We start from the raw sequence: 144,179 nt of genomic DNA, 5'->3' as shown, positions 1-144,179 counted from the left end.
CTACCTCTATTGTATCCAATGACCTGCTGCAGCAACACCCTCACTATCGTTTGCATCGCTTCCTTCTTCATCTCCAATGGGTACCCATTACATATCTCACTTACTTCTTTTACTGACGTTCTTTGTTCGACATCCATCGCATTGTTTCCCCTACCCATACCTGCAATCTTTGTTTATCGCCTATCTGTCCCGGTATCGGCAAATGCTTTGTACTACCTGGAAAAGCTCTCGGCCATTATTTTTTCATACTCAACCTTGACGCCTCCTTCCTACCTTTATTAATAAACTCTCTACTATACTCAGGTGTAGCAAACATTTCAGCATATCTGTCTTCCATTTCATTCTTTACTTCAATCAGTTTGTGAACATGTTCTAGTACATCCTCATCTCTTTGCTCACTGCGTGCTAACTTATTCAAATCTAACAACCGCTGTGGTGGTAAATTCCCAAGTATCTTTTTCCACTCTCCCACCAGAATTTCCCCCATGCATTCCAACACTACCTGTCTCTCGTCTTCTCTTTGGTACCCATACAATGAGGCCAATGCTGCCGTCTCATCATTTCCTTCTATGTACATTTCTGCCTCTTGCCGTAATTCAATCTTTCTCTGTTTGCTGATCGCGCTTCGAGTTACCCGTCCAAATCCTGTTCCTTCAGCCCCACCTCTCGCCTCCCCAGTCTCAATCTCTCGACTTCGGGAGGGGCGGATGGTGCTGAATCTGTCTCTAAAGCGGGAGGTGCGGATGGGACAAGTGACACAGGTGGCAACTGTGAAGGGCCTTGCTGGGTGCTGGCAAATTGTGTGTCCGCGGTCTGCGCTTGTGGGGGGGCTCGAGCTGTGGGTGGGGCTTGGGTTAATGCTTGCGTGAGGGGAAGTGCTTGGGCTACGGGAGGGGGTATGAGAGCTATTGGTTGGGCCCGCGCAGTCACTGCTGGCGTGTTTGGTTTCGATTCTGGTTTTGGGCCTCGACCCGTGTTAGTTAACAAATGTTCCATTAATTCATCTGCTATGTGTAGTTCCCGCTGCGGGTATATTCTGTCTATGTTCATCTGGTCCTGTCTCCCTTCCCGTCTTAGACTCTCAGTCCACTCCTCCTCTTCTGCTATCTCAAGCTTCGTTTTATGCCTACGCGCATGCTTCTCTCTACTCCTTAATCGGAGCATCGCTTCCCTCCTCCAATCTTTGACGGTCTCAAAAGCCACAGGTCGCGCTTTCTTTCTAATCAGCACCCTCTCTAGGTTATCTATCCTCCCCATCTCAAAACTACCATTAATTGGCCACTGATGGTCGGGTTGCTTTCTAGTTTGCCTATGCCAAATTTCACAAAATATTATCACACCCACACCATATTTCGCATACATATCATAAGCCGGCGTTCCCCCATGCGGTGCACTTTGGCCATATTCCAAGGACTGTCTACCGCAGCTGAAAAGCCCAGCTAAAGTGGACAGTACTCCAGGCATGTTTCTTTAACCTTCCCCTTTGGTTAGCCAACTTTACCTGGACGTTTGAGTTTGCAAAATCAACACTCTACCAAAAATCGGGGTTCTCTTTGAATCGGGGAATGACTCCCCTGATAAAACAAGTTGCCTGTTCTAACGCACCCTCTCCCCATGTCGTGTCTGCGCTTCTCTGGCTTCTGCCTCATCTCGAGACCCTCGCCTCCTTTGCCCTCTGGCCCGGTACGTTGATCAGGGATCAAATGTGTGCAGATCTGCGGAAGGAATCTCTCCTCTCTTCTACAGGGCGCCCCGTACACTTCTTGATCCCGGCTCTCCCGTCCTCGCCGTTCTTCTGCCTTTACTCCGTTACAACGTATATGATGGGGCAAGTGGGGGAGGGTCCCTATTCGGGCGCCATCTTGAAAGGGGCCCATAGGGGTCCCTCGTGCTATGGAAACAAGGCAATGACCATACACGAAAAGATGCGCCAGACACGAGGTTTCAAAATCCCAATGCTAGGGTTTATTGCAAGCAAAGGATAGTATCAATTGGTCAATTCTGATCTCATGCCCCGCGACGTGAGTTTCCTAGACCTCGAGGGACACGAGAGCGAATTACGTACATCAGTTACATATATACAAAATGCATATCATACAATCAGCAAAGTCATGTTCAACACCCCTCTGTATTAAGTTCCTTTGAACTCGGGATGACGATGGACATATCCGACGAGTATGACGATCATAATGCTTTCGATGTCTATTCTAGTAACAATGTGCAATTTAGAAAGTGCGGAGGGATCTTTTAGAACACGGTGGTTCTGTTCTTGGAAGCAATCTGCACACGGGGGAAGAGCCACATTCCAAGCTTTGCTATCTATGAGGTACTATTCGTGTCCTGGGAGCCGTCAAGTTCTAAGGGGTTTTGCGAAGGGGGGGCCGTGAGAGAAGCATAATTCAAGCCTTTTATTGTATTATTCTAACATATTCTACCATCGTACGAGACTGGCTGGCAGCTGTGAAGTGATTAAATGCCCTCCAGCTTCCTCCCAAGGCTACAGAGAGGGAGCGTGGGCATTCCTTTCTGGGCTACTCATGAGAAGTTCAGCAAACTCTTCAGTCCCCCGACCTTGTCCTTCCATATTCAGACAACAATGTTAACAGTTGAGCAGAGTAAGCAGAATCCTCAAGAATTGCAAGCTGCAAAGCAGTTTTTAGACAGAAAGCAATGAGCAATGGTTAACAAGCAAAATGGTCATTCTGCTACATTTAAAATGGCCGCTTGTTGGTCAAGCATAACAGTCTATATTTCTATAATTCGGTGCATAAGACGGTTGGCCCACGGCCATCAAGTTACGTCTATCATTCAAATGAAGGGTATTCATTTTTCCAGATTGACAGGGGAGGCTAGGCCTAATACGACACCAGACATGTCGGGGCATGTTAAAATGGCGGCGCAGCAAGACAAAATCGTGGCACGTGAACCTGTGTGCCAATTGTAAGGGCAGCAAGGCACAGAGCCCACTTTAAGGGGGGGGTAATGGTCACCGATCAGGTCGCCTGGTGCACGGCATACCTGCTTGCGGGAAAGGGACGCTACACAGAGCCCTACTATGTATACAGTCGATGGCGAAGCAAGGGTGCAGCCATCCATGCTGACCATACCCACAACACAGGAGTGTGCATCCCCAGCCTACGAGGACAGATTCTTCCACAGATTCCTCTGGCTTGTGAGATCCCAGCAGATGGGCACCATTCTCCGGGGCATCTTAAAGGACAGGCTTCCACCGGCTCGCGTGCTGCCTCCGGCACCACGGCAGTTGCAGCACAGGTGCACTGGAGTCTCCCCCTGCACTGTTACATAGCGGCACTGCTGGTTTCACCGCCCCCACAACCGGCCCTAATCCAGTACCTCTGGCTGCACCACCAGTGGACCCGGCTGCTTCGGACGCTCTGGACCATGACAGGCTGGCAGAGAATCTGGGCATGCCACAGCCCCAAAAGAACAGCCTGTGGGTGTTGGGAGGAGATTAGCAGAGGCCCACATGGTCAAATCTACAATCATATCAGACATCCTCTTTCAGAAGGATGTTGAAGCCCTAGCAAAAAAAGGGTTGGACGAAGCATCACTCAACACAACCCACCAACAGGAGACTGGAGGCTATGTACAGGCAGGCTGAGGGGATACCCTGCTCCTGTCGGTGCATCCACAGCCATGTTCATCAGTGATAGCAGCGGCATCCATGTATGCGAAGCCCCAGACCTCTACACATCCTCATCGACCTCAGCCTTGTTGTGCAAGGAGAAAAAGGTGCTAGAAGCATATGGGTATTTTTCTAAAATGCTGCTCCCCACCTGTGACAGGAGAATGCAGACGTCATGTTAGCCGCCGCAAACCGGAGACTATGGACTGAGATCTCTGACTTCCTACCAGACATCCCTGTGCACAAACTGGCCTCGTTCAAGGCGTGGCTGGGAGAGGCCAAAATAGTGGTGCAAAATCTTCTGGAATCTATTGTTGGCCATATCGACACGGCGGGCAGGGCAGTCTGTGTAGCCACAGATATGAGGATGACGGCATGGCTTAGAGCCACAAAGTTGGAAATGCAAGACTGTATCCTGGACCTGCTGTTTGGGGGTGGAGGGAAATCAGCTGGCCGGTCTCTAGAACTGTAATGCAGGTACCACAAACAGCAAATGAAATCTTGCACCTGTGATCCCAAGACCTCCACGACCATACTACGTACAGAAGTACATAGCCCCAAAGGATTCTTGTGCCTCTGAAGTGGTATCTGGGGAAAGGCTGAGTAAACAGGAGTGCAGAGGGCAGGTTAACATGCATGTTTTATTCCCCCTATAGTGTTACATGAAATAACGTTCTAGCCCTACCTGACTCATATTTGTCGTGGCCTAGCCAGGGATCTGTGGCTGGTAAAAAGGAGGACGCAGACTCTGAGTCAGTTCAATGAGGTTAATTGAAGAAAAGGAAAAAGGCCAGTTCAATGAGGTTAATTGAAGAAAAGGAAAAAGGCCTAACTTTCACTCTGCTATAAGTTGTCCCTACCTAACAAAACCACCTAAGGGGCTCATCAGTATATGTCTTAACCAAATCTGTCCAGTGTCCAAACTAAGCTTAACTGACCTTACCACTATAATAACAATTCAAGACAGGAAAATGAATCTCTTCTCCCTTTGCTTCTGGCAGCTTCTATTTCAATAGTTAATTTCCAGATAGTCTATGGTGACTGTTAAGATAAGTATGTTCAATTCGTTCAGAACTTGACTGTCTTTTCTTGATGGTTATCCTTTTGGATTCCATTACTTGCCTGTTGATGATCTCTACAGAGATGTGTTCTTCTCTCCACCCATGGTAAAGTTATCCCACATTTTAGAAGTCTCTCCTATTTTACTCTTGGACTTTACTTACACATCCTCATTCACTTCTTGAGGTGTCACTATTTGGATTTCTTTATCTTGACTGAGATGAGTAAGATTGGTATCCGAATGATTCTCATTCACTCTTCTGGGTTCAAGTATCACAGTCTCTTTACTTTGGCGAGTATGATTGGTCCCATAGCGATTCTCAATTCCCCTCCCAAGTCTCCCTGTTACCTGGGGCTACTTAGGATAACGTCATTGGAGCTTCTAGATGTTCTGGGTCTGTTTTCTGTACAGTCAACGTTTTCTCTTTTGCTTCTGCAATGCTTCCTCTTTCATGTCGTTGTCTAGGATGGATGTATGGTACTTCCTGTACCATTGGGTTCTGTGTCTGTCTGCAAAGTGGTTTTTGCATTGTTTTTGGGATTCTCCTGGTCCACCATAAGTCTTTAGTGGTCACGCCACCACCTTCAATGTCTCTCTCTGTACTCCAGGACACTCCGCATCTGACTACTTCTCTCGTTCCACTCCAGATAAGACGCTATAGTTTCTGGGTGACAGTAGCAGATACTGGTTTCTTCTGCATACATGTTCCTGTAGTAAATGTTCTCAAAGGTATTGTTCAGAAAGCTTCCCCATCGGAATGGGAGTCCTTGTCCCCCAACTGGGAGGCTCTCCTGGTGAGGTCCATCTTGCCGCTACAGTTAGTATTGCAGAGCGAGCTCACCTCCCTAGCCTCTAGCCTCAAAGGGAGAAGGGGTGAATTCCCATGATTCGTCACAGATTCCTCCCCTCAGCCCCCCTCCCCCAAGCCCCTGCCTTCCTTTGTGCGGTGGGGTGGAAAGGGGGAATTATCTGAAGTTTTTGTAAACATTTGGAACACTTAATCGCAACCCGTAGCATTGTTCAATAGAAAACCTACATGAACCGTAAATACCATAGAGTTGGTCACTCCAGGGCAACATACCACATTCCATCTCAGGGCTGGACTTATTAAGAGTTAGGTGTCTAACTCTAGGATTGCTCCTGTGATTGTCTCGGGAGGATAGCCCAGGGGCAACACGCTCGCCTTGGAAGCAAGGTGATGCGGAGCAACACAGGTTCGAACCCTGGGTCCACACTTAGTAACCTCTGGGTATTACGCGTGTTATAAATAACTAATTGAATTACTTACCTGTGTATACTGGTTTTGAATCGACTGTTTTTCTGCCTATTCACTCACTTTACCCATATGGTTATTGCAAGTCTTGCTTATGCTCACTGTTGATGAACTATCTAGAAGGTAAAGCATGAATCCCCCATTTGTGGATATATAGAATTTTGAGGCATGTGGATCTGCTTAGAATCGCATGCCTTCCAAAGGATGACATCTAGTGATTGATGCAGAGCATTCCATGATTTCTTTTGATTTTGAAAACTTGGATTCGATGGTGTCTTGTAATACTATCCCTTTTGTGATGTGTACAGTACCTGTGATACATCATGTGTGGGTTTCTGCCTTTGAGTCGGTCTCACTTTGCATAGTTGATCGAGCTAGTACTCTTGTTTGAGCGTAATATTGATACTTACATTTTACTGTCTACTTGGCTGTCATTTCCAATACCTCGCCACAGAGTATGACTGCAAGAGCTATCCTTGTACGTGGTGCACAGTGGCCTTGGAGATTGGCATTCGGCTTACAGCTTCTGGCTCCGGCCTACACAGTAGGGCAAAGACACACTTTTGTAGTTGGAGGAGAAAGTCTCCATACAATGCCCCACTAATACTTTTAATCTCTGTCCTCCAGCTTTCACAGTGGTTTAAAAACTGTCCCACATGTAACATGAAGTTTCTGTCGAAAGGCACACACAAGGTGTGTAAATTCTTCGTAGAGACCAACGGAAAAATCAATGCTCGCCGTCTAAGCTCTTCAAACGGAAGATGGTTAAAGATTGGCTGTCAAAACACTGGGTGTCCTCCGTGATGCAGACTTGAGGCATCAACGCAATCCAAGGCAGAAGAGGGAAGCCCCTGACTTCAAAACTTAAGAGATTTCAGCTTGGAAAACTGAATATTCCTGAGGGCCTGTCCACAAATCCAAATGGCAGGCGTTGCATGTTGCTATGGAGGCTTACTTTGGCGACAAGGCTAAACACTTGAAACCCATTCACTGGACCAACTTGCCATATTCCGCAGGGGTGCCGAGCAAATTAAAGCATGTTGCTTCTACAAAACACACTTCACCCACAGTGACATTTTCGACACAGCGCCTGGAGACCATGCAAGTGGTAACCGTGCATGATATGAATCAACATAACATTGTTCGAAAGATCCTAAACCCTTGGCAGAGCCGGCATCCTCCGTGACTAGCTGGTCAGTGGAAAAAAGGACCTCTGCTCTGAGTGCCTCAAGCGATGCAAGTTTAAAATTGTACGCTGATTGTCTCTGCATCACAGGGTAATATAAAAATGAATGAGGCCCAATTGCATGTGCCAAAGGCCAAATTTGCACGTGCATTTGATGCATGTAGAAAAGCAAAAGTCCAGAGAGAGAAAGGGCGTAGTTCCACAATAAATCTGCTTAAAAAGAAAAAAAAAACACAAATCCCTTCATACATAAACTGGTCTTACAAGAGAATGAAGTACTTCTTCAGAAATTGAGGACAGAACCCAGTGGAAATGGAACTTTATACTGATGAAGAGGAAATCTTTTGTGGAAGAAGATGCAGGCACTGACCTGGTAGACCCTCGCCGGGCATTAATGACCCCATTTCATCGTTACCAATATATGACAATATCCTTTACAATGATCTGCTTAAAACAAGCTGCAAATTATTTTTAAATTGTCACTCAGGAATTTGAGGATGACATAGATTCTGTGGGCGACCTCCTCAATGAAAGAATCGGGTTGGCCAATACATACCATTACTTAAATCTGTTAACACGGCTAGACGTTCCCCTCCCCCCTCTATCCCATTGTTAACCAAGGCAGTTAGCCCAAGATTTGAAAATAAATGTTGAAACCAGCCTCTTCAGAACCTCGGTTTATCGAGGGACATTTAAAGCCAGACTTGCTGGTTGTTACTACAACACGTGAGATGGTGGGAACTCCATTGGCAAAGTCCGAAGCTTCTCCTGACAAAGAAAGTAAAACATTCTATGCTCTTGGCAAAAAAATAGAAATGCCTCCAGAACCCGTGAGAACTGAAATGCTCAAAGCGCTAAGTGGAGTCAAACAAACTGCACACACAGTCCTAAAAATACACCCAAGAAGCTGCTGATACAGCTGGCAGGGTCATTGCTAAGGGGGGAATAATAAAAAGGCATGCTTGGCTTCAAACTCAGTCTTTAGAATGGAAACTCGAACAACATTACTAAATGTGCTATGAAAACTAGGTACCATTTGGTAAAGCAGTCAATGAGGCACTAGAGACTGCATAAAAGGACAATGAAACACTCCAAACATTAAACCAAATCAAAAACCATCAACAAAGAGGAACACAGTCAAACTGCTTTTGTTTTCATGGCCAAAGTTATTGAAGGTCTGCAGCACAAACAACTTAATACTCTGGTGCGGGCTCCTCTACACGGTTCGGTAACCAAGGACAATTGACTACCACATGGCAGGGAATAACATCGGACACCTGGTGTGTTAAACACTGTTACCGTAGATTTCATCGAATACCATTTCCCCTAATGTGATTTCATCGAAAAAAAGGTAGGGAAAATGGTATACGTGTAATGCCTAATAGATGGGGTAAGGGTATAAATTAGGGTAGGGAGGGATGATGGGGGCTGCTGGGGTAATCCCCCCCCACATAAAAAAATAAAGAATGAAAAAAAACAGTTTTTTCGGTGAAATGGATTTGATTAAATCTCCAGTAGCAGAAATATATTCGTAGAAATCACACACATCCATTGGAAAGTGTTAGTGCATCGAGATCATAGGGAAACCACACAATCTGCCACCAAAACAATGAAAGATATACTACTGGTGGAAATACAAACCCTTCTACAAAAGGGAGCCATAGAAGAAGTTCCATGATCACAGGTAAACAATGGTATCTCTTCTGGGCACTTCCTTGTGCCAAAGAAAGACAAAACCATGAGACTGTCACTCGTTCTAATGCCAGCAAACACATGTTAAACCGCATAAAGTCATAATGACAACGTTCCAATTAGTCAGTCCTCTACTCAAAAGGGTGACCTTGGCAAAGTTCGACATAAAAGATAGATACTTTCATATTTCAATGTTTCCCACACATTGAAAGTACTTAAGATTCCAGTTGGGGTAATTAAGCCTCACAAATGCTTACAAAGGTACTTGCTGTGGTAGCAGCCCATCTTCGCATAGATTGCTTCCCAGTGTACCCTTATCTGGACAACTGGTTAATAACAGGGCACATGCCAGAGCAGTGTAACAAGAACACACAGACTACAATCTGTCTGCTCCATCAACTGGGTTTTTGTATAAACGAAAAGAAGCCATGCCTAATCCCCAGCCAAAGAAAGTGATTCCTCTGGGTAGTAATATACCGACAATCCCTCAGAGAGGGTCACAAAAAATGGCCTTTTCAAGACAGGCCGCCTGATAACAATCACAAAGGTGATGAGGCGTCTAGGAATGATGGCATCTTGCATCTTCATTGTGTCAAACGCAATGCTAAATATGTACGCAATAACTGAGGGGTTAGCCAAACACTGGTCGCAGGAAAAAGAAATTGGGACGATCTAATGGTAGCATCACTAACTGGTGCTGGCCCTAAAATGGTGGACAAAGCGGAACATGCTAAAAGGCAAACTGTTTGTCAACCCTCCAACACACATAACTATCACAACAGACATGTCCCTGAGAGGGCGGGGAGCTCACTGTCGGGGCTTTACGGCACAAGGTACATGGTCTCTTCACCTTTCAAGTCAACACAAACATCTTGCAACTGGTAGCAGTTTGCAGTGCACTACAAGTCTTTCAAACATATGTGAGGGGAAAAATATGCTCATCACAACCAACAGCCATGTTTTACATAAACAAGGTGGGACATGCACCAGAACTACCACAGACCATTTGGAAATGGAGTCTCCACAGGGGATGGGGTGCTCTTCACACCTAACAAGTTCCAGGGGAACACAATACCACAGCACTAACACCAAGCAGAAACCAACCACTAGAGCATGAATGGGAATATACATTCAAACATTCTAAAAGAGATGTTTGGTTAGTGATGACACTCAGATGTGGATCGGTTTGCCGCAAAAGAAAATGCCAAATGCCTGAACCCTCAGGCTCTTTAGGACGAGGTAACCTTGTAAGGGGTGGATGGAGATGGAGAAATTACTCAAACATCAATAATAAAATCGACTCAGGAAGTTGTCAAAAGACTTGGTCTGTTTTAATAACAAGTATCTAAAACAGGGAGTACAACAGACATGTTCAGATATCTGACAGCAAGATCTCAGCACATTTCATAAAAAACACACTTATATGCTAAAAACTCATTATTGACGTCACACTAGATGGCAAACTGAGAAAACTTATGTGAGGCTATGATTGGGTAATGGGGAATGTCTGGATATACTTTCTATGAGGGTTAGCGTTGTGATTGGGTCTCTTGTCAGGTGGATAACTCTGCCCACCTCTAGTGCAAGTCATTGTGAGCATCATCAAATACATGACGTCTCATTGGATCTCTTAACTTTAGGGCTCTTTGGTACATAGCCCTTTATAACTGGTTGGCACGCTTGTACCCTTCTGGAATATTCCACTCGTTAGCAGCATGTAAGCTGGTACCCCAGGTGCTGGTGGTTTCGGCCTGATCATGCCTTCCCACCCAATTAGCCCATCATCTATTATCACTCAAGCGGTCTGCCATGAGAATAATCTTTTAAACCTGACCTTGAAAGTAGCACTGCTCCTGGGAATAAAGGGGAGTGTGAGCATGACTTTATCTTCTGGTCTCCTTGTAGCTTACCCAAAGTCTATTTTCATCTGACCATGTGACTGGAGACCACGTTTTGAGTTTCCTTGTTGTATTTAATATTATTAAATGAATAAAACTTGGCCCTCAATGTCCTTCCGCCAGACCTTAACAGGAGCTCGACTTTTGCCTTCTCGTTGTATCTTTTCATTATAATTAACTAGTTTTTTGGCTACCTCATCCCTTGACACTGGGCCAGTCAGGTCTCCTTGATTCTTCTTCCATCTTCAGCCAGACTTATTCTGCTGCGCCACACTTTTTCAGCCCTTCTATTCTTGGGGTGCAGTTTGCCCAAATACGATGTGGAACTTCCAGACTCCTATCCATATATATATACCTTGGCGCATTGCTGCACTCTATTCACTGCATAGCCAGCCTTATGATTATTTTGTATACTTGCATTACTGCATCTGTACAATTATAAAATGGTTGTCTTTGTCCTCTGTGCTCTTCACATGTGTGATCATCATCCCATATACAAAAGTTTACTCGATTCTTACTTCGTCATTAGATTGTATATGGTTTATTCATCTTCTTTGCTTGTCATTTCTTCTGAGGTGTCACTTTGCTTCATGTGACATCACCAGTCTCTTCTTTCATCCATCTTCACATGCTCTTCTGGGATCTTTCCCAGAGGCTGCCAGTTCTTTGTGGATAAATAATGGTTTCCTTAATGGATACTTTGCTTCAAAGGCTGCTCGTGTTATAGACATTACAGGTGTCATCCTTGTCACTATTTCCGGTACTCAACATATAGGCAGTTTAGGGGTGGGACTTCTGGCAGAGGCCTCTGGCTCCTCCTCTACACTCCACCCTCTGGTTGATTCATCAACCACTGTCTCACCAGTCTGCATCTAGACATCCTCTCTTGAAGAAGTGCTTCTTTGTCAAGATTGTCAAATTCACCACAGGATTCCTCAGAACCAGAACTATTTTGATCCTGACCCCCTTCCTCCTCACCTGAATCTTCCGATGATGACTCATGTCTTCGCCCCTTTCTCCTTGATGTTTTCTTTTAGTGAAGAGGAAAGGCCTTCTGCGGTAAGAAGCCACCCTGTCTCCCTGATGGAACAGGAATGCAAGGGGCCCCCTTCCAAAGAAGCCGAGGAGAGAGGAAAAAAAGCAGATGCTTAAAAAAACCTCTCTAATAGTTGTCTTTTTGTCGGGGAACTATACGTTGAACTCCAGGTAGGTGTAGACTCTGGTATAATGGCTGCTTCCTGATTTGAATAGACTCCAGGTATGTTCAACTTCCGAGTAGATGAAGAAACTTCTGAGCACACTTCGGATCACGTGATGCGAGGCGAAGTAGGAGTGGTATGCAGATACCTTCCCCCAGAAGCTCACTGTCTCCAGAGCCCTGGTTCTCTCTAAGCTGGACTACTGTAACAGCCTCTATCTAAATCTGCCTGCGTCTACTCTTCGCCCTCTGCAACTCATCCAGAACAGGACTGCGAGATTTGTCATTGGCCTCAAGCCCAAGGACCGTATCTCTCCAGGACTGAAATCTCTACACTGGCTCCCAGTGGCTGCGAGGATTAAGTTCAAAACCCTCTGCATTGGACACAAGGCCTTCTGGGGCCTGGGGCCAAAATACCTTCAACTCTCTCTTCCTGAATATCTTCCTTCTCGAGCTCTTCGCTCATCCGCCTCCAACTCCCTCAGGGTCAGCCGCTTCTCCAAGCAACGGGTTGGCGGTAGATCTCTCTCCGAACAGCCTTCCTGCCTCCCTGAAACTTGAGGAGAACCATCTCCAGTTCCGGAAGCACCTCAAAACCTTCCTCTTTGATTCTACTTTCTCTCCCCCTCTCCCCTGCTAAATTCCTGTCTGAAATTGCACTGAATCTGCAACTGGGCCACTCTCACCGTTCTCGGTCCTTGGCCCAGCCACTCTCCCCTTGCACTGCCTACCTGGCAACCCCTGCACTGCGGGACTGTCTCTGTATCCCTACATCCCACCCTTCCCAGCACTTTTCTGCACTTACCTTGCACTTGCCACCAGCTGGCCCTTATTATTTATCTTGTTATTCTACTACCCCTGTACTGCACTTCCCCTCTCCCTTTCCCCCTGCACTTTTCCCTTCCTCTCTACCCATGCACTTGCACGATCTGAATGGCACCTGGTCTAATAGGATCGTTGTCTGTCTTCCCTTTGTTCCCCTCCCCCCCTGCCTCGTCGCGCCTTGAAACACTTGTGTATAGGCGCGTTACAAATACCATATCATATCATATCATATATCATTGCTGGTACTCCAGGGTTTCGAAGAAGAGGAAACCCAATATTCAAGAAGGACGACTGGAGTGAGCCAGAGAGAGAAAGATGGAAAGTCACCAAGGAAGATAAGGAAAAGGTAAGAGGTGGAGAACCCGAGGAAGGGTCGGAGGAAAGTTAAACAAACAGCAGAGGGAGGGCCGAGGAGGTGAAAGGAGGAGGACAGTTTAGGAACGAAGTGAAAGCAAGGAAACAAACGGAACGAAAGACTGCCAAAGGAAGAAAGAAACACGCCAGAGGCGGTAAAGGCAAAAATGGGGGTAGTGGGGAACAAAAATACGAAACCGGGCTGAGACCGGTAAGAAGGCGGGATAAGGCAAGCAGAGAGCGAAGCTCAGAGCGAGAACAGAGCATTAACGCAAAAAAGTTGCAATGCATCGAACCAAACAAAAAGGAGTGGCTAAATACGGAAGCAGAGGACAGTAGTAGGAAAGACTAGAACGAAACAACAGGAAGTAGAAACCCAAACGAGGAACATTCTAATGGCGGAAAGGTAGCCATCGGTTTCCTAGCCACCAGGGAATCCTTTTTTGCAAATGATGGCATGACATTCTTAGGAGACCATATCTCCATCACACCTTTCAAAGAGCCTGCTGATTTTACATGTTCATCAACACTCCAGGTCATAAAACTGCTTTGTCCACTTGGGCTGCAGTATATCCATCTTCCCACATACTTCTTGTGATCTCTTGGATACAGGAACTTTGTTCCCTCAGGTGCATGGATGCTAGCTTTTATACAGTCTCTGATTTCTTCATAAATTAGCTCTTTGGGTTCAAATCCAGATTCAACATCAATCATGATCTTCATTCCTATTGCTTTCTTTGCTTTCATTTTGCACTGTGATTATTATCTTGATCACACAGAATCCAGTAATGCTCGAAGGAACTTGAAGATATTCGTCATCCATTGTGGTACCCATGAGAATATTGCTGCAAACCAGCTGTCATCTGCAATATCTTCTACTTAATCTTCCATTTTATTATGCATAGATGTCAATAACGTTATCGCCTCTGTCAAGGTCCCATTCTCTTCATCGTGAGCAGGTATGAATGTGCAACGTGCTTCTCCGATTATGGCACAAACACCTCCATCCATGGTTGTTATGTCCAAGACACATCTATTCTGGAATGTCATCTGTCTTGTAGCTCTCAGCTCTTCTTGAACAGCATTGAATCCCTGTATGGTAGTGTTGATCATCTGCAAGAGGTCCCATCTGGTTATCTGTAAACATTTGGCATTCATCATCACCTGGATCCGGGGCATGAAGATTGTCGTGAATATTGCTGGAGACTGACTGAACAATCTGTGTTCATATGGAGTGGCTTCAAAAACTTCTATCGATTTAGCTGAGAAATAGTTCTCCCTCTTAGTTCTCTTGAGAATCTCAAATGATCTCTTCTTCCTTAGATGAGCATCAGCTTTTGGAACCTCTCCAATGTTCAAGTCACTTTTAGGAATCACTAATGCTGCAACATGAATAATCACTATAGAGCACAGTCCTCCCAGTCGCTGGGTAGCTTCGTATAAGCTCTGGAACCACAGGCTCTGCAGTGGTCCATTATCACGATTGTCCCATCCTTCATTCCTGGTACATCAAAGATTCGTCCACACTGTTGGTTATCTCCAACTTTTCTTGTTCATTGTTTCTGGAGCATAGTGCTGCACTTGCCAGAGGCACTATCTGCACTGGGCCTCCTCTATCTTCAACCCATGTCAGCAGATTGGCAAACTTCGGCCAGAGAGGTTTGCATCCCTTCTCCACACAATCGATGACTGGTTTATGATGTCCTGTTCCTGCCACTGCTGACGCGCTCACAAGTTCTTTCACCAGACACGAGCAAATGAGGGATCTAACCCATGAAACATGATACTGCCTAATTTTGATTAAGCCCAGTTTTGAGAAAGGCTAGAAGCAGCTGAAACACGTGTCAGTGTAAGGGCATCATAAAACATAAAAATCAAATAAAAGTGAAACCATGTTAACCAACTGAATTTCATGCGATTTCTCATTTGGCGCCGTCTTGAGAAACCACAATTTAATAGCAACTATTAGCGGTTTCTGGCTATATGCACTTTTCTTACAAGACACGACAAACCATAGTGTATAACTACAAAACAGTGCCTAACTAATGATGGTCAATTCATTGACCAGCTCTTCCTAAAGCCAGCATTTTCTATTTTTCCATGCTTTGCATACAACTATGCCTTCTTCCCAGCCGTCTGGTGAAAGTGCTGTTCCCCAAATTGGCCTCTCTCCTTGCATCTTCGTATTGCTTCATCAGTCTGTCCTTGGCAATTGAGCTTTCTGTTTATCTCCCACCTGATTCCTGTTCCTTTAATTACGGCCTGTTCATATCTTATCACACGATCTCTGGTGTGTGGTCTTGCTCTTGTTTTCAAATCTTGAACATAATCATCTTCTTCTGGTCCTGACCATTCTGTCACCCACACCAAGGATGCTGTCCGACCCATGAATTGACCTCTTGTTTGGCAGAGTACAAGGTGTGTCAGATTTACGCTCACCTGGTCTCTGCGGAGGCATTGGGGCACGGTTGCAACCCACCCAGAAATGTGATCACGCCGTCGGATCTCTCCCACTGCAGATAGGCTGTGGACTGCGACAATTGGTGACTCTGCTCCTGCGTGGATATGAGTGCACTGCTCGGTGACTATTGTACCTCTCAAACCCTTCTACCCAAGGTGCGATTTCTGTGGGCACGTACCGGCCCATAAGGCTCTCCTGGTAATAATTGATGGTGAGCTCTCCGTCCTGGTACTTCTGGCAGGGGCGCTTGTTGATGGGATCTAGTTCCTTCACTGATCCCTGGTGAGTAATAGTCCAGTCCAGCTGCGACTATTCTTCTCTTGATTGTTAGTAAGTGTCATGATCTCTGCTTCCAAAAGGTCAGGGTTTTCCCAACTCCCTTGGAAGCAGATCCATAACCCAGGTTCCGAGTGCCAACCAGTCCCAATTGGGACCTTTTGGACCCAGTCCTGGCGCCAGTGGCACCAGGCTCATAAATATGCCCAGTCCCAGCGCTGGAAGCGCCGGGCTCATAATGCTTGGGTGGACTTACCTTCAGCAGACCATGCTGCTTACTTGCCTGCCAGTTGAGCCTCTGATCCTCTTCTGTTTGGAACTACTTTTCCTGTTGGGTGGGGCTGGAGCCACTCCCTAGATTCAGAACACTGGAACTCTTCTGGAAGGCAGGAACTCTTTTCTTACCAGGAACTCTTTTCTTACTTAGGCGTGGCTGTGGAAGGAGACACCTAAGCACTACAGGAGGCTATTTAAACCACACCCGGTGGATGAATCTTGCTTTGCGTTATTCTGCAACCTCTGCAGCAGAACGCTCATTGTGTCTTCTGCATCCGGTCCTGGGCCTAAGGAAAAAGGCTTACCATCCTGAATCCAGTCTTCAGCAACACCTATAAAGACAAGAAAGAACAGGTTAGCATTCCGGCATCTGAAAGGCAAAGGCTTACCATCCTGAATCCAGTCTTCAGCAACACCTATAAAGACAAGAAAGAACAGGTTAGCATTCCGGCATCTGAAAGGCAAAGGCTTACCTACTCTTCGTGCGCTCCGGAGGTCTTCACACTGCATTCCGGCATCTGAAAGACAAAAGTTTACCAACTCTTCGCACGCTCCGGAGGCCTTCGGCGCTGCATCCCGCATCTGAAAGACAAAACAAGGTGCGTTTAAAGACATTGGGGAACTTTAATACTCACGTGCCATTACTCCTTTCCACATCTAATCCAGTGGGTATTCCGGCACCCTGCAGCCGCTCCGAACTCGTACCTGCAAAATAAAAAGACAGTTAGAGCGCATAGTAAAGCAGGCAACAAGCGCTTACTTACGTGCTTCCAGGCGCTTCTATTCATCACACGGGCTCCATCTTCAACTCACTTCAGCCCGTCATCCGCCATCGCCGGAACCCTGCAAAACAAGAGACATCATTACTAAAGACTTTAAAGACATTTGAATGACTCGAAACTTACCGTTCGTGCAGTAAACGACGGACAGCAGTCCTCTGAAGTCAAGAGGCCTGCGCTACCTATCCAGTGAAGAAACTGGTTACAGCACCCTGCCCCGAGGCAGATGGAGAGCTCGGCATTCACTTACCTAAGGTGAGAGCGTTAACCTTTGGGGGTCTACAGGAGAGGAGAAGAGGAAAGAGATAGGGACACCCCAATAACCCCAGTTCATTAACCCCATATTTTCTATCTGCAGACATCTTACTCTACACGTCAGGCATACAGTGCACAGAGGTCCAGCCCAAAGAGCCAACCGGGTGCTACACATCACCTTTGAAGATACGGTAGTCGCCCAGTCAAGTCCGGCGCCTCTGCGAGAATTAGGTGAGCGTTACAGAACGCAAAGCCTACCGCAAAACTCTCGCCCAGGCGCTATGGAAACCTCGGATACTGACCCCCTAGCCCGGTTACTTGGGGAACTAAGGGCAGAAGTGCATGCAGCTCGTCAGGAAACGAATGCTCTAAGAAGGGAACTAATTATTTCCAAGGAGAGAACAGACAATCTTGCTAGACAAGTGCTACAGTCACAAGCCGGACAGACCCCGTTACCCGCATCAGGGGCAAATCTTCCTTCAACATCCTCTATGAATCCAGTGCAGATCAACCTACCTGGGAATGTACCTCTGGCTCCGCCAGAACGATTTTCTGGTGACCCAAAGAGGTTTGCAGTATTTATCAATCAGTGCCGATTGCACTTCTTATGCCGGCCAGCAGCCTTTCCAACTGATCAAGCAAAAGTAGCTTTTGTACTTTCGTACCTTAGTGGCAATGCGGCAGACTGGTCGATCCCTCTAGTTAATCAAGATGATCCGGTTCTCCATGATTTTCAAGCCTTTCAGCTTAGTATGGAAAAACTGTTCGCAAGACATTCACAGGGGCAGGCCTTGGACAATGAGCTTCTTTCGTTGCGACAGGGTAATCAAGACCTTTTGGCTTATATTGCATCTTTCAATAGACTAATAGTGGAAACTCAATGGCCTGAGGACAAAAGGATTACGCTGTTTTATAGAGGTCTACGTGGAGAGCTCAAAGACGTTTTAGCCCAAGTAGTGAATCCCCCACAAGACTGTTCGGATTATATAGACTTGGTCGTTCAAATAGATCACAGGCTGCAGAACAGGAAGGCCGATCGTTCCAAGTTTGATGCTCGAGTATTTTCCAAACCGCCAACTCCTTCCAAAGGAGTAGACTCCGGGGAACCCATGCAATTAGGGGGTCTGAAAGGTCCTCTAACACAAAGGGAGCGGGAAAGGAGGAAACAGTTGCAATTATGCCTATATTGCGGAAACTCGGGGCACTTTCTTCGAGACTGTCCGGTGAAACCTGCCAAGAAGGCAGTAGGAGCTGCAGTTACCAAAGTTACAAACTCTGAGCAGGGAAACGACCTCGCCCGACAAGAATAGAGGTCCTCTTGCCGAGCGTGAAAACCAGTTCCGTGACCTCGCATTTCGTGATACCTATGGTCCTCATTAGCCCTGATAATCCGGATCGATTACATGCAATTGAAGCTTACGTCGACAGCGGTGCCATCGGCAATTATGTGGATCATGAAATGGTTTTGAGGATGAATCTAACTCTTTGTCCCAAGGCTGTAAAGGACGTCATTACTACGGTGGATGGTACGGAGATAGCCTCCGGGCCAGTAACGCATACCACTCAAGAGGTGACGCTAGTAAGTCAAGATGGACACCATGAGAAGATCGTGTTCGATGTGATCAAGGCCCCTCAGTTTCAGATTATTCTAGGAATACCTTGGTTAGAGAAACACAATCCTCTGATCGATTGGCGAGCAAGAACTGTCCAGTTTCCAGAATGTGTCTCTACTTGTCACCCTCCACCTGGTGTTGCACTGCCGCAATTTCTTCAGAGACTCCCCAGTTACCTCCCGAATACCTAGAATACCAAGATGTTTTCCGGAAGGATCAGGCTAACTCTCTACCTCCTCATAGGTCTTATGACTGCCAGATAGACCTGATACCTGGATCTACTCCTCCTTGTAGTAGAATTTATGCCCTCACTGAGCCTGAGAACCTTCACCTTCGACAATACCTGGATCAATACCTGGCAAATGGGTTTATTCATCCTTCCAAGTCCCCTGCTTCTTCAGCTTTGTTCTTCGTTCCAAAAAAGGAAGGAGACCTTAGAACTTGTATCGATTATCGCTCCCTGAACCAGATCACCGTTAAGAATAGATATCCGTTACCTTTGATTCCTGGACCAAGTCAGAAAAGCATGCATATATACAAAGCTGGATCTTAGAGGAGCTTACCACTTGGTACGAGTAAAAGAGGGCGATGAATGGAAGACGGCCTTCCGCACCAAGTATGGGCTATTTGAATATCAGGTCATGCCCTTCGGACTTTGCAATGCCCCGGCCGCCTTTCAATATTTTATGAACGATGTCCTCAGAGAGCTCATAGATGTATGTGTTGTTGTTTACATTGACGACATCCTCGTTTATTCTTCATCGGAATCTGAACATCGGAAACACGTGAAAATGGTCCTCGAAAGATTGCGTCAACACAAACTTTTCGCTAAATTGGAAAAATGTGTTTTCAACGTGACTGAGGTTGAATTCTTGGGATTCATATTATCACCTGGCGGAGTGCGTATGGATTCAAAGAAGGTCGATGCAGTTCTCAAATGGCCATCACCATCCTCCGTAAAAGGTGTGCAAAGCATGTTAGGCTTCGCTAACTTTTACCGCAGGTTTATCCCCGAATTCTCTCGAATAGTCCAGCCCATCACTGCCTTGTTAAAGAAAAACAAACGTTTTGAATGGTCTACCGAGGCGGAACAAGCTTTCCAGGATTTGAAGACTAAATTTATCTCTGCACCAATCTTAAAACACCCTCGCCCCGAACTCCCCTACATCGTGGAAACTGATGCTTCAAGCCTTGCCATGGGGGCAGTTCTATCACAAAAGGACCCGGTAACCAATCAGTTGCATCCCGTGGCATTTTGGTCCCGCAAATTCTCGCCTCCTGAAATCAATTACACGATTACTGACAAGGAACTTCTGGCTATCAAGTCTGCCTTTAAGGCTTGGCGGCATTATCTGCTGGGGGCCCGACACACTGTTACTGTGATTACGGATCACCGAAACCTGCAATATTTGAAGACCGCAAAAGCCCAATCCTCTAGACAACTCCGTTGGGCATTATTCTTTGCCGAGTTTGACTTCATAATTACCTATCGACCTGGTACAAAGAACGGTAAAGCCGATGCCCTTTCTCGGATGGGAGTGGAAGAACACTTGGTCAACCCTAAACCTGTACCAATCATTCCCGAACAAAGAATTCTGGGTGTAATCGCCACAGAATCCATAGAGGAAGTTAAGGATAAAGCCAGGCAACTTGTAACTCCAGCAGACATACAGAATTGGCATCTGCAGGGAAAGGACTTTGCAGTAAAGGACAACTTATTGTATTTCCAAGAACGATTATACCTACCCAGCACAGATTTACAGAAAAAAGTAATCTCTTGTTATCACGACTCTTTAATGGAAGGTCATCCCGGTATAGCCAAGACCTCAGAAAAGATCAAGCGCTACTTCTGGTGGCCGGCTTGGAAAAAAGATATCAGAGACTTTATAATGTCCTGTGGAGTATGCGCCCAAAACAAGAGTCAAAAGGAAAGACCAGCAGGCCTCTTACGCCCTATTGACATCCCACCTCGCCCTTGGCATACGCTTTCTATGGACTTCATCACCGATCTACCTCCATGCTCCGGATACAATACGATTCTAGTAATCGTGGACTTATTCTCCAAGATGGCGCATTTCATTCCGCTCAAAGGCTTGCCAACAGCAGCAACTCTGGCCCGAGAATTTCTCGAAACCATCGTCCGACTGCACGGTTTTCCTTCGGTTCTAATTTCGGATCGAGGTAGTCAATTTATTTCTCATTTTTGGCGAAGTTGCTGTCGGTCGGCTCAAATTGATGTGAGACTATCGACCAGTCACCACCCTCAGACCGACGGACAAACCGAGAGGACCAATCAAACTCTGGAACAGTATTTACGCTGCATGCTGCAACAAACTGAAAAAACTTGGAAAGATATCCTTTGGATAGCCGAGTATGCCTACAATAACTCTGTCCATTCGGGAACTGGGAAAACCCTGTTTTTTCTTTTGTACGGCAGTCACCCTCGAACCTCAGAGTTGGATCCCCTCCAAGATCTTGAAACACCAGCAGTAGACTACCTGCATTCTACAATCACCCAAGCCTTTAAGGAAGCTGTTTCTCACCTTCAAAGGGCTAAAGAACAATACAAGAAAGGAGCAGATCAACATCGGAAGGAAGCCCCTCACTATCAAGTAGGGGATCAAGTCTGGTTATCCACCAAATATCTATCTCTAAAAGGGCCACGCACATTCAACCCAAGATACCTTGGTCCCTATTCCATCACTACCATAGTAAACCCAGTAGCGGTCAAGTTGGACTTGCCCCCGCACATGAAGATACATCCGGTCTTCCACGTCTCTCTATTAAAACCCGTGCAACCTCAAACCCGACTAACCAAATCTCCAAAACCTATCCTAGTGGATGGAGAACTCGAGTTTGAAGTCAAAAGCATTCTGGACTCCAAGATCTCCAAATCTAAACTATTCTACCTAATTGACTGGAAAGGCTACGGCCCCCAAGAGAGATCCTGGGAACCTGCTGAATATGTCCACGCTCCTCGCCTAATCAAAAGATTTCACCGAACATTTCCTGACAAGCCAAAACCCCCGGAGAAGCCCGGTTTGGGAGGGGCCTTGAGGGGGGGTACTGTCATGATCTCTGCTTCCAAAAGGTCAGGGTTTTCCCAACTCCCTTGGAAGCAGATCCATAACCCAGGTTCCGAGTGCCAACCAGTCCCAATTGGGACCTTTTGGACCCAGTCCTGGCGCCAGTGGCACCAGGCTCATAAATATGCCCAGTCCCAGCGCTGGAAGCGCCGGGCTCATAATGCTTGGGTGGACTTACCTTCAGCAGACCATGCTGCTTACTTGCCTGCCAGTTGAGCCTCTGATCCTCTTCTGTTTGGAACTACTTTTCCTGTTGGGTGGGGCTGGAGCCACTCCCTAGATTCAGAACACTGGAACTCTTCTGGAAGGCAGGAACTCTTTTCTTACCAGGAACTCTTTTCTTACTTAGGCGTGGCTGTGGAAGGAGACACCTAAGCACTACAGGAGGCTATTTAAACCACACCCGGTGGATGAATCTTGCTTTGCGTTATTCTGCAACCTCTGCAGCAGAACGCTCATCGTGTCTTCTGCATCCGGTCCTGGGCCTAAGGAAAAAGGCTTACCATCCTGAATCCAGTCTTCAGCAACACCTATAAAGACAAGAAAGAACAGGTTAGCATTCCGGCATCTGAAAGGCAAAGGCTTACCATCCTGAATCCAGTCTTCAGCAACACCTATAAAGACAAGAAAGAACAGGTTAGCATTCCGGCATCTGAAAGGCAAAGGCTTACCTACTCTTCGTGCGCTCCGGAGGTCTTCACACTGCATTCCGGCATCTGAAAGACAAAAGTTTACCAACTCTTCGCACGCTCCGGAGGCCTTCGGCGCTGCATCCCGCATCTGAAAGACAAAACAAGGTGCGTTTAAAGACATTGGGGAACTTTAATACTCACGTGCCATTACTCCTTTCCACATCTAATCCAGTGGGTATTCCGGCACCCTGCAGCCGCTCCGAACTCGTACCTGCAAAATAAAAAGACAGTTAGAGCGCATAGTGAAGCAGGCAACAAGCGCTTACTTACGTGCTTCCAGGCGCTTCTATTCATCACACGGGCTCCATCTTCAACTCACTTCAGCCCGTCATCCGCCATCGCCGGAACCCTGCAAAACAAGAGACATCATTACTAAAGACTTTAAAGACATTTGAATGACTCGAAACTTACCGTTCGTGCAGTAAACGACGGACAGCAGTCCTCTGAAGTCAAGAGGCCTGCGCTACCTATCCAGTGAAGAAACTGGTTACAGCACCCTGCCCCGAGGCAGATGGAGAGCTCGGCATTCACTTACCTAAGGTGAGAGCGTTAACCTTTGGGGGTCTACAGGAGAGGAGAAGAGGAAAGAGATAGGGACACCCCAATAACCCCAGTTCATTAACCCCATATTTTCTATCTGCAGACATCTTACTCTACACGTCAGGCATACAGTGCACAGAGGTCCAGCCCAAAGAACCAACCGGGTGCTACACATCACCTTTGAAGATACGGTAGTCGCCCAGTCAAGACCGGCGCCTCTGCGAGAATCAGGTGAGCGTTACAGTAAGTGTTTCTCAATGTCTCTTGTCTTTTCCTCTTTCTGTTTTCCCCTTCCCGCTTTCTGTCTTGTATTATTGCTCTCAATTTTGTTATTTCCTTAATAACGTTTTCTCTTCTGTTTTCTTCCCAATAGATGGAATTGCAGCTCAACAGCTGCTATGGCGGTCTGGAACGAGGCCGGGAGGAAGATAGATGAAACCGCAATGTCCGACAACAGGTGAGTGTTGGTTTAAGGAAAGGAAAGGGGAATTACCGGGCCATTCCGACCTCGGAGGGCCTGGTAATTTCCCTTTTGCGGGACCCGGAGCCGGTACGTCCCCATTCCCATTTGAGCGCCAACAGGGCTCAATCGGAATGGGGAGGATGGTAGCAGCGGTACCATTTATAATGGTACCATTTCTACCATCCTGTTCTGCTCGTGGGTGCTGCTCTGCAAGCCTGGTCTGACCAGGCGTGTAGAGCGGCACCGGCGAGCAGACCTCGTAATGCTGCGGCCCGGTATGAACGTACCGGTGCCTTACCAGCACCATTCATACCGTGGCCGCCACCCTTGTAATGAGGCCCAATTTCTTTTTAATGTCTAACCTTGCCTTTTGGTTTTTTCTTGCAGGTGTTGCGGTCGTGGGCGAAGCACGTAGTGCTGCGGTGCCAAGAAGAAGATTTCAACGTCCCTGAAGTCTTGAAGGTGAACCGCAGTGTTATGATGCAGAGTTCGGCGCTCCGGAAGATTTGAAGGTGAGCTGCGGTGCCAGGATGAAGAGTTTGGCGCTCCGAAAAATGTGAAGGTGAGCTGCAGTGCCAGGATGAAGAGTTCGGCGCACAGGTGAGAGCAGATGGTAAGTATGGAGGCAGGAAGCAGGATTTCCAAGGGAAGTTCAAATCCCAGGCGGCGTGAGCGTTACGGTGCATGGATGTGCAGAATAACGCGAAGCATCTACCTCGTGGATTGGAGCAGCTTATATAGTTGTGAACGTGGCCAAGCCCACTTGGCCTGGCTTGCCTGCCACACCCTGCCACTCCTAGTGAGTCAGCACGTGCAAGGCAACCCAGTATATGGCAGCCCCACCCAAGAGTACACGTGGGGCTGCTTTAAGTGATGAAAGTGCCCATGTTAAATGCACCTTGCACCCGGAATGAGGTGCTATGCTTATAATAAAAGCTTTTTATACCCAATCAAGGTTTGTTGTTGTCTGTTATTTATGACAAAAGGCACCAGGACTGTGTCCATCCGTGCCCTGTCTGTGTTCTTGGTCCGATGACCATGACAGCACTTCCACCCCCCCCCCCCCCCCCCCCTCAAGGCCCCTCTCAAGGGTGATCCTCCTCCCAGCCCTGGCTTTGTGGGATTATTGTGATGGAACTGCCTAATTAAACGTGGAGCATGGACGTGTTCAATAGGTTCCCATGTTCGGTCCTGAGGTACATAGCCTTTCCAATCTATAAGGTGATACAATTTGGACCAAACCACCTTGGAGTCTAAGATGGAATTAACTTCATACTCCCATCTAGTCATTTGGGTTCTGGTTGAGGACTAATTTGTGTATTAGGTTTCATTGGTTTGAGAAGTGAGACATGAAATACTGGGTGAATCTTCATGTGAGATGGTAACTCCAACTTCATGGCGGCAGGATTGATTATCGCTTTGATAGTACAGGGATCCAAATATCTGGGGCGGAAGGCCCTTGGTCCTTTCAACTGTATGTATCTGGATGCTAACCAGACTCTATCCCCAACCTGGTAATCGGGAGCTTCTTTTCAGTGCCGATCAGCAAACAGTTTGTCTTTCTTTGGCCTTAGTCAAATGTTCTGTTGCTTCCGCAAGAACCTGGGTGATGGTTTTATGCAAGGATTCTATTGCTGGCATTTCCAAAATATTAAGTGGATCAAACCCTGATTTCCACGGATGCCTTCTGTGCACAGTATAGAATAGAGTTTGCCCAGTACTTGTGTGGACAGAGTTGTTGTATGCATACTCAGCTAACCAGAGTATGTCTTTCCAGGAGTCCTTTGAGTGCTGCAGCATACATCTTAAATACTGCTCCAACGTCTGATTAGTTTGTTTGGTTTGCCCGTCAGTTTGAGGGTGATGCCTTGTGGACAACCGGAGGTCAATCTTGGCGATTGCACATCACCTTCTCCAAAAGGTGGAAACAAACTGAGTTCCGTGATCTGATATTAATATCGATGGGAATCCATGTAATCAGACGATTTGTTCTAAAAACACAGTAGCGAGAGTCGATGCAGTTGGGAGTCCTTTCAGAGGGATGAAATAGGCCTTTTTGGAGAATAAATCCACAATAACTAAGATGGTGTTATAACCATTGCAGGGGGGAAGATCTGTGATAAAGTCCATTGACCAAGTATGCCAAGGTGCTGGGGGTATCATCAAGGGACGTAGTAAACCAGCAGGGTTTTGCTTATGAGACCTATGATGTGCGCAAACATCACAGGTTGCAATAAACTGGACAATATCTTTTCTCCAAGTTGGCCACCAGTAGTTTTGCTTTATTTTAGCCTGCATTTTGGCTATTCCTGGATGTCCTTCCACTAATGAATCATGATAGTGCTTAATGATCTGGTTCTGTAGTTTCTTGTCCTGGATATTTGTGTCCTTGAAAATATGGTAAATTGTTTTGGGTGGTGTATTGGTCTCCCTTTAAAACCCATTCCTGTTGTGTTGACTGAGTCATCTCGGACTGAAAACTGGTTTTTAAGTCGTCTATACACGTGGTGGCGGCGATCTTGGTTTGGATTCGTTCTTCGGGAATGATGACCATGGGATCAGTTGTTGTAAAAGCCTCTTTTCCTTCACTCAGGCGTGATAGTGCGTCTGCCTTTCCATTCTGCACTCCCGGTCTATAGGTGATAATAAAGTCGTATTCTGCAAAAAAGTGCCCAACGAAGTTAACGCGAGGATTGTGCTTTGGCAGATTAAGAAGTACGTGATGACGTGCGTCTTGCCCCAAGAAGATAATGTCTCCATGCCTTGAATGCTTCTTTAATCACCAGTAATTCCTTGTCTGTGATCGCATAGTTCAATTCAGGGGCAGTAAATTCTGGGTCCCATTGGGACAATACCGCTCCCATTGCCACATTTGAAGCATCTGTTTCAACCATGTATGGCAGGTCTGGTCGAGGGTGTTTAAGAACTGGTGTGGTGGTAAATGCTAATTTCAGTTTCCGGAAAGCTTCCTCATTTCTGTGGACCAATGGAACTTCTTGATCTCTCTCAGCAGGGAGGTAATAGGGTGTACAATTTGCAAAAACCCAGGTATAAATCGACGATAGAAATTGGCGAATCAGAGCACACTTTGTACTCCTTTTGTGGATGTTGGTGAGGGCCATTGGAGGACTGCGTCCACTTTTTGTGTGTCCATATGTACACCCTGTGGTGTGAGCATGAAACCGAGAAATTCGACCTCTGTTGCATGGAAGAGACATTTTTCCAGCTTGGCATATAACTGGTGTTGTCGAAGCTTCTCTAAAACTGCCCGGACATGACCGACATGTTCTTCTATGGAATTTGAGTAGATGAGAAAGTCATCTATGTTCACAAGTGCGCAAATGCCCAATAATTCACGCTATACGTCATTCATAAAGAATTGGAATGCCGTAGGGGCGTTATATAACCCGAAGGGCATGACCTAGTGTTCGAAGAGGCCATACTTCGTACGGAAGTCTGTCTTCCACTCATCTTCTTTTTTGACTCTTACAAGATGGTAGGCCCATCGTAAATCCAACTTTGTGTAAATCTGAGCGTGTTTCACCTAATCCAGGAGCTCTGGTAGAAGTGGTAAAGGGTATTGGTTTTTCACTGTGATCTGATTGATTGCTCTGTAGTCAATACAGGTTCTTAAGTCCCCCTCCTTCTTTGGCACGAAGAAAAGGGGCGATGAAGCAGCGGATTTGGATGGGCGGATAAAGCTGTTTGCCAAATACTGATCCAGGTAAGTTCTAAAATGTTGGTTTTCCTGTTCTGTTAGGGCGTAAATTCGGCTGCAGGGAATTTGGGCTCCGGGCACAAGGTCTATTTGGCAATCGTAGGGTCTGTGCGGGGGTAAAACATTGGCTTACTCCTTTTGGAAAACATCCTGCTAGTCCTGGTATTCAAGTGGTAAAGAGCCAGTGAGGCCCAGCACGTTTCGTTTCTTTGGTTTAAGGTTGATGATGTACTTGTTGTAACAGGTGTCGTCACAGTCTTGAGGAAAGGTCAGAACTTATTTTCGCCAGTCGATCTTTAGATTATGGGTCTCCAGCTGAGGCAGTCCCAATAACATCTGGAACTGAGGAGCATCGATGAGATCGAAGGTAATGTCCTTTTGATGTCCATTGTGCAACAGAAGCTTGACTTTTTCGGTGTGTTGTGTCACCGGCCCGGATGATAGTTGAGAACCATCCACTGCAGTGACGTTTTCCGATTTCTGCTTCTGGTGGAGAGGAAGGCCCATTTGGATACCAAAATCTTGGTCTATGTAGTTTCCCACTGCTCCGTTGTCAAGGTACGCCTCCAAGGCATGTATTTTTGATGGTTGCTTGTGATTCACCAAAAGTACAGGAAGGACTAGAAGTGAGGTCTGCATGGATTCCTTTTTCTCGCTCGACAACTGGACTCCTACGCTTGCCGGGCATTGGAGTTTCCTGAGTCCTGTACTACTACTTCTTTGTCATTTTTGTCGGTTGCGCCAATGATTTTCTTGGGTGGTTTTACTGGGCATTCACGGAGGAAGTGACCTGCTTTACCACAATATAAGCAGAGCTGTTGCTGTCTTCTTTTCTCTTTCCACCTTGGTAAGAGGGCTCCGTAACCCACCGATTTGCATTGGTTGCGACTGTTCGTGTGGTTTGGTCTGGTTCTCACGGGGTCTCATATAAACTGACCTTCCTTCTGTTCTCGCTCGATCCATTTTCCTATTCTCCAACCTATGATCGAGTTGCACTGTCAGGTCTATGTAGTCTGTACACCCCTCAGGTGGGTTCACAACTTGCGGCAACACATCCTTAAGTTCTCCACGCAAACCTCAATAAAAGAGCCTAGTTCTCTTTTCCTCTGGCCAGTTGGTTTTGGCTATGAGATGATTGAAGGTTGCAATTTAGGTCAACAGATCTTGATTCCCCTGTCTGAGTGACAATTTGTTGTCCAGAGCTTGTCCTTGAGCACGTCAGGCAAATCATTTCTCCATCTCCTGCTGAAAAGTTTGAGTTAACAAGGTTTCTTGTTGTCTGTTATTTATGAGCCTGGCGTCAAAGGTGCCAGGACTGTGTGCATCTGGGCCCTGTCTGTGTTCTTGGCCCTGTGACCATGACAGCCAGGCAATGAGCAGTTTGAACGTCTATTTCTATAGCAATGAATATCTTAGAATTTCCCAATGCATAGGGTAGGAGAGCACAGACATAGCAGCTCTCCCCAGAAGTCTTTTTCCCACTTCTTTCATGTGTTGATACCACATGTTGTTCCCCAAGTGTGCTGTACTGTCTAGATAAATATTTTAACTCATAAACATTCTCTCTTGCACTTCTCTTGGGTCTGTTTCTTTCCAAAAGAATACATGCAAAATGCTCATGATGTACATCAGACATCATCTTTCCTACAGGGAGAATCATAAGAACACTGGTCAGAGAAATGGTTGAATTTGCACCTGTCATTGGTGTAGGGATAATCATATATGGTCTTGGCCTTCGTTCAACAGTTCTGTCTGTAAGGGTCACTGGTGTGGGAAGAATCGAAGGGACTGCTGCCTTTTTTGGACCAGCAAGGTAAGCAGCATGAATTAATAGAAACAGGAAACAATTACAGACGCTGTGTAGACATATATTAGGCACCCACCATTGGCGATTTCCCATACGTCCCTGAGCTCGCTCATTTCCCTCCACTGCATCATTTTCAGGATTCTACATTATACCTGTGTACTAAAGAAGGAAAACACCTTTTTAATCAGGCAGTTTGTTAAGTGCTCAGGTAGCTGCAAAATCTGCTCAATAATTTCTGAGAGCAATCTCCTTATAATAGGACCATTCTTAGGATCGTGAAAGAAAGCACGACTGTCAGTACTTCCTCCCACAAGTGCAGCATATGCCAGAAGAATAAAAATAAAAACAGTAAGCAAGAGCTGGTGAATGTCGACATCAGATAGGACCATTTGGGTGTCCAAAGGGAACTTCATGTGAGAAAAGAGTCGGGATACTCCCTCTTCCAATTATTAACCAAATGTCGTTGTTTAGGAATAATCATGTGTCATGGCCACTAAACCAGGTCCATTACTTTCATCCTCCAAAGGGTCCAAATGGACCCCGTCCTGGCGCCTATGGCGCCAGGCTCATAAAGTGTGCTCAGCACACTTTGTGTCCAAAGTACGTGCATCCAGGCTGGGCGTGGCCATTGGAAAGCATTGGAAGGCACGTGCAGAAGTCTATGGGAGTGGTGAGGTGGGGCCACAAGGAGGAGCTAAAGGGGGAGTGGCTGGGGCCAGGCTATTTAAGGCAGCCCCACCCCCATGTAGAGGCTTTGCGTTAGTCTGCTGTGTGCAGCGTAACGCTTACAGCCGTCTGAAGCTCTTACCTGTTTCCAGCTCAGCACGCATCTCATCAGGTCCTGGACATCATCTTCAGTGCGCACCTACCCAAGTCCAGCCCTGCATCTTCAGCGCACATCTTACCTGAATCCAGCCATACCATTGTTCACAGCGCAGCTACTTTCAACTCAGCATCTACAGCGTGCATCTTACCTGTCTCTGCAAATCCATCGCCTGCAGCTCGTCTCATCCTCACCTGTCTGAGTGTCCACCTACGCAGGAGTCTTCTTCTCATCTAGCATCCTCACAGATCTTCCACCTATCCGCCGCTGACAGGTTCTCGGATCGCTGCCTTCCATCATCCGACGCCAGGCTATCCCTGCAAGAGAAAAGGAATGCACAAGGTTAGAAACTGCATAAACATTTAACGCTTGGCCGCGCAACACCTACGCCTTGTGTACCACCTTGAAACCCTACTTACCTTCTAGTGGAGCCACTCCATTCCCCTTCTGGCACCGCGTGGACTCGCTTCCAACCCTGCGACGCAGCGTGGCCATCTTCACACCTGTTGGGAAAAGGAAAGACATTATAAGAATTGTGGACAAAAATCATTGGGAAAGACATTGCAAAAGCAGACAGACAATAATCAATGTTACAAACACTTACCTCCAAAGTGGATTGGTCGCAGCCGGTCTGGGCCATCACGCATATGGGCCAGTGAAGCAACTAGGTCTATCTACAGTGCCCCTGCTGAAGAGAAGCAGGATGGAGAGCTCATCTTTACAAAACAGGTGAGATCTTATGGGAAAACGCATGCTCATCTCATTCTGGCAAGAAGGGTTCGAGGGGGATCACAATTCAACCGCAGCATTTTCATGACCTCTTACCTTCTCCCAAGGACATTGCCAGCGACCAGAGCATTCCACACTACAGCAGCTGGGGGTAAACCCAGATCCAGGGGAGCCAAGTCCAGAGAGGGCTCCAACCGTGCCCCAACGTCCCTGCTTAGATCAGGTGAGCGTAAAATCATGATATATTAACAACTTTCTAGAGTTCATTTTTAAAAGATTCCTGTGGCTCAATAACAAGTTTGCTTTCTCACTTGCTGCTATAATATCTATAAGGAGAGTCCCACGGGAACCACAGTCCAAATGCACACCTGTATTTATTCAACTCACAGTTTCAACATCCTTCCTTGTCATTGATCGATTCTACACGTGCTGAACTACTTTGTGTTGCCTTCCATCCGTATCTGGTGGGGGTGTTTCAGCTCTCACCAGCATACGGTTTGACGTCACCCAAATGAATCCATGCGCATCGTTCATGGACCTTTAATGCTGAGGTAGTGACATTTTCCACAATGTAGGGGCCACTGAATGGGGGGTCATGCCACTTCCTAGTGAAGTTACAGATTAGCACAGCATCTCCCTCAGAAAGCTTAGGCACTGATAAAAGTTTTTTAGGTCCGGTTGCTGAATGGTCTTCATCTGTGTCCTGAGACCGACACCCCTTGTGCTTGAATGAATCTGAAATGACAAAGATACTAGCGGGCATACATGTCAAATAAGCAAGTGACTAATTCCTAACATTTCTGCTGTCTTCTGGGCATCACTTCCAATCCTCGATGGAGGAGTCAGAGGCATTCTCATTCGCCTCCCTGTTACTAGTTCATGGGGTGTGAGGTGGTGGTCCGACCCGGGCTGATTCCTTAATGCATATAATGCTAGGGGAAGGCAATAGAGCCATCCCTTCTTTAGTGACAATTTCAATTTAGCAATTCTCTCTTTGAGAAGACAGTTGAGTCTCTCACATATACTGTTTGCTTGCGGTGATAAACTGAAGAAAACTTGTTTTATGTTCAATAACATTATAATCTGTTCAAACAATTCATTAACAAAATGAGGGCCAGATCTCAGCTCCTCACATACTCGCCATCTTGGAAATAATTCTTGCACTAAAAACTTTGCAGTGCAAGTGGCATCAGGGTGTGTACATGGACCTGCTTTTATCCATCTCGAAAAGGGACACCACCACTATCGTATACCTGTATCCACTACAAACTTGCATCATATCAACATAATCGATATGTAAATGCTGAAAAGGACCATTTGGTCGAGGGATCACTCCCCTGATTGTTCGCAATGTGCCCAGAAGTAAACTTTTGACATACGATGCAATTTATTACATAAAATGTAACTTGTTCTAACAGGTTTGGTACAAACCAATACTCTGCAATAGTTCCTGCGTGGCTTTCCCTAGTTACATGCACAGAGTAGTGCAGCTGTTCAAGCGCCACCCTTAATAACGCTACTGGCATTACTGGCTTCGCAGTGCTATCTTGCTGCCATATTGCTTCAGGAGGGGATAAAGAGGCCCCCCCTCTGCTTCCACAATTCTTGTTCTTCCTGCGGTGCACTGCCTTGAATTTCCATTAACTGTGTTTTCGGAAAATGATTAAAACCTTCCTGCATTATCATAATGTCCCCCTTTCTTATATGAGGAGTATCAAAACTCAGTTGTCTGAAGAAGTTGCAACCCTTTTGGCTTCTTTGTTCGCGGCTTCGTTTCCACGTGAAAAGAAACCAGATCTTTTAGTATGAGCTGCACATTTAACTATCGCAATGGCTGCTGGGAGCTGTAGTGCCTTAATAAGTCTGTCCAATAATGCTGCATTCTGCACAGGAGTGCCGTCCGGTCTGTGCCCTTCCTTTCCCAACGTGCTAGACCTGCATGCACGGTCGACCTCACATAGGCAGAGTCACTATATGCCGGGACCCTGTTAAATATAGATGGAGACTCGCAATTCCCTTGAGGTAAGCGAGTGCTTTTCAGTTTAGTCTGGTGAAAATTAAATGACGTCAGATCTTGGGAGTCCTTATGCAGTGGGATTGAGAAACACATTTTTCAAATCAATCACTGTGAAATATCATGCCTCAACTGGGATACTACATAGTATCATCGCAGGATTTGGAACTAGAGGAAACTCTGCCTCACCAATCTGGTTAATCGGCCTCATGTCCTGAATTAAGCACCATGATCCCCCTCCTTGATTCTTTTCACAGGGTACACAGAGGTACACTGCAACTCTGATGACAGTAAAATACCTTGTTCCATTAATGCGGAAATAGTTTTAAAAATACCCTCATCGCCTCTCGAGACATTGGGTACTGTCTTGCTCAAAGTAAAATCGCTCCTGGCTTTAGCTTAATCCTAACTTATAACGCCCCCTTCAATAGGCCTACATTATAGGGGCCCGTGGTCCATAAAGAGGTTGGCACTTTTTCCAAGTCCTCATCAAAATATGCTGTGCGCTGTCGTACTATCATCATTCGCTGTGGGACCTCTCTTCTCTATTTTGATCCAATAGGTAATGTTCATTTCAAATATTACTTCATCATCTGCTGGATCGTCTCTAAACATATCCTCATCTGTGAAGTCAGTCAGTCTATACCCTTGCCCAATGGCAATCACTGTGCTCCATGGCTTGCCTCTGTCAAATCCTTCGAGCATGGCCAATTCCCCTTGTACTTTGTCTGCAACTAGTTCTAGAGGAACCGTTCGTCCCCCCTCTTTGTCCATAGGGATCTGTGGTCTAAATAAAAACTCATCAGGTATTCTCATAGTCTTTCCCACTAACCCGGGTAGCTATGTTAACAAAATGCATACCCTATAATGGAAGACTTCAGGTTCCATTGGCACTCCCTGCAGGGCCATGTGCCCTGTAAATGCCATAATAAATTCACCCACATTTAAACAGTGTATCCCTGGAGTAGAACACACTATTCCATCATCAGTGAAAGAAATAATCATATTAAGCTTCATCATTAAATCTCGTCCCAGAATATTTAACTGGTGTCTGCTGTGAATAGAATAATGGAAGAGCCATGTCACATTCTCCTATTGAGACTGGAAATTCATCAGTAAAAGGAACTCTACTTTTAGCTCCAGAGAAGCCTTGAGCATTCATGGCATTTCTCGATAACGGAATTTTGCGGCGCTTGTGCTTGATACACAGTATGATCTTGTGCAAACCCATTCATAACTTGTGGGCTATGTGCTTGAGGATAAGCTGTCCCCGCTCTTGAAAATTGGCCGTTCTGTACATACCCTTAGCTTCCACACATGTGCGCAACGTGCCCTGCCACACCATACGTCCGATATATAGGAGGTGCTCTTCTAACTTGACCTCCTTGATTAAGCCCTCCTTGCATATGCTGGTTATCATTCTGCATATTCTGAAAGCCACTCTGATTGTTTTGAAAATGACCTCTCCCTCTGAAGCCCATTCCTCGGCCTCTAGGCATGAACCCATTTCCTCCTTGGGCCACCTGGTGTTGATTAGTTGCCTGTGATGCACTCACAGATTATTGCTGAATTTCCAGCCCTTCTCCGCTTGTCAATCCCACACCTGCTATGGTGTATTTTGACAATTTCTTCTGAACTAACTTAGCTTCCGCAAGCTTCCTAGCCTCTTCCTTCTTATTTTTCTCTTGCAATAGTCGACAGTGGTGCAATATAGTCAACTGTATCTCTGCCCAAGTCCTTGCTTCCATTCCCACTAATTTCTTGAGCTGTCTCTGTACTTGCTCCGGTAGTCCCTGACATAAAATGTGGTAAAATACTAACACTGATTTCCCCCACAGCTCACAAGTTTCCAAAGTCCACTGTTCCTGAATATTTTGAATGTAAGCAAGCCGATCTTTGCCTTCTTGCATCTTACGTGCCATAATTGCACCGATCTCTGCTCTACAATTATTGAATGGCCCTCCACCATGAGCTTTATTCTGCGCTGTGACACTTGAGTAACCTACTCATGTCCAAATGTCATCTGCCCTTTCCCCAAGAATGGCTGCTAAAAGACCCTTAATGTCCCCTATGGCTAGAGTGTTTCTTCCTGTCATTTTTTCGAGTTCATAAATCCATTTTCCTGTACCCGCTGTTAAACTAGGGAGTTTACATCCTAAATTATCCTTGTCCATCTGTGGCCATGGGATATACTGTGGCCTAGCTCCTCCCTTCTCCAATAACAGGAATTGCGTGAACCCAAATTCACAAGCAGCTCCCATTGTTTGTCTATCTAAAGCAGGGACAATGGTTCTGCATTGCCTTCTACCTGGCAATGACCTTAACTTGCTCACATATGGTGGCGATTCTCCTTTCTCGCTACGTGATCATCCTTTAGGGTGCCAGGAGATGCTATGGGATCTGACGTCGTATCCTTAGGCTGTTCCAAATCAGACCATCTTACTTCCTTGTCAGCTGACGTGCATCCTTCAGGACCACATGCACTTTCCCCCGCCTCCCCACATAAGCTTTCTCTATCTTTGTCCGACATAGCTAGTCCCCAACTAGTATGGCTGTAATCTTTTTCTTCACTGTTCAAAGTTAGCCTGTCCAAAGACAAGGCTCTGTGCCCAAGACTAAACGGGCTTCCTTCTTTGCCTCGTGGCCGGTTAATTAAAGATCAATCCTCTTTTCCTCTGCTTCCCAATTCACCCGTTGCCCTCATTTCTTGATAAACTTTATCGATCCTATTTCCAATACTTCCTATGTCAAAATGATCATCAATGTCTACCCTAAATGGTCCTGGCTATGCCTCCTTTAATGGGGCAAACCCCTCTGTTTATTTTAAGTGTTTCTGCCATTGCTCCCTGCGGCAGGAGGAACTTCTGTATATGGCTCAATGATATTGGTGGACATGGTTCCAATAACCCCTTTCGAATATGCTTCATGTCGTATTCCCTCTGTCTCCTTTTTTGCTCCATTTCTTCATCTAATTCCCTTAGTTTCTTTGCTTCCTGTCTAACCCTTTCCTCTTGTTTTTTTCTTCCCTTTGTTCGTATCCTCTACGCACTTCCTCTTCTTTTCGTCTCTGTATTCTTTTATATTGTAATTTCTGAGCCTCTTCCTCTTCTCTCTTTTCTAGCCTGTCTTGTTCTTTGAGTGCTCTCTGCCTGTTGTCATACTTTCTTTGCTCCTCTGCCCTTTCTTCCTTTCTATGTTGTTCCTCCTGATACATCTGCTCTCGTCTTTGTCTGTTCGTTCTCTTGTTCTCATCTTCCTTCAATCTCCGTTCTTGTTCCCTGTCTTTTTTATCTTGCTCGTCGTGGTCTTCCCTTTGCCTAACCTCAAGGTTTTTCCCACCAAGTTTTAATAATTTCTGTCCACCCATCCATTCGTTCTGTACAAGAGTAATCTTGTCAGCTTTGTCTTTTTCTCTTTTCCATCTTTTAATCTCTCATTCTATATCTTAAGGTACGTTTGTTCATTTTTCTCTTCCTTGCCCTGTAAGACCTTAAAGATCTCTTCCTTTCTTTTAGTCTCTTCTTGACTATCGTCACTATCATGAACAGGCGGTGCACATATCGGTTTACTATACCGGGACACTGCTTTCAGTTCCTTTAACGGATACAGTCCTGCATCTTCTGTACTATTGCCGTTTACTTCCGAAAGAGTAAGGGGAGTAGAAGGCTCAACACCTTCCTCCCTGCTCTGGTTAAGCATCTGTTCCTCAGGGGCGGATCTTCCCGCTCCTCTTGGTACATTTTCCAAAGCGCCAGAATAGGCAACCTTTTCTCCAGTTTCTTTCCCGTTTATGCTGCGTGCAGGTATGTGGTCATGTGTTGTAACACTGCTTTGACCAATCATTCCGCCTTGTTGCCACGGCAGGAACATCTTATGTGCTGTGCCTTTTACCCATGCTGCACTATACTGTTTGATCTTGGGTATATGTTTCGGTAGTGTTTTGCACATGTGCATCAGTGGTGTAACCGCTCCCATTATGACAAGTCTCAATTGACTATCTATACTTACTAGTAATTTTACACAAAATACTTTTCAGAAAAACAACAAATATGAGCATGCACCAACAATTGCCGCTCAAAGACTCTACTTCTCAATCTACCCTATGGTCGGAACCAACAATAATGTAGGATGAAAAATGACCTTTTTCTTTACACAACACAGCCTATCTTTGTCACTCTTCCACACTTTTTTTCTCAATAGATAGAATATAAAGACCATACAAACAAACTAACCGACTATTTATACACACCATAATATATACTCCTTTGCTCTTAGCCCCTAAACTACTCCGATAGGAGTTTGAATTGTCTCCTCTCGCAGATCTATCTGTGCGTAGCCTATTTTAACCACTTGGGTTTTGAGACAACTCCTTCTAGAATTCCTTGAACTAGGACTATGTGCTTTTCTTATGGAGCACTCCTCGTCCAAAACACTGGTATTTTGAACTTTTGAGAGGAGCTGGGATCCTTTACCAAGGGGCATCTCATTGTTTAATGTGGTCCCGCCATTACGACAAGAATCAGACCATAAGCCTTCACTAAAAGCTGGTAGCATGTAGGTACCTTGCTTTTTAATCCCTGAAAGATGCCTCTCCTTAACAATCTGCATCCCCGTCACATCAGAGAGGTTGGTTCTGGACTTTCACTTTATAGTTAAAAGGTTATGTTATGGATATTTGTTAGCCATGGCCTGCATATTGGTGCTTTTAATTAATGCAAGGAAGATTTTCACTGTTTGTGAAAAAATCCAGAATCTCAGTATCCCTAAATGATAAAGGGCGTAAGTTCCACAATGCGGCCCATAGAAAGAAGATGGTGGCAGCAATCACCTTCCTTCATCAAGGGGTCATTCATATTAACCGAACGATTGATTGTAGTCCCCAGTCCTGAGAGCCACTTCCTCCAAACAGCGTTGGATCTAGTGTTCCCCTCAGGAGTTTCAGTAGATATACTTGAGTCTTAACCCTGACTCTGCTGTCTATTGGCTGTCTATGGGACATTCGCCAACGCACTGCCTTTCCACTGTAAGACAAAGGTTAAGTCATTCTGTTGAATGGTGCCCAGTTGCTTCATGTATCCGCTTTGCCAGCCCTTATTGTCCACAAGCACTAATGCCATTGTGTTTACTAGTTGTACAGCATGCCATACTACACATGAGAGATGGGCTGCTTTATCTGTGATCAGGAGATGCAGTCACAGTTGTAAAGAAATGTCTATTATCCGGTGAAGCCAGATTGCGCATAATGAATGTTAACATTAACATCTAAAACAATAAGGGCCTTTTTAACTACCGGACCCCAAGATATCTCATGCGACAGATTTCTTACTTTCTATTTGGGGATAAACCATGGAAGGGGAGACTCAAATTCCATAACCTATGAAGTCTCCAAGAACAGAACATACATCAGTGTCGTAGAACGAGAGGTAATTTCCTGGCATTCAGATTTATTTAGATTTTCAAACCTTAAGAATTGAGAGTATGGCCTTCAACATACAACTAAACGGTGATATTCCACATCCATAAACGGAGAAAGAGGAGGTCATCGCAATCATGCTAATAGCCTAGAGTTCATCCGTTCTTTCGAATTGTAATTCATCTCTCATTGTACAACCTGACTCCTTGCAAATTCTTACTCGGGCACCCCACGAGCGGAAATCATCGGTTACCATGGTCATGCATATCTTCAACCATTAGGGTGCACCAATTCTAGGCCTTTTTCCAACTCTGCACAGCACAATTTCCCCTTTTCCCTTTTTGGAGGGGCATGGGATGAAATGGAGAACAAGAAATGATACTGGCATATTGTGCTCCTTCTCTTTCCTTTTAACAATGTTAATGAAAATGCCGTTATGCACTGTGTAGGCCAGTTCAACCATTGTATGTAAAAATTATGGCATGCAAACTGTTTGGCCTTTTTTCAAGATTAATCAACAGATTACTCAATGATCCAGGTACTGTATGGTTTACATTTGTTACCATACTTTTAATATGGAAGCAAATACCTTGCAATCCTATAGGAGCCATTCTCAAAGTTGTATGACCTGGATTTGACGAGATTTACCAACTACTCAATAGACGTTCCATGCCAAACCCTATGTCTTATTCAATCTTCTGCTCTCTTCGGTAGGGAATCCCTCTGGCCTATAGATTAGCATTGGAAAATGTAAGTTTTATTGATGTTAAAAGGGACTTCCTTGACTATGAACTTTGAAAGGCGCTCTGAGATCCTCTGGGTAGGGCCAGCGCTGAACGAAAAATTCAAATAAAATAATTGTGCACAATGTGTTTGATAATGTAACTATATTGGCAACCAATGCTAAAAACCTGCTCATATATGGACTATTATCGGTTCATGCTAACTTCTAGTAAAACATCACTAGTTCCTACACTATTACCATTGTTAATTGACCTATTCTCCAGCATTGGATCTTTTATATATTCCCTTGTTGTTTGAATATTCCCTGTTGTAAGGCTGGGAAAACTTGGTAATATTACATTTTTTCAGGCATGCTTAACTTTTCTTTTTAGATTGACTTCTATTAATGTACAATAGGTCTGCCACAACCAGACAACAAGATATGTGTTCTGCTTTCCCATTTATGGGATCCCTAAACTTTGTTTTTCCCTTTTGGTGTTTTAGGATCTGAGACTTATTTTTGTGTGTTTACTGAAATCCCTTTGCTGCTGTGACGCTTTTACACTACATGGTCCTAAGGTAGCCAAATGGCTTCTAGAACTAGCGTGCTTTTTAAGCGCCCCATTTTGGCCCTATGGAGATTTTATCACCCTACATTGGGTTTTTTGGAGTTGGTTGGTGACATCTGTAATTTATTTTTTGCTTCATCAGGGGTGCAGCCAATTGTAGCACAATAGTAGCTCAATGTAACAGTATGGTAGCCATTTGGGGTACTAATGTAAGTCCTACATCATGCTATTTTATTTTTTGTTCTTTCCTTTGTTTGGGGGAACCACAAGGCAGGCCTAAAACTGATGCTGACCATATATGGACTCACTCTGAGCCCAGACCTTCACTCTCTGGACTGGTTTGGTCCATAGCCCTAGACATGTCAATACAGATACTGTGTAGGTGGAACTGGGCGTTTGAGGTTTTTCAGGCCAACCTGATTTGTTAGCCACCAAAAACTTTATAAGATCATCCTTGCATGGGATTAGTGGGCTGGCTGAGGCCAGCCCAAGAATTAATACATTTATCTAGGTCCAATGGTCGCTGGTCCTTTGGGGGCCATGGGGCAACGACCCTCCAGAATGTGATTCTCCAACTGTTTGGGTTCTTACGTTAGTGCATTAAACAAAGGGCTGTTGTTAAGACATTTGCTTAAGGCAATAACGTAACTACTTCTCTTATTTACTTTTCCAGTGTGCACTCAGAGTGCATGTACAGGAGGGCAGAGTCTTTACGCTCTGGTAGCAAATGTGCTGCGTGCACTTTGCCAGCTGCTGAAAGGGTGTGAGGGGTGCTGAATCCAACAGCCCCAGACCAAAGTGACAGACGTCTCAGGTGGGAGGGGACAGGGTGGTGGAAGCAGACCAGCAAAGTCTTGCAAGAGCTGAGACTAAAATTAGGAGGAAGCCATCAAGTTTACTCTTCTTGCAGACGTGAAGCTGGAGAGGAACATCCTAGCTCCTGAAAACGTGAAGCCTATCACCACTAGTGCTGAGAAGAATAATTAAGTAAGTGTACTAAAGGAAAGAGAGGGGAATTTGGGGAATAGGAAGAATTGAGAAAGGAAACAGTAGGGGTGGGGGGAATGGACAGAACCGAAGGGGGAAGAAAGCACTGGGGGAGTGAGAAGATACTCAGGAATGGCAGAATTGGGGACGGGTTAGAAGTGGGAAAGAGTGAGGGAAATGAAAGAAATGGGGAAAATGAAGACTAATGAAAAGGATAGAGTGTGAAGACACTAATGAATAGGATAGAATGACAACTAATGAAAAGGATAGAATGTGAAGAAACTAATGTCTAGGATAGAACGTGAAGAAATAAAAACTAATGAATAGAAGGAAAGACTATGAAAAGAAAAACAAATTCAAAAAGTAAGAAATTGCCATAGGTAGAGAGAGGGAATGACTAGGGAGGGGGAGGGGTCTACCCGGCAGGTTCCTCTGGAAGCTGACGGGGTGGGGGGGGGGGTTTAGGAAACCACACCCAGCAAAGAATCCTGAGGTGTGGTGGAGAAATGGTTTACCTGTAAGCTAACTCCTGGCTTGATGTTCAATAAAGCTTGCTGTGGTATTTGTGACTTCTACCTTTAACAACTGGTCCTGCCGCCTTATTTCAGGGAAACTGCTAGGGAGGTCTTGGGGAGGTGGCAGGATAATGGGAGGGCGGATACGAGTTTGGGTCCAGTATGACTGGTGTGGTGAATGAAGCCTGATTCATTGGGGGGTGGGGGCGCACTGGGAGCTGTCCCCGCTATGTGTGTTTTTGTGAGCTACTGCCTTTGCGTGATTGATTCCCTGTGTAGGTGATCTGTGAGAGACTGCATGTCCCGAGGGAGTGGAAGGGGGGCAAGGTCGGGGGGGAGAGGTGGGGGAGATGGGGGGTTATGTGTGGGTGTGTGTGCTCCATATTTCAAAAATACTCATAGGTGCCCCTCTGCCAGAACGAATATGGCTAAATTACCTGTTCTTTGGGAAGGTACCCACTCGGGAGCAGCCACACTTTAGCTCACTCTACCTTTCACAGAAGGGACATGTCCATTTGCATACGAGTCTTTTTTTCTGACCACATGGGCAGTCCAGCACCAAAATCCTATGGCAATTCTCTTCTGAACAAGAGTACCAACAACAACCCCAGACGCGTGTTTCAGCCTTGTTGGGCCTCATCAGTAAGGTGGAGCTGTGCCTCTCTGAGCACAGTGAGAAAGGGGCCCGCGTTTGGATGACTCTAGGAAACTTAGGGTGACTAAACCCAAGTCCCTTAAACAATAAAAAAAAAATTCATATGCGCCCTTCTGCGAGAAGAAACATGGTTAAATGACCTGTTCTTTGGGAAGGTACCCACTGGAGAGTCCTCAGCCACACTTTAGCTCACTGTACCTTTCACAGAAGGCAAATATCCATGTGCATATCAGTCTTTGTCCCGCCCGTCTTTGTGGGTGGGACAAAGACTGATATGCAAATGGAAATTCCTCCTTTGTGAAAAGTACAGAACAGATTATCATGCCATGTTCTTTCTAGATAGGGGTGCCTGCTACCTTTTTTGTATTTTTGCAAGGAACTTGGGATTGGTCACCAAGTTATCTGGGGGAGCACAGGCGTGGACCCTTTGCTCACTGTGCTCAGAGGGGCACAGCTCCACCTCACTGATGAGGCCTGACTAGGCCCAAACACGTATCTGGGGTTGCTGTTGGCACTCTTGTTCAAAGGAGGTTTGCCAGGCATTTTGGTGCTAGACTGCCCTTGTGGACGGGACAATGACTGATATGCAAATAGTATTCCTCCTTTGTGAAAAGTACAGTGAGCAAAAAGCGATGGCTGCAGACTCTCATAGCAGGTAAAAACCACAGAACAGGTTTTCATGCCATGTTCTTTCTAGAGAGGGGCGTCTGCTGCCTTTTTTCTGTAAATGTTTGTTCCATATTTAGGTAGCAGGTAGTAAAGAAGCAAGGGCAATGTCTGCTTAATTTTTTGCCCAATGTTGAAACTATGGAATACAGGCTTTGTCAGCTTGTGCCATGTGTTCTTGAATCCGCTCCTTAATGGTACAACACCGCAATATACAAATGCTTGATTAGAACTCAGAATTTGGGGTTATTGTGCAAATCTGGCTGAATGCGCAAATTCCCCACTTTGCGACGTACTGCATCTGATGGGCGAAGTTGCACAACTGACAACTTAAAGAATATGTAGGTGTCCGTTGCGGTCCCTGTTTTGGAATGTTCAGACGTGGGCCCATTTGTTTTATTCAGAGGGGACCTGCTGTTGACCATAGGCTGCATTCCTCTGATAATGAAACTGCCAAAGCCCTTGTGTGGGCATATTCATGTCATATACACTATATAATTTGTTGAATGTACCACTCTCAAAAGGGTGCAAATAAATGAGGCAGTTTTGCACTCTTGCTTACTGTTCATATTTACGGTTCTATGTGATCTGGTCGGATTCATTTAGTTGAATCGAATTCTGTTGCAAATATATGGGGTGGAGACGCTGTGGCCCCCCGCAGCCCTCCACATTATTTATTACCCTAAACCCACCCCACACATATATTTGTGGCAGAATTCATTGAAAACAATTAGATGAAATTGAATTCGATTAATTCTCCCGCGCAGTAATCTACCTATCCCCATATTTTTCACAGAAGGGCAAACAAACCACACGGGTCAGGATAAACCATCAGTATGGATATGCAATTCCCATTGTCGATTACTGTTAGGTAAGTTTTTGGAAAGTCCAACTGGTGTGGGATTTCACAAGACCTATCTCTTAGTATTAGACAGTCCCAACTCTTAATGCAGGCCTGTACTACAGAAGTTGGTAGAGTGACTGAGCAGCCAGCGTTATCTCAGGAGGGGTAATGTGAGCTGTACAGTATTACAATTAAATCAGCAAATACAAGGCACCAAGTAAAGGCAATGGGACAGTCCCAGTTCTTAGAAAAATGTGATCGAATTGTCAGGAGTTCTTTGAGAAATAACAGGAGCTGAGGGGGTGCCCACTTGATGGAGCACAAGCTGGAAGGCCTGCACAGGTGAGTTGAGGTTAAAAGAGGTCTAAGGCGGTTAAAGGAGTACTTCCCAAGCCAGGGAGCACTACAAATGGCAAACGGTAGTTGTACCCCAACCCCTACAGTACATTAGAATTGAAGAAGAGGTTCCAGCCGGTTGTGTTCCTGGGGCAGTGATGCAGACCCTTGTTCATGGTCCTTGGTCGTGGTGACGAATGGAGGATGTTGGGCGGGCTTCTGTGGCAGAACTCTGGAGAGGGACTTGACAGCAATGGATTCCACCCGATTCAGCGGCTGTTTGTGGTTTTGGTGCCTTTTTCTCAGCGCCAAAGCGAAACGAATAGCTCTGGTTGGAGTTTCCTCTGTCCCTCGGTCCTGGACTCTGTTGTGGGGACTCTGGATGAAGAATTCCTGCTTCTGGAGGTCCTTGATTTTGCCCAACTTTTATGCGAAATCCCATTCATTCACAACCCTGCGGCTGTCAATCACCCGAGGGGGTGGCTGTCAGTCGGGCACACGTAGAGATGAAGGACAGCAACGTTTCAGGACCCTCCCTAACTTACTGCCTTTGCAAACCCACAAAGGACTCAAACCCAGAAGGGACTAACAAACAAGAAATGGCAAAAAAGAAGACGGGGGGGGGGGGGGGCATTTTGGAAAAATGGTCATCCATGGGTGCTGTATTGCAGCTGAGAAATCAGCCTGATAGTACCCTACAAAAACGGTAGTAAAAAGTAACCAGTGCCACCAGCCATTCCAGTTAGTTAGTGTAACCAAAGGTTACATGATGATCTGGAGCATCTTGATATCACCTACACTAACTATGCAGATGATACCCAGATTCTCTCACCACTTACTGGGGATTACGACAAGGATTTGGCCTTGGTAAATAGTGTCTACCCCATCTACCCCATCATCCAGGCATGGATGGCTGCCAACGGTCTATGCCTGAATGATGACAAAACTGAGCTCATCATCCTGGGCACCACGCCTAACCTTAACAAGCTTGGCCCTAAGTACACATCCTTTAACATCAACGGTAATCTAATCAAAGTTGCAAAAGAGGTAAAAACACTAGGCTTTTACCTTGATTCCACCCTCACCTTTGCCAAACAAGTTAACTCTATAGTAACTTAATCAGAGCTGGCAAACCATTCCTTTCCCAGAACAGCTGTATTATTCTGGCCAGAGAATTAATCCTGTCCAAACTGGGCTATTGCCACTCCTTATATATTGGTGCCAATAAGTACATTATCAGGAGAATACAGATGCTCCAGAATAATGCCCTTAGAGCTGCCCTGGGTATAGCAAGGAACGAGCATATATCCAAAGTAAGGAGACAGAATAACTGTCTCTCTACAAGAGACAAAATTAGGCTGAAAACTGCTTCACTTACCTACAAATGCCTGAACAATGCTGCGCCCCACTATCTCACAGAGATTCACTAGAAAATCCTCCAGCAGGCCTACTACAATAGCCAACACTAACTGTCTGACTGTGCCAAGATTTAAACTATCCAAAGTGGGGGGTTGTACTTTTCCAGTCAAAGCCTCATCCGCTTTGGAACTCTCTTCCTCCTCCCCTGAGAGCCGACCAAACCTACCTGAACTTCAGACAGAACCTCATCAACTGGCTCAAAGAGAATGACCATTAATGTATATATCGATACCTGTATAAGAACAACAGGGTAAATTCAGAGAACATACAGAAGAACAATTGCGTTCCTTAACCGTTAACTGAAGACAATATGTTATCACAAAACAATGGTTCTTAAGGAGAGAAGTCATTCAAAACTACAGTGCGCTTATTAATCATACATTAACACAGTCTAAAAAGGAGACAACCCTGCTCTAAGCGGACCCTGGGGAAGAACACCCTATCCCTACCGGGGGTGCCTTGCCCTAGGTGGCGTGTGGTGCAACGCCAATCTAACAGAGATAGTAAGGGAAGCTGTCCCTAAATTCCTACAGCTATGGCATACACCTTACAAAACAAATTGACTTATATCAAGAACAATTCCAACCAGCTGTTGAAAGGACGGCAGAACTGTACATTAGTTAAACAAAATACACACTTCTTAGACCTTGCCATTTCAGCTGACAATGCAGGACTCATCAAGTTCATACAAAAATACTACTGAGAGGAACTCACTCCTGTGTTACTCTAGCTATCTTCCGAAAGCTCTAAAAGATAACCTGCCTTTGGGCAGTTTTTGCGGTATCGAAGTTTGTGTACCCACACGCCAAACAACTTAAAAATCAACTGGCTGAGAGAGGTTATCCAAAAAGGATTGTCAAAGAGACATCCAAAATAGCAAGGAATATTCCACGATCAGTCACCTTACAGCAACATGCCAAACGTGAGGACTCAGCCGGATTCACTGCTTTTTTTAGTTACTCACCGCTCTTGAATCAAATCAAAAGAGAGGTTAAGAGGCTTTGGCCTATTTTGAACACTGGCAAAAACACTTTACCTATTCCGCGCTTTGCGCTAAAAAGATGACCCAACATTAGAGACAAGCTAGTGAAAACAATAGCAGACACTACATCTAGGTGTGATTCCAGCCAACGCACCTTATGGAACACCTCTCCTGTGAGAGGCCATGCTCCGTGTGGCAACTGCTCTATGTGCACATAAACCTCACGCACTATGGAAATAGACATAGGCTGGCATACCCCTTGGAGGCAAAACACCTTTACAAACTGTAATACTAGGGGTGTTATCTATATGATTACATGCCCATGTAATCTAAAATACATAGGCATGACAGTGAGACTAGTTTTTAAACGCATGATAGAACATAGATCATGTATAAGAACAGGCAAATTGGTTGCTCCCTTAGTCCCGCACTTTGTGGCTGAAGGCCACACTGCTGATCAATTTAAGTGGACTATCATTGAAAAGGTCACACCGCCAAAGCGAGGTGGTAATTTTCACAACATCCTGTTCAGGCATGAACAGATGTGGATCTATAGACTAAAGACATGCCATCAGGGATTGAACGATAACATTCAGTGGCAGGAGCTAGCTGTTATGACACAGTAATATTTATCTGCCTCCATGCCATGATCTTCCTGCATCACCTGGCTTTGCCCTCATGAGACACTCCTTGGCTGTCCGGTCTTAGCCATGCATGTACTTAAAATCTAGTTCTCTCTCACCATCAGAGACAGCGAGTGATATCATGTGCTTTGGTGTCATTTAGTACAAGCATAGTGTTTGCATTATGTTACGAATTCAGACGTGATGCATAATTTGCACAATGTTTGTACTGAACGACTGCACTACAGCTTGGTTGGTGCATTTACACTTTATCAGCTGACTTACACCTGTTTGTGGTCCATTCATACCTCTCTGCTGAATGGTAATGCAGACAGGTTGTCGTGCGTTTCCATTCGCTCTTCCATCTTGCTCTCATGGATCAGCCCATGGCCTCCCTGTTTCTTTGAGCCATGTATGCACCAAAGATCCAGTTTACCTGGAACATCAGATACACCTAATGTCTTTCTGTACTCCGATGATACACAGTATAAACATAATGTCTACAATGCGTTATGGATGCAACTTTGAGGTATCATTTGCATTATTCTGGCAGTGATCCCATTTTTCTGCATCTTGCTTTTTCATACACACACTCTGTCAGTCTACGCAGACATTGTTCAGCAGGATGACTAAGCAGAAAGGCTACCGTGCGTTTCCATTCGCACTTCCATGTAGCCAGTAAGGATCAGCCCCTGCAGCCATCACTTTGCGGCTGCCCCCTTTTTCCCTCCCCGTTTTCCTCCCCCCTGTGGCAGCACCGCCTCCATAACAACACGAGGCATGACGTAGCCGGAACTCCGGCCGCGTTTAGAGATTATTTTTTATGGGCGATCAAGCTTGTTTTCCTTGATCAGCGACGGCCGGCACCTCGGTACGCAGCGTCTTCGCGCTTGAGGTACGCTTTGCAGATTAGGTCCCTTGAACATTTGGGCACACTCAGGACCTCCTCAGCATATCCTCCACTTACAACGCATCAATTGATGTTTTTTACAGCACGTGTTACATGGCACTACAAGCGTCCTGAGTGGCTTGAGTCAGTCCACCTGTCTGCACCCCTGGACTGCTGCAGGAGGTGAGCAAAAGTGAGCCACAGTTTTTTGCTTGCAAGAGGTGTCTAGCAGTATATTAGTATTTGCTGGTCCACTCCCACATCCCTCTTTCAAGCCAGTCTGCTAACTTGCATGAGCACAATCCACCACTTGTGGGGTCCTTCCTGGATATACATGCACATGAATCCAATCAAATGGCAAACAGACATTGTACTTTCTCTGCAGAGCCCTCAACAGTGAGCTTTTGTTAGGGAACCACCCTCTCCCCCCCCCACGAGACTATGGGACACACATTCCACCTACACAAGTGGTTAGGCACTACAGTAGCCTGCAATTAGTCAGGAATCACACCATGTGTTTTATTTGTGTAAGGATGTCACATGCTTAGCTGGCAACATGCTAGGGTGGCTCAGGCTTGGGTTCTGTTTAAGCCCCCCTGTTTCTCTCTCTCTTTTTGTCTCACTACAGGGGATGCATGTACCTGCCTTTGGCATGTCCAGTACAGACACGCTGGATAAGTAAATGTATTTCTCTAAAAAATGTTGGTCCTGATGAAGATGGCTTATCCTTTTACTGCCATCGAAACTGGTTGACCTTTCGGGTCATGCGGGACCTCATGACCTTGTTGATATCTCCCACAAGAATTGAGAGATATTAGATGGATTAGTTAGATTTTATACCACACAGATGGAGTGAGCCTTTTACATGCTCACGTTAAATGAGCCTTCTTTTTAATTGGTTTCATTTAGTGAACATTCCAACTGCGTTCATTGACTCCAACACCCAAGAGCACAATTAAACACAATATTCTGTTTCGAATCAAATTAGCCAGCTTGGTGACAGGTCGCTACCATCACCAATTTTTAGCTGTTATTGTAGAATCTAATCTACAGTTCTGCAGTCCTTTCAACAGCTGGTTGGAATTGTTCTTGATATATGTCGAATTGTTTTCTAAGGTATATGCCATAGCTGTAGGAATTTAGGGACAGCTTCCCTTACTATCTCTGGTATATCGATACCTGTACTGTATGTAGCTTCCAGATTATCTTAAATTATGTTCATGTTGCTTAGTACTTGACGCATGTACCATACTTCTTGTAAATACCTATCCCCCTTTATCTGTATTTCCTTCACCTGTATATATGTACCTGTATCACTGTATTTGATTGTGTAACCTAAGCCGAAAGTCTTCTTGTATCTCCTGTGCCCTGATACTCTTGGGTCTGGCACGCATAATAAATAAACAATCTTGGGAAGTGGGACAAAGGGTTACTATGTAACCCCCAGCACTCCACATAGGGGACCCACAAAAGGAATGTAAGTAAGATACAAGCTATCTCACTGTTCTTGGGAACCGTAGTTCACCCAAGAAAATCTATTTAAACATTAAGAGAAGTCCAAGGGACTTCTCAGTGGTGCTGCACAGAGGGCGCTGTGTGTCACTATACAAAAGGCAGATGCCTATGGAGTTTGCCAGACTCCATTAAACATTTAAAAATCCTAGTCAGAGAAAAACACATGAGTGAGTAGCAAACGGTACCACTCACTTGGGAGGTTAAAAGATTCTAGATTCCAGCAAAAGAGCTGTGGGTCTCTGAGGTTAAAGGGAATTAGCACAGAAACTGAAAATTCTCCCTAACAAATACAGCACAAGTGAAGCCGAAACAACCTGATTTGCAGTCAGAACTCAGTAACTAACGATAGCAGTGAAAATATATAACACATTAAATTGAACTAGTCCACGTTCACTGAGTTGGGGGATGGATTGATCTCATCCACTAAATAACACCCCTGAACCCCAAACACCATACTGTTCTAGAGAAAGCAAATACAAAAGAAGTGAAAGCCCAAATACATTCAGAGGATTATGGCCAATATTTGACTTTACTAGGGGATGGCTCTGTCCAGATCCAACATACTTATAACTGTACTGTTCCCCAGAACTCAGATGGGTTTTATAATCTCCTATAGAGGTGAACTATAGGAAAGATGCTGATGTGTACTATGTGTGTGATTTTTATTTTGCCGGATTACACATTGTGTCATTCGCATCCAACAGGCACAGTGGGTGAAGGAGACTTCTTTTAATCAAGCTCTTGGTGGAAGTATGGATCTAATCATGGAAAAAAACTTGAATGGCCTGGTCTAACTAATATGAGGGATGGGGTTGATTGGTTGTTTGATAAGGAAGAACCAGTAACCTTTACCACATTTGTATTTATTTGAAGAACAGGTATGTCAATTTCCATCAGAAATGACTTCCAATAACACATTTACAGATGGAAGGGGCATTCCCCAGAAGGGTGTGAAGAAAGTGGGACATAGAACAGGAGAAAAAAAAACCAGGTGACTTACAAACGTTACATTAACATAGTTGGGCAAGTGTGGTGATCTAAAGAGGTACTGTATAAATGTACAAAATTACATTATTATTGATGTGAAGTGACGGCATAAAGTGCAGTGACACTGCTGTGTGGTACGTGTTGCCTGCTGGGAGTATCGAACCCTACACAAAAAAAGCAGAATAGGAGGAGCTGCCCAATAAATTTGTCTGGTGGCGCGGAGTGGAGGTGTAAAGTGCAGTTGAAATCAGGACGAACCCCATTGCTGTATGGTTTCCCTGGAAAGCGACTTGCTTTGCTTAGTGAGTAACCAAGAAGGTTTGATGCTAAGAACTGGAAGTAGGCCTACTTTTACATTGTTGTGGGAGCTCGCAGCTGCTATTTGGAACTAGTGTGGTCACACACGCTCCTGCCTATTATAACCCATGCGAAATAACTAGGCAACAGAATTCTAAACGCCACTTCATACAGTTTGGAACAAGGAATTGTTACCCCAGAACATTATTCAGACGAGGAGGGGACCTTTTACAGCTGCCAGACGGAGTGTGCAACGATGAAAGGGAGAAATAAACAGTATAATCTAAGGAGCAAAGACTTGATGCCCCTTGACAAAGAGGTGTCTACAAACTCTACATTAAGCTTTGCAGAGCACATCCCCAGGAGCCAGGGATAAAATAACAGCGTTCTTCCCGCGTACAAATGCAAAAACATTGAGTCAGGTGGTTCAGACGGTAAAGCTACCTATGACTCAGCAGGAAAAGTCGCCTGAAATAGGTCGGGAGGAGAAAGTGATAAGGCCTGGGAGTGAGGTGCAAGGAATGGTCGCTGAGGGGGCTGGGGAGAGGAGTAACGGTCCGCAGCCCCATGCACAAATTATTCAGGATATTTCTAGCAGCTCTCTCCTACAGGCCGGTTTAAGTTTGGAGGATGGGATATCAGAATTGGACATCCCTCCTTCGAATCGAAGTGCCTCGCCGAATCGATTTGCTCATTCTCAACCATCAATGCAGAGAGGTAGTCGGAAGTTGTTGAATGGAAAGGTAGGGGAGTCGCTATCGGGCATTGGACAACCCTCATAGAGGGAAAGGTGTCTTTCTTTGATGAACTGTCATTGCCGGCAGGTAGTGCAATTTCAGATCTCCACTTGTTGTTAGAAGCGTTGGTCTGTATGACTACGTTAATTTGGAGGTGAAGTCACACACAACAATGCTATATGATATCAAGTCGTCTATTATGAGACTTAAGCCGGAAAGCGTTCAAAATCAGATTAGTATGCCGCCTATGGTGGAGAACAGCGGAAGGATAAAATTGCTTTGAACGTAAAGATGGTCTCACTGGATCTAGTAGAACTCCAGCTGGCTAAAGAAAACCACAGAAGGAAAAATAATACATTCGCAAACAGAGCTCAGAAGAAACCCAAAATATCAGAAAAATGGTTTTCCCTATAGAAATGTGGGATTGCAGACATTTTTTGAGAGCCATTTTATGAGCTACGCAGAAAAGAGAGACTGTGAATGAAACAGAGGACCTGATAGTAAGTTGCTCAAATGACCCTGCTAGGGATCGAGGTGATCTTGTGGTAGGATGGCCAGAGGTTGAAAAGGATGCCACGGCAGAGAATGTGACTGAAATCGAATTGGATAAAATTGAGCAAAGGCGAAATAAAAGCAGCATTAAAAGCAAGAAAGAGAAAAAAGCAACAAAAAGAAAGGACATTTGCACCCGGGAAAGACAGATTATCCAATCAGAATCTTTGGAAAATATATGATCAGGTCACCTGCTTATAGTCATTGTATAACACACCATTGAGCTTGTTATGCATCCCTCCCATTTCTACATACCAAACATCTGCTGTTCTTAAGGGAATAACCCATTAACAATAGTAATTCCAAATTACCCATTTTTGCTGTCTCTTTAACTATCTACCACTATTGCCTTAAGAGATGTTCCATCTTGTGGTTGGAAGTTCATGTGCAAGCACTGGCTTGGAACAGCTGGCCATGCACCATTTAAGCACATGCGTTCCAGGCAGCCACCTGCTTTGCCTGTGCCAAGAAACAGCTGTGCTTTCCATTAGGTTTTTTACAAGAGAAATGTCTAGTCGGTGCAGCAGTCTACCAATGCTTGGCATATTATGCATTGGCTACCTGCAAAATGTGTTACAGTGCAATGATAGCGATTAACAGTTTTGCAAACTTTTTTTAGGTGACTCACTCTTCTTCCATACTACTGATAAGTCCTGGAAAAATGTATCCAGTAGACACAAACTAAAAACTCATATTCAGTTTTATTTCATCAATTACCCTAAATAAACATAGCATACATCTAAAACACTCATTAATATCACCCACAGAATGATTTTCAAATATAAAAAACAGAAAACAAAATACATCTACACATCACTTACAATTACTAGCACCAAATCGGTTGAACATTCATCATGTCATGACCACTAACCGGGTAACCCTGCAGGCACACACCTTCCCACTATCTAGGTGTACTCTGGCACCTTTTTGTCCAAGGGAACATGTACAAGGCCCAGCTGGACTAACTCTTGGTGCACCTGCCACTTGTCACAGCCACAGACCTCATTGCGGCATGGTAGGTAGAGGGACCTCCTGGTTTCCTCTAAAATGGCTGTTCAGAAGGCCCATTGTGAAGCTTGTTACCAGTTGCTGGGAGTGGCTGGCTATATAAGCCACACCCATGTTATCTCCCGTGCTTCGCGTTATTCTGCAACTTGCAGCTTGACGCTTACCGGAGCACCTCGGACCTGAAAAGCAAAGAGAACAATGTTAGGAAGGCTGCATCCAGCAAGGAATACAGACATTCCAGTCAGACCTTACCATTAACGTCGTGCGGCTCATTCTTCACTCCGGTGGCGTACTTCAGGAACACCAGGTGTTCAGCACTTCATCCCTCATCCGGCTCCTTGTGTCTTTTCACTTCTCAGCCACCGGAGCGCCAGCAACTTCGCCGTCCCAGCCCGCATACCTGCGCCGCTCCTGAAAGCCCATCTGCAAGGAGAAAAGAGACATATTAAACGACAAGTCAATAGGCAATACAAGCGCACAGTCAACGCGCTCGCACCATTGCTACAGCAGATCTTGCATACCACTAGCAGCGGATGAACGAACAGCTGATCATTGTGGTTCACAGCAGTACTTGGTGAACAGGAGCACCCCGCAAGCAGCGCCTGCAACTAAACACACCCGCTGACCCTTCCACAGGCGGTTCGTATACGGCAAGCAGAGCATGCAGTTCTTTCATGCCCAATATCGCCAGCAGCCACCCCCTAAAGGCACCACACCCAAATCCTCTTGAGGACAGCATCAAACGGCAGAGACTGCTCAACTAGGCCAGTGCAAGTCCGCCTACACAAGACTTTCCTCATTGTAAAGCCACAAGGTGCACCCTCAAGCCACAGATGGACTGGGTTTGAGCACCAGTGAAGTAACTGGTGCTGCATCTCACAGCTATACAGAAGCAAAGCGCCCCTGCGAGAGAGAGCAGGAGGGAGAGTCCACTATTATGAACACTCGGGTGAGCTGAACGCCCATTGGAAACACCAGGAAAACTAAGGGGTGGAGAGGGAGGTGGAGGGGGCCAGGACTTCACCAGGTAACATCTACTCTCTCGTTTTAGATGAGGTCCCAGCAGACAGCTCCAACTCACAGCAACTTCCGTCAATCAGAGGGTCCATACGCTCCCGCAGAGGCCAGGTAATCGTAAACATCAGGGGCTATCCTCTGTATATCCTTAGTTAATTTCTGATTCTTGTATCTTCGGTGAGGTTTACATAAAAGTACTTTCTAAACTTGTGAAGTTCACATACAACCACTCCAAGGAGGTAAAATGGGAAGAGAGAAAAAAATATAAACAAATGTCACCAGTCAATTCATTAATGATATCAAATCATATATAAACAACAATCAAAACCATTTGTTTCATCATTGTATACGTTTGTTATTGAAATACAGACACATGATTTGGATCAATATGCAATTGTTTGTCCTATTGTGTCTTTGTACTATGTTTCAATTGTGTATTATAAGTGAAGTGTAGATGCATTTTGTTTTCTGTTTTTTGCATTTGAAAATCATTCTGTGGGTAATATTAATGAGCATTTTAGATATATACTAAGTTTAATTAGGGTAATTAATGAAATAAAACTGAATGAGTTTTTAGTTTGTGTCTACTTTGTCAATTGTTTCAGGACTTATTGTTACGCTCACCTGGTCTCTGCGGAGGCGTTGGGGCACGTTGCAGCCCTCCCTGAACTTGAATCACCCTCTTCAGGCCCACAGTAGAAAAGCTGTGAGCGGTGGTACGTGGTGATACTGCTCCTGCGTGGAGATACGAGTGTGTGAGTGCACCAATCTGTGTTGTACCTCTTGAACCCTTCACCCCAAAGTACGGTTTCTGTGAGCACATGCCTGCCCATAAAGCTCACCTATGGATTATGGAAGATAAGCTCTCCATCCTGCTACTTCTGGCAGGGGCGCGTCGAATGGGATCTAGTTCCTTCACTGATCCCTGATAAGGATTAGTCCAGTCCAGCTGCAACTATGCTTCTCCTTATGATTGGTAAGTCTTTCTTGAGCTCTTGTGATGCTGTTCGTTCTGTTTAATGTCTTTATATGTTGCTCCTATTTATGCCCGCAATAATGTCTTTCTTCTGTTTTCTTCCCTTAGATGGAAATGCGGCCTCAATTTACCTGTGAAACGCGAGACGGGCCGGATGGAAGATGGATGTTACCGCAATGTTCGACAGCAGGTAAGTGATGGTTTAAGGAAAGCGCGAACTATGGCGAAGCGCAACCTTAAACTGACTGTTTTTTCGATGTCTAACCTTGTCTTCTGTTTTTCCTTGCAGGCGCTGCTGTTGACGATGGAGCGTGTCGTGCTGCAGTGCTAAGATGAAGATATCGGCGTTCCGGAAAGTGTAAAGATGAATACTAGGTTCTCCGAAGAGATGTACAGGTAAGAACAGGTAAGAACAGCTTCCCCCAGTTGGTAAGTATGCTGGCAGGAAGCAGGATCTTCAAAGGTAAGTCTGACCTCAGGCGACAGTCAGCGTTACGCTGCTTGCAAGTGCAGAATAACGCGAAGTGTCTGTCTTTAGGATCGGGGCAGCTTATGTAGCTGAGATCGTGGGCACGCCCATTAGGGCCGGCTTACCAGCCACACCCTGCCACTCCTAAAGAGTGAGCACGTGCAAAGGCAATCCATTAGCAGTCACACCCAAGAATACACTTGGGGCTGCTTAATGGATGGAATGTTCAAGGTTAATGCATCCTGCTTAATGGATGGAATGTTCAAGGTTAATGTTTCTGAAGGGCTATGTCCATAATAAAAGCTTTTTTCTGTTAAATGGATGTTCTTGTTTACTTTTGTTCATGAGCCTGGCGCCAAAGGCGCCAGGACAGTGTCCACCCAGGTCTCCTGTGCATGCGACCCCTGCATGCCTGTGCCCCTGACTTCATGACCATAACACTTATCAGTAGTATGGAAAAAGAGTTAGTCACCTAAGGTTTTTTGCAAAACTGTTAATCCCTACCCCTTTTTTTTGCTTATATAAATTCTGTATACCCCAGACAGTAGAGATAGGCTTGCCCTAGTATGGTTGAATGTTGTTTTTTTCACCCTGTATTGTATTGTATTGCCACAGTGCAATGATAGCGCATGTTTGCCATTGTCTGCCAAACATTGTGTTTAAGGGCAATGCTGGCATATATTGGCACAGCCAGAATGGACATGTCTTCCTACAGTGTCAATACTGGCATTCCTGGGCAGAGGCAACATAAATGTTTTCACAGTGATAATACTGGTATATTTTGGCATGCCAGAAAGAAAATGTCTCCATACAGTAGCACAATGCTGGCATATATGGTGGGCACATGCACCATGAAAATGCTTTGAGTGGCAATGCTCCTGGGATAGCTAATTCTTCTTCTTATGCAGACGTTATTGATCTAGGGTTCAAATCCCTCATTGTACTCGACCTGTAACACAATATTTTCCTCACTGGGGTATTTCGTCATTCTGGCGCTATGTTGTTTGAAAGTGGTCCTGTAAGTGTTTACTTTTGAGCCCTCAGCCTGTCATTTGTTCTTCAAACTTACCCTCAGCGGTCCCATGGGTCGTGGATTTCTGCAGGTTACCTTCTACCACGGTTCGCCATTGGTACGCATTGGCCCACATTCAGGTACTTCATGGGGCTTCTGGAAGTGGAACTCTTTGTAAGTGGGTTTGCTAGTGTTCTTAGGTCTTCTCTGCACCTGTGATGTAGAACTCAGACTTACCTGGATTTTCTCCATAACTGCTGCTTTGTCTTAAGACAGTGTCCCGCTTATTCCTATCGTAAACATTTCCAAGTCTTCAAACTCCTAAAAAGAGACTTTGGAACATACTCACTTGTACATGGACATTTCTCATGGGTCGCTATTGGGTCCCTGGAGATTTAGGCCAAAGAACTGGTTTTTCACCTGGTACCCTTGCTTTTGAAATGTATTTGTAAATCTCTGTATTAACTACTGCTCAGGAAAATGCTCTGTGATACTCACTAGACAGTGAACTAGGAGTGCCTCAGTCATTAATGTGAGTAGCTTTTTATTTCTGCTCTAACCATCACGACAGAGTGTTTTGGACACACTTTGTGTACACCTCGTTACTTCATCAATGATGTCTTCTAACACTCCTCCCCAGGGGGTTGCAGTTACTCTGGACTTAATGCTCATTGTTGTTAAATGAAGCCTATTGTTTTTTTCCAGGGCTGTTATTGCTACCCTTTGTGGGCGATATATGTACTTTATCTAGGCACACCAGCAATCCAACGTAGGAAACTCCAAAGAATTCAAAACGCTGTGACCCGCCTGCTCATTGGCATCCCACCTAGAGAATACATCAGCCCTGCACTGAGAGTCCTACACTGGCTCCCAATTGGTCGACGGACTACCTTTAAAGCCATGGGCATTAATCACTGTGCCATCCACAACACCAGTCCCCAATCCCTGCAAGATAAACTCAAACACTACTGACCCTCCAGGACCCTCAGATTTGGCGCAGCCCTTCTCCTAGTTATCCTCCAATATAACTACACCAGCCTGGGAGGTTCCTCCTTCTCCGTCCAAGCTCCGCCACATTGACAACCACCTTGCATTCCGAAAGGCCTTCAAAACCTGGCTTTTTCCTTCCTCTTCCTGAATCCCCCTTCCACGCTATCCTTTGATTGCTCCTCGCACACAAGTGCTGGTCCAGACCCAACAAAACACCAACTATTTCACACTACTGCGGATGCTGGCAGCGTTATTAGGGGCACACTGTGATAAACGTGTCCCTTTACACTCCCATAGAGGATCATACACCAATCCCCCACCTCCCGTGCCCCCCCCGGACCTCCAACTCTCTACCTGGTGCACTCTGGTCACCGAACAACACCTGAATGTTGCCACTGAAAAGGGATCCTAAAATTACTGCACCAAGCGTTTACTGCGTCGGCCGAAAATGCAGTCTTTTTTACCCCCATTTCTCAGCATCTTTATGTGGGGGATGGGGTACAGTAAATAATTAATGTTGAGGGCGAGTATGAGGGTTGTGCTAGGTCTCCCACACACATATATGCAGTGAAAAGGGGGGCTGAAAAAAAAAGTCAGCATTTTCGCCCCGGCGCAGTAAACTGGGCGAGTAATCACATAGATCCCTGAAAAGTGTCTGGAAAGAATTTCGATTAGACAGACCATTAGAGGTAGCAACTGTACCACGCCTAGCTTGTTTTGGGGACAGGACATGTTACGCACTCAGTTGGCCCGTCCTACCTAATTATCAAGGGGCTTACCCAAGCACTCAGAACGCTCAGTTCATAGGTTTTCACTGGAGGTAGAGGGGAAGTGCGCCAGTTTAACTTTGGGTATAGGACACGGTACGCACTTAGATGGCTCTTGGGGGGAGGAATGGTGATGCACTAAGATGCTCTTGGGGCCCACAAAATACAACACACTTATATGGTTGTTTCTTTTGGGGACGGGAAATTATACCATTGCTCTTAGGCCATAGGTGGCAATGTCTTTTTTATTTATTTGCTTTTTGCACTCAAAGAATGCCACTAGCCAGGTCCTTCCCATGGTAGTATGCTAACCCAACAGAAGATGCACTGGAAGGGCAGGCTATCCTGACAAAGCGACATGGAAGATAAACTCAGTCCGAGTATGTATAAATGCACCACATCTGTGGACACATTGTGATTGTTTATTTCTAAAGCGTTTATACACAAGTGAAGTGCTTCAAAGCGGGACGGGAACAAGGGAATACAGTATTCATTCTCAGGCCTTGAAGTCTCTGAATGATCTAACAAAATTAACTAGCATACTAGGCCTGAGGCATTTCTACCCATGCAAGGCAAGACGGGAGGGAAGGAGAGAGAAGGAAAGAGCATACAATCAACAAGCTGCCGTATTAGTCCGAACGACTTGCCAGAAAGTACAAGTGTAAGACAAGGAGTGTTGAGAGAAGAGGTGGGGGAGGGGAGAAAAGGACATACAGAACAATAAACTGACGTGCTAGGCTTGGCGACATTCAGATTGATTGATGATAGGTCATCATCAATAATGCAGCTATGCACAAGTGTTTCAGGCGCAACCAGGCTAGGGAGGGGAGTCAAAGGGAGGACATGACAAACTATCTTGCTAGGTCTAGTGCATTAAAGCCACAGGTACGGTTCTCCATCCATGCACTCTAGAATGCAGCTATAGCTATGTCAAATTCGGTCTAGCTGTTCTCCTAGCCTACCGCGCTGAAACTCTGAACGTGTCTTAACACCTCTGCCATTAGTACACAGCGACAACCTACTACAAATTTGGTCTAGCTGGGCACACATCGAGTCCCCTGCCCTAGCATTCTGTTCAGGACCACTGACAACACCCACCCATATACCTGACTTCTTGGGTTGCTTACTGGAGCCTAGCCAGCCCTCCTAAATCCTAATTCCGGCAGAATGCAAACACTCATTTTAAAGTCCACTCTTAGAATGTTTTCCCATACCTGGAATTCGGTTCCCGTGGGCATTCCAACCACAAAGTGCATTGAGGCCATACAAATGGGTAAAGTGCGCTATATAAATGACATAGAGAAGAAAACAATGGACCTAGGCACACATGAGGCTAGAGAAAATACTTTCAAAATTACAGTTTTTATAAATTCATATAAAAAAATTATTTTATATTGAAAAACAGTTTCAACGTTGTTTTTTCAAAACATACTTATACATCATACATTTCTTAACATCAATCTCTACTCTCACATACTTTCACACATACCACAAATATCTCATCTATTTCAACAAAATGTGCAACATGAATGATCACACATGAACATAAACAATCCCATCAATTTCCAGTATTGTTCTTCTGTATATAAATGTACATCTGGTGTTCACAGAATAGCTACAGTTGCTTTCTATCAGATCTACGTATGTTTCGGTCGTGCTAGGACTCAACTAGGTCCATTGTTTCTCCAACCTTCCTCAGGATCTGGGAGCCACAGCTCTGGGTTCCCACTATAACAGAATGAGTGATGCCTTCTGGGATATATCTATAAAATCAAAATAACAAAGCACATCTATTAATCTCTAACCTGTTCACTATTTCACGACACAGCTAACTTGTGTGTATCCATCTATTTGATGGTACTCATCCACACTCACCTCTAACCAAGACCGTGCCAGGGGTAGTGTCGATGCCGGAAAATGTATCCACCAGGTAACTGCCATTAATAACAGGCACCTGAAAGTCAATATTCATAAAATAAAGGATCTTAAAGTATCCATAACCAGGTCTCTGTATGTAATTACTGAGACCTATTGAGTATCGTGTGTCCCAGAATATATACATGACTTACATTAGTCCTTTACTCCTCATGGCCTATGGATCACATGCCTCTATGGTTCAATAGGTTCACATGCTTACAATAGGTTATTTCGGTCCACTCACACGTGGTCTCCAGTATCAAATCCACTTGAGAAAAAACAAAAACCGCCAATCACTCATGTGTGACACTGTGCCTACATCAGAAATTAACTAATTCCCCACAGTTGCAGGACACACCTTTCGAACTCCATAATTGCTTATTGCTTTTTACTCACCCTATGTGTGGCTTGAATCATACGAGGGTATGGAGCGGTCGTCAGACCTGGTCCTCCAATCGCTCAATGCACTGCAGGAGAAATGCAAGGGGGGAGGGGGGGGGATTAGGAACAAATTCCTAAAATGTCTGCTTCTCCGTCCTATTATATACATGGATACGGAATATTTCCTGGTTGTACATTTAAGGCACACACACAGGTGTACCAATATAAATGACGACTACAGTACAATACAATAGTTGTAGTTAATACTGTATCTATTTTTTAGGATTGTAATGGTTCTGGTACTACGAGTCTACGGAGGATAGCAAGACCATGCAGAGCAACAGAGGTTCGAATCCCAGATCTGCCTTAGAAACCAAACCCAGGTACGGTATTAGATGTGTTATAAAACAACTATTAAATAAATAATTGTAATCCCAAATGTTGGTTGTTTTCTGGGCTTTGTTGGCAAATTGTTAACTCATTTCCCTCCCTCAAGGTACTAAATTTTATTTATAGTGAGCATTTCAATCTTTAAAGCTGATATGTATTAGAGCTGAGGGGAATTATTGTGACGTCTACGTGGGGCAATTTGGGTCCTGATTATGACTGGGGTTCAATTTTCGTCCCACCCCTTATCTGGTTATGCACTGTACTTTCCACGTTTTTTGTGTGCAACACATTTATCTTCAAAGTTGTAAGTTGAAAACTAATAAATAAATAATAGGCTGACGGTGGGGTCGGGAACATAATAAAATTAGGCGGGCAGGACTCGGAGTGATCCCCTATATTTAATCAGAAAAACAAATTTTGCTGCCTCACCTCATCAAGATAACCACTCGATAGCCCTAGTGTGTGTTGTTTTTCTTTAAATCTCAGGGGACATTTGATAGGGCATCGCCCACCCCTACTGGCACCAGGCATTGTTGGTTGTTACAACCCACACTGCGCATGTGAGCTTAAACTGCTGACACCGACCATTTGGTCTGCCTCGGGAGACGGGCAAAGCCACGAGTTTCATGGCAATGGATCGCTGCGGTCTAAACCTGAACAAACAAAATGGCTTGGACATGAGCTTTCTAAAACATAAATGCAGTGACTTTGTCAAGTGGCTTTGAGATGTTTTACAAGCAAAGGAAAAGAAAGATTTTTATGTTGATGTAGAAGCAAATGTTTACACCAAAGTATGTCTTGTTTAGGGGGGCGGGCAACGCTGCATGATGATTAATTCGTGAAAAAAAGATTTTGTGCATGGCCCTGCCAATATATCGGAGTGCGGCGTGCGAAGGATCCATACACAATCGTGGGCATTATGGGTTTAATGTAACTGAAAGAACTCATTGGGATCAAACTCAAACATTATGTGACGGAATGGTCTTGTCATCAGTTCCACCTGTTGAAGTGTTTTCTAACGTTCTCAAGATTATGGGGTAACTCTCATATCTTTATGCGAGGGCAAACGGGGCTGGACCCCCACCTTGGGAGTGGCCTCCAAAGGGCTGCCTGGCGATTTTTCTTTGCTTTTTTAGAAACCTAAATAACACATTTCACGATGTGTACTGCTGATGGTCTGAGTCTGCTGCCTGGCTGTTGTTGTCAAATAGGTTCGGATTTGATTAATTAATCTTGTAATGCGTTCTGTGTTCACAGTAGTATATACAGTTTAAGCGTTCACTATGGCGCACGTCCTGCAGGGTTTAGACCTTTCTGTGAGGAGTATATTAATCATGGGCAATACCCAAAGTTCAAATGTATATTAAGATTCTTGTGTGCCACTATGCTTCGGAAAATGGCTCAGTGTGTTAAGCACTCATTGCAGATATCTGAGTTCATATGCCCAGTCCCAGTGCAGCCTTTCTTTTCTCTCTAAGAATTAAATAACTTGAGGTTGGATGTGCTAGCAAAAAAAGGGGTTGCAGGGGTGCAACTCTGGGTTCCAGCTGCAATCTGCTCAACAGTCCAAAGATCTTCTCCTCCTTGAGTGCCTTTATGCGTCAGCAATCAGGATGGTTGATTGGATTCGGGTGTACAGGGATTAATTGATGTGGTGTTTTATATTGCGCCTATACACAAGTGTTTCAAGACGCAACCAGGCAAGGGAGGGGAACAAAGGGAAGACACGACAAACCATCTCACTAGGAATAGTGTCATTTAGATCATGCAAATGCGCAACAGTAAGTGCAGGGGAGGGGGGTGGAGAAGTGCACCCAGAGCAGCAGGGCCCTGGGTTAAGTGCAAGGAAGGCTGGCCCAGTAGTGCAAGGTAAACCAAGTGGCAGTGCAAGTTGGGCCAGGTGGCATGTGCAGGGGGACTTGTTAGAGGTGGGCCAGGTGTCCTGTAAGACTCAGAGGACACAGAGCAGCCATTCAGCAGACAGAGCAGGGGCAAGGGTAGTTTAGCAAGGGAGAAGGAAGAGGAGAAGAGGAAGGTCTTGAGAAGCTTCTGGAATGTAAGGAGATCCGGCTCAGGCGGGAGAGAGGCCATTCCATGGGGCGGCACCTGCAGAGGAGAGAGAGCTACTACCCCCCCATTCTCTGCTTGAAGAAGCGACTCAACCCCAGAAAATTAGAATAGACAAGCGGAGGGTTCTAGGAGGAAGGTACTTATGAAGAGAGAGTTGAAGGAAGTTAGGGCCACGGCCCCAGAAAGCCTTGTGGACGATGCAGAGGGTCTTAAGCTTGATCCTTGTAGCCACCGGTGGATGGATTTCAGGGCCGGAGAGACGCTGTCCCTGGGCTTGAGGCCAATCTTGCGGTCCTCTTATGAATGAGTTGGAGAGGGCGAAGAGTAGAGTTTGGCAGGTTGAGAAAGAGGCTGTTGCAGTAGCCCAGCCTATAGAGAACCAGAGCTCTGGAGACAGGGCTTCTGGGGCAAGGTGTGAAAAGGCAAAATACCTCTGATGAGGTGCAGCTGGAAATGGGCCTTCTTGGCAAGGTCCGTGATGTGAGGGGAAAAGGAGAGAGTGGAGTCGAAGATGACACCAAGGTTTTTTCCCTCACAAGAGGGTGAGGGCAGAGGGCTTAAGAAGAGTAGCCAGTGTGAGAGAGGAAAAGCTGGAGCGTGGTCCCAATGAGAAGGATCTCAGTCTTACTGGCATTAAGGCAGAGATAATTTGAGGCCCACCATTCCTGGATAGCAGATAGGCAGTCTGGAATGAGCGAGGAGGAGGCCGAGGGCAGCATGAAAGAGAGTTGCATGTCATCCGCATAACACTGAAAGTTAGAGGAAAAGGTAGAGATCAGGAGGGCCAAATGGGCCAGATAGACATTGAAGAGCCAGAGGAGAGGATAGAGCCCTGGGGAACACCACATGTGAAGAGAGAGGTGATGGAGAGAAAGGACCTAAGCTGAACCTGGGAAGGTCGGTCCTGCAGGAAAGAGGTCCAGCCACGCCAGAGCCTGATCAATGATGTCAAGGGTCTCGCGGAGATGAGTAATCAGGATGTTGTGGTTGACTGTGTGAAATGCAGAGGAAAGGTTGAGGAGAATGAGGACACAGGGAGAGCGAGAGTCAACATTAGAGTGCATATCTTCACAGTGTTCAGAAGTGCAGTTTCCGTACCTCTGGCTGATCTAAAGCCAGACTGATGGTCATGGACACAACCAACAAATCCAGAGTGGTGGATTGGCTGGAAGATAGCCAACTTCTCCAGGAGTTTGCCCAGGAAAGGAGTGATAGAGATCAGGCGATAGTATGCCGGAATGGAGGGGTCATCAGAAGGCTTTTTTAGTAGGGGGTGCACAAGAGAGTGCTTGAGAAGAGAGGGGACATATACAGTGGCGAAGGAGTCATTACAGAAATCAGCCAAGGCTGGAGTGAGAGAACCAATGTTGTTCTTAATGGTTCTGGGAGATCAGGGGATCACCTTTTTGGATGAGACTTTCATAGACCAGACTTGTCTAGAACATCATCAGGTGTTACAAGAGAGAGGGAGGAAAGAAGGAGAGGAGGGGGCAGCTAAGGAGGGCCAGAGAGAGGTAGAGGAAGAGAGAAGAGAGAGAAGGATAGTGAGGACAAGATGAATCCCTCCATTAACTACCCGGTTTTAGCAGCAGGGAATTCTGGTATCTGTAGTGTAGAACCAGCCAGGATCCAACTCTACATAATTTTCAATATCAGCCCTCAGTGGGGAGGGGCGGCTGTGGGGTGCGGGGGGATTACCAACAGTGTGACACTCCAAAGTCAGGCATGTGTAGCCCGGGCGCAGCCCCTCTGGAGCCCCAGTCTCCTGAGGGTGGATATGTACTTTCATAATAGTAACGACTGTGCCACAAAACAGACCTGCACCAAGCAGCACTAGTTATAAAACCAAGCATAGCATCAGTATGGCAAAAGTCTAGATGTTACTTCCAAACGAGGATTGTAAGAACTAGCAGCCATACTGAAAGAAGAGCATAAAGGGTTAGTCAGTAGAGACAATTAGGTTGCTAAATTCAAGACTAAGGAACTAAAGATATTCGACTCATATTCCGGCTTAGACACTGGACGATACAGAGATCCTTGACAAATAGTCTTATCTCACTGTCCCATCGAGTGTGAAAATGTTTCTCTAATCAGTTTGGTGTCATTTCATTTTCACATTGCCTGCTTGTTATTTTCATGTAGGCTGCTTGAGTAGAAGGGGTTGTAGATAGAAAGAGAGCGGACCAAACGTACCAGGCTGCTGGATATCCTGCATTCAGGCCTGTTTATTTCCCACACACGTTTGTATTTATTTCTCAATTTCAAATTGTTTTTTTGCACATCATGAGTAACAATCTGCAACTATGTTGGGTGTATTTAAAGCTTTGAAATATAGTATTAAAACCCAGATGGGATTTATTTTAGGCTCACATCAATTGGTATTCTGGGGCTGTATACTAAGCCCTGATGATGGAGAACAAGCTACAATTATTCTCCTTTTGCATGACATGTTTCTGTAAAGATATTTGTATAATCTTGTCATGTTGGGTGATTATAGAATTTGAGTATATTTTCCAAGTTCGGACTACAAAATAGGGTATTATTTAGCTCCTGAAAGTCAAACATCCACTGACAATTGTGCCTTGCTGTAGCACAAGAACAGGGAAACAATGTTGTCACGTGCAGAAATTGTGAACTGAGTTGAAATCCCAGCTTTACCTCTTAATCAAAGTGTGCGATCCTGCGCAACCCATTTAATCCCCTGATGCCAAACCTGCCAAAATTATGAGTCCCTATATATTTCAAAAATGGTCAGACCCTAAGAGTGATCTAGTTCTCGTTGTACTCTCATCAACAAAAGGCTCACTTTTGTTTTAACTGAAGATAGTATGCCTTGATACCTGATAGTTGTGACCATGGATATACTGCACACCACAACATTGTTTCTTTAATCACTACAGGCAACAACTTGAAAACCATGGCCCTCTTACAATCTCAATCGATACTTGCACCTTTTGGGTTCCTTTTTATCTGTATGCACTAGCTATGCAATGTGTGCCTTTCTTCCCTCCAATCTGCCCGCTCTATCCAAGATTGAGTACTTGTACATTATGTGAGGCTGCTAATCTTTTATAATGCAGGGGAATGTTTACCCTTTTCATACAACTACAGATATGTGAGCTGCACACATACTACAGCCCACATGCATTCTCCATACCTCCCGCTATTGTTAAAATGTGTCCTATACCTATGTTAGAACAAAAATACCCTCATCATGGACTGCTAATGCTGTCTTTAAAATCTCACTTGTTTTGATTCCTTTTTTTGCAAGTAGAACGTCAAAACTCTCACCGAATAAGCACATTACAACCATCAGGCAGACAAAAACCCTTCAAAACAAACATGCGCCATGAACTGCTCTGCTGGTGCAATCCCAGGAACTCCACCCTATGCGTAGCCTACAGAAATGATGTTGCTACCACCTCCTGTGCAGCAAACCCTGCCAAAACCTCCTACTTGTCAAACCTAATTGCCTCCCTTTGCAATCCCCTAAACTATCATCTACCCTCTAACCTTTGCTCAACCTCTCAAGGCAATATCTACTGTCTCCTCCCTCTCTGCTAATGATTACTTACCACTTTTCTTCTAAAATCTCAAATTCTAAATTCACAACACTGATAGCCCTCCCGCTCTACCTCCTGGACCCACTTTCTTTACACAACCTCTCTCCTTTAACACTTCTACTCGCCAAACCCATTTTGGACTCTTGTCGAACTGTTTGCTCTTCAATCAGTCAGAGAATTTGTCCTAATCACCTGTCCTTGTCCCGCTGTGCTCTTTAACCTCTCTCCCCCCCGAACCCTGCTGGACTTGTCCCTGCCTCCTTCAAATCTACAAATTTCCTTCCCCTTTTGAAGAAAGAATGGGTGAACTTTCCTCCTATCTCACTAATCACTGGTCCTTGAGTGGGTGGGACCTTCACCGCAAGTATCTTAAGGATAATGTCAGTGGCTACTGGCTTCCACAGTGAACACTCCACCAAGGCTGCACTCAGGCATGCCTCCAACTGTCTTCACCATTACGAACTACCTTCTGTAGTCATCCTTTTTGACCTCTCTTCTGCTTTCGACACTGTGACCACTACTCACTCTTCTTCACGCTCAAGGACCTTGAGTTTTGCAAATATGGTCTACCTTGAATTGCTGCCTACCTGGAAGTTCTCTCCTTTAAAATCTCCTTGGAACTCGCAAATGTCTGACCCCACCCCTTTCCCTTTTGGCATCCCTCAAGGATCAGTCACTGGACCTCTGCTCTTCACCCGCTACACCTCTTCCTTAGGAAGACTTATCTTGTCCTTTGCCTCTCATTATCTTTTTGTTGACCACACTCCTCTTTATCTCCTTTTACTTCCTTCGGCCCAGCCATTTTGGAATGGATTTACAACTTTCTCACTGCAATCCATCAGTGGAAGAATCTCTGCTGCCTCATGCAGAACTCTTTACAAATATCATCATCTCCCATCTTCCAATGCCATCTCTACCCTCTTCTCGCCTATGTCCATTCCACCTGAACTTCTTGCTCCCTTGCTCACGCTTTGCAAACTTGGGGTCCTCTTTCATAGAGACCTCCTACTGCAACAATTCATCACTAGCACCACCTCTGCTGCTTGTATTAATCGTCTCAGCATTTGGGAAATTAATCAATTTCTAGCTCCTCACTCTATGAAAACGGAAGTCCCCACTCTCTTGATCAGCAAATTCCACTACTGCCTACTCCTTGGCCTTCTTCTCTACTGCTGTGTCCCTCTAGACTAAGTCCTTAACTTCCCTACTTACACTCTCTACAACCTACCAAGGTCCCCTCCCCGACTTCCTACCTACCGACACCGGTCTGGTTGACTCACCATGCATAATTATTCAAGTTCCTTCTCCTAGTCTACAAAGCTATCAATGGTCTTGCACTTTAGCACCTGGCTGACTGTAATATGCTGTTTGCTCTTTTCTCTGCTCATCCTCACTCTCCCATGCCCCACGTGCTTCTTCTCAGTTTGGCTTTTTCTTGCTACTCGCCCTGCTCCGTTGGAACACACTGCCCATCACAATTAAAGCCAGCCTGACTGGATCTTTTCAAAGCTTGGCTTAATCTTCACCTACTTGCCAAAGTCAGAGCTCCACCCACACAGTCCCTCATCCTCCCTCCCTGACCCCACCACTCCCTCCAGTGCTGTGTAATAATGTAATTTTGTACATTTGTGCTCATCTTTAGTTTGAACTACCTGCCCTCCTAGTTTAATGTTATCTTTGTACGTCACCAGCTTCTTTTGATGTATTGTACTGTCCCGGGCCTATGGTCTGCTTTGTTCTCACTCCCATAAACTTGCTGACCACTTATTCTCATCTTTGTGCTATTGTACAGGCACCTTTCCAGGGAATGCTTCTGTGATTTTTAAATGTATTCTTGTATGTCATTTCTGATTTAAATTGACATCCTGGTTCTTCAACTAAATACACATACAAATAAAATAAGATTGTATTCTAGTAGTTCTAACATCTTAGCATATGTGGAAGGAGGCTAAGGACTGGCCTTCTATGGTATACAAAAGCAAATGTGGCTTGGCATGTTTAGGAGCTTATCAGATCATGTAGATACCATGATGGTGGAGGGCAATGATCCTGGTGTCAGCTCATCCTTTGAGTGGGCTCTCAATGTACTTAAAGCTAACTTTGTAATCAAAACCAGTACCTTCCTTGAAAGATATATATAAATGTCTCATGCAAACAATTCAAAGGACAATTTGATGGCACTGTTGAGGGGGTTGTTTTGCCCCATGGAAGTTCAGGTGTGCATAGGAAATGTGTCGTAAGCATTAGTTAATGCTGCTCACATCCGATCTCAGTGTTCAAAGTAAACTATTGCACACTGCGGTTCCCTCCCTACTGGAAGTGCAATTTAAACAGAGGTCTGGTTTTACACAGTCATTTTTTTTAATGCACAATTTTCAGTTCTACGTGATATTTCTGCTTTGTTTTGGTCGCCTACCGAAAAGACTGATTTTTAATGTCTGATTTTCAGCGGCCTGCAAAAAGTGAAAATATCACATCCCCTTGGCCCTCCACACCACCCTTGCTAGTGGGATGTATAAAATCAGGGGGTTTCAACCCTCTGAAACCCTCTTCCTTAGATGATGCTGTTGCCTCCGCCTCCCTCTCCACCCAAACATACCTCTTCCCCATAAAAACTCTCTCTCTCTCTCTCTCTCTCTCTCTCTCTCTCTCTCTCTCTCTCTTTCTCTTTATCTCTCTCTCTCTGTCTCTTTATCTCTCTCTCTCTGTCTCTTTATCTCTCTCTCTCTCTGTCTCTCTCTCTCTCTCTGTCTTTCTCTCTCTCTCTCTCTCTCTCTCTCTCTCTCTCTCTCTCTCTCTCTCTCTCTCTCTCTCTCTCTGTCTCTCTCTCTCTCTCTCTCTCTCTCTCTCTCTCTCTCTCTCTCTCTCTCTCTCTCTCTCCCTCTATGTGTACCTATATCATGTGGGGTATTTTAACGTAATTTATGTTAATATTAAAAAAAAAATTTGTAAAGGATTGTTCTCCTTTTACATGGAGGAGTAGTAACTTCAAACACTTCCACTTACGGGTTTTGGACTCAAATATGTAATGTTGAGGGATGTCGGAGTAATACAATTCATGTTCAGCATGAATTGAAGTAGACATGAGATCATAAAATAAAGTAAATTGAAGTCAAATAAAGTTTAAAATGTAGATGAAGAATATTATTGATATAATAATACATACCAAGAAATATTACAATTAATAATTACATAATACATAAGTACATTACAAAAAAGTAACTTATTTTGTTAGAGAAATAGTGCTTAGTCAAATTAATTTCTGTTTATTCATTTTGTTTAAATGTATATATTTTCTCAGTGTATGCAAGTTAAAATATGCTGTTACAGTGGTATCCCTGTCTTGGGCCTTTTCCGAAGCTAATTGTATGTTATTGTTGAAATACACATTTTGTTCACCTGGAAGATGTTAAATGTTAAAGGTATTTGTACCGCGCACCGTCACCAACGGAATTGGTCCCCAGGCGCTCTGGCGGATCTGTAAATGATAAGGGGGGATGGGTTAGTAAGGTGAAGAGGGAGTAGGATACTGAGAGGAGTGGTGTTCTGGTGGCAGCTTTAATTTGCTATACACCAGATGCTGAGCTTTGGTGCGGGTATTGGATCGGTGTCAGGCCGCGTGTGCTGTTGGTCCGGCTTATGTGGTGTTGCAGTGTTGTGAAGTGCATGCGGCTTGTTGTGCGAGAGATGGTTGTGTGAGTTTTTGAGTGAGAAAAGTATGCAGAGTTTGAGCTTATATTGGTTAGTGGGTTGCCTGACCTTTAGCATGCTAACATTCACAGTTCTGTCCAAGTGTGGCACCCGTTGACCCCCACAACTCTATCTGGATGCGGCGCAGGCCAATGTCTGGAACTCTATCTGGGTGTGGGCAAGCCAACATTCACAGTCCCATCCAGATGCGGCACAGGCTAGCGTCTAGAAATCTGTCCAGGTGTGGGCATGCTATCATTCGCAACCCTATCTGGATGCTACGCAGGCTGGTGTTCACAATTACAAGTGTCATCTAGGCGCGGGCTTGCTATCCTTCAATCAATCCCACCTAGATGCGACGCAGGCCAATATCTACAATTATAAGTGTGACCTGTGCTAGTCTTCAGGTTTCGCATAGGTGCGGGCATGTTAACATTCAAAGTCCTATCTAGGTGCGACGCAGGCTAATATTCACAAATCTATCTAGGTGTGGGTATGTTGGCATTCAGGTTTCACCTAGGTGCGGGCATGCTAACAATCATGGTCCTATCTAGATGTGATGCAGGCTAATATTCTCAATTCTATCTAAGTGTAGACATGCTAATATTCACAATTCTTTCTAAGGGCGGGCATGCTAGCATTCAAAGTCCCCTCTGGATGCGACGCAGGTCAATGTGCACAATTCCATCCAAGTGTGGCCATGCTAATATTCACAATTCTATCTAAATGCGTCTGCCGGTCTGGATATGGTCTGTCCGGCATGTTCGAGTGGGTGAGTCACTTGAGGGCTTTCGTTTGGGTCTAAGTATATGATCAGTCTCTGGAGCCTTCCTTTTGTGGCTATTTTCCATGATATCTTATGCTCAGTCGAGTGGTTAGTTCTTTGGTTTGAGTGTATGTCCAAATTGAGAGTGGCCGGGATTGGAGTTATTTTCATTGTTGTTTTAATGTCTGCACATTCTAGCGCGTCTCCGTTATGGTTACCCTGTGAAGAGCCATGATTTAAGGAGTTTCCTAAATCCTAGGTGGTTTGTTGTTTTCCGTATATTCTTAGGTAGGTCATTCTAGATTTTGGGTGCCTGGTGGGAGAAAGAGGATCCTCCGAGTTTTTTTCTGTTGTACGGTTTTGGTTCCAGGCGTATGTCGGTGCTTGATCTTAGTGTTCTTGTCGGTTGATGTAGGTGTAGCTTGTCGCTTAGGAATTCTGCGCCTTGTTTGTGTATTGCTCTGTGCGTGATGCACATGGACTTGAACTTTATTTGCTGTTTTAGTGGTAGCCAGTGTAGTATTTTTAGCGTGGGTGTGATGTGTTCTCTTCGGGGTAGCTTGAGGAGGAGTCTGGCTTCTGCATTTTGTATGCGTTGTAGTTTTTTTAGAAGTTGTTCGGGCATGCCCAGGTATAGGCTATTGGCATAGTCTACTCTGGACATGATCAGAGCGATGATGGTAAGTGTTTTGTTGGCGAACGACAGGAACGGTAGGATCCTTTTTGCTGCTTGCAGAAGGAAGAAACATATCTTGATTACCGAGTTTACTTGTGGCTCTAGAGTGAGGTTGTTATCCATCAAGACCCCTAGGTTGTTTACAGTTGATGGTTCTGGTGTGGTGCTGAGCTCTCTTGGCCAGGGGATGTAGTTGATGTCTTCTCCCTTTTTTGAAACAATCATTATCTCTGTTTTGCCTGGGTTGATTTTGAGATGGTTGAGGTTCGTCCAGTTGAATATGTCACAAAGGCAATTCTCTAGTGTGGTGTTTCTTCTCGGGTATCTTGTATGTTGAAGATTATTTGAGTATCGTCGGCGTAGTTGTAGCATGTGAGTCCGTGTTTTTTGATGAGTTTGATTAATAGGTACATGTAGATGTTGAATAGAAGTGGGGAGAAGGATGAACCTTGTGGTACTCTGCACGTGGAGTCTCTGGGTTTGGATTTAAAAGGTTTCATCCATGCTGTTTCTGTTCTGTTTGTTGGGAAGGATTTGATCCATAGTAGGGCAGTGTCTGATATCCCTAGTCCTTCTAATCTCTTTATGAGGATGGTGTGGTTGACAGTGTAGAAAGCTGCAGACAGATCAAGGAGAATCAGGGCGGTACTGTTGTCTGAGTCTGCATTTGTTTTTAGGTCATCCCATATTGAGAGGAGAGCTGATTCTGTTCCTCTCATAGGTCTGAAACCAACTTGTGCCTGGTCTAGTAGGCAATGCTCTTCTATGAATTCTTGGGTTATTTGGTAGATGTACGTTTCTAGCAGTTTGGCTATGTAGGGTATGTTGGAGATGGGTCTATAGTTAGATAAGCCCTCTACGTTTCCTGTTGTGTCTTTGAGTAGCAGCTTGATGTAGGCTGATTTGAAGGCCTGTGGTACTTTACCTGTTGAGATTGAGAGGTTGAGGAGGTTCCTGTGGTATTCCATGGGGGTTCCTTGTTTGAGAATTGTTTTGTATATGTCCGGGAGGCAGGGGTCTTCAGGAGAGCCTGATTTGTTGCTTTGGTTTACCAGTTTGACGAAAGCCTCAACTGATATTTCTGGGAAGTTTCGTAGCTTGTTTGCGTGTTCCTCGCCGGTGTCGGTGGGGTTTGAGCTTTGCCCGCTTGGTCTGTTTTGTATGGTGTGTTGGATGGAGGTTATATTGTTTTTGAAGACGTCTCCGAGGTCCTTGCAGAGTTTCATCGATGGAATTGGCGTGTGGCGAAGCGGGCAGGACAGTTTCAAACATACATCTGGCCTTTTATTATACAGTATGATTGGGATGTCTCATTCCTACTGTCTTGTCTTGAAAATGTATGAATCAGGTTTTAAAGAAACCGGTCTGGCTGGACTGAATATGTGTCTGCTGGCTATTGTGCTGGGACAGTGACGAACGTAACCCTAGGAAAAGTGAACTGAGATTGGTGCCCTGGAAGGGGAACTAAATATAAGAGTCTGGAGAATGCAAACAAATGCTTGTGCACAAGTGGACTTGGGTTAGTTAGTTATTGGAGTGATACTGAATGTGAAGCTTGAAAAGAAGCATTGGAGAAGAAGAGCTTAAGTCTTCTTAGGCGAGCGACTGATTGAGTTAACTGGTGCTCTATGTGGACAATGAAAGTGGGTAAGGGAATTCATTATGGCCCTGGTGAATAGATGGTGATGAGGTACCACTGAGCGGCCGGTAGTTCCTTATCAGTAGTATTGCAGGTGCAGAAGATAGTGCAGCATACAGGTACTGACAGTTTTGAAATTCTGTGCACGCCTGAACACGTATTATTATGTGGACGTTGAGTTAGAGGCAGTGTAACTGCTAGTGCTATTGGTGTCCCACAAATGGAGAAAGTGAGAAAAAGAGAAAGCAAGAGAAATCCCCCTGTCAGAATCTGGGGAAACTTAGTGGGGGTGACCAAGGTGACTAGGTGCCTCCCTGGGATAGCGGATGAGGGGGTACGGATGGTATGAGGAGGATCCATTCATCACTCTCACCTAGTCCCTACCATAAGGCAGGGGACCATCCCATCACATGATTCTATTTGAGGACACCCTCTCTTTAAGGGAGGCAACTCCTAGATCTGGGGTGCTGAACAGCATGGAGCCAGTAATGCAACGCTTGCTCCCGTAATTAAATCCGTCCGGCACCGGTAGCAAACACCTGCTCAGACATTAGCAACAACACAGTACATGTTCTTACGACACTTGCTCAGACAATCTGTTCAAACATTAGCAACATTAGGAGCAGCACCAGAACAGGATTAAAGAGGTAGTGAAGAGAATGGAGTCATGACCCTAATGTAGGTGGGTGATGAAGGCCATTTTACAGAATGCCTCTGGGAAAGGGGGATGCAAATGCCATGGCCCCAGTAATGAAGAGTAAGGTAAAAGAGAGAGATTCCCTACAAGACCATGGCAGAAGGTGTGTGCTGGAGTGAGAAGTAATGGGAAGAGTCCCTGAAAATACTGACAAAGGTAAGGAACTCATTTAAGCCTCAGACCGAGAACCAAGAGAGGGGACAACTCCATGAATAACTGAGAGGAAGGTTGTAGGAAGCCCTTCAAGCCAGACTTTGGGGCCACAGACAGAGACCTGGAGAAGAAAGAGGATGAGAGGTGCATACTGCACCATACTTTAGGTCAATCCAGAAGGACCCTATATAATGAGAACAGTCATTCAGTTTACATTTACCCTCTCCATTAGTTGCTTTGGCCACCCTGTTTAATATTCCCTAAAGAAAGAACCTCATTTTCACTTTAATTCCATCTTGGCCTGGTCATTGAACTGTCACCTTTGTGAGGCAGTATACAGCATTTGACCCCCTCAGAGTGACATTGAGTTGGTGACATCTGACAGTGTGGAGGAAGCAAAGGTGCTGTGGTGCACACCAAAATAATTTGAGTGCCGGAAGCAAAGGTGAGCAGGAGTTCCCACCCAGAGGTCCTCTGAGTGTGGGTGTGCATATCTTCAATAAATAAGAATAGAAAACATGTTTCTGTGTTGCATGTGTCACATTTAGATCACAAGAATTGACTCTAATGAAGGGATATAAAGACGGAAAAAGCACTGGATTGCAAACAAAAACAAGTTAACCAACAAGATAAGAAACAACACATAAAGGGAGACGTCAAAACACGCAAGAAGAGAAGCAATAAAACATAATGACACAGCACTCCACATATGCCAGCTATACCGTGGCTGAAGTGGCTGCAATTTTTTACATTTCTTCATGGAAGCACCAGGGATGCAGGAGATGTTAGGAAAGATTTCTCTGAATGCAACCTTCCCTCCATTTATGGACCCCCCAACGTTTTTGCTTTTGTTACTGTGTCCTGACTTTTGCCAGTGGAGCACAGCCTTCTGCTGCACGCCACTGGGCTATCGTTCACTGTTACGGGGAAACTGACACATCCTTCATGCTGTCACTACTGAGAATTTTTGTTTCTCTTAGTCTTTCGACTTTGTTGCCACTGTTGATATTATTTTATCAATTAGCAAAGTACATTACTGTACCGCGGAACAGGGTCCTTGCGTTTTCTGACCATAGGAATCCACTAAGGATTTTTTGGTGACTGGACAATGTGCCTAGGAACAGACAGGTGGCAGCCGAAACGTTTTCTTCTATTTGTACAATTTTTACTGAGCCATTCTGCGCTTAGCGCCAACGGCCTGGCCAACTACTGGCCCATTACGAACTTCCCGTTTATTGGCAACATTTTTGAAAAAGTAGTCACAACACTACTACTCACCAGAATCTAACAACTTTACCTCCTAAATGACTATCAGACGGGGGTCTGCCCCAAGTGTTGTATCGAAACAAGCACCATCCAGGTGGTGGATGATGTTGCCAGGCACTCGAGAGTTAATGAGTGCAGCCCCCGCCGTTGGGGAGGCGGAGTTATTGTATTGGGGAGCGGGAAGGAGAAACGGGGAGTTCTGGGTAAGGCGCGAAGGCGCCAGTTCCTGTTAGAGATTAGATGAATAAAGAAGTTGTTACATCCACTCCGTGTGCGCGTCCTCCTTACTGGCCCTTCTGAGAGGGTAACACTGGCGACGAGGTCTTCCAGTGCGCACCGCGGAGTCCTCCTCCTCCTTGGCAATCCGCCACGCTCGTGCTCGGCAGGCCTACCGGCTCCTCCGCCGCATGCACCTCCTCCTGCTCCTTCGGTGGCCGCACACGTGCCACCACCTTCCTCTTTCCGCTACATCGGGGATTTTTACCACGTGCACTCCGGCAACTGAAGTACGCCACGGCCTGACTCATCTCCTCCCGACGAGCTACCGTCGCACATCGCCATGAGCAGAAGGGGCTCCACCTCAGGGTCCGGGCCCAGCTCACCTCAACTGCCCCGTGCGACGCAACCGATTCAACTACGCCTAACCCCACCTTTCACCATGACCCCACAGTCCACAAAAGGGCCGCGATGGACTGACTGGATGGAAGATTTTCAACACTACGTACGGGGGTCCGGCGATGGCGAATCGCCCAACATCAGGGACATTTTCCTCAACCTGGTGGGGGGAGAGATCAAAACCGTGGTGAAAACGATTCCCGCTGCAGAACAAAACACCTTCAAGAACTTGATTAAGGCGCTAGACAAGCTCCTCATAATTGAAGTCAACCGTGACTATGAACGCTACTTATTCAACAAGTGCACCCAAATGCCACAAGAGACGGTAGATGAGTTCATCACCCGCCTTCGGGTAAAAGGAGCGAACTGTCAATTTGACGCGTATTCACTGGAAGAAGCCATTAGACTGAGGGTCATCGAAGGGTGCCTGTCTCCGGCCCTCAAGAAACAGCTCCTGAAGAAACCTCTCACTATCCAAGAGGTGAGTGAACTAGCCCGCATTCACGAGAGGGTGGATGCCCAGGCCACATCCATGTGCAATCCGGCCCACCCCAAATTGGACACTGCTGAAACCGTCGCGGCGCTGCAGCCATCCCGCCCGGGAGATAGAGGCTCATACCCGTACAGGACGCAGCCCATGCAAGCTCCTCGTCTACAGCGGCAGTGTTATCGATGTGGGATGTCGTTCCCCCATGTCCAGCGCTATCACAACGATGCTCGAATTGCGGGAGAGAGGGCCACTTCCAGTCCGTATGCCGGGAGGGCATACCATTCCCGCCGGTGAGACCCATCACACAGGCCAGGATGCCTTTCCGTCCGCCGTCCCCACAATACCACCAGCCCAGATTCGGCCAACCAGGAGGGGGACAGAGGCGGTACATCGGAGCCATCGATGAGTATCAAACCCAAGGTTACCCGATGCAACCTGAACAACCGGATCAGCCACAAGCTCTCACCGACGAATATGACCACCCCCCGATAGACTTCAGATATGGGTCTGCCTACCATGACGTGCAAGATGCGGCATACGATCCGCCATACGACATGTATGACCAGGACGAATTCGTCAACCTGATACAGGACACCGAAGAAGCCAGAGAGGCCCCCAAAATCCCTGTCAAGATGGGCAATCAACAGTTCCTTTTCATGATCGACTCAGGCGCCACCGTCAACATCATGGGTGAACAGGACTACGCCAAAATTCTGAACCCACCAGCACTGGAGGCCCCCCGTTCCAGAATTTTCCAGTGGGGTGCCGCAACGCCCCTACAGGCTGTGGGATGTTTCACACAACGCTTCCTCCTGAACGGCCGGCAGATCGACACGACTATCCACGTCATCCGGTCGCTCACCAAAAGCCGATGCCTCCTCAGTTACCACACGGCATCTCGTCTGGGACTAATCGAAATCCATGTGAGAGCGGGAGACGTCATTGCCGCAACCTCGGACAGCCTGAGCTCGAGAGACTCAGTCGGCACTGTCACGTGCCATCAACCGCAAAATGTGATCACACAGGCCGACGTTGCGAGTGGTTTCCCGAAGCTGTGCAAAGGCCTGGGCAAGCTCAAGGCCCCCCCCATCCGGCTACACATCGACCCTTCGGTGACCCCCGTCCCGCAACACCCTCGGAGAGTTGGATTTCACCTACAGACGGCAGTGTCGGAGGCACTTCACCAACTGCTCTCCGACGGTATCATCGAACCAGCCACCGGGCCGACGCCGTGGGTGTCACCACTTGTGATCGTGCCCAAGGAAGGGGGCAAGATACGTCTGTGCGTTGACATGAGGGTGGCAAACACCGCCATCCAACGGGAGAGACATCCAGGACCGTGCATCGAGGACATGATCGTCCAACTGAACAACGCCCAGATGTTCTCCAAGCTCGACCTCAATCAAGGTTACCATCAGTTGGAGCTGCATCCGGAGTCCAGACCCATCACCACATTCGCCACCCACGATGGCCTCTACAGATACCGGCGGCTGAACTTTGGGATCTCGTCCGCCGCAGAAATTTTTCAGGAGGCCATCCGGCAGGTAATCAGACCCATCAAAGGCACCCTAAATTACAGCGACGATATCCTCGTGTTCGGATCGACGAAAGAGGCCCACGACCGAGCCCTCCTTGCCACGTGCACGGCACTCCAAGATGCGGGTCTCACCCTCAACATCTCCAAATGCAGATTCAGTAAATCGAAGCTGAAATTCTTCGGTCACATCTTCTCCCGTGAAGGGATGCTCCCGGACCCTGACAAGGTCGACACCATTACCAACCTGAGCGAGCCGCGGCAAGTGGCCGAAGTCCGTTCGTTCCTCGGCATGGCGGGGTATTGTGCCAGATACATACCCCACTACGCGTCCCTCACGGATCCACTACGTAAACTCCTGCAAAAGGAAGCAGCCTTCGAGTGGACCCCCGCGTGTCGTGCGGCATTCTCTGACATCAAGCGTGCCCTGGCGGAGGCACACCGATTGGCGTACTTCAACCCGTCATGGCACACCGAAATTGTCGTGGATGCTAGCCCGGTGGGCCTCGGCGCCATCTTGGCCCAGACCAGCGGGGAGGACATTCACCCACGACATGTGATCGCATATGCGAGCAGGGCGCTGTCCGCCCCGGAACTTGCCTACTCCCAGGCGGAAAAGGAGAGTTTGGCAGCTGTATGGGCCTGCGAACATTTCCACAATTTCGTCATTGGCAAAAAGTTTACGCTCATCACTGATCACCAGGCCCTGTTGTCCCTGTTTGGGAACCCTCACACCAAGATGCCCCCTAGGATCGAGAGGTGGGGCATCCGCCTGCAAGAATACAACTATGACATAGTACACCGCCCCGGGGGTGACCTCAACCCCGCTGACTACTTGTCACGACACCCCGTCGGGGCGCCAGTGACCCGGGAGGGTGACGTCGCCTACGTACAGTTCATCTCCACCAACTCACTGCCACCCGCGATGTCCCTCGAGAGAGTTGCAGCCGCATCGGCGGCCGACCCGACCATGGCCCTCGCCATCAGCCTCACCTCCGCCAACAAGTGGCACGACCACCGCAGAGCGACGCTGGCGCACCCGGGGGTATGCAAACAGGAAATTGAGCGGCTGGCCAGGATACACAGGGAGCTGGCTGTGAAGGACAACGACATCCTCCTCAGAGGGTGCAAGATCGTCATCCCCACCACGCTACGGAACGAGGTCGTGCACATAGCACATGAGGGCCACAGGGGCGCGGACAACACAAAGAAACAGCTGAGGTGCCATGTCTGGTTCCCCTTCCTGGACACGGCAGTAGAAGAATGGGTGAGAAACTGCCATGCATGTCAGTGCACTGCCCCTCCAGAACACCCTCCCCCGCTACAATATACACAGATTCCAGAACGCCCGTGGGAGCGCGTAGCAATGGATTTTTACGGGCCGACGGAAGCTGGCGATTACCTCCTGCTTCTCATAGACGAGCACTCAAGGTTCCCGATAGTCAAATCCGTCACCACCACTGCATTCCCACAGGTAGCGGCGGTGATAGAAGAGGCATTCAGCGAGTGGGGGATCCCGAAGATGGTCAAATCTGACAATGGACCGCCATTCTGTGGCCACGAATTCAGGACACTAGCAGAACACCTAGGGTTTAAACACATGAAGGTGACCCCTCGCCACCCACAAGCGAATGGCATGGCCGAACGCTTCATGGCGTCCATCAAAAAAACACGACAAAGAGCCATGCTGGAGGCAGTCGACCCTCACCAGGCGTTGTGCCGACTCTTAAGGGATTATAGAAACACCCCACACGAAGCCACGAACAAGACGCCTGCTGAACTAATGCTTCGATACAAGGTGAGAACCCGCATACCTCACAACTTGTCACCGGAAGAACCGCCTGACATAGAGGTGCTCCAAAAGGATGCAGAGGTAAAAGAAAAAGCGAGATGGGACACTGACTCACGCCGCCATGCGACGTTGCCAGACTTCCACGTAGGGGACGAAGTGCTCGTACAACAACCAACCCTCAGGAAGACAGATCCGCGGTTTGCCCCAAGCCCCATGAGGGTAACCGCAGTCAACGGCACTATGGTGACAGCGGAGGACCAACATCGAGCTGTCACCAGGAACTGTCAACACTTCAAACACTACAACAGACGAGAGGGATCAGGAGGGCCCCAAAGGTCTGTCTCTCCAGAACCTCGAGAGCCGCGGGATGACCCGTGGATTCCCCCGGGAAGAGACCCGGACGAGCCGAGTCAGGAAGAAGGTGCCCCGGAAACCCCGGGACCAAGCGCCCTTGACGAGAGGCCTCGGAGAGTCGTCAAGAAGCCGGTGAGACTAGTTGAAGAGTGTTGACTCTGATGTTTGGACATATTGTTCGGGGGTGGTGTTGCCAGGCACTCGAGAGTTAATGAGTGCAGCCCCCGCCGTTGGGGAGGCGGAGTTATTGTATTGGGGAGCGGGAAGGAGAAACGGGGAGTTCTGGGTAAGGCGCGAAGGCGCCAGTTCCTGTTAGAGATTAGATGAATAAAGAAGTTGTTACATCCACTCCGTGTGCGCGTCCTCCTTACTGGCCCTTCTGAGAGGGTAACAGATGATGCTTCCAAATCATGGATAAGGGCGACTCATGCCTCCAGTCCTCCTTGACCTCTCGGCTGCAAACAACAACATCGACTACCACATCCTCCTATCCCTCCTTGTCAACAGGATGGGATTTTCTGGCACTGCCCTGAATTGATTTGCCTCCTACCTCTCAGGCAGGCACCAGGCTGGCCAGATTAACTCATTGCGTTCTAACTGAATCCAGGTCCCATGCAGAGTTCCTCAAGGATCCATCCTCTCAACAATCCTTTTTAACCTTTATATTGAGGCTGAGGGCACTCCTCAAATATCCCAATATAGCCATCCACCAATCCGCAGACGATACTCAGTTGTACATGAGAGTAAATAGTGAACAGGACATGATTCGTCTCTGCAATTATCTAGCCATCATCCAGTCTTGGATGTCAACTGACTACCTTAAACCAAAACCAACCAAGACTGAATTCTTCCTCATCAGTACGCCTGCTTAAAAACAGCTAATTTAACAATGGCTCAAGGATATGCAGCTAGAAGGATTTGGTCCACAACTCTCTGACTCAGCAAAATCCTTAGATTTTACCATTGACAGCAGTCTGTCCTTCCAGAAACACATAGCCAAGAAGGCCCAAACAGCCTGGCTCTGACTCTCCACCCTCCACAAAATCAAACCCTTCATTCCGCCCCAGGACTTCCGGACCGTAGTGCAGGCCTTTGTGGTCTTGCACATTGATGGAGGAAATGCTCTCCTGACGGGGCTCCTAGCTGCTCACTTGGCTCCCAAGAGCAGCCCACCATCTGCAGCACGTCTTATTAGGGGTGCACGGAAATTAGACCACATCACCCCATCTTGCATTGTCTTCCACTACAGGCTAGGATACTGTTCAAGACTGCCTGTATAATCTACAAAGCACTCACGAGTAGCACACAAGTGTACCTGGCGGCTAATCTCCACATATCTGGTAGCACACGCTCCTCGCACAGCAAACATACCACCCGGCTTGAATAACAACTTGTCCACGAAAAGAGGGTCTGCAAACAATCTTTCTCTTGTCACTCACCCACCCTCTGGAACTTGATCTTGGTGTCGGCTTGGAATGCACCCCCAATTCTCCAATATTTTGCGAATCTCTCCAAGCATGGCTTTTGCAACAACCCCTGACCATGGGCTAATTCCATAGAGACACATACTGATGCACAGACCTCAACTCACAGTGCTGTGCCACTGTTACATATGCCAGCCCAAATGCTGGTCACCAACACCCTGTACAGCATTCTGCTGCTCCTGAGCAAGGTCCATTCTTTAAAAAATAAAATAATAATAAAAATAATGAGTAAAAGGCATGCCCACACACTCTTCTGGCCTCCCCAGATCAATGAGACACATATCCAGCTGTAGACAGCTATGAGAAACGTGCAGAGGAAAATACAAGGGATGCAGGCAAGAAGAAAAGGAATACATAATGCAAATAAATCAACCACAGAACACAAACGAAAATGGAGAAAAGGTCATGCCGGAATGTCCGCACAAAGATCGACACACATTATCCAAGTGTTATGCACCCAAGCAAGTGTAGAAAGTGGGAGAACGATAGACACAGACCATGAATGGAAGGCAATGGAACTTAGAAAGGCTGGTACTGTACCATAGAAAGCAAGAAGAAAATCCAATAAAAGTACTAGAGTCTGAAGAAACAGGAATTACAAACATTGGTGGAACACAAGAACTGTTGACAATATTGGACTCCATAGGCAAGGCACAACAAGCAATCGAATAAGGAATAGCAGGAGATTCAGAGGAATATCCTGAAGAGATAAATACACAGCCAGAAGAGTGGCTGAGTTCTGGTGTGGATGACAGAAGATACAGTACCAAAATAACTCAGTGACTGGGAATACTTCCAGTATAATGACTTCATAATGGACTGATTTGCTTTTCCTCTTTCTTCTGCTAACTCTGTCTGGTGAATGTGGAGTGTCATCGAGCGAGGATGGGTCATCTTAATGGGTGGTTGCAATTAAAGGAGGAGCACCAGAGCTCATATGCTTGTGGCCTGCATATTCATAACTTCAATAAATAATAATTGAAACATGCTGCTGTGTCGAGAGCTTTACCATCAGCATGTGTGAGATTTATAGCAAAACAAAGAGGCAATGGCTGGAAGGTTTAGCATTAATCTTGACCATGGGGCAATTGCTTTGGGCAACCCTCCAGACCACCGTTGTTCACCTGCCAAGCTATTACAGAAAAGGGAAAGACCATATGCAAATCAGGCTTGGTCCCAACCCTAAAGGGTCAGTCCAGACCGAACAGCTAGGTCACATCCCTTCTGCACAAGACCACAAGCAACCCCAGACATGTTTTTTGGCCTTATTGGGTGTCATCAGTCAGGAGTAGCTTAGGTCTCTAGTCCCAACAGGCACGACACCCATTTATGGCATCACAGAGCACTATGGGGCCGATTCATGGAACAAATGTGCCCTGAAAATCTTGGTGCAAGCTGGCACAAGCGTGAAAAAGCAAGCGCACGCGTTCGATTCATGGAAGGGCCTGCGCGTGTTTTCCCTGGGATGTGCGCCAAATCCGTGCATGGCACACACGGGTGCACATGGGCGCACACGGGCGCACACATGATTGCAACATACCGAACGCTGAAAGCTCACAACATCGGCGCACACACCAAAAAGGGGGCGGGACATGGGGCGTAACACGCGGAATGAGGAACAACGTGTGAAAAAGAAGGCATAACTGGGGAAGTACTGCAGGGAAATACACGGAACGCCCACCCGCACGCGAACAACGCATATTCATGGAATCGAATACGGGAAATCCGTGCACTCTAAAAGACGCGCACAGGCGTCAACATGTCCGCCACACGAAGGCAAGCGGAAGCATCCCCGTGCGAAGTATAAAAGTGCGCGCAAACAACAAACACATATATACAGCTACGATGAATGCACCGTTTGTCACAGCACTGATTGTGAGACACCGCAGGAGGAGGAGAATAGCCAGGGCCCGCATTTTTTTCCCCAGACTATCCTTTTTGGGATGCCTGACGACCAGGTCTATGGCAGGCATAGGTTTCCACCTCGTATCATCCTAGACCTGGTCAGGGAGTGGGAAGATGACCTTACATCCCCCACCCTGTGCTCCTAAGCATTCAGCCTTTTGGAGAAGGTGCTCAATGTCCTGCATTTTCAGCGGACAACTGCCATAGTGGGTGGGGTCTCACAGGTGATGCAGTCACGCTGCCTAAACCAGGTGTTGGCAATCATGACTGCGTGCCTCTCAGTCCGCAGGCACATATACATGCCCAGAACCGTGGTCCAGGACTTTTACAGGGTGGCACAATTCCCCAAAGTGCTCGGTGCCATAGATTACACCCATGTGGCCCTACGTACACCTATGGCCACTGGGCACATCTATCGAAACCGCAAGCACTGGCATTCCATCAACGTGCAGGTTGTATGCGATGCCAAGGGAATCATCACCTCTGTCTTTGCAAACTACCCGGGCTCTACTCATGACAGTTTCATATACAGAATGTCTGCCCTGAGCTGGGCCCTGGAAGCTGGGAAGCATGGCGACACATGGCTCCTAGGTGAGTACAAATGCCTGTGCACATGCATGCATGTCACACACAGACAAATACACAAACCCAAATAATCCCAACCATTATCACCTCCCCAGGGGACAGTGCCTACCCTCTGAGCAACCACATGATGACGCCAATCTGGAACCCCACCACACCACCTCAGGTAAGATACAATGCTGCCCATATTGCAATCAGTGGAGCGCACATTCGGAGTGCTCAAGTCACGCTTCCGCTCCCTTGACCGCTCTGGCGGCCAGCTACTAAATGCACCCCCAGTAGTGTGCAGGATCATTGTGGCAGCATGTGTCCTGCAAAATGTTGCAACACGGCAGGGTGTACCGGTGGACATGGTGGTGCCCCCACATCCCCAACCACAGGCACAGGTGCTGCCCATGGGAGGGGAAAGGGCACGTGGCGAGGCAGCCCGGACCCAGCTTTTGGCCACATTTTTCACCTAAACTCCCACCCCTGCGGAGTGCACACAGGCCTGGCACATACCAGGTGACAATCGATGACGACAAAGAGACAGTCAACTGTCACAACCTTACCACCCTGAGAATGTTGCCATGGAAGTGCTACATTGTGTGCATCCCTAGCTACTTAGAAATAACCAATCCTGTGTGACCAAAAGGAACACATGCAAGGTGTGTATCACCCCCCCCCGCAAAACAGGCCATGACAATCCCTGGTATGTTTCCCAAACCCTCCCAACCCACATCACCCTTGTCTGCCACACCATGACATGGCATGCAAAAGCAAAAGCCCCACACATGACCAATAAGATACGAAGTGAGATGTGATGAATGGAAAGTGGCCCGAGACAATGACGCCTGACATGGAATCAGATGAAATGACTGACCAACAACCTCCCACACATACCAAGTCATACACAGATGCTTTCCACCAGTCGTAGCATGAACACAACACTGAATGCCTGTTCACATGCACATTGGGCAAGGCAAAATCGCTACTCCCGAACCCGCGTGCTGTGTGTTTCTCCTGCAACACACTGCTCAGCACACAGCACAGTGAGCAGCCATTGTGTTGCGGATACACCTTGAGCATCACATGAAAAGGACAAACAAGATAAATAACCAATTGATGCATGTACAGGATCCCCAAATGGTAATAGATCATGCGCTGCAGGGACACAGCGTGCCCGAGAATGCAGTCTGTGTGCACCTGTGGGCATGGAAGGGTGGTTGTACGTGTGGTGGAGCATTGTGCAACTGTGTGTGTCAGGAGGGACATGCACTCAATATATGCATGTGAAATCAAGTGACCCACAGTGTCCTGTACACGTCACATGTGAACATTGCCCATGTGTACACCCCAGCCTGTCAAACCACACCAATCCCCTGACACCTGAAAAGTAAAGACAATACAGGAACAGGCATTGACCAACAGAACACATCATGTACATAGTACCCCACAATTACAATATCAGAGTGCCCAAACACTGTAGCCCAAGCCAACTGTCCAACAACAAAAGGCCCTCCCTCATTTACACATCACCATGACCATCTGAACAACTGTGTCTGGGGTATGTAGCCTTCTTCCTTCAAGTCTACCTGGCTACAGGATCACCCTACCCCTTGGTCTCCATGTTCCACCTTGCGTGTAAATGGGGTCCAGCCCCCTCAGAGGCCACCTTGACTGGTAAAAATACCAAATCGCAGAGAGCTCCAAGGAGCCAAACCCCCAAACCAGGGGAAAAGCCTGTAGGCACCAAAACACCCTGGAAGAGTCTCCAGTAGATGACTTGAAGTAGCAGAAAATGTCCAAGCACATGTCCAAGCAGAATGATAGAACAACCAAGGTAGCACAGTTCAACAATGGTCCAACAGGATGGGTACCATTTTCTGTACATAATATACAATGAGGGGGCAACAACTGATGGGTAGTGTCACAGCTCTGGTGTCCAGGCACAGGAGTGGCACGAACCAACCACCCCCTCTGTGGTCTGGGCGCCTGCAAGGTCAAATTTACACAGGCCTCCGAGACCCCGGCAGGGAAGGAGGGTCAGGAATCTGTTGTTTGGACAGGCATTGGTATTCAGGATAACCGGAAAGAGGGGCAGGAGAGGGGAGTTGGATTGGCAAGGGAAAGTAGGCAAAATACAAAATACAACTATTGACAATAACACATACTCAATCAGAGAAACTATGTTCATTATGCACATTGTACCAAATGAGTCAAATGCAAGCCAAAGAGAGACTTATCTCTGGGGTGAGTGCTGGCCTCCTGCCTGCGCACTCTCAGATCCGGTAACAGCAGCAGTTCAATGCTGCAAAGAGAGCGTGAGTTACTAATCTGTGTGTGTTTACAACACACCCAGACACACACAACACCATTCATGCCCCAAAGTAAGTGACTTCTCCACAAAGAAACACTCTTGTCTGCTGCTATGTACATGTACGTTAGCTTGCCCCCGTGATGGTTCATAAACTGTCAATGCAGTAAGGCAGGTGCACGTGGGCGCATGGGAAATGGAAGACCAATGCATCAAGAATCACACATGATACAATGGTCCCTGGGTGAGCTGCTAGACGCGTATAGCGAGGTGCAACTTCAGTACAAGTCGTGTTCTGGCAGCCGCAGATTTCAATAGGTAGTGCACGTGGCAATTTGCACGTGCAAATGATGTGCACTGCACACGAGTCTGTGCCTCACTGTGTGTCCCTGTGCGCTGTATCAGTTTCTGGCTAGGAACGCTACTGTGCTAATAACTCAGCTTCAATGGACCAGTGGGGACTCGAGGACATGTTCGATGGCCCCTGCGTGTGCCCCTGACAACTTGTAAAGCTACTTGGCCCTCAACGCATCTTAGCTGTACTGTGCGCTTCTACAACAATGCCTGGCCAAGCTCCCCAGCACTGGTGCTACTTAGCATGCATGTGCAAGTGGCCTGGTGGAAGGTTGGCTGCAGTATGGCCCCTTGTGCTGCTCACTTGCTTGGAGCTCCTGGAAACACGTCTGCTTCTGTCGGACGTCTGAGCACAAGCCCTGTGCTTCTGCTTGCGCACACATGCGCACGTCTGCACCACCAAACGTGGCCAGGTTTCAGTAGTACTTGGCCCTGTGTCTGCTGGCAAAGGTAGTCTGGAGGCTCATTTTCCTGTAGAAAGGGCATAAAAGATATTAATAAGGCTGGAAAGTTTCCTGTTTGTGTGTCTTCATGCTGGTTGTCACTGGGCCAGGTTAGAGACCTACATCCGAACTCCTCCCACCATCAGTGTGACTTTGACAGGCAAAGGGTGCAGGCTACTGTCTACAGCATAAAGTGCATCAAGCACATATACAGGCAAGAGAAGAACATACATCACAATCCACATCAATTAATGGAGATATCAATCATGTACTCACCCAAATTGATTACAGACACGGCATGGATAGAACCCACTCAATCCCCACTAGGTGTGTTAACACAAGTAGTACAGCAGCAGACAGGCCACAGATATGACGAAAGTCCAAAGCCCTTGTGTAAATAGCGTTACACCGAACCATCCTTGCGAGCCCATGGATAAGGGAAGCAGGAGTGGCCTATGTGAGTCAGGACCCCAAACTGCAAAAACATACACGAGACAAGCTTCAAGGGCCCAGCTGGAACAGACAGTGGATGCTTTCAAAAGCCACAAAGCATCACACCGTCACATGAATGCACAATAGACAAGCAATTTTAAACTACATTAACTAATTAAACTAACTATCAAAAACCATATTAACAAACTAAAAATAAAAATGGCCACATACGACCCGGGGGGGGGGGCACCCAGGAGGCGGGAGGTAAAGGGTGCACCTCAACACCCACATGCGATGATGTTGAGACAAAAAAAACTCCATGGGCTCAACACCTGGACAGCCCGACCTGTGTGGGAGATATCTCGTCGTCCGAGTCACCCTGTGGCTGAAAAGGTTGACGTGGCACAGTACCCTGACCACGCCTAGGTGCAGCTGCCCCTTGTCAGCAGCAAGTCTGCGGGACGGGTGAGCCTGGTTCTGTGCGGCGATGACACGTAGGTCAGCATGTAGAACCTCGCGTGATACGCGTGCTTCCTCTTGCAAGGTAACACGTGTAACACAGAGTTCTTCCTGCGTGGCCTGGCCGGACAACTGGTACACTTCCCGGCAAGCATGTAGCTCAGCCGAGTTGGTATTCTCTAGCTGCTCCAACCTCTCCTCTGACCGCGTCCTCTGGGACATCATGAGCACAGCCAGAGTAGATTTCTGAGGGATTCAAAGTCAACCCTCATGGCCTCCATGTGTGCCTCTGCGTGAGCAGCAATTGCTTGATGCAAAGACACCATTTCAGCCCGGTGTGCCCTGTCTGAGGCCGCCATGCCGAGCCTAAGCGAGCAGGCCATGGACTGTGCCGCCCGCTGCTGGAGTTGTACCTGCCTAGCAGGGGGGAGCACGGATTGGACCACACGTTCCATGCTCACAGGGATGTTATCAATTGCTGCCCTCTGGTGTTCTGAATTGGCAACCATGGCTTGCTCCCACTCAGTATACCCCAGTGGCGTGCGGCCACCACATTGCTGGGCTTGACACCTGTGGGGCCCAAAGACCTGTCGTCCTTGTTGGGTTGGCACCGCCTGCGGCTGCAGGACTACATTCCTCCGTCAACGTGATGCCCCAGGCACATCAGCAACTGGTGCGGAGGGTGACCCTGCGTCCCGATCCACCACAGGCAGAGGTCCCACCACCATCTGGCCCTTCAGTGCAGGTGTCGCAGACAGAGGAGTGTCCACATCAGAATCACTGACCCCTGACGAATGGACCCGATGCACATCCAACTCGACATTGTCGTCAGAGTGATCATCCAGGCTAGACTCATTGCCAGCCATAGACAAGATGGTCTGTAACACAAATGGCTTCTCGTGGTCTACCACCCCACGACCCCCACTTGTGCCAGGTTGCTGGTGTGATAGCAACCCTGTGTCTGACATGACAACACCATCCTCTGGCTCCATTGCGTCATCATCTGAAAAGTGGAGGAAAAATAACATTAGTACACATTTCAGAAGCAAATAACACAAACACACATAGACATCACACAGACAGCCAACACATGAAGCAGACATGTCACACACAAATGAGAACCTGGTATGCATGCCAGGTCACTTTGACATTGCATCAGTGACTAGGCATGTAGAACGGTGTAACAAGGCTCAGAAGTGGGTTGATGCAGTGCAGAACATGTGTTCGTTACCCACTATCTACATGAACAAGTACATCATGATGTATATCAATAAACGTGAAGACAGGGCAAGTACAGGCATCACGTGCAATGTTCATGCAATCGGTTGCATGGCTACAAGCAAATCCCCCCGCCCCTCTTCCCCTAAGTGAAAATGCAGGGATGCATTGCATGGCAGCGAAAGGGTGACCAGAGACCTGTGTATTGGCAGACAGTGTTGACTACCATCAATTGCATCATCTGAGTCAACTGACAACACAGCAGATGATGATGGGACAGTAAGCAGGACACATGATGAACCCTCAGTAGTACACCCATGTGTGGAGAAGCCACTAAACCAGTTGAACAGAGTCAGTGGGCCTGAAACAGGGGGAGGCTTGTGCCCCACACAGACTGTGACACCCTAAACATGTGTGTGATGCAGGACTGAGCCAGAGTGGGCATGGAATGGATGATCAAATGCCATGAAATGTAGGTGATCCTGATTGATTGATTGATATTGTATTCCTATCATGCTCGTACACAAGTGTTTCAGAGCGCGACAAGGCAAGGGAGGGGAACAGGGGAGAACAAAACAGCGATATCTTACTAGGCCCAGTGACTTTGAGAATGCCCAAGTGCATGGAGGGGGGGAGGGGAAAAGTGCATGGAAGGGGGGAGAAGTGGAAAGTGCGAAGCAGAGGAGAAACAGATAAATAACAATAAATAAATAATAAAGGCAACAAACAGTGGTAATGCAGGCAGCAATTTGCAAGTGCTAGGTTTAAGGCAGCAGAGTAGGTCTGATAAGTGCAGGAAGAAAAAGGGGGGCTGTATGGGTACAGATACAGACCCCATTGCAAGGGGTGGCCTAGAGGCAGTGCGGGAGGGTGGCAGGATGAGCAGGTACCTGGGCCCGAAGGACAGAGGGTGGCCAGGTGAACAGTGCCAAGAGAGAACAGATCAGCAGGGGAAGGTGGAGCAAAGGTAGAAGAAAAGAGGAATGTCTTGAGGTGCTTCCGGGCACGTACTACAATGATTATCCAGTCAAGGACACATAGGGGCATGCATGGAATGCACATGGAGCATGAATGGGCACTCATGTCCCTGAGGAGCATCTGCTGTCTGCACGGTCCAAGTGAGACACCCTGCATGAAGGACAGAGGATGTACCTCACTGCATGTGTCTGGCAGGTTGGCTGGTGAAAGTTTGCATGTACACAGGAGTCTTGAACAGGCCATTGCAGTACGCCAACATGATGCACACCAGTGCAATGGTGAAAGTGGGGTGCAGGGGGGGTGGAGGGGCAAGGGAGCATGCCTACGTGGAGTACCAGCATGCAGGCAGAGGACACATGCACGTCAGTCATGCAATGACATAGTCCCAGTGCTGAGAGGAAAGACACCCCAGGCTACATGCAGAAGGGCCAGTGAGCTGGAACATGGACCGGAGGGGCAGCCGGGTGACTAGCATGTGAGTAGGGTGCAAATGTGGTGATGAGGACAGTCCCCGTTGCTCTACATGTCCACCATCCTGCACAGTAGGCACGCATCAGTGAAGCATTGCATGACTTGCACATGAGAACCATGTACACATGACATGTATTGGCAGTCAAGCACAACAGATCACACAAGCGAAACGCACATGGCCTCGACAAACATGTGACAACACTCACTGGATGGGGCATCAAAGTACAACATCTCTCCCACTCCTTCGACCATTCCTGGTGGTATGAACCCCGCAACGACTGACTCGTGTGGAGTGAGGTCTTCCTCCTCAGGTGGAGGCCCACTGCCAGTCACCAGAGTCATGTTGTAATTAGAGCCACGCTTCGCTTTAGTGCTGCATTTGAGGTCATCTCAACACTTTTTGCACTCTTGAGCTGTGCGCACCTCATGGCCGAATGCACTCACATGATCCGCAACTTGCTTCCAGTGGGACATACGATGGGCAGCCGTAGTTTGACAATTCGGCCCCACTAGCATATCACAGTTGTGGTCCCGCACGAAGTCCACAAGGAAGTCCAGTTACTGCACGCAGAAAGGCTTCTTCCTTGATGTGCTGGAGGCCGTAGCTGTGTCTGGGGTCCCAGCCTGACTTCAGGTGCAACCTTTCTCCTCTTGGACGGTGGTCCAGACCCTGGCTGGCAAATGCCACCCTGATCAGTACGGGCAGTGGCACCGGTGGATTGAACCGAGGGAGTGGCAGGTGGAACAAGGACGGAAGCCCTGACTTGCGTCAGTGGCTGCTGGGTGCCCTGGAATGCCAGGGTTATTGACCGGGACTGTGTGCCTCCTCACCTCCTGGAAATCTTTAAGGGACTCTTCAGGTGCCAACGCAGCCTGCGCTGGCAGACCCAGAGCCTGGGTGGTGGTGTCCACAGATGCACCTGCAGCTACCACTACCCTTGGGCCGGTGGCAGTCGATGAAACGGACTGCCGGGTCACATGGGCTCCAGTGCCAGATGCAAGAACTGCATCTCCCAGAGCTGCACGGGGTGGTGGCATGACTGCACCAATACGTGGCACAACATCATGCCGAACTGGCGCACTCCTGCCTCTTCCCCCTCTGTAGCCACCCTGGACACCCTGGAGTTCCCCTATTCCCTGGTCACCCCGGCCACGTCCCTGACCACGCCCGCCATGTGGAGTACGCCCAGCTAAGGCACCCCTCACCTTTCGTGGCCTCCCAGCGATGGCACAGATGTAGTAGTGCCGACACAGATGTGGTAGTGCCAATGGGAGGTGTACACGACAATTGTCCTGGGCAATTGGGGTGAAGGGGGTGGTATACAAGATGTTAACAGCACCCCTGTACCTGCAAGGCTGTATGTGACCCCGGTGATAAGGTGACGGGTCACGCAACGCTCAGGCACCCCAAAACTGCAGTAAAACCATGCACGCAACCCCCGGTAGCCCACGTTGGTGTGGAATTAACTTCCCGCAGTACGCGGTGGCACCCAGGGACATGAAAAACACGTACACGTGGGACACGCAGGCTACTATGACCTCGAAAACAGGTACGTGATACACGGGGTCAACCGCAGTGGGAAAAATAGCGTGCGCGACTCACCGTCAGACTAGCGTGATAATAAAAAACACACGTAGCCAATACCCCCGCCAAAAGAAGAGTTACGTCCTTGATCCGCTGTGAAGTTGTGATGGTTCACGAAACAACACGAAGTAGCAACACACACGTCGGTCTCCACGAAAGGCATGTACAGCGAACTGCTGGCCCCGCTCACCTTTAACCCATGCTGAGGGAAACACCCGCGCGCGTCACTTCACATATGCGCTAAGGGCCTTTCCTCGAATTACACGCAGTAACACGCATACATGATTTTTTGGCACGTGCGGATGCACCTGTGTTGAGGGAAACGCCCGTGCGTATCACATCACAAACGCGTTTACGCGCTAAGGGCCTTTCCTCGAATTACACACTGACGTGCAGTTTTTTCATGTGCCAAATCACTCCGTATCAAGCTGGCCATGCAACAACACACGGAAGACCACGCTCCTGCCCTGAAGGCCATTTTCCTGCCCCCCCCGAGCCCAGAGCACGCTCCAACCTGCCATCTGCTGCTGCCTGCCTGCTGGCCACGTGTCCTGGTATTTGGTGCCTGCACGTCAGCCATCTTTAGGGGTCCAGTTGCTGTGACCACCCCTGCTGGAACAGAAGACTCCTGACTGGTATTCTATCGCTCCACAGCCCAGCCCCAGGACCCAGTTGCCCACCCACACCTCCCTCGGGTGTTGCCATGTCTGACACAACACCATCTGGCACCAGTGGCAACCCCCCAGCAGAGAGGCAGAGGGCTGCCAGCTTCAGTGCCAATGAAGTTGGCTTCCTGGTGGAGCAAGTCCTGGGGCATTATGATGCCCTCTTTGGAAGTTCACGCGATGACAATGAAGGACGGAAGAGGATCTGGAAGGACATCGTGGCTGCCATCAACGTGGAGGGGGTGGCAGCCCGCGACATGCAACACGTCCGGAAGCGCTGGGAGGACTTCAGGTCCAGGACCCTCAGCAAGACTCGCCACCTCTTGAAGGGAAAGCATGCAGAGGGGTGCCGCGTCCGCCTTAGCAACATCCAGATGAGGGTCCTGGAATGCATAAACCCAGTGCTCCACCGCCAGATCCTTCAGAGGCAGACCCGTCCGGAGTCGAGTGGTAAATGACCATGCCTACTGATTAGACGCTATGCATGTCGAGGTGTGACAGGAGTGTTCAGGTTGGACATATGTCTTGGAAGGCCCATGTATGGATGTGTATGTACAGGGACATGAGCCTGCTGCATGTGAGTCCAGTCATGTGTGAGGCACATCAATGGTGTATGTGTTCGAATGCATGGTGCCCAAATGCATGTGTCGGTACACACATGTTTGGAATTATGTGTATGTACTGTGGCATGGTTGTGGTGTGACACATGGATGCTGGTTCCACCTTCATGTATGTGCACAATGTACATGTGCGTGTGTGTGTATTTGACATGTGTGCCACTGTGATACACCATGGATGCATGTGACACCGACATGTAGGAGGCTGATTGGCAGATGTGACAGGGATGCCGATGATTTCACTGCGACAGGTGGTGGAGATGTACAGATGCATGTATGTCTGGTGGCGTGTGTGCATGTGTTTGGCACTCCCTGTGTTGCATGTGACGTCAGGCTAACCTTTGGATGTTCATGCTGTTGTATGTGTATGGGTGTGCTGTCTGCTGCAACATTCCTGTTAATGTGCGCATGTGTGTGGGTTCAATTAATAGGTGTGTTGGGGATTGTGATGCCATGTGTGAAGTTTGACACTGACACTCATGTGCAACTGTCATGTGTGTATCAGACCATTGTACAGTGCCCTGATGCCTGTGTTCTGTCTCTCCCTGTCTGCAGCGTCAACTGATTAAGAGGGCAGAGACGGTGCTGTGGAGCACAGCGGCAGGGATCCCACAGCCAGCCGGAGACGCAAGGGCCAGCTCCCATCCCATGTTGTCATCTCGTCAGGGAGTGAGGGGTTTGGTGCCGCATCCGTGGAAGCAGAAGGGGCAGCTGAGACCCCACAGGGGCCTATGGAGAAATATGGCACCGACTCATCCAGGTTGTTGGAGGGTTTGGTTGAGGAGGAGGCCGTGGAAGGGCCACACACGGGGTCTGGAGGGGGGATTCCACTGGTGCTAGTGGTGCAGTCCAGGGGCAGGGACAGGAGGCAGCACAGGCAGCAGAGGAGGTGCATGTGTGTAATCCTGTCCCCGATCCTGTGACTGCATCATCCCGCACCAGCAGGGATGCCTTCGTCCAGACCCGTTTTCAGCGAGGGGATCCGCTAACAACTGGCCTTCCTCTCCCTGCGGACGTGACAATCCGGGACCGTGTAGAGCCTATCCTGGCTCGGGTGGCATTGCGTCAACTTGGCATCCGGGATAACATGCAGGGTTCTCATGAGGACGCTGCACATTATTTCAGATGCCTCATTGACCGCGTCGACTGGCTAGGAGGGATCACCGGTGCTGGGTTCCTCCGTGTGCTGGACCTTATACCGACCCCCTACTCAACTGAACCCCCTATGCGCCAGTCTTCCTCCGTGCCATCTTCCTGCCCACCTATCACCTGGCCACCCTGTGGAGCTGCCCCTGACCCAGCCGTCAAGCTGATGGAGGACACATCCCTGCCATAGTCGGGAGTCGGAGGTCCAGCAGGGGTGGCCACCACAATAACTGGACCCCAGCAGGAGGAGGACGTGCAGGCATCGACAGGCAGGGCACGTGCACGGCAGCAGCAGGCTCAAGGTGGGAGCGATGATGGCTCGGGTCCATCAACATCAGAGGGGCAGGCATCGGCCAGAGGGCAGGAGGACCCTGGATTGGGAGTGTCATCTGTGTGGCAGTGGTTGGGTTAGCAAATAGATGCGGAGCGGCGGCGGGCGGCAGAGGCACGGCTCACTATGCTCAGGGCGGAGAACTCCATGCACAGGGCGTTTAGGCGGGCTGAGTGCCTCGAGGAAAATTGCAGGGAGTTGGAGGTGGACATAGCTTTATTCCTGCAAGACCCCGGGGCCAGGGAACAGGCCCGCCTCCAGGATGTTGAACAGGGGTTCGATGATGCCCTGAGCCAGGAAATCAACAAGTGAGCCGTAGGACTTGCCCGCCGCCATTGTATATAGTTCATTAGTGTTAGGGTTCCTTTCTATTTTTCTTTCATTTGGGGCGCATGAACTATGCCCCACCTTTTTGTGTTTAGTTATTTATTAGGCAGGGTTTTTTGTAGGTTTCCTTTGGATTGTTGGGCTCATGGACCCTTGGATTTTCTTTTGTAAATAGTTTTCGATGTGGATTTCATTTTCTTCGACCTATGGTGGAATACTTTGCTTTTTTTGAACTGTGATTTTTTTCTTATGGACAAGCCCATAGGAGCCATTTTACTTTGGATTGTATTGGTTGCAGCTTTTATTTATTTTTTTACAATTTTTGAATTCCGGACTTGGATTATTTCTTTTCATTATTGTGTGATTTGGTTTTATTAATTTTGTTGATTCTTCAATACACTTTTTCTCTTTACTTGTGTGGTCTTCTATCATTTGTTTTGTGCATGTCACAATGTTGTATTTCACAGTCATGTGTCGCCATTGTGTGGGTCCAAGGGACATGTATTCATGGGCATGCTGGTTATGTATTTTGTATCATGACTTTGGGAATTCAATGTGGGGTGTTTGGACTGGGGTGGCCTGGGGTGGGATTTGGGTGGCCATAAGGCCCATGGGTCTGGAGTGTGATGACGTGTCGGGTGGGGGGACATGTGTCGGGGCCTGCTGGCAGGTGCCCATCACAGCTGGGTGGGTGGAGGTGCAGGGGGACATGAGTCGGGGCCTGCTGGCAGGTGCCCGTCACTGCTGGGTGGGTGGGTGTGCAGGGGGAAATGAGTCGGGCCTGCTGGCAGGTGCCCATCACTGCTGGGTGGGTGGGGGTGCAGGATGACATGAGTCGGGGCCTGCTGGCAGGTGCCCATCACTGCTGGGTGGGTGGGGGTGCAGGATGACATGAGTCGGGGCCTGCTGGCAGGTGTCCATCACTGCTGGGTGGGTGGGGGTGCAGGGGGACATGTGTTGGGGCCTGCTTGCAGGTGCCGTCACTGCTGGGTGGGTGGGGGCGCAGGGGGACATGAGTCGGGGCCTGCTGACAGGTGCCAGTCCCTGCTGGGTGGGTTGGGGTGTAGGGGGACATGAGTCGGGGCTCACAAGTGTGCTCACGAGTGCATGGTGCCATGTGGGCTGCCTGCAGGGCATGGGGACGGTAAGGTAGTCCCCTGTAATGTTGGCTGCCTGCAGGGCATGGGGAGGGTTGTAGGGTAGTCCCCTGTGGTGTGGGCTGCCTGCAGGTAATGGGGAGGGGGACCGCACACCCGGGAGGGCCCACAATGCCAAATCGCGTGTAAAACATCCCGCACACCCCCAAAATACACGTTCCCCGCTCGCCGAAGGCCTATTGCGTGCAAAACTTCCCATGCACGCCCAAAATACACGTTCCCTGCTCGCCCAAGGCCTATCGCGTGTGAAACTTCCAGCGCAACCCCCAAATACACGTTCCCCACTCGCCCAAGGCCTATCGCATGTGAAACTTCCCGCGCACCCCCAAATACATGTTCCCCGCTCGCCCAAGGCCTATCGCGTGTGAAACTTCCCGTGCACCCCCCAATACACGTTCCCCGCTCGCCCAAGGCCTATCGCATGTGAAACTTTCTGCACCCCCCCCAAATACACGTTCCCCGCTTGCCCAAGGCCTATCGCGTGTAAAACTTCCCGCACACTCCCAAATACACATTCCCCGCTCGCCCAAGGCCTATCGCGTGTGAAACTTCCCGCGAACCCCCCAAATACATGTTCCCCGCTCGCCCAAGGCCTATCGTGTGTAAAACTTCCCGCAAACCCCCCAAATACACGCAGGCACCCCATCCACCCTGGGCATGCCCCACAGGCAGCCCACTCACACTCCCCATGCCCCACAGGCAGGCCCCACCACAGGAGAGTGCTTTTTCTACACAATTTACCTGGCGCGAGTGGGGTACGTGTATTCCGAGGGGTGCACGGGGAGTTTTACATGTGATGGGCCTGCTGCGAGTGGGGTACGTGTATTCTGGGGCGTGCACAGGGAGTTTTACATGTGTTTTCACTGGCATGAGCAGGGTACATGTATTCTGAAAGGTGCGGGGGGAGTTTTACGCGCGATGGGCCTGGCGCGAGTGGGGTACGTGTATTCTGGGGCATGCGTGGGGAGTTTTACACATGTTTTCGTGGTTGGGGGGCTGTATGCTGGTCCACTGGCCTTTGCGCCTGGTACTGGATTTGTGTGATTTCTTTGGTGCACGGGGTGTGGTTGGGGGAGTAACTGGCGCTGCTGCAGGGTTGCTGCACCACTCTGCTCCACGGCTGGTTATGGATGTATAAAGCCATGAATATACGCTGTGCGCCTAGATGGGTTTTGGCGCACACAGCTGGCGCAGACTACCGCACGCACACTCTAAGCGCCAGCCGCGTGCGCCACTTGTGCGCCGAATTCTATGAATTACCCTATATATATTTTCAATTGTGCTTCAAGAGAGGACCTGGTATTCTACAGTAACTGGCGCTAGTGTTTCTTGATTTGTGACCTAGTTGTGTATTTTTACACTTCATATTCGCCAACATGGTCCATTTCAATCTGTATGTGCTTCTCCAGTCTGTTTTTAATTTTATTAGAAATGGGAAGAGCAGTACTACAAGTCCCAGAATGTAGAGAAAAAATGTGGAGTGGATAAGCACCTACAGATTGGTATGGACCATGTTGGCTACTATGACATTTTGGGCTGCTACGAAACAATTACGTGCATGCATTCTTCAGTTGTTGACATAGAAAAGGGACTGCTGTTGGCTCTCAAGGTCTATGCAGTTTGGACCTGAACTGTTGTGCCAAATTTCTGGAGAGCAAGCGAAAACTTACGGTCCAACACGCCCAAATCAACATGAATGTGGGAATCACATGGAACACAAAGTGGCGCAATGGCTAGTTACATCATTAATGTTTTCCTCGTCACTGAAACAGGACCTGGTGTCTCTTTATTGTGGCATTTTTTATTGAAATGTGTGCCACAGTTTAGCTGTTTTTTTTCATTTCATATCTTTCTTAGATACTTGAGTATTTACTGTAAGAAGTGCTGAACACATTTTACCAAAGAAGCCTGCTTATTCGTGTTTTGATTCTGAAGTTATGTAATAAATTTAAGTAAAAAAAATAAAAGGTCTTCACATCCTTAACTGGACCATGCCAGCTGCAAGCCCAATTTCAGTAACAAAATAAAGTTCAGAGTAGGCATGTTGAAAAGGCATAGCAAAAACTGTGACTGTGGACTGGGAACTATGTGGTGTTGAATGTCAAGGGGCTTCATACCTGTGCCTCTGCAGTGCTGATATACAGGGGACACCAGCCCCGGCCCTACCAGACTGCAAGGGTACCTTTCAGCTCTAGAGTGATAACAGTCACATACGTCAACATGCACATGGGCAGCGCTGCTCTGCCTATCACCATGCTGTGGAGCGGGTGGAGTGGTGAAATTAGTTTCTCTTCAGGAATATGATGATGGGGATAAAACAAAAATCACGCAAAGGACAAGGATTTCACATTGGGAAAAGGGTGCATTTTCTATCGTCGATATTCCAACTGTCAACTACTGGTGCTGTTTCAAGAAGATAGTTCTTAATAAATCGACGATATTTTTGCATGATGTGAAACTGAATACTTTATTCAAATCACACCAATGTTCACCTAATTTGGCAGCAAACATCAGAGAAACTTGTTTCTATCCACTGAATGTCATAGTGAAGTAAATATTTTGCTGAAAAGATTATGCAACATGCGATTCAGTGAAAAAGGAAATATGTTAGGTAGGACAGACAACAACATGTGCACAATTAAGATGAAATGACCAACAATATAATATACAAACAATGATTTCCACTTTTCTGTTTCTAGAGATTGTCATGCATCAAGATAGGCAGATGAAGTTTAAAATGTTACAATAAGTAAAATCGCCACGAAGAGGAGAAGACATTTATCAGTTACTCCCTTTTGGACGGACAAACTTGATTGGTCTTCTTCAGGATGTGCAGTTGCAAATTACATTGACTAATCAAAGCTTTGATTTGTGGGATCAACGTGAATTTATTTGTGAGTGGATGTTTCAATTAAGATTAAGAGCTTTAAGAAGAATTGATACCCTCTTCTCTTTTAACCACAGGTCTGATGGTGGAAAAACCCATTCATTCAAAGCTGGATTATGCCATTGTTCTTTTTGGTTGTCTGAACGATTTAACTTTTGTTTGTCTCTTTCCTGTGAACTGTATCCTTTAATGGGCTGACCTGCTACTATCTGATAGTTAACACAAGAAGATGGCTGTGTTACTATTCAGCTAGAATGTGTTATGGGTTGTGCCTATAGTTATGTAAGCATTTGTTTGATGTTTGGTCAATTTTCTGTTTATTTTTTCTTATTTAATTTCTTATTACTTTTTTAGAACTTGCTAATCTTCTCTGAATTGTATAACATCGGGTGTTGTTACAGCTGCTTTTCTGCTTGTTTATGAAATCAGATTAATATATGCACTGGATTCAGTGCTACTTTTCTTTTTTGTTTATTTTGCCTTTGTTCATGTGTGTACTACATCTCGCAAATAGGTTTGCAACATGGCATTGTGTGTATTTTTGTGTTTGCAATGTGTCAAGACATTGACTTCAAAGAAATACCATGCAATGTTTAACAACGCAGAATTTAGAGGTACAGTGGACATATGCATACATGATTGATAGTGGATGCCCAGTAATAGAGATCGTCTATTGGGTAGTGGATCTTCTAATTTTTGTTGAATGCTTCTTTATGTCATTGGGATACAAACATTTCTTTTGTTTTATGGAATGCAGCACAACATTTTTACAATGATCTACTTATTATGTTCAACGTGAGACTCTAAACTTTAAGGGGAGGATATTATTTCTGTTGTAAGTACTATGAGCATGCTACCTTCAGCCGTATCTCTGTTTGTAGACTAAGGATGATGGTGCTTCAATTGAGGGCACATCTATGTGGGGATCTTTTCCCGGTGTTCAGTTGTTATTGTGGTTACATTCCTTAGTAAAACTAACAAGGTATCCTCATTTCATTGAGCTTTCAAACTAAACCTTGCAGTCTAAAATAATGATTTTAAGAGTAGAAATAGTAATAGAATAGAAACAGACAAGAATCACACATATGGAAAGAGAATAAACAGCCATGAAATCATAAATAAGCAACACATATCCAAATGTGCCTTTTTGTTATCATTGTTTGTTAATCTACACAATTGTTTCAGAAGTATTTATTAGTTATCAACTGCAAACTTCACATGATTATTTTGAGGTGTAAATAATCCACATTTTTACAGATAATCTATGTGGAGTAATTTATTCCCCAATAATTTTGCTGATTGAGTTGCTATTATCCTAGGTTAAATAAATAAAATGTCTATTGTCAGGCAAACGTAAATAATTCAGTGTAAATGCAAACTGAATAGTAGTCTTCTTGGTGATTTGAATGAGGGATCCTCTACTTAGGCTTCACAATATATTGCAGCTTAATAGCTGTATGGTCAGTGGTCGAAGTCAGTGGGAACTGTCCACTACTTTTATTTTTTACTGTTAAGAGTTCCACTACTTTTTGCAACCATTTTCACCATTCTGGAACTGTTCTTTGTGAGTTAAAGCACACTTCTCCACTTCACTAGCCGATGGCCGTCACTGTCGAACTGAAATCTGTTTCAACTCAATTGGGTGTCAAAAGTGAAGAATGTGTTGCACAGTGCTCCCTTCCTGCCTACTGTGTCTCCCACTTGAGTCACATTTCCACAACTTTTTTTTGGTATACTTCCAACACTGTGTATGGATGGACAACACGATGCATAGAGCAGGGAGAGGAAGGAGAGGGACTGAAATAAGAAAAGGCACTCTAAAAGTGCCTAATAAAATGAGGTGTACAGTTACTGTTTCTTATGGTTCCTCTAGTAAACTTCATTGCGGAAGTGGGCGAAGCCTACAATGATTCCTTATGGGAATTCAGTAAGAACATACACTCCTTTAGCATTTAAAAGAAGAGATTTCGATTTTGATTTTTTTTTTTATTGCATATGGTTTATTCAAGACAAACCTTTACAAAACAAAAAGTGAATTTAAGTTAAGATCATAACATGATTGCATTTCCTATTACATTAGGGTAAACAATGTTTTGGAAATGTAATAATGTTATGATCTTAATTTAAGATATGTAATTTTGCCAATGCAACATATTTCATAGTTTCGCAGTCCCCAGTGTATGCTGCTTGCCCCGCATGTAAGATTTAATGTATGCTTGCATGAGAACCTCTATGATGTTTCTAACGTGATGACGACATTACGTTGTGTATTGGGTGTAATTCCCAGCCAGCCATGAATGGGATAGAATAAGTGTCCTCTAGAGTTACTAATGTATATTGCAATATTTACCATTAACTGAAAGCATTTATAATGCCTATACTTAATTGAGCCCTCTAATTTTCTTCCACTGGATGGTAATTCCATGCAGAAGACCACCAACATTAGCACATATATACTGTAGGGTCGCCCGAATGCAATTTTATAAGTTCATGCGGCCAAGGGGAAAAGGAAAGAGTAAAAGTGAGGCAAATTCACTTTTACTCTTTCATTTATCTCGGTGTCCTTTGAAAAAGTAAACAATGCCTGCAAACTACATTTTGCTAGTGGCGTTTGCTAATTAATTCCTATAGTATTTGTTTCATCTTTAGCAGGTGCTAAACTAGGGCAAATCCCATAGAAATCCATTCGTCTCACACCTGCATCAATGTCATGCAGGTGTGAAATGAAACACACTGACCCTCCTCCACTTTGCCACTACATCAAAATGGGGCTAGGCCTTGCTTTTATTCACTGCTTTACCACTCAGCCCCATTTAAAAAAGGGATATGCACGTGTTTAATTTGTTGCTTTTATCATACATTCTTTAAAATTAAGTTTTTGTGTGAAACAACATGAGAAAGAGGGCTGACTTGAACATCATAGTTTTGTGATTGGTATGCATATTGAGTGTAGAAACACACTGCTCGTGTTTATGGTGTGAAAACCCTTCATCATTTTGAAAGAGCACTCAAACTTGAATTACATATTAGGTTAAGTTATTGCCAGACTTAAGTAATGAAATTCTATAGAATCTCAAAGCACAGGTTTTGAGTACAGTATGAGGCGATCGCCATTGGTTGTTATGGAAAAAGTTCCCCATAATGATCAATTTTATGAGAGTTGAAAAAATGTATAGAATAGTTACTGATAGGAAAAGAAAAATGCTCCCAACACAAACAACTCCTTTACACACACAAATATATGTATGTGAGAGAGGCCAGGGAATATCACCAATCACTAGATATGACAAACACACAAGACATCTTTCCAAATCATGTAAGCAGTCATTTGTAAAATGTTTGCCAGCTTTCTAATTCAGAAATGTAGACAATTCATGGTCTGTGTTGAGTCCTTGGCTGATTTCTCTGATGCGTAATATTGTATGTGTTTCTTCTTCCTGTTGTATTATCCGTTTTGTTTCCTTTTCTTTCTGGCATTTTGATATGCTTCTGGCGCACAAACCTTACTTAATGGGTTTTGTTTTCTTTATGGTAAACTAAGCAATATACTGCCAGTGTATACATTTAATCTTTATTTGTTATTGCTCTCAGACTGTAGAAAATTATATCAGACTAAAATGTATTTTCAAAAAAGAAATACATTTTGACAGTATACCACCTTACAGCATTATTCTGAAGAAAAATGAGTCCCTCGGAGACAATCCTTTTGACTGTTGCCAAATTTTGAAGAAGATGGCGATCCAGAATTGGGAAATCAGTGGTAGGTGACACTGAATGACACTACTGCAGCTCTTGTAAATAATGTATTTTGCATACCAAATCGGTGCATTTGACACATGAAATGGATAAATATGCTCTTAAAACAGACAGTTCAGAGCTCAACCTAGCAGAAGGTGTTTCGAAAATGTATACAGTCATTGGCAGATTCATGAAAGTCTATCAAGAACATAGTAAGATGAGAAAAGTGAGGACATTGTACTGTGACTGAAGAGAATATCATGCAGGTTGAGTGTTCACATTCCAGTTTGTTTATTTATTTATATGGCGCACCGGACCTGAGAGTATGAGGGCGCAAGCATTACAAGTATATTCTTAGCTTGGTTACATTGCTGTGCAATATTTACATTACATACGTTGCAGTTATTACCTATTTACATAGCAGTACATTACAGTTTACGTTGTACAGGGCAGCAGTGAGGAAATGCAGTAACGCGGGGGTAGTGGAGTGCATTGCGGTAGAGTTATACGTTGACGAGGAGAGTTTGCAGAATTGCAGAGGTGTCCGTTAATGGACATTGTTCTTTAGCCACTGGATGTAGTTGCGCCTAAATTAGTGGTAGGTTTGCGGTGCTCTAATAGAGGGAGGGAGAGTGTTCCAGTGTTGGGCTGCTTTTACCTGAAAGCTATTGCTGCCCATTTTCGTTCGCTTGAATCGGGGAACAGCGAGTAGATTAGCATTGCTATTTCTGGTGTGTCTGTTGGGCATGTATCTGGTTATTCTGTCGGCTAAATAACGGGGAGCTGCATTGTTAAGGCATTTGTGAGTGAGGGAGGCTACCTTAAGCAGGATTTTGTCCAAGGTGGTGAGCCAGTTGTGAGTTCTCATGATATTTGAGATGTGTTCTCTTTTAGGGAAGCTGAGCACTGCTCTGAGAGCATTGTTCTGTAGGATCTGGATTTTGTTGGTAACCTGTTTGTTAGCACCTACAAAGAGGGAGTTACACTAGTCCAGTTTTGAGAGTATGAGGACTCTGGCTAGGGTGATGCAGCTTTGGGTGGAGAGGAAGAGTTTGGCTGAACGTATAAGCTTGCATGTGTAGGCTGTGGTGGAGGCCAAAGAGCTGACCTGTTTATGGAAGGAGTGGGTTGAATCGAGGTAGATGCCGAGGGTTTTCACTTCCTTGGCTACCTTTATCGAGATGCCGTCTATAGTGAAGCTGGAATAGTTGGGGCCCAGTTTTTTTAGGTTTGTGGATGAACCCAAGATGATGAGTTCGGTCTTGTCATCATTCAGGCATAGACTATGGGAGGCCATCCATGCCTGAATGATGAGGTACACCTTGTTCACCAGGGCCAAATCCGTGTTGTAATCTCCCGTCAGCGGGATGAGGATCTGGGTATCATCGGCATAGTTGGTGTAGGTGATACCCAGACCATCAAGATCATCAAACAGGGGCTTGGTGATCACATTGTACAGAGTAGGGGAGACACAAGACCCCTGAGGGACCCCGCATGTAATGGGAATGGGGTCAGCGGAGGCTGTGGTGGAGAAGACGCGCATGGATCTATTGCTCAGGAATGATTTGATCCAGCCAATAGCTTTGTGGGAAAAGTGGGCGGCTGAGTCTAGGTGGCTACATAGGATTTCATGATCGATGAGATCAAAAGCTGCCGAGAGGTCTAGGAGGAGCAGTAAGGCAGTGTTCCCATTATCTCTCAGAGTGTCAATTTGGGCCTTGAGGTCAATGAGTGTGGTTTCTGTGCCGTGTTGGGATCTAAATCCTGATTGTCGGACGCCTAGGAGGTGGTTTTGTTCCAGGATTTTTTGAATTTGTAGATAGGCTGTCTTGTCGAGGATTTTTAGTAGGAAGGGGACGGTGGTGATGGGTCTGTAGTTGGTGGGTACAGCAGGGTTGAGTGAGGGTTTTTTTAGTAGGGGGAGGACCCAGGATTCTTTGAGGTTGTTGGGGATAGTACCTTTAGAGAAGGAGGCGTTAATGAGTTTAGTGATGAAAGGGGACAGATTTCTGGCTGCGTCTTTGATGATTTGAGGTGGGCATAGGTCGTCTTGGCAATTTGATGGTTTGAGACTGAGTATGATTTTTTCCACTTCTTTCGTGGAGACTTTGGAGAAGTTGAAGCGGGTGAGGTGGTTAGAGGGAAGGTGTTGTGGGCCGGTGCATGGGGAGGTATTGTTGGGTTTGGAGTTGGATAAGGTCTCTTTCTTGCTGTTGATTTTAACCTGGAGGACTGAGACTTTATTGGAGAGGGCATTTTGGATGCTAGTGCACCATTGTGTATCTTTCATGCAGGTGTCTGGGGGAGAGATGGGTGTCTCTAGCTCTTTTAAAATGGTAAGCAGTTCTTTAGTGCTCGATTTGGCATTGAGTATTCTCAGGTTGTATGATTCTTGTTTGGCGCAGAGGATTTCTTTTTTGTAGGTGGAGACTATTTTGTTGAGGATCAGTTTGTTGCCATTTGTAGGTTCTTGTCTCCAAATTTGTTCTTTTTTACGTTTCTCTAATCTAAGGGCTTTTAGGTGGGCCGAGAACCAGGTGTTCAGATGTTTTATCGGCTTGGGTTTTCTCAGCTTAAGTGGTGCGATGGCATTTAGGGCAAGGCGCATGCTGTTGTTGTAGTTTTCAACCAGCAGGTGGGGGTTGGAGTTGGCTGGGAGTTGGTTCAGTGTGGGTAGAATGAGGGGGATGAGTTTTTCCGCAGTTATATTTTTCTTGCTCCTAGTCGGGATGGCTGTGGCGAGGGGGTTATTTGTAGTAGGTCTAGGCTCTGCTAGTGTGAAGGAGAGGAGGTGGTGGTCTGACCAGGGTTGCAGGGTGATCTGCTATCCAGTCGAGTGTTCTCCCTTTATTGTGAGTGGGGGTAGACACTCTTTGGGTGAAGCCTAGTTCTGATAGTGTGTTGTTAATGGCGGATGCTTGGGTGTCTTTGGGGTCATTGTAGCCAAGGTTAAAGTCTCCTAAGAGAAGGCATTGGGAGGTATTTTTTAGGTTGTCAGAGAGGATGGAGTTGAGGTCTTCCTCGAAGGAACCTAATGGTCCCGGTGGTCTGTATAGTAGGTGGATGGTAATGGTTTGGGAGTTAGAGGTGGGGAGTTTGGCTGTAAGAGATTCACAAGATGAGTAGTGATCAGTGGTGTGGGGTTTAAGGTTGAGGTGGGTTTTGGCGATTATAGCAAGGCCGCCGCCTCTGGAGTCTGTTCTGTCTGCTCGGAGGATAGAGAAGTTCTCAGGTATGGCAGTTAAATATGACAGAGAAACAAGACAAGAGCTTAAACACCAGCAACTCCTCAGAGATCAGCAGCAAGCTCAGACCCATAGTCCGAGACCATTGACACAGAAGTCAACATAGATAACAACTTCAACATCGAAAACAGTTAATAATAACTTCTTAGAACATTTCCTGAGATTCCGAAGTCGGAATTGTTAACATGCAGGGACAAATACGCAAAGATTCATTTTTTAGGTCGACCATCAGATGGAAGATGGCAAAGAAGATGCAGGGGACCCCAGGCTCCAATGAAAAAACATTTGAAGAAACTTAAGGTAGCATGACCATGTCCATGGGCAAACAATTAGCAGTGAACTAGGGACAACATCAAAAGGACCTAATTGCGAATTTAGCAGCCAGAGAATTATCATCCATTGAAAAACAAATGTTATCAAAAGACCTCTCCTTTGCTCCAATCTAACAATGTGATATTCACAGATTTACCAGAAAGTAAAAAATACATACTAAAACACCCTTGAGAAAGAAGATACCACATAACCATCTGGTTTCAATGTAAAAGAAACCCATGAGATACAAACCCTCAGCTCCTTAGAAGGAGGATTCTTTTAGAGAAATGGAACACATCATAAAAGACTGTGGCTCAAGATAGCAATCTAAGGAACATATCACATTTCACTCCTTGTCTATTAATGATTAACTGTATCAATAGTTTCTTTGAATCTATGGTTAGTGATTTCTGCAGATTGTAAGGCAAACCTCTTTTCCTACACGAAACACATATGCCACTTAATACATTATTTGGTTCTAAAAAAGCTACAAGAGGATGATACTATTATAATTAAATCCACAGACAAAGGCTGTAATATTGTTTGAATATATTGTGGAAGCCACAACATATTTCTGACATTGCATGTTGGGAGTGTCAATGGCAGACCTAACAGTGTCTACTAAAATCTACCTATTTGAGAAATTAGATAATTGGTATAAAGATAATTAATCTCAAATGTTGAAATAAGGGCCCTTCCTGTTGAATGCTCTAAACTAGGTGAAATTTATTTATCACCTACTATCTAAAAAATTAGGTGTGAATTGCCCCCACTATGACCGTGGATCAATGGTATTCTGTTTTTTTTGGAACCTATATCACAATACATAGACCTGCAACATCTATCACCTTTTATACAAGCACATAGGTCCTACACAAGTGACTGTGCTGATGTTTTGAGCACATTTCAAACATTAGAATGAAAAATAACGTATTGCTTAGATGTCAAAACATATGCATGTACTGAGCATGATCTGGGATCAAGAGCAGTAGAATGGTCCATTTGCAAATTTTATTCATGGATGATTTTATCACCAAATGCAAGGGGTTGCCATGTGTGCACAATTTGCCCCTTTTCTGGCCAATTTATTTAGGGAGGAATAGGAAGTCACTCATGCATTGTCACGTAAGAACACAGCAATTGTAAATCCCGTAATAAAATGGATTTGATACATCGAGGACATTCACTTAATATGGGTCCAGATAGAAGATGAATTTCTTGATTATGTGACAACAATGAAATTCAATAATCACATAATTGCATCATCGTTAAATTACAGTGCTACATATGTTACATTTTTAGATCTGTCATTGTATTGAATAACAAGCTAGAGAGCAAACTATGCAGAAAACCTACAGGATCCAATACAACCATACAATCAGACAGCAGACATCAAAGACACACAATTGAAAATATACCTTTGAAGAATATACTCAGAAGCCAACAAGAGGCACTTTGCAAATGAACTGACATGCCATACCATTCAATCTAAATGGCCATCTAATGATCCTACTTTTGTGCCACAAAGTAATACAACTATAGAGGTGATCTGGTTGGGACAAGTCTTTAAGGGCATAGAGTCACCTAATGCTAAACAACTGAATCTATATTGGAGAGATGATTTGACAAGGAGCTTACAAAGAAATCACAATTTAAAAATAACATCCTCACAATGGAGGCACTTTTTGAGTTATCTGAATGTGAAATGACTTTTAATGAAACAGGCCCGACACTAAGGCCTTCTCCTGTCTGGCACTGGATGAATGAACACCTGGAGGGGCATCAATGCAACGCTCCTGATATCAGACAAGTAGCATCTGCTGCATTTAATGTAAGCCCTGTTGGGCTTGAAGTTACTTTGCCCGATGATGTTTCACCCTATTTAGGGACCGAAATGCCTTTAAAAATGGTCACCGCTGTTGCAGTGCCTTATCCCACACAGTCCTGCTGCCCCGTGTGCCTGCCTTCACATCCCTGTGATTGGATGCCTGAAAATGTTTAATCAGCTGCTTATGGGAGCCGGCAGGCAAAGCCAGCCCCCACAAAGGCCTTCTCCTGTCTGTCCCTGTCCGGCCTGAAAAGGCCCTTGACTCGACATAAATCCACAGTATGTTCTCCCATACTGTGCCAAGCACATTGCTAGACCTTTTTTGCCCCCTCTGAGACCCCATCATAGCAAAGTTCAGCCGACAACCTTCCTCCCGAAATTGTAACCTCAAGGCTTGCCCAAAGCACTGCGCTGCTTGTCCGCCATCAGCAATCATCACCATGTGGTGTGCGGGAGCCGCCGATCTTTAGCCATTATGATGCCTAATTCTGTGGCCAAACGATTCTTGCACCTTAGAACGAGAATTGCTCTCTTGTCACAATCTTACCCAATGCCCACGCATACCGGGAATTCACACCTCAGTAGCCAAGCTCTGCACACACACTACTGCAGCACCCTGGCTCTCAGACAGCCCTCATCGCACCAAAATGTGCCCACTAAAGCCAAGGCCTTGCTCAGAGGGCGAACACGCCCAGTCAACACCTAGCTATGCTACCCCAAGTCCTGCCCTTATGTACTCCTGCCTCCCCCAGCCAATCGCTACACAGCATAGACTGCTCACAGTGCTCTCCACAAAAGCTCTGCCATGTGCTGCAATCCGATGCCACCCTGTCCACACGCCTGCAAACTCTGTCAAGCAGCTGCATAACCAAAAGCTGAGCTTCTCAGTGCATGCTCCCTGCAAGAAGGACTATGCTCTGCTTTGGGAGGTCTTCTCTATTCATCCCTCCTCCTTCGAATCTCCCCCCAAGTCAGGTGCCTTCAGCAGCCCCACTTACCCTTGCCCTTCAGCACTAACCCTTGACAATTGCCTTTTGCCTCTGCCCAAGACAATCCCCACTATCAGATTTGTTGATCAAGTGCAACTTGCCCTAGCTCATGACAGCTGTCTTTTGCCTCCACCCAGGACAGTCTCCACTATCATCCCTGATCAAGCGCCACTTGCCCTAGAATAGGTCAACAGAATACCAGTCTTCACCACCAACTCCACCACATGCTCTCCACCCTCTAATGCATCTTTCTCACCACAAAAAAAGCTTACCTCACCACCCCACAACTATGCCTGGCAAAGCCCCACCATGACACCTAATAGTAGCACCACTACCCGTGTCCCTTACAATGATTTCCTCCTACTGAACTTTCCACTAGTCAATGCCAGATTGATACAAGCCCACCCCCTCGACATTCATGAACACATCACTTCGAATAACCTTGATATGCTGGCTCCATGCTGCCTATGGCACCCTCTCCACCAGACAAATCAGCTCTCCTCAGCTGGATTTCTGTAACTTACTCTCTCTCAAAATACCCCTGTCCTTTACAGAGACTATCATGATGCACGTCATCTACCATCCCCCAGGACCTCTGAACTCCTTGGAGGAGTATCTACTCCACCTGCTGAGCACCAATATTAAACACACCTCCACAACTATTCTTCTCGGTGACCTCAGCCTAGGTCTCAATGACCCCAATGCCACCTCTGTAGCAAACGCACTGAATACCCTAGGCTTTAAACAATGTATCTCAGCACTGACCCACCTAAAAGGTTATACTCTGGCCTGGCTTACTGTCCTCAACTGCCAGATCTCTGTCCAGTCCAACCTACCAGGCCCTTGGACCGACCTCCACATCATTACCTTCACCATCGCCACTAACAGCCCACCTGCCCGCTGCATCATCCCGTTGCCACTGACAATCGCTCACAGCTTATGAAAACTCTCCAAAGACTGCATCCTGCCCTTGCTGGACAGGTTACAAGTGGCACACCTTGCCCACCTCAAGCCAGACAAGCTTGCTGACCTGTATTCCAACACCCTACTGCAAGCAGTTGACACCATTGCTCCCCTTCCGGCTCGTAAATCTAAACCCACTACACACCGCAGCTCCTCGTTCACCCCCTGACCTCCTGACACTCCGGACCAGGAAACTAGAAGCAGAGGTCAAATGGAGAAAATCCCATCCTACTAGCAAAATCAGATACTTACAACAATAAAATAACCAACACCAAGTCCAACACCCTAGAAATCTTTCCTATTCTTAGAGAAATGCCCTCCTCTCAGCTTTCCCAAAGATGTGACCTGGTGCTCCAAAGTCCAAAATCCCCTCGTGGACAAATATACCCTGCTACATAAAAAATCTCACAGAAGCAAGTTACTACTAACCACAATAATCTTCCTCATCGACGTCCCCCCATTCGCATTCAGCACTATCGCTGAGGACAAAGTCACCTCCCTGCTTAAAGGTCTGAAGCCCTCCAGCTGCAAAGGGGATGCTTGCCATGCGGCAATCATTAAGGACTGAGCAGAAGCCCTAGTCCCTTTCATCACCACCTTTATCAATTCCTCCTTCACCACATGCCGTATCCCACCCAGCTTGAAAAAAGCCTGGGTACTCCCATTGCTGAAGAAACCATCATTGGACCCCACTACCCCTAAAAACGATCAACCTATCACAACGGTCCCCTTCTTCTTGAAGATTTTGGAAAGAGCAGTTTATATCCAAATTCAGCATTACCTGAAGTCCAAACACATTCTAGGGATCTGGCAATCAGGGTTCCGCCCAGGACTCGGGACAGAATCTACCCTGCTGGACTTAAAGAACCAGCTAAATGAAATCAAGGACTCAGGGAAATCAGCCCTACATCTACTGCTGGACCTCTCACTAGCATTTGACTCAGTGGATAAGAAAATACTTTGCCAACACCCGACCTCATTGGGCAATTTTTCGCCAGAAGCAGCCCGATGGCTTGCCTCATTTTTGAAAGACAGAACAATCAGAGTCTTTGTTGACAATGCTCCTATCTCCTGCGGCGTCCCCCAAGGTTTGTGTGTCTCCCTGACACTTTGTAACATCTTCACGAAACCACTCTTCGACCTCCTAGACTTTATGGATATCACCTACACTAACTATGCCTACGAAACCCAGATCCTCCTTCCCCTCTCTGACAACCACCACCAAGACTCAGAGAAGCTTAATTCCATCTATCAGACTATTCAAACGTGGATGGCCGCTAACTTCCTTTGTCTTAACGATGACAAAACCGATTTACTCATCGTTGGCCTGCCCACTGTGATCCACAACCTTGGTGAGCAATGCGCACCCTTCACCATTGATGGTATCTGCATTTCTGTCTCCAAGTCAGTAAAAACGCTGGGAGTTTACCTAGATGCCTCTCTCTCACTCTGTCTCTCTCATGCACTAAGTCAATGCTATCTTTTCATTGGCAGCCCCCACGATTAAACGTATTAATACTTACAGGCCCTTCCTGTTGGCTGACGGCTGTCTTACCATTGCTCGTGCCGTCATAGGCGCTGGACTTGACTACTATAACGCCTTGTTCGCTGGTACCACCAAGCAGAATATTCACAAATTGCAAATAATCCAAAATAGCGCTCTCTGCTCGGCACTAAACATTTCCAAAAGAGATCAAATCACCACTCCCAGAAGAAATGCCAACTGATTACCGATACATGAAATAATTATTTTCATAACTTTGTCAATCACACACAGGTACGTCTCCAAGCCTGCCCCCCTTGTCTTGTGCAGAAATTCATGAGAGCCCTATTAGAAGCAGGAGGATCAGGCTTCCCCGTTATTGCAGCTAAACTGTGGAACTCATTGGCCCTCATTACAACCCAGGCGTTAAAGGGTTAACGGCGCCGTAAAAGGTGGCAGCGCCGTTAAACCCTTAACGCCTGATTACGAGGTCCCTTTGCGGTTGACACTTCAATGCCTGCTTTTAGCAGGCGTTAAAAAACCAACCAACCCGCAAAGGGACCTTGGTGCTAAGTACGGTGCCGCAATTTGCGGCACCGTACTTAGCGCCTTCCCCATTCCCATTGAGCCTTGTAAGAGGATTTGATTCAACACTACAGCTAAGTCAATGCCTAGTCTGGGATACTGAATGGAAACCCTTATTGATATATCTTTGTCCAGTTCATGAGTTCTGGATGACTACCCCTATATAACACCCCTCTCTTAGAATCCCCCTGACCCCACTGAGCCAAGAAGTAGTTCTGTTTTGCAAGTTTAAAAGGTTTATTTGAGAAATAAAACAAAATATAGATACCACGCTTTTATAATAAATTAATAATCGATATCGCCCTTATAAATATAATGTTAATCAGGATGGATAAAGTAGCAAAAATACTTTTATGGTTTCAGGGGAAAAGCAATGAGGAATAAAACGCAGTACAGAAATACTTGATATGATTTTAGCAAAAGATAAGATAATCACTTTTTCTCTGGCAATTCACCCTCCTCCCCTATGCAATGTAAGAAATGGAAGGAGATGGAAAGAGGAGCACACAGTTCTCAGGAATGCAATCAAATACAATACGGAATTCAGTTCCCCCCCCCCCCCCCCCGCAAGCTTAGAGAAAACAGGTATGAGTTTTAAAACACAGGCCCAAGTGCTTTGAATGTGGTGGCAGTGAAGTGAGAAATATGCTGAAAATGCTTTTAATTCCCTTTAGGAGGTTCAGGGTGAGTGAGAGATACTTGGGATGAGCTCAGGCTCACTTTAGCAATGATTCAGGGATGGGTATTAAGAGGCAAACAAATTTTTAGCAAAGGAAAGCCAAAAAGCTGCTATCTTTTTACAGGTAAAGAAATCAGGCCAAATCGCAAATCGCGGCAAAATCCGCGAGTGCGTGAATTGCGATTACGGCAAAAGTAGATTCTAAGCTTTCAGATGAAAGTTAAATTTCGTTCCTAGCCCAAACGGTTCCAGAGATACGGACGATTAAATAAAGGTAGATTTTCGGATTTAAAGTAAAACTCAAAATGACAGGTGACAGCTTGCAGCTGCAGAATTGACAGGTGACAGTTGTGCAGCTTTAAAAATGACAGATGATACGATTTCTAGGAGGCAGTTCTACTTAGGTTAAAATAGTTTGGATTAGATTATTTTAACTAAGAGATTGGTTCTGCACAGTTCTGCTAGGTACTCACAATATAAATTTGAAATAGGCCTCGCCACGGATCTGGTCAGGTTTTGGACTGGACTCCGGTTCTGGTCTCGGCACTTCACAGTGATCTGGGGCAGCTCTCTGGTTCTGCTCACAGCGGTCTGGGTCACTCTGGATCTCTGGTCTGGTCTCTGGCAATTGTTCTTGGCAAAAGAATTCAAACAGCTCGCCCGGCTGTGGAATAGTTTTCAAATGATTTTAAGGTTGCTGAGGCCTGCTGAGAAGAGTTCTCAGTTTGTGGGTTTAGGCCCTTGCTTTAAGTTCTGAAGTAAAGTTCTGGTCTTTGGAGATTGATGGATTTGAAGTCTGGATCTCTGGATGTGAAGTCGTCGGTCACCATGCTCCGCAGCAAATGGAATTGAATGTCTCTACCTGTCCCAGCAGTCTCTTTTTATGTGTTTTGAACATGGGTGTGTGCCTGGTCATAACTAAACCTGCCCCTCTCACTTATCATTGGCCGATTCCTCCTCTCTCCCTTGATTGGGGGAAGAAAATGTGAGTCAGAGTGATGCTGTAGGTTTTATGGTCAGAGGAACCTCCCCTTGTTAGATTGCACACATCTATTTCTAACCCAAATACATATTTATCTATGTAGCATTTTTCTAATATTGTAGGTCCAGTTAACACATTTTCTGTAGCACCAAACCATCCGATCCCTTTCTTTGTACGATGTCGTGTCCACTGATGACAGAATTCTCCCCTTTTCATCCAGATAACGACCTCTAAACCTTTCCAGATTTTACACAAATGTGCACCAGGGATATGGGTTACAGATGATAAAGTGTCAGATTTTTAACAAGCATACATTTGGAGTGAGACCCTATTTTCCGCTAGCAACCCCCCAGAATACACCACAGGGTCCTAACACCTCTTAAAATGTGCACCGAAAAATCACAAAAATAATGATATTACTTATATAATTCTGACAAGTCCGCACTATGAGTTATCTATCTTTTTAAAATTATGCTCTGGTCAAAAAGGGGTGTGGCTTCCCACATCACAGGGTGGAATAACTGGTTTATCCACTTCCCCCAAGCTCAGCTGCTAGCAGAGGCACTGCCCCTCCCAGTTTCCCCTAAGAGGAAGCCACTTTTACGACGCCCCCAATATAACATTTGCCTGAGTCCAGGACAGGCCTTTGTTCAACTCCCTGTAGTCCCTAGCTGCCACTCCCCTTTCAATCAACAGGGCCATGTGACCTCAGGATGCAGCCAGGCCTGGCAGGGAACACAGCTGTTGATCCAGTTTCAACTCCTGTCGGGGGTAGTTGTCAGGCAGAATTCAGTTTCATTAAGCCAGGTTTCAGCTAAATGTCACTTTTTGTTCCCAGTTTTCTACATTCAAATCAAACTGACAATTTTTACCTATACATTAAATAATTACTTCCTTCAAGTCATTTAAGAATATAGTTTTACATTGTATCCACCTCTTAGCAAGTCTTTCCTTGGTCTGGTTTTGTTTCATTTGTTCAGTTTTACACAAAAGTCTGGTGGTTTTAAAACGCTGGCTTTCTGATAGTGTTGAGTATTGGTAATGCAACCATTTTTGGCATTGAGAAAATGAATTCCCCACAGTTCTGAGTTGCTTTTTTTGGCAATCAGCATTGCCATTCCCAATGGTTTCAGGCTACTGTGTGTGTAGCCCAATGGTGGTTTTAGGCAGTGCCCTCCTGTGCTCACAACATAGGCAAAAGTGGGTGGCAGCCTATTCTTCATGTTTTCCCTGTGCACTCTCTGGGGAGTTCTGGCCATCATGATGTTTTCCATGCCAGTATTGGACAGTTTTAAGGTAGGGCTTGGATGCATGGGTAAAAACATCCCACAGCCCTATGGGGCAAAAATGGGAATGGGGAAGGGCCATGGCGGCATGGGGAATTACCTCCCCGCCAACCTTGGAATGGGGCGGTAATTCTCCATTCCGCCATGGCGGAGTCGGTAAATTACCGGCATGGACCATGGTGCCAGTAGCACCATGGTCCAACGCCTGGGTCGTGATGAGGGCCATTATCTTCAAATCTCAGAGCAGAACACGCATACTGAATGTTCCGTAAACAATTGAAAACTTGGCTCTTCACGTAATCTTCTTTGACGCTCGGCCATTAGACAATCTACCTTGTTTTCTGTGACACTGTCTTGTGACGCCCGAGCAACTGTCTGTCACTTCCTCTGTAAGCTGTTCCTGCTAACGTTTGCACATTGTGTCGGTTACTTTTTTTTCTATGCAAGCTGCGCTTTGATGCCCACGGGTTTAGTGCGCAATACAAATGTAAAAATGAATGAATATCTAGGGGAGCTTAATATGATTCTTATGATGTGTAAGTTAATATCCTTAGAGACTACTTTAGATCAGTAGGTTATACTATGAGATCAGAAACACATTACTGACTCCCAAATTTTAAACCAAAGAACATGATACCAAAATGAACGTCGCCACTTGCTTCTCGCGGAACAACAACAAAAAGAATGATATGGTTACAAGAGAACTGGCGCATCCCGCAATTATTCTGAAACCGGGCTCAGTATATCACAGCTGCACCACTCTGGATCTACAAAATAGAGCAAACGTTAAAAGACAGACTGTGCACAAGGCACTTTTCCTATAAAACAACCAACACCTTCTGGTAAGACATGAAATGGGAAACGATTACAAAAACGTGGGATTCGGATTCCACAATTAACAATACATACAAATAAAACCAATCCAAATTTTGCTCAATTTTTAACAACCAAAATAACTTATTTACATTCAGATCCCATTAAAACCATAGGACAAAAAACCAACGTGCCATAAAATGTCCATACGGTTTCGCCCAAAAGCCACAATCCGATATTTAAAATGTACCATTAGACCCTATGCACCATTTTGGTTTTTAGCAATCTCACATTTGAAGCCATGTCTAAATACTTGATTCCATCAAAAAGGAACTCTGGCTGAATGCAATTGAAAATGAAGGCCATCGCTTCCTTGAACGATCTGGTATCGTAGGCCAGAAAGTGTGGTTTTAACCACCTCACCCTCTCAGCTTTATATAATGGGCAAATCAAAATGAAATGTACCAGGTGCTCGTCCAGCCCCATGTCACGCTGGCATTTTGGCGAGGCCTTAAGCAGCTCGTTCTTCTGGCAACGGCAACTGCTTTAACCTGGTCATAATCAGTTGTCTTCTCCCTGCATGTGACTTGAGGCCAATAATAGGGCCAGTGGCTGAGAGGCTCTCTTTGGCCTCCACATACATTGCGTACGAAGGCGGACCTTGAATCCCTTTTACATCCTCTGCTAACGCTCTACCTTTTGACCAGATTTTAATTCCTGATTTTACTTGTGCTAAATGATCCAGTCTTCTTCGGACTGAAAACCGGCCCCTAAGACTAAACCCTGTTTTGTACCGCACTGGCTTGTGCACAACTGGGACGGCATCCATTAATGCAAACTTTATACATTTGAGATATTTGAGTGCCCCAGATTTTAGTTTAGAAACGTATGTCAGGTGTCGTTTGTGCCATAGAAGCAAAGCTCTGTAGTCCCAGTTCAATAATTCTCGGGCAACCTGGAGGTAGCCCCAAAATTTGGTGCCGCAAATGCGACTGGACTACCTCCAAAGGTCTGTAGTACAATATTTGCGCTGTCACCCCTGAAGCCGAGCCTTGGCCCAGTCCGCCTGGTATCTAATATGAGCTGTCCAAAGACCATAGTTTGAGAACTTTAGGCCAGGTAGATCTATGAATCAACTACTCCAATGGGTTCCCCTTTTATTTTCCATGTTGGAGATTTCTTATTTTTTCCAAAAATCAAAATGTCGGTTTTATTTTCAAACGCGGGAACTGCTCAGTCTGTGGGAACTGCTCAGTCTGTGCTTTCACACTCAATAAGAGCAGAGAAATAAAAAAAAGGAATAGGTATTTCCAGACTGGTAATATGATCAAGTGCTGTGCCGTCATCCCTACCTATGGAACCCAATGCATATGTAACAAGTGGTGCATTGGGAGTACTGTAAGACCATTGAAAACGTATATTAATAAAAACACAAAGATGAGGAGTGTCCACTCGCGTAGGTCGCGTAGTACTGGTTTGGTTGCCATAAAATAGACAGCATGGAGGATGTAAGATTTGTGGGTCTGAAACACATAAACATTGCAGAAATCAAAACAAACCAAGAATTGATTCTGCAACCCGAAGAGACACACACACACTGTATTCAGCATTGATTTTGTGTAGAACTTACCTATGCGTCTTGCGTGTCTATCACAAATCTAATGATTGGGGCCTCTTTGCTCGTCCCTCACACACAAACACACACATGTTTGCCCTTAAAACAGATGTCCATGTGGGAGCATTTTTCCTTCTCCATCAGTAAATAGTCTGCTCACTTTTCCTACTCTCTTAAACTAGATCATTCGGGAGACCTTTCTCCATAGCAGCGAACAGGCGATCGCCTCATAGGGCACTCAACAGCTGTGCTTTTGGGAATCTATACATTTACATTAATAATGACCAGCAATAACTTAACCTAATAAATAATCACAATTTGACTGACTCTTGAAAAATGGCAAAGGGTTTATCACACCATAAACATGAACGGTCTGCTATTATTCCCAACATGCATACCATTTATGGCGTCATGACGTTCAAATTGTCACGTCTTTCTCACATCATTTCCCACAAAACCTAATTTTAAAGACTGTATGATAAAATATACACGATAAACACACAGACACATAGTCACTAATTGTGTTCAATTGGCGGTAAACATTATAGTTTCTGTGCCCATAGGATATTTTTCTATTCCATTCAGGGCGGCTGGCAATGACGGCATTATACATAGAACGTAATGATGTCATCACGTAAGCAATGTCATAGACATTCTCATGAGAGCATGAAGGAACTCACTGTGATCTTCCACACATAGCAGGAGAAATACAATGACAGCAATGTACATTTTGAAAATCCCAGACACGTGTACAATTTGAAATCTCTTCTTTTAATAGAGGAGCCACGGACAATAGTACCTCTTTAGGTCACTTTAGTAGGCACTAACAGGGTACCCTTTCTTATTTCGGTCTGACTGCCTACCATTCCTGCTCTCTGTCTCCTCTGGTACGTCTATACAGTAATTTAACTGCAACATATTGTGAAGCATTACTGTGTGTCCATTAGTTGCAATTGACTGCCTTTTGATGTCGATTTAATGGAAAGAGCCACTGATGTCCATAGCTTGACAGAACAGTGTTTGCTTTATTCTACTTGTTTGAAGTGTATTGTGCTTGTTCCGTTTTAAGCACTTTACTGATTCTTATCGATTTCTAATGGTGTGGACTGTATTGCCATTTTTCAGTCATGGCATGAGGTTTATTGAGGCCTTTGAGGCTTCTTTTTAACATATGGCCAAGGCAATGTTTGGAAAGGTTGGGACTTTTCCATATACGACCTTGGCACCAGGAATTAATTGCCATGAATACATGGCAAGCGAATAAACACGGTCACAACGATCATAAGCAGATGGTCTGCATTAATAAGTCGTTAACATATTAACGGAGAATAGTAACGGGGAAAGGGTCTTTTATTACTCTCTGGTATTGAAGTATAAAAATGCCAGAGGAGAAAAACGGTCTAGCCCAGTTTTGCCGAATGGCAACTTTGCAAAATTCGGTTTTGCCACTTTTTTGTGCTGATTTTTTGTACTGCAGACAGGTATATGGTAATGTATATAATGGGGGACCGGTGGGCAGTCCAAGGTGGGAATGCCCTCTGTCTCCCCTGCTGTTTGCAGTAAAAATAAAATAAGCAAAAAGAAGTCGCCAGTACATTTTCGGCAAAGAAAATGGCAATCCTTCATAGAACCGAGAACACAGATGCAGGCTTTTAAAGGCAGCAGATCACTCCCAAACTCTTTACTTTATATGTTGCCATCATGTTGTGAGCTGTTGGGTGAAGATGTGGGTCTGGCACTAGAGCCTGCAACCTGCTCCTCTTCAGATTTTTTGGTTTAAACTCCCATGACTTCTCACCACTGACTTTGCTGGCCAGGGTTGATGGGAGCTGTAGTGTGATATGATATGTTAGGTTATTTATAATGCGCTTAATACCCAGAGGTTTCTAAGCACGGACCCGGGGATTGAACCCGTGGTGATGCGCTTCGTCTTGTTTCGAAGGCGAGCACGTTGTCCCTGAGCTATCCTCCCGCTGAGTACAACACAGTTGGAGAGCCAAGAGCCAACGTTGGCAGCCACAGCCCTGGAGTAGACATTCGACCCAGTCTTTCGTGTTTCTCTTCCGTTGGGTCCTGAGGGGTCCAACTGAAGTCCATGGGGTGGGGCTGTCAGTCTCAGCTGTGCACGGAAACAGCTGGAGCTCCTGAAGGGGGTCCTACCATATGGCCCTTGGTGGTGTACATTAAGTAATATGCAGGGAGGGGTTTGGAAACCCATTCAAAGGAAGGCTGCGTCTGTCAGAGGGATCAGGTACTGGTGCGGCAACACAAAACTCAAAGGAGCATCTTTCTTCATTTATAGAGGAAGTTAATCAACTTGATTAAACATTAGTCTACATTTCAAGACAATGTTCTCAATCGTCAATGTTTCTCACATTCCACCTATCCCTCTTACTTACATATAAACATTTATGGTATTTAGTTTTTATTAAATCTCCCTCCATCATTTCCGTACTGTGTTCACTAATCTATAGCACACAAAGGGTGCCGGCAGCATATTCTTTGAGAGAAAATATGAAAAAGCAAAATAAGGAAAAGGGAAAATAATGCGTTCACAGGGTACACATGTTAAAGGAGGTCACAGAGTGCAGTTTCCGGGGTGCACCCCTTTGAGTCATAACATGTTATATACTTATAGGAAAGAGCACCCAGCTGACTGCAGACATAGAAGGAATACAGTGTATGAAATCATTAGGCCACTTTATACACAACATTCTTAGCAGAAGACATTCATTTTAAATACATCGTTCGGGCTTCGATCATAGTGTTTTTCAGTTTTTTCAATCATGCTTCCATCGGCTCAGCAATATCTCCCCTTCCTAAAACAATTAATACCTCAAACTGTGTTTGGTTCTTTATTTCCTTTAGAAGAAAATAATATTTCCAATTGAATAGCTGCAAAAAATGAACAGTAGAATAGTCACTGAACAAGTCCATTAAAGAAGATGATTATATACATTTGTGCTTAAGACAAGTTCAGCAGTGGCAGACAAAGAGTGTTAAATAAAGCGCGACAAAGGATTACCAGCACACAAAATACAAAACCGGTGGTTCTTAAGTACAGAGCCAGTGAAACAGTGGCCAGTGCGTTGCCTTCCTCCCGCGTGTCTATTGTGTACAGCTCCTGCTTTCAGTTGAATTCGTGTATAAATAATTGTGTTGCCATTTTCTCAACGGGAAATCTGCTTGTTATAATGCAACCATAAAGTCAGCAAAAACCATTCACTTAATGACCACGGGAGCTGGTTTAGCATGCACGCTTGTTTCTCCAATTGCTTTCGACTGCCATAGAGCAATGGGATGCTAAGGCCAAGAGTTTTTGGGGTAGAAATCCCACCTCAGCACTTGACCTCACCAAACCACTTTTAGCATCCGGGCCGCACCGCTGCCTGATTCCGTGTCGCCCGGTCTGGTATTAAAGTGCCAGTATTCATGAAAACTGTCACTTTACCGGACCGGCCGACTACGGGTTTGCCGGTGGGGCGCCTGCCTTACCTCCTGGAGATAAGGCAAGTGCCATACCGGCAAAAAACGCTCTCATTACCGGCACTGGTATTGCCTGTGACAATAATGACAGCAAATCCCTTAATGGTGTCCTATGGGAATTTACACCGTCACTCTGGCACTCGTAATCTGGCGGCAATGCTGCCAGACCAAGTGCCGGAAATGGTAATAACCTTTGCCGGTATCCTGGCGGGTTTACTGGCAGGATACCGGCAGGGTTAAAATGAGGCCATTGCAAACACTATTTATTTATACTTCACTTCTGCTCACTCAGGCGTGCTGCTGTGTTCAGAACACAAGTTCAATGGACGCCAGTACAGGTTAGGAGAAGCCATAGATGGAATGCTCCTACTCTCCAGGTGCCTGAGAAAATATAGGTCTACTAGAGTCCTGGGGTGTGGAGTGGTGCATGCGTGCCTATGTGTGGGTCTGTCTGTCCGTTTGATACTCTTGCAGAGCCTCCATTTTTTGTTTGCTGATAGGTCAAGCAAACCCATTGAATCAAGACAAAGAAAAGAAAAATAAAGACTCAAGCTATGACCATGTCCATTCTTAAGTCCTCTTGTGGGGCCTGACAGGAGGAGAAGAAGCAGAAGAGGAGACAACTCCATCCTCTAGATGGCGCCTTTTCTCTGTATGTTCCCCCATATGCAGTCAAAGGACAGTATATCTGCTATAGCACAATCAATAATGCTTGATTGATGTCAATCATTTGCAACTCACACTCCGAACCTGTGTCAGCGTCTTGTGCCACATATGCAGGCTGGGCCTCGATCAACTGGGAGAACCATAGAACAGGCAACCCCATAGAAAATGTTCTAATCCAGAGAAGTTGCCAGCATGAACTGCTCACTACACTATGTGGATGGAGGACGGTGAACCAGGCATCCTGATATGGGCAAGGTTTCACTCAGCAACCCATCATCATTCCTCCATCTGCAACCCAGTTGTGCAATCCTTCCCATGTACGCACATATGCCTCAACACTTTGTAGACCTACAAAATCGATCCATTGTGTGACATAATGCAAACCGGTGTAACACCCCACATCAATTCAAAATAGTGCCTGCATGGAATGTGTGATGACAAGGTAGACTTGGAATGGGAAGGTCATTGTGGGCTGGAACAAGTCTTCACTTATCAAGACACACCCTCCATGTGTGCTGGAGTCAAGATTTGGGTGAAACATCCATCCCTCTCCATCGGTCACCAAGCAACATGTATGTTGGGAGCCACTTCCATCCCTCTCAACACGATCACCTCACACCCCTGAAAATTTAAGTTGATGCCAAAGTGCTGGACTGAAAAGGGGAAGTGGGCAATTTAAAAAAAGTCCCATCATTCTTCTGCATCCATGCCTGTGGAAACACATGAGAAAACAGTAAGATCATATCAATGACATGTGCAACCACAGTTGGCTTATGCCACAGTCACGTTGTTCAACATGCACAGAACCCAATATTACAGGCCAAACAAGGGTCGCCTGCTTACATTTAAAATGTTCAATGTAACACATAAACTAACACTTTGGTGACATGCACTTACAATATTTATAATGAAATGTTGGGAAGGAAATGAACCTCTCCCACCCCATCGGCGCTTTAGAGTAAGGCGAATCCCATGACCACACTTGCGATGTACCATGGGGGAGGGGAGCATGCTCAGAAACCCTGCATGAACACAATATTAAATATAAATGCGTAGATTTAGTGTGCACATATAAGGAGGTGCCATTTTTGAAGCTATGGCACACCCATTAGGCCCTGCATGACTGTGCAGTAAACACAGATCCAATGAAGAAACCAAAACCGGCCCAAGCGCTGCTGATAGAGAGACTCACAATGCTAGCTCCCATGGAAACTTTCCTTTGTTCCATAACTGTTGCGTATACGTCCGTGTTATCCCAAGAAGGAATGTGCCCTGCAAGGCCGCGAAACAGTACCAGACGTCTTGCAATGCACGTTTATCATAGCCAGGCCAAAAACAGACCTCCAACCCCCACCCAGCCCGCCATGAGTTATGACACCCACAACTGACAGCCTAAGACCCCTGAATCCCCTGATAGTAGGTGACCTCAGACCTCAGACTACCAACCATAAACCCAGTGGTCATAAAAGATCTAAAAGAACACAACCATTCCACCTGATTTCATAATGACACTCTTTGTAATGTGAGGTACAGGGAGGAATACATTACAGTCTAAAGTGAGGGTGGAAACCTTGGGTGCGGATAGTGCGATATGGAATGAAAGAAGAATGTGTGGGTCAGCAGGATCTTTAGCCTCCCCTTGTACCAGTCCCAGAGCTTCCCAGATGCACGCCATAATGATAGAGTAGCATTTTCTTACAATAGTAACTAATGAGGAACATGACCTTCATTCCCTGGAGAGATGAGTCAAGCTGACCATACGTGATGGAAGACGGACAGAGGGGGCTCGGACCAATAGCAGCCTGGCATTCCTTATGGAGAAGGCCGCCCATGTATAGGGTCTCACCAACCAGCCACGCAGGTTTATATTATTTGTGTGATGAGATTGACAATGGGCCTCATTCCGACCCTGGCGGTAGCCGTGCCCTTATTAAGGGCACGGCTGCCGCCGGTAATGATTTTTTACCGGAGCCCAGAAAAGGGTAATAACCGGGTCATGCCGACTTTGGTGGACCCGGTTATTGCCCTTTCCTGGGCTCCGGTAAAAATGAATCCCCATTCCCATTGAGCCCTATAGGGCTTAATGGGAATGGGGAGGATATTAACAACGGACCCGTTAATGACGGGCCCATTGTTAGCATCCTGGTCTGCTAGCAGGTCCCGCTGCAGACCTCGTAATAGGGCGGCTCGGAATGAATGGGCCAGTCCCTTACCAGCTCTGTTCATTCTGTGGCCTCCTGGGTGGTAATGAGACCCAATGTGTTTCCTTATAACCTTGTACCATTTTCCGGCAGAACGTTCTCAAGCATCAGAGTTCTTTACTGGCATACCTATTTTCTGTGCTATTAAAACGTGTTATCTTGCCCTTTTTTCCCTAGCAGGTTGTATTTTTTCATTTGGTCACATACTGATATTTAAAACCTATCAAGTGCTATCATGGGTGTTGAAGGGTGTGGCCCTTAATGCTGGACCCCTCCAGCCTGCATGCACAATAATGACAGCTGTAGAAATCACACAATTCGGAATGGGACTTCATGAAGGAACATGTGTCAGAAGGATTACTAAGCATGCTGGTGGATTCATGTGTTGCCAGGCCAGCCTAACTATGACCTGACCACCCACACACAACCCAAATGACCGGAGTGCATTGTTTCAGCAGTCACACAATGCTAGGGTGACAACTGGACTGGGGTGGACCCACGATCCAGGGGACACTGGTGGTGACAGTAAGGTGTTGTATTCCCATTCAAAATATCTAACTGGTGGAGCAATGTTAGCACATATATTTGTCCCCTAACCAAATTCCAGTGTACATGCTGAGGGTTTCACATGGATATTCCTCTGCCCTCCCAGGTATGCAAACCACCATTACCTTCACACCATCATTGTGTGCATAGCAAGATATGTCCACACATGCTCACAGTCCACAAATTATGTGCTGACAATCATTCCCACATGCCTCAAAAAGACATTACCAATCATGTAGATAACTGTCACTCCAGTAAAGTTTCATGACGCAGGAGATATACATTGCAAAGTGATGGCCAACAGAGAGACGTTGCATGTAAGTTTGGAAAGTGTCCCAAGGAACGAGGACACTAATTTCCTGTTTCCATCCACAAGAACACTCCCATGGAAGGCGATGATGGAGGTGGAAACACACCGTTGGTGGTAGTGTACTCATGGAGGCGGCAATCAGTCCTGTCCCAGACCTGGGGGAAGATACAAATGCCACACAGGACCCAATCCCACCACCCATCAGTGACCTCAACATCCAGCACTCAGCCAGCAAGCAATAGTATCTGTATAGCGACGGTGTCCAGGTACCTTGGCAACATCAACAGATAGTGTCACTGTGGCAGACCAAGAGACAGAGCAGCCCAGACCTGGGGACATTTTGGTGCTGGTGGTAGATGGGACCACCATTCCTATGGAGCACCCTCTTCCCCAATCATGACGGGAGTTTGCAGTGCCTCCTTCAGGGACACAGGTATTAGTCCTTCACAAGAAAAGACATTGTCTGTCCACCTCAATTTGTCCTCCACCCATACCTCTAGTGCCTCTGGTTGACACTTTATCAGACGTTGTGGCTCGAGTGTTAGCCATGGTGATTTCACATGTACAGGATGAGGAGAATGTAAAGCTACTGCTGCTACAAAAGCAAAAACCTTTGCTCAGGACAGAGAAGATGCCTGAATGGCCCAGGAGCAGGCCACTGCTGTTGAGGCCTGTGCTCAGGCTAGAGAGGATGCCATGACTGGTCTGAGAAGAAGCTGCCGCCTCTGCAGCAGCTGCCTGTACTCATGCTTGGGAGGGTGCGCACTTGGGCCAAGATCAGGCCTCCAGGCACAGCCAGGTCACCTGCCCTGCTGTCCATAGTTTCTCTGCTTTGGTCGGCCAATTGGCTTGCAACAAGGCCGCCCTCTGTCACCGGATCGTTGAGTCCCTCCAGTGCCATCACCAGTCCCATAGCATTGATTGGCTTCTGGATTTGTAGATGAACCTGCTCCTGGCATATCAGGAGTATATGGGAAGGCAATCAACCATCAGCTCTACCATTGCTTCATTTGCTCTCAGATCGGCACTTCAGTTCCATGCCCAAACAGAGCCTGCTGCCCGAACACCAATGAAGGGGGATGTGAACTCAAAATTTCATCTCCCTGTTCTTCCATTCCTCTCATCCCTGGTGAAATTGACACTATATTTATTTGGATTTGTTGTGAGAATCCTGGATTTTGCTTCACGCCCATTGTATCCCCTTATTGTTTGGACACATCCAACTTGTTGGTCTTTAGAAAGAGAGTAACAACTGCTCTCGTTTAGATTTCAGTCCTGTCTTTCTTTGGGACCCCTTTGGTCGAGCACTTAGACCCATTTGTTTATAGCGTCCTCCTGTACTTATTACATTACACCCAGGACTTGGCCCTATTGGCCATGGCTCTTTGCTCTGGTTTCTTTGGACTCCCCATGGTTACTTTATATTTTTGAAACTTGAAGTGTAGATTGTTATTTTTCATTTTACCTCCCCTCCAAAGGGCACCATTTTCCTTCACCACCCTTCTTGCTGCAATAAAATCATCCATTGTTATTTGATGTGTTCCAATACGGAGAAAGGTGGGTGTGGAGAGGAGGGACATGGCATTGTTCACAGTGATGCGCTCACCTCTATCGGAATAAGTTGTTTAAGACTTCCTCCTATAGGACTAGGCTATTGCTGTTGGCCTGTTGCTGCCAAGGTCCCGGTTCCTTCCCGTCATGTCATGCCCACTATCATCAGAATCTGGGCCATCACCATCCTCATCAGGCATGGGGACATTGCGCATGATGGCAATGTTATGCAACATTCCTTTTGGTGGCCATGCCGAGGCAGACCTTTTAAAACTTATAGATAAATGCACCACCAGTCTAGTGCAGGCACTGAAATCAGGTCTTAAGAAAATTAAATGCCTGCTCAGTGGGGTTGTGGGTCTGGTTGTAGGTAGCATTGTAACAGTGCTATTTGTTTTTCACAGAATTCTGCAGAGGAGTCATCAGCCACAGATGCATGGGGAAGCGGCTACACCTGTGAAGTTGAAAGTATTGCAGTCATGATCATTGAATTTATTGGCAGGGTGTAATGCCAGTAATAATACACGTATGTGGAATTGTGTGCGAAATCAGATTTTCATGGATTATAAACATGCAACGGACGTCTTGTGACAAAATCGGAATGCCTGTCTCTGAGAAATCCCTTGAAGGTCATGTCTAGGCAGTGGAGTTGTCTGTTTGCTTTGCAATCTGTGACCTGTCATCCTTTCTTTGTGACATCAATGGCCTAAAACTAGCCACTAAGTGCGTACAATAGTTCCTGGATTGTATGTCCAATACATACATGGCATGTGTGACACAAGACATGTGTGATGTCACATGACCCAAGACCTCTCCTAGTCTCTGAAGGAGCATGCCCCATCATCTTGCTATGAGTCTGCCAATCTGTACACTACCCCTGTGGCTGTAGACGTAATCATCAGCTTGCTATTGTGGTAGTTGGGAGTCATTGCAGGCTGCCTGCCAGATCTTGTGCCATCTACGTTTACCCTGTGCCCTGGTATCATGGGCCCGTGTATGACAGGAAAGAGAGTATGAGGCGAGGTTAAGGTGACTTTGTCACTTTGAGGTCTTTGTAGTGTGACAGGGTCAGGATCATGACCCTATCAAGGGGTGGGTGATGAGGGACCAATCTCGACCTGGAGGAGGGGGCTCACTAAGACAAAAAGCCAGAACCAGCACTGCACCAGATATGGGAAGTTAGAGTTGGGGTTGGGGGGATACCAGTCTCCAAAACCCCCCATGTGTCTCAAATTTCAAAGTAGAAGTAGTGTGACTTTAAGTGTTTGAGAATGTGTTGAACTGAACGTTTTCTTCACATCAGGGGTGAATAGGAAGTTCATTCCACATCCTTTCTGCCAGGACCGAAAATAAAATATTAAATTGGTTTCTTATATCATACTTCATGCCAGACTCCGGCCTCTAAGCTTGGAGCTAGGACTAGCTATGAAGCCCTTGCTTCTCAGTGTTGTCTGATTTCCAAGACGAGCAGGTTTCCCATGAGCTATCCTCCCTGACAAAGTGTGATCGTGGTACTGAAGCTGGAGGATTAGCCTATATACTTTTACTGAATTCCTTGCAGTCTGTCCGTCAGGAATTGTGGGATACTTATGTCAAGAGTGTTTGCATAGTGTAGTGCTGATAAGATTATGGCTCTTTGGTTGTTTGAGAGGTGAAGTTAATTTTTTTGGTGAGTCTGAGTTGGTAATTCCTGCACTTGACACCAGAATAATCTTAGTAATACGTTATCATTGAACAGTACTCCCAAAGTGCTGGCAGTTGCAGTGGGGGGTCAGTTCAAAGCCCACATCCCTCTGTCAGGTGAAGGGGAGTGTTGCAGGGGCTTGGGATCCTAGGATGACGAGTTCTGATTCATCACCGTTTTCATTCACAAAGCTCTCAATTTAAGCCAGTTTAAGATTGTGACAAACAGCAATGGGGCTGGGGGACTTTTGGATGGCCAAGTGGCAGACTGGAGTGAACAATGATCAATTATGTGTCATCCATTTATATTTTGAAATGTAGTCTCAGGTTTCTGGTGAGAGGGTCATGTAGTGCATTCAGATGTTAAAGCAAGGTTGGAAGACTTCCGGGGCAGACCCAAAGAGCATGGAGTAAAGCAAAGCTCCCAATCAGACCTGTTGCAATCTATAATCTAGGAAGGAGGTGAGCCAATCTAGAAAACCTCTGGATATCTTGCACCAAGTCCTCAGGTGCTCGATAAGAGTACAGTGATCCATGGTGCCAAACGCTGCAGACCGATTGAGAAGAATTGGGAGGGTTGATTATGAGGTGGCTAGTATTTCCAGGATCTGTTCTCTATTTTTAAGCACCACTGAAAAATATCTGCCATCTTGGAAAACATTGATCATTAAATCACATTTGGTGATGTTCAGCATAAACATTGATCATGAAATATGTAAATCATCATATTCAGTAGATATGTGTAAAAAATATATAAAATAAGAAAACATATATGGTAGCAGTGCAGCTTTAATGTAATAATGTATTCAAAAGCAATCCAAGACAAAGAGCTTCATGAAGAGTAATTCCATACCCTCAAATAACTGCACCCGTAAATTAGGAGACGCTTTAAGAGATATGAGGCAAAAGAGCAAAAATATACTGGGTATTTATTACAAAAATATATTACACCAACATATATTAAATGGCTCGCAGTAGCGGCCGTGTAGTTATGGTTAAGTTGCTAAACTGATAGGAAGATCACTTTTTCGGTGGCTTATATCTTCGCTCCCCCTGCAGAAATCCTCACCAAACTTTGCAAAAAAAGTATATGGCCCGCTCTGAATTTTTTCAGCAAGTTTGGTGAGGTTTCGTGCAGGGGGGCAAAGTTATAGGTGGGGGTCCCACATTTTTTTTTCTCCATAGATTAAATGGGGAAAAACTTTGCGCATGGCTACAGGCCGAATGGCTGGACGGATCTTCACCAAATTTGTGGCAGGAGCGGGGGCTTGGGTCAGAAAGTGTGCTTTTGTGTGTTTGGTGGAAATCCGACCAGTACTTTTGTTGCAAAGAACTGAAATGTGCGTCTCAAAAAATTAGTGATATCTTGCTCCGCGGACCCATTTCCCTGTTCGTGCCGCGGACAGAAGGCTCATTGGCTTGCAGTATGCCGTGGTGTCCAGGAACTATGAACAGAGCCGGTTGTTGGCTGGAGAGAAGCGTGCTGTGTCAAAGGTTTTGGGAAATGCCCCCATGGTGTATCGGAGTATGGTGTTGTGGTGTGTGTGCCAAGCTCCTAAGGCATTGTGTTCATGGTTGGCCTTTTGTATGTAACAGTGTGTCAACTAAAAGTAGTCATATCTGCCTCTGCTCCGGCATTCCATTTCCCTGTCCAGCACCTGACAAAAATGTTTGATTGCACTGCACTGTGCAGTGACGTGTTGTGCGTCAATAGTTGTCGATAACGCCGGCATGTTGTATTCGATGACAATGAGGCGAAAGGGCCTGGAAAACATAGTTTACGGCATCTGGTGGTGGGAAGAAGGGATGGGAAGGGTGGGCGAGTGAGAAGTGCTAAATTTGATGTATCTCATTAGAAGAAGGCGGTGGTGTGCCAGCGGTCTCCGTGCATACCACACCAAATCACGGTTAGCTCAGCAGACAACAACCTTGTGTGGTGATGATTTCAGGCAGCCTTCGTTATGGCATGACGGCTCCAACGGCGATCTATTTCTGTGATGAGTGGTGGCAGGCTGAATTGCAGAAGGGGAGTGCATTCCACATGACATGAACCTTTAAACATAGCATACACTATGGTGTGTTGTGTGTGGTAAGTCTGTAGCCCTTTCGATGCATGGCTGGAGCCCTTGCACAGAAAAATATGTCCACTGGTTGCAAGTAGGTCCCACATTGTTCCTTTGTGTGTGTGATTTGGCTGCATTGCAGACATTGTTGGTTGCATGGGTGTGGTGATTGTTAGTACATCGTACAGTTGTCAGTGTATGGGTGGAGATGCTGCAGTGAGCAGTCGTGCAGTGTGTCCACTAGGTAGACTATTGGAATAGTGTACATATAGACAAAGTTACGGTTGAACTGGTTCTCATATGTGCTTGGGTAGTCTGCATAGTGCAGATTAGTAAGTGTTGCAGTGCACTATGCAGTATTGCATCTATGCACATAGTACAGTGTTAAGAGCAGGACCAATTTTGTGAAGATTGTGTTGTTTGGTTGCCATTATTACAATGCTTTCTGAATGGGTAGTGGTGCCAAACACTGTGGTATGTTTGTGCATTACGGGAAGTGGAACATGTGTGCTTGCATCCCTGCTTTAAGGTGCAGAGTTTGGGTAGAAGTGCTGGTGCCTATGTTGCCTTTATGAATTGTGGTACATGCCTACCTGTTCGCAGCCTGGTGGGTGTGGGCAAGGCCTAGAATGTTGGGTGCATGGCTGAAGGCCGTAGGCCGTAGGCCATGCACCCAACAGCCTAGGCCTTCATCACAGTCACCACAACATAATGCAGAATGCAGTTGTCACTCTACATGCATTTGAAGTTGGTGACTTTTACACAATGGTTGTGGAGGACATTGTAGACTTGGTAGTGAGCTGCTATGTGTACATTACCATATGGTGTACATCATTGCCCCTGTTGCACAATAGGGAGCCACATGTCACCATTTGCATTTGCTATGGTTAGGCTCTTATAAGACCCTTGCTTTAGGAAGTGCTTTAAGCTATTTCAGCATGAAAGAACGAGCTCAGCAGCACCCATGTGAACTATGGCTAATGTACACAGCCTCCTAAATACCCTTCAGCACACCCAACGCAACGTTATGCAGCCATGCATGCAAATATGTGCCCAGGGTGAAAGCTGGCAGGTTCAATTGCAGATGGGGAGTGAAGTGCACATGACATGAGCATTTAAACATAGTGTGTACTATGGTGTGTTCTCTGTGGTGAGGGCCTAGTCCCTTGCATGCATGGCTGGAGTGGAAAGGGAAAAAGGACTGTACCTGCTTTACTGGGGCGCGGCACTCACTGTAGCTAGAATCACACGCGTGCCACATCCTGTTCTTTTAAGAATGATGGGCATGGAAATGGAACTGTAGGATTTACCCAATCAGGTGTTGAGGGTGTGGTTGACAGGAAGGGGCGGTGATATCATTCCCCAAAAGTCGATGCAGTGAGGTTGGTAGAGATGGAGAGACGCAGAGTGCTCATCGTGGGTGATACATTTGTGCAAGATCTGCACAGGTATGCCGTGGAAAGAGGCTTTGCTGCTAACTTTCACTTGGAAGGAGTGGAGGCTTTTTGGGACACAGTCTATGAGTGGGGTTTTGGTGCCATGCTTCTCCTTTGTACATGGGTGGCCTCTGTCGGTACTGTTGATGTAGAAGTATCGGAGAGGTGGGCACCACAAGTTATTTTCTTCTCTTTCTTTCTTTGTTTAAATTATATATATAAAATTCACCTTCAGTGTCAGGTAAAATTGGAGCTGCCAGTTTAAATCTAGTCCTATAGCACAAGGACCTTAATAAACTGCAAATGAAGAAACAAGGCAACTCTGCCTTATTAAAACTGGCGCATCTCAGTTGGCCCTTCTATAGGGCTGCAAATTTTCGAAAAATTCGATTCCTTCTTCGATATCTTATTTCAATCAAATACGAAAAGTCAAATATATCTATGTACTTTTAGACAGGAATGTTTATTCACATTCTCATGTATTGATTCACATTGTACTGTGTTGGGCGATCAAATTTTGCCTTCAATATACATTCTGCCAATGCATTTCGGTTTGAACCTTCGTCAGGGCTGTATAAAGGCACTTGATTACATCATCAAGCTAGTCATAATTATGTATTCATTAATTTAAATACACTTTACGGTTTAAATACAATATATTAACAAATTCACACATACCATTTGGATTGTCCCACGTATATGCAATAGTTCCGCCAGATGAAAAATAAACAACCAACAAAAGCCATTTAGTTTCAGCATTATAAGTTTTGTATGCATTGATTTTTAGGACAGAAACCAGTCCTACCTGATCGCTTTAAAGGCGTTTTCTCTCTAGTTTTGCAGCTGTGTGTGTTTAAATGCGTAGCGAGGCGCATATGTCCATCGTCTCTCTGTTGAAGAGATAGGCGGTTTAGACAGCCATTCTAATGTTGTTATTTCTAATGTAGAGCGCGGCGAGTGTTCGCCGATGCTTACCTGGAGTTCCAGCGTTGTCCTGCGGTCTGTAGAGAGACGTGTGCGCGCAGGCGCCTGTGTGTTTCATTTAAACGTTGTCATGGAGACGGTTGCGAGGCGCCGTGGTCCATCCGGGTTGCCGGAGCACGTACGCCTCGCGCCCCACCCCCAGGTGATTACCCTGTGGCGGGGATGTCTCCATGGCAACCTCTGTTCCACTATATGCAATAGGTTGAACTGTCAATGCCTATGCGTTACTCCAAATTCGGATAGCTAGACATACTATTTGTGATTACACATGGGTTCCTACGGTACGTTACGTATATTTCATAATATATGTGCTATACTATTATTCATTTACAGGTGCAAGCAGCAGTCTTTCACCCAGAGTGATTTCTAAACAATTAAAGCATGCAATGATTATTCAAAAAGGGTATAAATGTTAATCCAAGTGTCTAGATAAATCGGTCTCATGCACCAATGCCTGGAGTACATCTAAGGTTATCCTGCGTCTGTAAGTATATATGCAAAATCGGAAATTCTAGATTACAAAAAACACATATAGTTAATCTCTTCATTCATTCCTTTAGGCATTAGAGAACTCAAACGGTCAATCCAGAAGGTTTCTCGTTGATCCATTGTTTTTTGGAAGTTTTCATGTGGATCTCTCTTTTCCACTATCTCTAGGATAGCAAAACGTATTTGTGCCAAGTTATGTTTCTTGTCTTGCCAGTGTCTGGCCACAGCCGAGGTTTTGTTATTATTGCGTATACAAGATCTGTGTTCATTCCATCTTGTTTTAGCTGTTCTCACAGTTTGGCCAACGTAATGTAAACCACAGGGACATTTTATAGTGTATATCACGTTTTCAGAGTCACATGTCCCGAAACTTTTTAATTTTATGGTTTCTCCTGTATACGGATGTCTCAAGGTATCCCCTTTCATTATGTAGCCACAGTTGTTACAATTCAGGCAGGGAAAGGTACCACATCTTTTCGTAGTTTTCTTTTTGTGTGCTGGTTTGGTTTTTACCAGTTTATCCTTAAGATTATGGCTTCGTTGATATGCGAATACCGGGATGTCTTTAAATAGGTGTTCTACTCGGTGGTCACAGGTCATTGTTTTCCAATGTTTTTTAATGATTGTCTTGATGCGGTTACTCTGTCTTGAGTATTTTGATACAAAAACTAAGGGAGATTCATCATCCTTTTTGATTTTTGTTTTCAATAGGTCTCCCCTTGTCTGTGTTGCTATGCGTATTTCCGCTGCCGACACTTCTTCTTGCTTGTAACCACGGTCAAGGAATTTCTTTCCCATTTCTTTGATCTCCTTTTCGTACTCTATTGGATCGCTCACCAATCTTTTCACACGGAGCATCTGACTGTATGGTAGATTTTTAATGAGGCTTGGTTGGTGAAAGCTTAGTCGTTGAAGTAAATTATTCCAATCTGTGGATTTACGAAAAATGGTGGTCTGATATCCTGTGTTTGTTTGTTCTGATTTCTACATCCAAGAAATGTATGTTTTCACGAGAGTATTCATGTGTAAACTGTATTCTTCTGTCTATGCTGTTGAGGTAATCAAAGAATTCAAGTAGTTCCGATTCGCTACCTTTCCATATTCCGAATATATCGTCAATATATCTTATCCAAATCCCTAGCTGTTGTTGCCACCGTTGGTTGAGTAGAACATTTTCAGTTTCAAATTTGTGCATGAATGAGTTAGCGTAAGAAGGAGCCATGGTAGCTCCCATGGCTGTGCCAGCTACCTGTAGGTAGTAATTATCTTCATATCTAAAGTACGAGTTGTTGCCAATGAACTCTAAGAGTGCCATTATAAATTCTTTCTGTGCTCCTATTTCATCCACTTTAAGAAGAATCCACTCAACTGCTTCATTTCCTAGATCGTGTGGGATTGACGTGTATAAGCTTTTAACATCAATTGTGAAGCAAATGTTTCCAGAGTCAAATGGTGTTGAATTTAGATGTTGCAAGAAATGGGTGGAGTCTCTGATATATGTACTTGTTTTTTGTATAAGGGGTTGTAGGAAGTAGTCCACATATTTACCAAGGGGTTCTAGGATGCTGTTTATCCCTGCAACGATAGGTCTGCCTGGTGGTTTTACTAAATCTTTGTGCACCTTTGGGAGAGTGTAGAAATGTGGTATCCGAGGATATGAGTTTGTCAAGAATTTCTTTGTATGATGGTTTATCCATGCCAGTTCCTCTGCTTTATCCAGAAGAATTCCCAAGTTCTGTCTGATTTCTGCTGTTGGGTCATTAGCTAGTTGTGCATAGGGGTTGCTGTCTCTGAGTTGTCTTTCACATTCTTCATTATAGTCCCTCGTATTCAGCAGTACTAGACCACCACCTTTGTCTGCAGCTCTTATTGTAATGTTTGGATCACCATATAGATCTTGTATGAGTTTTAATTCATGTGGTTTCATATTGCGTCTAGTTTTAGGCTTGAAATGTATTTTTTCAAAATCTCTCGTTACTTGTTTTTGAAAAATATCTATTGATGGAACACTAATTGGAGGGACAAAGGTGCTTTTACTTCTGAACTCTTTCAGATCTTCTTTTTCCCTTATGCCTTCAGTTTCTAATTCCTCAAAAAATACTTTTAACTTCATTTTCCTAATTAGTTTGTATAGTTCAATTTTAGATTCAAATAAAGTGCTATCATATGTTGGCACAAAGTTTAGGCCTTTTTGTAGTGTCTGTAGTTCTTGGGTCGTCAATATCCTTGTTGACAAGTTTATCACGATGTTTTCTTTTGTTGTAACCTTGTGTTCGGTTTCCCTCTTTGTCTTTGTCTTCCCCCTTCTTGTTCGCCTCTGCCTTTCTCTAAAAAAGCTGTTCTTCCACTTGTCGAGGCTTCTGAGGGTCTTGTGTTCCCTGAGGTTGTTGGCAGATTATCTTCTTCTACATTAGTAGACTCTCTTTCTGTGTCTGTTTCTGAACTGGACGTTTCACTAATGTTCGTAGGTTTAGGTTTTCTTATTGGAGGACCATATTTGTCCATCCAGGTATAGACTTCATCCTTTAAATAATCGTATGTATCTCTTTTGAATTTTCGAATCTTTTTTGTTTCAAGCTCTGCCTTATATTCGGCTAGTTTGATATTTATTTCTTCCAAGATTATGTCAACCTCTTCCCTATTTAATGTTGCCACAAGTTCTTTTTCTATCTCTTGAATTTCATTGTTGAGATCTGCTAGATTATTTGCTAATTCTTGGATAGTCAGTAGTATGAGGTCCAGAGAGCATTTATTTAATATGGCCTCCCATTTCTTAACAAAGCTCTTGCTCTCTTTGCACAATGTCGGTCGTAGTTGTATTCTCAGCCCTCTTGGGATCCTTTGACTCTTGTGGTATCTCCCTAAGGTGATTGCATGCAATTTCCGATTTATTTCCTTACGTATCAGATGTTCCAATTGTTTAATTTGTTGTTTAGGATCTTGTGTCTTCTTACTGCTTGCTCCAAATCCACTGTCTTTGATTAACCCGACTGTTGATGTAGCCATTGTGCATTATGGAGCACTACACTTGGGGTACATGTCATGCTCACGTTTGCTCCGTCACCTCAAGAAGTTGATGATAGCAGTGATGCAGATTGTTCCCACTGTCAAGGTGATTTTCTCAGCCATACCACCAAGAGGAGCATGGGACCATGCCAGTGTAATTTGTCCACAGCCAGAGGTCAGGAGGTCTTTCATAAACAGAAGCATGTATTACTTTATGTGCAGTGCTGGGATATTCTTCACAGACTATAACAGCATTAACAAGCAAATTTGCAGTGGTTTAAAGGAAATGGCATTATTTTACCTCCATTGGCAATGCTGTTTTGTTTGCCACTATGCACGAAGCGTTGCAGAGAATCCTGTAGCAATGTAAGAGAAGCGGTCACCATCAGTCGGTAGAAATGTCAGGAGGAGAAGCAAACAGAAACGCATCGAAAGAGATAAAAAAAAGAAATTGCATGCAAGCACGTACATACCAAAAACAGGACAAAAAAAAAGAAAAGAAAAAAAGCACATCTTTTCAGACACAGTACTAAAGATCCAAACCACTACCCTGTTTCACACCCCCCCAACCCCCACTTCCCTCACAGCACAAAAACTCTGCAGATTCTGCTGTAGTTTCAGAATTACAGGTGCCACATTTGGCCATTTTCAGGATGGGAGCCATGGAAATGGGACTGTGGAGGCTAAGGCATTGCTCAAGAAGGTTTGTGGTTGCGATGTGCAAGCAGGAACTGCGGCAGAAGGTCTCTTTGTACAAAAAAAGTGCAGAAGCCTATGGTTGAAGTGGTCAAGGTAAGGGACGGGTATCCTGTTTGTATGCATACACTGCATGTACTTGTCTGAAGTTGGTTGGTAACATGCATTCAGTGGTGCTTTTGTGCAATACGTTTTGAAAAGATTGTCGTAAGTGGGGTATTGTGGAAAAAAAAACTATGAAGTGCACAAGGTAAGTGGCAGGCATCCTCTGGTATGAATGCAATGAGGGTATGATATGATATCAAATTGTATAATATGTCATTTACATTGCACCTATACACTAGTTGTGCAAGGTGCAACGAGGCAAGGGAGGGGGAACAGAGGGGAGACAGAGACAATGAACTTACTATGCCAGTTGGCACTTAGATCGCCCAAGTACATGGGGAGGGTGTGGCAAAAGTGCAGTACATGGGAAGAAGAAAAAAATGACAAGAAGTGAAAATAAGGCCCGATGGTGGCAAGTGCAAGGATAACTGCAGACATCAGGAGGTGTTGGAACTGTTAGGGATACAGCCAGCAGTCCTCAAGTGGGGGTTTGCCAGAAAGGCAGTGCAGGGGTGCAACTGGCAGTGTAGGTTGACCTGGGCTGAGATCAGGGGGTGGCCAGGTAACCAGTGCAGAATCAGTTTCAGGCAGTAAGTCAGCAGGGGAGAGGAGGAGCAAAAGCAGAGGCAAAGAGAAAGATTTTCAGTTGCTCCCAAAACCGGCGATGGTTCTCCTCAATTTTCAGGGATGCAGGGAGGCTATTACAGAGGAAGGCCCCAGCCAAAGAAATAGATCTACCACCAAGTGGTTGCTTGCAGAATCGAGTGACCCTGAGGGAGTTGGAGGCGGATGATGGAAGAGCTTGAGCACGTACATATTTACGAAGGGACAGTTGCAGGTATTGAAGGCCCAGGGCCCAGAAGGCCTTGTGCATAATGAAGAGGGTTTCACCTTATTCCTCGCAGGCACTGGGTGCCAGTGCAGACATTTCAGTCCCGGAGAGATACCATCTGTGCGCTTGAGGCCAAGGATTAGATGCACAGTGCTCTCCTGGATGAGTTGCAGAGGACGTAGAGTAGAAGCAGACAAATTCCGACCGAGGCTGTTGCAATTGTGGACCCTACAGAGAACCATAGCTGTGGAGACAGTGAGGTTTTCGGACCTTGCTTTACGTTGCTAATATACATTCAGTATTTGGTTTTGAAGCCACATTTTTACAATTTCTGTAAGAGATCGGTTAGTGGGGAAAAAGATTTTTACTATTGTCAGAAGGAAAGAAGAGAGTTCCGGTTGTGATATTACAATGGGTGATCTGGGTAAATGGAAATGTTGCAAGCTTATGCAATTGACATGTCACTTCATGGCAGTGGTTAGGAGAAAAAAGCAGTAACATTTTCACGAACGTAATGGAAGCTCAGTGACACATACCATGCGCACAGGTACTTATAACGGAGTTGTACACATTTCGCAGAAATAATATTAATCCCCCCACTTTGTGGTGACGGGTGCTCATGTGGATGAATGTTGATGCTGAAATTTTGCATTATTTTACAGAACTTTCTACTGGACGTGCTTTACAATGACACCGCGCTTGGAGGCTTACAGGCCGATTCATGGAATAAATGTGCGCCGAAAATCCCGGCGCAGAGGGGCCAATACGTGCGCTGCGCCGAAAATAAGCGAAAAGCGCAGGGAAACCAGCGCACGTCGATTCATGGAAGTCCGTGCGCAAGAAAAGCAGAGGACGTGCGCTGAAAAAGCGCGCGGCGCAGGCCGGCGCACAGGTCAACCAACGTCGTGCGCCACGGCCACTGCGCTATCACTCCGAGCGCAGCGCACAGCTCTAAAGTAGGCGGAACACAGGGCGGGACACTCGGAATGGGGAATAAAATGGGGCACAACACTCGGAATGGGGAAGAATGTGGGCGGCACGGGGAAAGTATAGGAGGCAAGTGCGCGGAACGCCCACACGCTCGCATACAACACGTATTCATGGAATAGAATAGGGCAAAAAAGCGCACGCTCAAAGCAGCGCACAGGCACAAACAGGCACAAACACGACCGCCACAAGAAAGCAGGCGGTAGCGTCTCTGCGCCTGCAAGAAATGTGCGCTAAAAGGTGCGCCAACAAATAGCACCTATATACAGACATGATCAATGTCCAATACTGTGGCCCTCCAGGACAAATGACGTACAAAGGGGTACCCACAAACACAGACACGCGCTGAGAGAAAAAATAAACGTGTGCGTGCATACCGGGGTGCGCGGGAAGTTGCACACGCGATATGGCCGGGTACGTGGATTACAGGGGTGCGCGGGAAGTTCCACACGCGATTAGTCAGGGTACGTGGATTGCAGGGGTGCGCGGGAAGTTCCACACGCGATTAGTCAGGGTACGTGGATTGCAGGGGTGCGCGGGAAGTACCACACGCTATATGGCAGGGTACGTGGATTTCAGGGGTGCGCGGGAAGTACCACACGCTATATGGCAGGGTACGTGGATTTCAGGGGTGCGCGGGAAGTCCCACACGCGATATGGCCGGGTACGTTGATTTCAGGGGTGCGCGGGAAGTTCCACACGCGATATGGCCGGGTACGTGGATTTCAGGGGTGCGCGGGAAGTTCCACACGCGATATGGCCAGGTACGTGGATTGCAGGGGTGCGCGGGAAGTTCCACACGCGATTAGTCAGGGTACGTGGATTTCAGGGGTGCGCGGGAAGTACCACACGCGATATGGCAGGGTACGTGGATTTCAGGGGTGCGCGGGAAGTCCCACACGCGATATGGCCGGGTACGTTGATTTCAGGGGTGCGCGGGAAGTTCCACACGCGATATGGCCGGGTACGTGGATTTCAGGGGTGCGCGGGAAGTTCCACACGCGATATGGCCGTGTACGTGGATTTCAGGGGTGCGCGGGAAGTCCCACACGCGATATGGCCGGGTACGTGGATTTCAGGGGTGCGCGGGAAGTTCCACACGCGATATGGCCGTGTACGTGGATTTCAGGGGTGCGCGGGAAGTTCCACACGCGATATGGCCGGGTACGTGGATTGCAGGGGTGCGCGGGAAGTTCCACACGCGATATGGCCGTGTACGTGGATTTCAGGGGTGCGCGGGAAGTTCCACACGCGATATGGCCGTGTACGTGGATTTCAGGGGTGCGCGGGAAGTCCCACACGCGATATGGCAGGGTACGTGGATTTCAGGGGTGCGCGGGAAGTCCCACACGCGATATGGCCGTGTACGTGGATTTCAGGGGTGCGCGGGAAGTCCCACACGCGATATGGCAGGGTACGTGGATTTCAGGGGTGCGCGGGAAGTCCCACACGCGATATGGCCGGGTACGTTGATTTCAGGGGTGCGCGGGAAGTTCCACACGCGATATGGCCGGGTACGTGGATTTCAGGGGTGCGCGGGAAGTTCCACACGCGATATGGCCGTGTACGTGGATTTCAGGGGTGCGCGGGAAGTCCCACACGCGATATGGCCGGGTACGTGGATTTCAGGGGTGCACGGGAAGTTCCACACGCGATATGGCCGTGTACGTGGATTTCAGGGGTGCGCGGGAAGTTCCACACGCGATATGGCCGGGTACGTAGTTTGCAGGGGTGCGCGGGAAGTTCCACACGCGATATGGCCGTGTACGTGGATTTCATGGGTGCGCGGGAAGTTCCACACGCGATATGGCCGTGTACGTGGATTTCAGGGGTGCGCGGGAAGTCCCACACGCGATATGGCAGGGTACGTGGATTTCAGGGGTGCGCGGGAAGTCCCACACGCGATATGGCCGGGTACGTGGATTTCAGGGGTGCGCGGGAAGTTCCACACGCGATATGGCTGTGTGCTCCCAGGCATTACCTGTACACCCTCCACGGCCCCTGCAGGCAGCACACACCACAGGGAACTACCCTGCACACCTGCTCATGTCTCCCACCACCCCCACCCCCCATCCACCAGGGACACCCTCCACCAGGCCCCCACCCATGTCTCCCACCACCCCCACCCCCCATCCACCAGGGACACCCTCCACCAGGCCCCCACCCATGTCTCCCACCACCCCCAGCACTGTGGGGAACCTGCCAGCAGGCCCCCACCCATGTCCAACCCATGTCTCCCACCACCCCCACCCCCATCCACCAGGGACACCCTCCACCAGGCCCCCACCCATGTCTCCCACCACCCCCACCCCCCATCCACCAGGGACACCCTCCACCAGGCCCCCACCCATGTCTCCCACCACCCCCAGCACTGTGGGGAACCTGCCAGCAGGCCCCCACCCATGTCCAACCCATGTCTCCCACCACCCCCACCCCCCATCCACCAGGGACACCCTCCACCAGGCCCCCACCCATGTCTCCCACCACCCCCACCCCCCATCCACCAGGGACACCCTCCACCAGGCCCCCACCCATGTCTCCCACCACCCCCAGCACTGTGGGGAACCTGCCAGCAGGCCCCCACGCATGTCCAACCCATGTCTCCCACCACCCCCACCCCCCATCCACCAGGGACACCCTCCACCAGGCCCCCACCCATGTCTCCCACCACCCCCAGCACTGTGGGGAACCTGCCAGCAGGCCCCCACCCATGTCCCCCTGGCCCCAGGTCCTGACGATACACAATCATGGCAGTAATGGCCAGCATACCCAGCACAAACACCCAGGCAAGGATTGCATGCACCCACATAGTGAATGCAATCACATGACACAACCCCAAAGGCAAGTATGCAAAAGAACACATGTCTGTCACACACACATACACAATGGGTGCAAGTGAATGTCAAAACCCATATCATGACATGTAAGAAACCAAAGAGAAAATAACACAAGTGTAAGATAATATAAAAATGTATTAAAAACACAAATCAAGTAAACCAATAAAACATACAACTATGTGGCAAAGTAAATAAAAGGTCCATGTCCGAGAACAAAAATGATAAACCAAAAAACAAAGGATCAAAAAATCAATATAATTTGTCCAAAGCAAAACCATGTAGTAGGAAATCAAAGAAAAACCATTACGTCATGGTGTAAACAATAAAAAAATTAAAAAATGTATCTCCCAAAATATAACAATATATACAGGAATGTTCCAGGGTCCATGAGCCCAACAGCACAAATGAAACATAATACTAACTAATAAAATAAATATGTACAAAAAAGTGGCCATTGTCCGAGCGGTCCAAAATAATAAAAATAAATAAAGGAAACCTAGCACTAACTAACTAAAAAACTATATACAAAGGCAGCGGGCTAGTCCTGCGGCTCACTTGGTGATGCTGGCCAGGGCATCCTCGAACTCCATGTCAATGTCCTGGAGGCGGGACTCTGTCCTGGCCCCGAGGTCTCTGTTAGGGAGAATTCTCTGTTTAGGCTGAATTTCCCTACCTAGTGAGTCCCCCAGCAGCTTTGCTGGATTTCTGGGGTTTAATTTTTTCTCCTGCCAAGAGTGAGACTCTTTTACCCTCACTCTTGGACATGTTGAACTGTGTTATCTTGGTTAAACCTTGTGTTGAATGGGCTATGGGGTCTTTTACTCCATAGGGCCTCATGTATTTTTGTGGTGTGGGTCACACAGCACCCTCTGTGCCGTGACCCAGGGGTGTCCTAGGGACTCCCCAACATAGACTCCATACCCTGGGACTGACTACTGTCTCCCAGGGCATGTAAAGTCACCAAAGACTTTGCTAGTCTTGAATCCTGAACAGAACCAGTACAAACCATCATATTGTGGACGTACTGGCTGGGGCAATTCGATTGCCCCAGGGTCTGTTAGTCGAGGGGGCACGTCTCCGTCCCCCCTGATCGAGTTTTGGCTGGTGGCAGTGGAAACTACTTTTTATATTCAACCGCGAATATTTCCCTATGGGATTTCCCATTGTTTTAGGCTAACACATTTAATTAATTATTTACGGTAGCCTTAAACATACCGCCGGTTTATATATTTATTTTTATAACTCCGGTTGGGACTTTTTGCCAAAACTTGATTCTAAAATGGCGTTGGTGTTCGCCTCTGTAACTCTGACCCAAAGTGGAGCCCTTTGTTCCACTTTTGGCGGGCTTCTCCACAGAAGCCCTCCAAAGTGGTGCCACTCTGTCTGGGGTACTTAGGAGGGGTGGAGGGGGATTTAGGCACCCTGGACTGAGTTACCTTGGTAACTCAAGTCGCACTCCGTCCTGATTGGCCCAAGTGGTGAGCCGCCCGGCTCACCACTTAGCATGTTTGAGTGACAGCTAGGCTGGGTGAATGGGGGTTTGCTGCATAAAAGCAGGGCTTTGGGGACTGGGACTTCAGAAGTCGCCACAGGACCAAGAATCCGACGAGGGAAGAGCTGAGCCGACCTGCTTCGACGACACCACCCGGTGGAGCCCTGCTGAACCGTCTCACCACTTTTTCCCGACGACCGAGGAGAACTCTTAACGGAGTGGCTCCTTCCCTTGACTGGTGGGGACAACCAGTTTTCGCCTTCTTTCCGTTCTTTGAGGTATCTCGTGGCCGCCTTGCCTGTGCCAAGCACCCCGGCAACCGGAATACCACACTTTACCCCCATACCGCGAAAGTCGGTACCAACCCTTTAACCGGAGGACTCCGCGGCTGGTTTCTTCCCGGGCAGTGCAACGACCCTCTTCTTCTGCTCTTCAGCGAGAACTTCTTCTCCCCTGACCGACGTCGAGCCCTGCTGCCACTGCCTGGAACAACTGCCACCGCTGGAGGATCCTTTCCGCTTAAGGTACTGTGTTCTGCCTGGCTTCCCTTGCTACCGACTGTACGGGGTAGATTTAGTCCCCGGCTTTCGAACCTGGGAGTGCCTGGGACACTTTGGCTAAACTTTCTGAGCCACTCTAACCTCTTTTTGACTCTTTGCAAGACTTTGAATCTCTAACTAACAGTGTGATCTTGGGCACATTTTCGCTCCGGCTACTCTAAGAGTGGGCCCTGCCTAGTGACTTTTGCTCACCTGTGACTTTATTCTTCTTTAAGCCTATTGCAAGTGCTCTGGACCTTAGAGTGGTGTGTCTAACCCATTTCTGCTTTTTCTCTCCCTTTCTTGGAAACTACTAGAGTGTCATCTAACGTTAAGCACTCACCTCTGTTTTAATTAAGTGGTGTTTACTTAGAGTTGTCTAGATAGGAGAAAGGATTGAATCTACTTTCATTATAACTGTGTTGAAGTGCTTTTACTATATTTTTGCTAGAGTGTTTTTAACTTATGTGTATTTTAAATAAATAACTATATACTTTTGAAACCAAGCTCTGGTCAGTGTTTGCTTGTGCTATTGTGTTTTGGTACATATTGTGTATACTTTACATACTGCCTAACTCTTCTTGAGAGAAGTCTGACTGCTCAGCCACAGCTACCAGGTAAATCTGGGTGGTACAGACTGCTACCAAAGGGGTTTACTGCTCTACCTGTAGTCTTAAATCTTTTGCAGTGTTCCCCAAGGGAACTGCACAGGTTTCTGCCTAACACTGGTGTACAGCGGTGGGATTTGTATTGAGTATACATTTTATTGTGCTTTAGATACCTTAGTGCAACTAACCACAAAGCTTAGCA

General features: G+C 46.2%; 1 long non-coding RNA gene across 3 annotated transcripts; it reads left to right on the top strand.

Moving 5' to 3' along the window:
* Positions 1-47,232: 47,232 nt before the first annotated feature.
* Positions 47,233-129,545, top strand: LOC138516016 (uncharacterized). 3 transcript variants are annotated; one of them, XR_011282203.1, is made up of 5 exons: positions 47,233-47,291; positions 47,390-47,468; positions 60,194-60,293; positions 102,608-102,702; positions 126,625-129,545. It is a non-coding gene; the product is annotated as an uncharacterized lncRNA (long non-coding RNA). The 3 variants fall into 3 exon arrangements; XR_011282205.1 differs by lacking the exons at positions 102,608-102,702; positions 126,625-129,545 and adding an exon at positions 99,020-100,047; XR_011282204.1 differs by lacking the exons at positions 102,608-102,702; positions 126,625-129,545 and adding an exon at positions 98,755-100,047.
* The last annotated feature ends 14,634 nt before the right edge of the window (positions 129,546-144,179 follow it).

This window comes from Ambystoma mexicanum, chromosome 6q, assembly GCF_040938575.1.
Source record: "Ambystoma mexicanum isolate Mex_15411 chromosome 6q, UKY_AmexF1_1, whole genome shotgun sequence".
Taxonomy (NCBI): Eukaryota; Metazoa; Chordata; class Amphibia; order Caudata; family Ambystomatidae; genus Ambystoma; species Ambystoma mexicanum.
This window is presented reverse-complemented; position numbering and strand designations above follow the sequence as displayed.